The following is a 144179-nucleotide window of genomic DNA, read 5'->3' as shown; positions in this document are numbered from 1 at the left end:
TGTGTTCTTCCTGTTTTCCTCTAAGAGTTTTATAGTGTCCAGTCTTACACTTAGGTCTTTAATTAATTTTGAGTTTATTTTTGTGTATCGTGTCAGGGAGTGTTCTATTTTCATTCTTCTACATGTAGCTGTCCAGTTTTCCCAGCAGCACTTCATGAAGAGACTGTCTTTTCTCCATTGTAGATCCTTGCCTCCTTTGTCATGGATTAGTTGACCAGAGGTGCATGGGTTTATTTCTGGGTTTTCTATCCTGTTCCATTGATCTATATTTCTGTTTTTGTGCCAGTACCATACTGTCTTGATGACTGTAGCTTTGTAGTATAGTCTGAAGTCAGGGAGTCAGATTCCTCCTCTTCCATTTTTTACCCTGATATTGTTTTGGCTATTCAGGGTCGTTTGTGACTCCATACAATTTTTAAGATTTCTTTGTTCTAGTTCTGTAAAAAAAAATGTCACTGGTAATTTGATAAGGATTGCATTGAATCTGTAGATGGCTTTGGGTAGTTTAGTCATTTTCACAATATTGATTCTTTCAATCCAAGAACATGGTATGCCTCTCCATCTGTTTATGTCATCTTTGATTTCTTTCATAAGTGTCTTATAGTTTTCTAAGTACAGGTCTTTTACCTCCTTAGGTAGGTTTATTCCTGGGTTCTTTATTCTTTTTTTTTTTTTTTGCAATGGTGAATGGGGTAGTTTGTTTTATTTCACTTATATTTTGTTGTTATTGTATAGGAATGCAGGTAAATTCTCTGTATTAATTTTGTATCCTGTAACTTTAGCAAATTCATTGATTAGCTCTAGTAGTTTTCTGGTGGCATCTTTAGGATTTTCTATGTATAGTATCATGTCATCTGCAAACAGTGACAAGTTTACTACTTCTTTCCCAATTTGTATGCTTTTTATTTGTTTTTCTTCTATGATCGCCATGGCTAGGACTTCCAAAACTATGTTGAATTATAGTGGCAAGACTGGACATCCTTCTCTTGTTCTGGATCTTAGAGGAAATGCTCTCAGTTTTTAACCATTAGGAATGATGTAGGCTGTGGGTTTTTCATATACGGCCTTTATTATTTTGAGGTAGGTTTCCTCTATGCCCACTTTCTGGAGAATTTTTATCATAAAGAGGTGTTGAATTTTATCCAAGGTTTTTCTGCATTTATTGAGATGATCATATGGTTTTTATTCTTCAATTTGTTAATATTGTTTATCACATTGATTGATTTGCATATATTGAAGAATCCCTGCATCCCTGGGATAAATCCCAGTTGCTCATGGTGTATGATCCTTTTAATGTATTGGTGGATCCTGTTTGCTAGTATTTTGTTCAGGATCTTTGCACATGTATTCATCAGTGATAATGGTCTGTAATTTTATTTTTTTGTAGTATCTTTGTCTGATTTTGGTATCAGGGTGATGGTCGTCTCATAGAATGAGATTGGGAGTTTTCCTCTATCTGCAATTTTTTGGAAGAGTTTGAGAAGGATGGGTGTTAACTCTTCTCTAAATGTTTGATAGAATTCACCTGCAAAGTCATCTGGTTGTGGACTTTTGTTTGTTGGAAGATTTTTATTCACGGGTTCAATTTCATTCCTTGTGATTCATCTGTTCATATTTTCTATTTCTTCCTTGTTCAGTCTTGGAATGTTATACCTTTCTAAAAATTTGTCCATTTCTTCCAGGTTGTCCATTTTATTAGCATAGTGTTGCTTGTAGTATTCTCTTAGGATTCTTTGTTTTTCTGCATTGTCAGTTGTAATATGTCCTTTTTCATTTCTAATTTTATTGATTTGAGTCCTCTCCCTCTTTTTCTTTATGAGTCTGGCTAATGGTTTATCAATTTTGTTTATCTTCTCAAAGAATCACCTTAGTTTTATTGATGTTTGCTAGTGTTTTCTTTGTTTCTATTTCATTTATTTCTGTTTTGATCTGAGTTCTTTCCTCTACTAACTTTGGGTTTTGTTTATTCTTCTTTCTCTAGTTCCTTTAGGTGTAAGTTTAGATTGGTTTTTTGAGATTTTTCTTGTTTCTTGAGGTAAGATTGTAGTGCTATAAACTTCCCTCTTACAACTGCTTTTGCTGCATCCCATAGGTTTTGGGTCATCGTGTTATTGTTGCCATTTGTCTCTAGGTATTTTTTGATTTCCTCTTTGATTTCTTCAGTGATCTCTTGGTTATTTAGTAATGTGTTATTTAGCCTCCATGTGTTTGTGTTTTTTTACAGTTTTTTTCCCCTGTAATTTACTTCTATTCTCATAGCATCGGGGTCCAAAAAGATGCTTGATATGATTTCAATTTTCTTAAATTTGCCAAGGCTTGATTTGCGACCCAAGATGTGATGTATTTTGGAGAATGTTCTGTGTGCACTTGAGAAATAAGTGTGCTTTGCTGTTTTTGGATGCAATGTCCTATAAATATCGATTAAATCTATCTCATCTATTGTGTCTTTTAAATCTTGTGCTTTGTTATTAATTTTCTCTCTGGATGATTTTTTCATTGGTGTAAGTGAGGTGCTAAAGTTCCCCACTATTATTGTGGTATTGTTGTTTTCCTCTTTTATAGCTGTTAGCTTTTGCCTTATGTATTGAGGTGCTCCTATGTTGGGCGCATATATAGTTATAATTGTTATATCTTCTTTTTTTTTTTTTAACATCTTTATTGGGGTATAATTGCTTTACAATGGTGTGTTAGTTTCTGCTTTATAACAAAGTGAATCAGTCATACATAAACATATGTTCCCATATGTCTTCCCTGTTGCGTCTCCCTCCCTCCCACCCTCCCCATCCCACCCCTCCAGGCTGTCACAAAGCACCGAGCCAATATCCCTGTGCCATGCGGCTGCTTCCCACTAGCTATCTACCTTACTGCGTTTGTTAGTGTGTATATGCCCATGACTCTCTCTCGCCCTGTCTCAGCTCACCCTTCTTGGTTTGACCTCTTGATAATTGTGTAGTGTCCTTCCTTGTCTCTTTTAACATTCTTTATTTTAAAGTCATTTTATCTGATATGAGTATTGCTACTCTAGCTTTCTTTTGATTTCCATTTGCATGGAATACCTTTTTCCATCCCCTCACATTCAGTCTGTATGTGTCCCTAGGTCTGAAGTGGGTCTCTTGTGGACACCATATATATGTGTCTTGCTTTTCTATTCATTCAGCGAGCCTGTGTTTTTTGGTTGGAGCAGTTAATCCATTCATATTTAAGGTAATTACCAATATGTATATTCCTATTACCATTTTCTTAATTGTTTTGGGTTTGTTTTTGTAGGTCATTTTCTTCTCTTGAGTTTCCCACCTAGAGAAGTTCCTTTAGCGTTTGTTGTAGAGCTGCTTTTGTAGTGCTGAATTCTCTTAGCTTTTCCTTGTCTGTAAAGATTTGGTTTCTCCATTGAATCTGAATGATGTCCTTGCTGGGTATTATAATCTTGGTTGTAGGTTCTTCTCTTTCATTATTTAAATATATTGTGCCACTCCTTTCTGGCTTGTAGGGTTTCTGCTGAGAAATCAACTTTTATCTTTATGGGAATTCCCTTGTATGTTTTTTATCATTTTTCCCTTTTTTTATTTTTGCGGTACGCGGGCCTCTCACTGTTGTTGTCTCTTCCGTTGCAGAGCACAGGCTCCGGATGCGCAGGCTCAGTGGCCATGCCTCATGGGCCCAGCCGCTCCATGGCATGTGGGATCTTCCCAGACTGGGGCACGAACCCGTGTCCCCTGCATCGGCAGGCAGACTCTCAACCACTGCGCCACCAGGGAAGCCCCCTTTTTTTCTTTTAATAAGTTTTGTTTGTCTTTATTTTTTTTTTCAATTTGTTTACTATATGTCTCAGCGTGTTTCTCCTTGGGTTTATCCTGCCTGGGACTCTCTGTACTTCCTGGACTTAGGTGGCTATTTCTATTCCTATGTTAGTGAAGTTTTCATCTAATCTTTTCAAATATTTTCTTAGGTCCTTTCTCTCTCTTTTCTCTTTCTGGGACCCGTATTATGTGAATGTTGGTGCATTTAATGTTGCCCAGTGGTCTCTTAAGCTGTCTTCATTTCTTTTCATTCTTTTTTCTTTATTGTTTTCCATGGTCCTGAATTCCACCATTCTATCTTCCAGGTCACTTATCTATTCTTCTGCCTCAGTTATTCTGCTATTGATTCCGTCTAGTATATTATTCATTTCAGTTATTGTATTGTTCATGTTTGTTTGTTTGTTCTTTAATTCTTCTAGGTGTTTGTTCTTTCATTCTTCTAGGTCTTTGTTAAATATTTCTTTCATCATCTTGATCTTTGTCTCCATTCTTTTTCTGAGGTACTGAATCATCTTCACTATCATTATTCTGAATTCTTTTTCTGGATGGTTGCCTATCTCCACTTCATTTAATTGTTTTTCTGGGGTTCTATCTTGTTCCTTCATCTGGTACATAGTCCTCTGCCTTTTCATTTTGTTTATTTTCTGTGAATGTGGTTTATGTTCCACAGGCTGCACGACTGTAATTCTTCTTGCTTTTGCTGTCTACCATCTGGTGGATGAGCCTATCTAAGAGACTTGTGCATGCTTCCTGATGGGAGGAACTGGTGATCAGTAGAGCTGGATGTTGATCTGAGGGCCACAGCTCAGTAAAACTTTAATCCGCTTGTCTACTGATGGGTTGAGCTGAATGCCCTCCATGTTGGTTGTTTGGCCTGAGGTGACCTAGCACCAGGGCACAGAGGGTCCTTGGTGTGGATAATGGAGGACTTTGGGAAGGCTCATGCCAAGGATTTCTTCCTGGAACTTCTGCTACTAGTGTCCTTGTCCCCGTGGTGTGCCATAGCTACCCCCCACTTCCACAGGAGACCTCCAACACTAGGAGGGAAATCTGATTCACTCTCCTATTGGATCACTGCCCCTTCCTCTTGGGTCCTGATGCACACACTACTTTGTGTGTGCCTTCCAAGAGTGGAGTCTCTGCTTCTCTCAGACTTGTCGAAGTTCTGCAGTTAAATCTCACTAGTCTTCAAAGTGTGATTCTCTGGGAATTCCCCCCACCCCCCATTGCTGGACCTCCAGTTTGGGAAGCGTGATGTGGGGCTCAGACCCTTCACTCCAGTGGCTGGACTTTTGTGGTATAATTGTTCTCCAGTTTGTGAGTCACCCAACCAGTGTTTATGGGATTTGATTTTATTGTGATTGTGCCCCTCCTACCATCTCATTGTGGCTTCTCTGTCTTTGGATGTGGGGTATCTTTTTTGGTGAGTTCCAGTGTGTTCCTGTAGATGATTGTTCAGCAGTTAGTTGTGATTCCGATGCTCTCACAAGAGGGAGTGAGTGCACGTCCTTCTACTCTGCCATCTTGAACCAATCTCTGTAGTTTTGTCATTTTTTGCCTCAGGTATTTTGAGTCTCTGTTGTTTGGTGTGCTTACATTTAGAATTGTTATATCCTCCTGCATAGTATATCTTTTTCCATCATTTACTTTCAAACAACCTATATGTGTTTTTTTTTGATTCTGGCTTTTATTTTTATTTATTTATTTGGCTGCATTAGGTCTTATTTGTGGCCTGTGGGATCTTTTGTTGTGATGTGCAGGCTCTTCATCGTGGTGCATAGGCTGCAGAACATTTGGGCTCAGTATTTGTGGCATGGGGGCTCTCTAGTTGAGGCAAGTGGGCTCTAGAGTGTGCAGGCTCAGTAGTTGCAGTGCACAGGCTTAGTTGCCCCTATGGTATGTGGGATCTTATTTCCCCGACAAGAGATCAAACCCTGTCCCCTGCATTGGAAGGCATATTCTTAACAACTGAACCACCAAGGAAGTCCCCTCAACCTATCTATATAATTATATCTAAAGCAAATTTCTTGTAGACAGCACATTGCTGGATTGTGTTTTAAATTTTATTCTAGCAATCTCTGTCTTTATTTGGTGCTCTTAGATCATTTACATTTCAGGCAATTATTGATATGTTAAGGCTTGAGTCTGCCATTTTGTTATTTTTTTGTTTGTTTCCTTTGTTTTTCATTCTTCTGTTTCTGTTTTCTAATATTGATGTGGGTTAAATGTACATGGTTTAAGACTCCATGTTGATTTGTTTATAGTATTTTCCAGAGTATTGCTTTGTATAATGTTCTTAGTGGCTGTTCTAGCTATTATAATGTATATACACAATAAGTATGTATGTTCTTTATTGAAGCATGTTGATATTCACATTTCATCACATTGAAGTATAGAAATGTTATTGCCATTTAGGTATAATATTACTGAGAATATTCTCTACATACATTAAATGCTATATCCAACGTTTTTATAATTTTTATTTCAATCATCACATATAATTTAAGAAACTTAAGAGACAGTTTTTAAGGTGACAGAGGACTGGGAGGACGTGGAGTTTATCTCTCTTCACAAATGCATTAATACGTCTACAGATGGAACAATTCTCACAGAGCACCAGCTGAACACTAGCAGAAGACCTTGGACACCAGAAAAGACAGGAAAGATCCCCACATAACTGGGCAGGATGAAATAAAGAAGAAAGGAAAAAGAAGAGAAGTGGATGTGGGACAAGACCTGCACCACTAGTGTGGAGCCAAGGAAGAGGAGAGGTTCCCACATCTTGGGAAGCTCCCTCACTGATAGGGAAATTAGTTGGGACAGAAGGAGAGCATAGGTTGTCAGAGGATGGTGAAATAGCCAGTCAGTGGCAGACAAGACAGAGTGTTACCTACACAGATGGTCCATGGCACGGCCTTGCACACGCTAGACTGGGGTGTGTGTCTGCTGGTCTGCATGAGGGCTGGGAACTGAAAGGTAGGGATTGGAGAGCAAACCTGGGGAGAAGACTGCTGTTTGCTGCAAGGAAACAGCCTGAAGGAATGGGAAGAAGGTAATCTGCAATGAGGAACGCTTATGGAGGAAACACAGACTGCCAGAGAAGCAAGGTACAACTGTTGAATGATGTTCAGGGGCTGAAGCCACCATTGCAGTCTCTCTCTCTCCACATGCCAGCCCCTGCACCCCAGGTGCTAAGAAAGGTTCCCACCAAGGCTGGCACACACGTGCCTGCTGCCAGGCACTAGGAAAAGCCCCTACTGGGGCTGCTCTTCTTGTCCCTGCCAGCAGGCACTAGCAAAGTCCTCCAATAGGGCTGGCCCTCATGTGCCTGCTGCTGGACACTGTGAAAAGCCCCTGCTGAGGCTGTCACACATGTGCCTGCCACCAGGCGCTAGGAAAAATCCCTACTGGGGCTGACCTTCTCACACCTGTCACCCAGCACTAGGAAAGGTCCCCGTCAAGGCTGCACCAGGGGTGGCCCTTGCACACCTGCCACCAGGCACTACAAAAGGGCTGATCCTCTCACAATGTCCGCTGGGCCGCAGGAAAGGTTCCCACTAGGGCCGGATCTCTCATGCCCATGGCTGCCGTCTTACCAGCACACCTCCTCACTGGCAGGACTGGATGTCTCGCAGCTGCCAGCCCCCACACACACACCTGTAACAACCAGAGCTACTGTGGCCCCAGTGCCATGCCAACTTCGTGCCCTGTCCTCACAGGGGCAGACCTGAGTGCTCTAGGGCAGCCTCAGGAGCACACCACTGTGGGTGGCCCACACACAGAGATGGGGCTAAAACCACAGCTGGGTCCCAGGGGCAGGTGACTAAGGAAGAATAATGAAAATCTTTCTGTGCAGCTGCACAAGCTGCAGATTAAATGCCTGTGATTGGCTTGGTAAACGCTTCCATCTGAATTGACACTGAATATTCCCACAACAGAGCCAGATATATGGGGGCAAGTACACCTGAAAGCTGGGCCACATCAGAGTCTGAGCTGTCCCCACAGTGCCCACAGCAGGTCCAGAAACTTACCTAGAGGTATTGGAGGGCCTCCTGGGGAGGCAGAGGTTGGCTGTGACTCACTGTGGGGGCAAGGACACTGAAAGCAGAGACCCCAAGAAAATATTATTATTTTTTAATGTTTTACTTCTGTTGTTGTTTCTATTATTATTATTGTTTTATTTATTATTTTTATAAATTAAAAAAATTAATATATTTTTATTGTATTTTTTATTTTTCTATTTTTATTTTTGGTGTTTTGTGTTTTCTCCTTCTTTTGTTATGTTTGTTTTTAATCCTTTTTCTATTTTTTAATAGCTTTTGTGTGTTTATTTTATGTTTTCTTTGCTTTTCTTAGTTTGCATTATGCCTTTCTTTTGTTTCTCGATTTTTTTGTTTTTGTTCTGTTTTTTAATTGTTTGATTTCATTTTTTAGTTATTTTATTTGTCTGGTTCTTCTCCTGTTTTTTGTTTTCTTTATTTTTGTTTCTGTTTCTTTTTTTGTATGTGTGTGTGTTTCTTTGTTAGGTTTTGCTTTTCCTTTCATGGATTTGCTTTTACCATTTGTTTTGGTTAATATCTATTCATTTGTTTTCTGTTTTTAAACTGTTGTTGTTACTGTTTGTTTTTGCTATTTGTCTTAGGTTTTGTTAGTCTATTTGTTTGCTTCCCCCCTTCCCAATTTTTTTTTTTTTGCCACACTGTGCAGCTTGCAGGGTCTTGGTTCCCCAGCCAGGGCTTGAGCCAGAGCCTCTGGGGTGGGAGTGCCGACTCCAGGATGCTGGACCACCAGAGAATTTCCAGTCCAAGGGAATACTAATTGGCAAGAGCCCCACAGGAAGTCTCCATCTCAACTCCAAGACCTGGCCAAGACCAACTACCTGCAGGCTCCAGTGCTGGATGCCTCATGCAAAACAACAAGCAAGACAGGAAAAAAATCCACCCATCAGCATACAGGCTACCTAAAGCATACTAAGCTCAGAGACACTCCCAAACACACCACCTGACACAGACAATTCCAAAAGAAGGAAGAGATCCAGCTCCACTGACCAGAGCACAGGCACCAGTCCCTCCCACCAGAAAGTCTACACAAGCCACTGGACCAACCTCACTCACTGGAGGCAGAAACAAAAAGCAAGAGAAACAACAACATTGCAGCCTGTGGAAAGGAGGCCTCAAACACAGTAAGTTAGACAAAATGAGAAGACAGAGAAATGTATTGCAGATGAAGGAGCAAGGTAAAAATCCACAAGACAAAATAAATGTAGAGGAAATACTCATTCTAACTGAAACAAGATTCAGCATAATTATAGTAAAGATCCAAAATCTCAGAAATTGAATGGAGGAATGGATTGAGAAAATACAAGAAATGTTTAACAAGCCCTTAGAAGAACTAAAGAACATAACAGTGATGAAGAGCACAATAACTGAAATTAAATATATACTAGAAAAAATTAATAGCAGAATAACTGAGGCAGAAAAACGGATAAGTGAGCTGAAAGATAGAATGTTGTAAATAACCGCCACAGAGCAGAATCAAGAAAAAAGAATGAAAAGAAATGAGACAGTCTCAGAAACCTCTAGGACAACATTAAACACATCAACATTGAAATTATAGGGGCCCCAAGGAAGAAGAGAAAGAGAAATGGCCTGAGAAAATATTTGAAGATATTATAGTTGAAAACTTCCCTAATATGGGAAAGGAAAGAGCCACCCAAGTCCAGGAAGCACGGAGTCCCATACAGGATAAACCAAAAGAGAAACATGCTGATATGCATGTTAATCAAACTAACAAAAATTAAATACAAAGAAAAAATATTAAAAGCAGCAAGGGAAAAGCAAAAAATAATATACAACGGAATACCCATAAGGTTATCATCTGATTTTTCAGCAGAAACTAGGCCAGAAAGGAGTGTAAGGATATAGTTTAAGTGATGAAAGGGAAAAACCTACAACAAAGATCATTTACCCAGCAAGAATCTCATTCAGATTTGACGGAAAAATCAAAAGCTTTACAGACAAGCAAAAGCTAAGAGAATTCAGCACTGCAAAACCCAGTTTACAACAAATGCTGAAGGAGCTTCTCTAGGAGGGAAACACAAGAGAAGAAAAGATACCTACACACACAAACCCAAAGCAATTAAGAAAAGGGCAACAGGAACATACATATTGATAATTACCTTTATTGTAAAAGGCTAAAATGCTCCAAATGAAAGGCACAGACCGCATGAATGGATAAAAAAGAAGACCCCAATATATGCTGTCTAGAACAGACCCACTTCAGACCTAGGGACACATACAGACTGAAAGTGAGGGGATGGAAAAAGATATTCCATGCAAATCTAAATCAAAAGAAAGCTGGAGTTGCATTACTCATAACAGACACGATAGACTTTAAAATAAAGACTGTTACAGATGTGGGGGAAGATGGTGGAAGAGTAAGATGCGGAGATCACCTTCCCCCCCACAGATACACCAGAAATACATCTACACGTGGAGCAACTCCTACAGAACACCTACTGAATGCTGGCAGAAGACCTCAGATCTCCCAAAAGGCAAGAAACTCCCCACGTACCTGGGTAGGGCAAAAGAAAAAAAGAAAAAACAGAGACAAAAGAATAGGGACGGCACCTGCACCAGTGGGAGGGAGCTGTGAAGGAGGAAAGGTTTCCACACACTAGGAAGCCCCTTCGTGGACAGAGACTGCGGGAGGCGCATGGGGGAGCTTCGGAGCCGCTGAGGAGAGCACAGCAAAAGGGGTGTGGAGGGCAAATCGGGGACATTCCCACACAGAGGATTGGTGCCGACCGGCACTCACCACCGAGAGGCTTGTCTGCTCACCCGCCCAGGCAGGCGGGGCTGCGAGCTGAGGCTCGGGCTTCGGTTGGAGCACAGGGAGAGGACTGGGGTTGGCTGCGTGAACACAGCCTGAAGGGGTTAGTGCACCATGGCTAGCCCGGAGGGAGTCCGGGAAAAGTTCCGGAGCTGCCGAAGAGGCAAGAGACATTTTCTTCCCTCTTTGTTTCCTGGTGCGTGAGGAGAGGGGATTAAGAGCGCTGCTTAAAGGAGCTCCAGAGACGGGCGCGAGCCGCGGCTAAAAGCGTGGACCCCAGAGACAGACATGAGATGCTAAGGCTGCTGCTGCCACCACCAAGAAGCCTGTGTGCAAGCACAGGTCACTATCCACACCCCCTTCCGGGAAGCCTGTGCAGCCCGCCACTGCCAGGGTCCCGGGATCCAGGGTCAACTCCTCTGGGAGAACGCACGGTGTGCCTCAGGCTGGTGCAACGTCATGCTGGCCTCTGCCGCCGCAGGCTCACCCCGCAATCCATGCTCCTCCCTCCCCCCAGCTTGAGTGAGCCAGAGCCCCCGAAGCAGCGGCTCCTTTAACCCCGTCCTGTCTGAGCGAAGAATAGTTGCTCTCCGGCGACATACACACAGAGGTGGGGCCAAATCCAAAGCTGAGCCCCTGTGAGCTGTGAGAACAAAGAAGAGAAAGGGATATCTCTCCCAGCAGCTTCAGAAGCAGTGGATTAAAGCTCCACAATCAACTTGATGTACCCTGCATCTGTGGAATACATGAATAGACAACGAATCATCCCAAATTGAGGAGGTGGACTTCGAGAACAAGGTCTATGATTTTTTCCTCTTTTCCTCTTTTTGTGAGTGTGTATGTGTATATACTTCTCTGTGAGATTTTGTCTGTAAAGCTTTGCTTCCACCATTTGTCCTAGAGTTCTATCTGTCTGTTTTTTTAAAAAAAATATTTTTCTTAATAATAATTTTAATTTTAATAACTTTATTATAATTTACCTTCTTTCTTTCTTTCCTTCCTTCCTTCCTACTTCCTTCCTTCCTTAGCTCCTTTAGACAACGAATCATCCCAAATTGAGGAGGTGGACTTTGAGAGCAAGATTTATCCCCCTTTACCTCTTTTTGTGAGGGTTTATGTGTATGCTTCTGTGTAAGATTTTGTCTGCATAGCTTTGCTTCCACCATTTGTCCTAAGGTTCTATCCGTCCCTTTATTTTTCCTAAATGATTATTTTTAATTTAATAACTTTATTATACTTTATTTTATTTTACTATCTTCTTTCTTTCTTTCTATTTTCCTTCCTTCCCTCGTTCCTGCCTTCCTTCCTCCCTCCCTCCCTCCCTGCTTCCTTTGCTTCTTTCCTTCTTTCTTGCTTTCTTCCTTCCTTCCTTCCCTCCTTCCTTTCTTTCTTTCTTCCTACTTCTACTACTTCTATCTCGCTACTTTTTCTCCCTTTTATTCTGAGCCATGTGGATGAAAGGCTCTTGGTGCTGCAGCCAGGACTCAGTGCTGTGCCTCTGAGGTGGGAGAGCCAAATTCAGGACACTAGTCAACAAGAGACATCCCAGCTCCACATAATATCAAAAGGCAAAAAACTCCCAGAGATCTCCATCTCAACACCAGAACCCAGCTGCACTCAACGACCAGCAAGCTACAGTGCAGGACAACCTATGCCAAACAACTAGCAAAACAGGAACACAACCCCACCCATTAGCAGAGAGGCTGCCTAAAATCATAATAAGTCCACAGACACCCCAAAACACACCACCAGACGTGGACCTGCCCACTAGAGAGACAAAATCCAGCCTAATCCAGCAGAACACAGGCACTAGTCCCCTCCACCAGGAAGCCTACACAACCCACTGAACCAACCTTAGCCACTGGGGACAGACATCAAAAACAACGGGAAATACGGACCTGCAGCCTGCAAAAAGGAGACCCCAAACACAGTAAGATAAGCAAAATGAGAAGACAGAAAAACACACAGCAGATGAAGGAGCAAGATAAAAATGCACCAGACCTAACAAATGAAGAGGAAATAGGCAGTCTACCTGAAAAAGAATTCAGAATAATGATAGTAAAGATGATCCAAAATCTTGGAAATAGAATGGATAAAATGCAAGAAACATTTAACAGGGAACTAGAAGAACTAAAGATGAAACAAACAATGATGAACAACAAAATAAATGAAATGAAAAATACCCTAGACGGGATCAATAGCAGAATAACTGAAGCAGAAGAACGGATAAGTGACCTGGAAGATAAAATACTGTGGAAATAAATACTGCAGAGCAGAATAAAGATAAAAGAATGACAAGAACTGAGGACAGTCTCAGAGACCTCTGGGACAACATTAAACACACCAACATTCGAATTATAGGGGTTCCAGATGAAGAAGAGAAAAAGAAAGGGACTGAGAAAATAATTGAAGAGATTATAGTGGAAAACTTCCCTAATATGGAAAAGGAAATAGTTAATCAAGTACAGCAAGCACAGAGAGTCCCATACAGGATAAATCAAAGTAGAAATATGCCAAGACACATTTTAATCAAACTGTCAAAAATTAAATACAAAGAAAGCATATTAAAAGCAGCAAGGGAAAAACAACAAATAACACACAAATGAATCCCCATAAGGTTAACAACCGATCTCTCAGCAGAAACTCTGCAAGCCAGAAGGGAGTGGCAGGACATACTGAAAGTGATGAAGGAGAAAAACCTGCAACCAAGATTACTCTACCCAGCAAGGATATCATTCAGATTTGATGGAGAAATTAAAATCTTTACAGACAAGCAAAAGCTGAGAGAGTTCAGCACCACAAAACCAGCTTTACAACAAATGCTAAAGGAACTTCTCTAGACAAGAAACACAAGAGAAGGAAAAGACCTATAATAATGAACCCAAAATAATTTAGAAAATGGGAATAGGAACATACATATCGATAATTACCTTAAATGTAAATGGACTAAATGCTCCCACCAAAAGACACAGATTGGCTGAATGGATACAAAAACAAGACCCATATATATGCTGTCTACAAGAGACCCACTTCAGACCTAGAGACACATACAGACTGAAAGTAAGGGGATGGAGAAAGATATTCCATGCAAATGGAAACCAAAAGAAAGCTGGAGTAGCAATTCTCATATCAGACAAAATAGACTTTAAAATAAACACTATTACAAGAGACAAAGAAGGACACTACATAATGATCAAGGGATCGATCCAAGAAGAAGATATAACAATTGTAAATATTTATGCACTCACCATAGGAGCACCTCAATACATATGGCAAAAAGTAACAGCCAAAGAAGGGGAAATCGGCAGTAACACATTCATAGTAGGGGACTTTAACACCCCTCTTTCACCAATGGACAGATCATCCAAATTGAAAATAAATAAGTAAACACAAGCTTTAAATGATACATTAAACAAGATGGACTTAATTGATATTTATAGGACACTCCATCCAAAAACAACAGAATACACATTTTTCTCAAGGGCTTATGGAACATTCTCCAGGATAAATCATATCTTGGGTCACAGATCAAGCCTTGGTAAATTAAAGAAAATTGAAATTGTATCAAGTATCTTTTCCGACCACAACGCCATGAGACTAGATATCAATTACAGGAAAAGATCTGTAAAAAATACAAACACATGGAGGCTAAAAAATACACTACTTAATAACAAAGTGATCACTGAAGAAATCAAAGAGGAAATCAAAAAATACCTAGAAACAAATGACAATGGAGACACAACGACCCAAAACCTATGGGATGCAGAAAAGCAGTTCCAAGAGGGAAGTTTATAGCAATACAAGCCCACCTTAAGAAGTAGGAAACATCTCGAATAAACAACCTAAGCTTGCACCTAAAGCAATTAGAGAAAGAAGAACAAAAAAACCCCAAAGTTAACAGAAGGAAAGAAATCATAAAAATACGATCAGAAATAAAAGAAAGAAGGAAAGAATAGCAAAGATTAATAACACTAAAAGCTGGTTCTTTGAGAAGATAAACAAAATAGATAAACCATTAGCCAGACTCATCAAGAAAAAAAGGGAGAAGACTCAAATCAATAGAATTAGAAATGAAAAAGAAGTAACAATTGACACTGCAGAAATAAAAAAGATCATGAGAGATTACTACAAGCAACTGTATGCCAATAAACTGGACAAACTGGAAGAAATGGACAAATTCTTAGAAATGCACAACTGCCAGGACTGAATCAGGAAGAAATGGAAAATATGAACAGACCAATGACAAGCACTGAAATTGAGATTAAAAATCTTCTAACAAACAAAAGCCCAGGACCAGATGGCTTCACAGGCGAAATCTATCAAACATTTAGAGAAGAGCTAATACCTATCCTTCTCAAACTCTTCCAAAATACAGCAGAGGGAGGAACACTCCCAAATTCCTTCTACGAAGCACCCATCACCTTGATACCAAAACCAAACAAGGATGTCACAAACAAAGAAAACTACAGGCCAATATCACTGATGAACATAGATGAAAAAATCTTCAAGAAAATACTAGCAAACAGAATCCAACAGCACATTAAAAGAATCGTACACCATGAACAAGTGGGATTTATTCCTGGAATGCAAGGATTCTTCAATATACGCAAATCTATCAATGTGATAAACCATATTAACAAATTGAAGGAGAAAAACCATATGATCATCTCAATAGATGCAGAGAAAGCTTTTGACAAAATTCAACACCAATTTATGATAAAAACCCTGCAGAAAGTAAGCATAGAGGGAACTTTCCTCAACATAATAAAGACCATATATGACAAGCCCACAGCCAACATCATCCTCAATGGTGAAAAACTGAACGCATTTCCACTAAGATCAGGAAAAAGACAAGGTTGCCCACTCTCACTACTCTTATTCAACATAGTTTTGGAAGTTTTAGCCACAGCAATCTGAGAAGAAATCCAAATCGGCAAAGAAGAAGTAAAGCTGTCACTGTTTGCAGATGACATGATACTATACACAGAGAATCCTAAAGATGCTACCAGAAAACTACTAGAGCTAATCAACGAATTTGGTAAACTAGCAGGATACAAAATTAATGCACAGAAATCTCTGGCATTTCTATACAATAATGCTGAAAAATCTGAAAATGAAATCAGGAAAACCCTCCCATTAACGATTGCAACTAAAAGAATAAAATATCTATGAATAAACCTACCTAAGGAGACAAAAGACCTGTACGCAGAAAATTATAAGACACTGATGAAAGAAATTAAAGATGATACAAATAGATGGAGAGATATAGAATGTTGTTGTATTGGAACAATCAACATGTCAAAATGACTGTACTACCCAAAGCAATCTATAGATTCAATGCAATCCCTATCAAACTATCACTGGCATTTTTCACAGAACTAGAACAAAAAATTTCACAACTTGTATGGAAACACAAAAGACCCCGAATAGCCAAAGCAATCTTGAGAACGAAAAACGGAGCTGGAGGAATCAGGCTCCCTGACTTCAGACTATACTACAAAGGTACAGTAATTAAGACAGTATGGTACTGGCACATAAAGAGAAAGACAGATGAATGGAACAGGATAGAAAGCCCAGAGATAAACCCACGCACATATGGACACCTTATCTTTGATAAAGGGGGCAGGAATGTACAGTGGAGAAAGGACAGCCTCTTCAATAAGTGGTGCTGGGAAAACTGGACAGATACATGTAAAAGTATGAGATTAGATCAGTCCCTAACACCATACACAAAAATAAACTCAAAATGGATTAATGACCTAAATGTAAGGCTAGAAACTATCAAACTCTTAGAGGAAAACATAGGCAGAACACTCTATGACATAAATCACAGCAAGATCCTTTTTGACCCACTTCCTAGGGATATGGAAATAAAAACAAAAATAAACAAATGGGACCTAATGAAACTTCAAAGCTTTTGCACAGCAAAGGAAACCATAAACAAGACCAAAAGACAACCCTCAGAATGGGAGAAAATATTTGCAAATGAAGCAACTGACAAAGTATTAATCTCCAAAATTTACAAGCAGCTCATGCAGCTCAATAACAAAAAACAAAAACCCAATCCAAAAATGGGCGGAAGACCTAAATAGACTTTCCTCCAAAGAAGATATACAGACTGCCAACAAACACATGAAAGAATGCTCGACATCATTAATCAGTAGAGAAATTCAAATCAAAACTACAATGAGATATCATCTCACACCAGTCAGAACGGCCGTCACCCGAAAATCTAGAAACAATAAATGCTGGAGAGGGTGTGTAGAAAAGGGAACACTCTTTCACTGCTTGTGGGAATGTGAAATGGTTCAGCCACTGTGGAGAACAGTATGGAGGTTCCTTAAAAACTACAAATAGAACTACCATATGACCCAGCAATCCCACTACTGGGCATATACCCTGAGAAAACCAAAATTCAAAAAGAGTCATGTACCAAAATGTTCATTGCAGCTCTATTTACAATAGCCCGGAGACGGAAAGAACCTAAGTGCCCATCATCATATGAATGGATAAAGAAGATGTGGCACGTATATACAATGGAATATTACTCAGCCATATAAAATAATGACATTGAGCCATTTGTAATGAGGTGGATAGACCTCGAGTCTGTCATACAGAGTGAAGTAAGTCAGAAAGAGAAAGACAAATACCATATACTAACACATATATATGGAATGTAAGAGAAAAAATGTCATGAAGAACCTATGGGTAAGACAGGAATAAAGACAGAGACCTACTGGAGAACGGACTTGAGGGTATGGGGAGGGGCAAGGGTGAGCTTTGACAGGGCCAGAGAGAGGCATGGACATATATACACTAACAAACGTAAGGTAGATAGCTAGTGGGAAGCAGCCCCATGGCACAGGGATATCAGCTCAGTGCTTTGTGACCACCTGGAGAGGTGGGATAGGGAGGGTGGGAGGGAGGGAGATGCAAGAGGGAGGAGATATGGGAACATATGTGTATGTATAACTGATTCACTTTGTTATAAATCAGAAACTAACACACCATTGTAAAGCAATTATACCCCAATAAAGATGTTAAAAAATAAATAAATAAAGACTGTTACAAGACAGGAAGGACACTGCATAATGATCAAGGGATCAATTCACGAAGATATGACACTTGTAAATATTTATGCACCCAAAGTAGGAGTACCTGAATATATGAGGAAACTTCTGACACCCATAAAAAATGGAAATTGACAATAACACAATAATAGTGGGGAACTTTAACACCCCATTTACAACAATGGACAGATCATCCAGACAGAAAATTATCAAGGAAACACAACACTTTAGTGGAACATTAGACCAGATAGATTTAATTGATATTTATAGGACATTCCATGCGAAAACAGCATAATAACTTTTCTTTTCAAATGCACACAGAACATTCTCCTGGATATATCATATAGTGGGTCACAAATCAAGCCTCCGTAAATTGAAGAAAATTGAAAGAGTACCAAGCATCTTTTCTGACCACAATGCAATCAGATGAGAAATTAGTTACAGGAAAAAAGCTAAAAAAACAAAAGCACATGGAGGCTAAACAATATGATACTTAACAACCAACAGATCACTGAAAAAATCAAAGAGGAAATAAAAAAATACCTAGAAACAAATGTCAATGATAACACGACTACCCAAAATCTATTGGATTCAGCAAAACAATTCTAAGAGGGAAGTTTACAGCAATATAATCCTACCTCAAGAAACAAAAGAAGTCTCAAATAGCAACCTAATTTTACCACTAAAGCAAATAGAGAAAGAACAACAAAAACAATAACAAAAAAAGTTAGTAAAAGGAGAGAAATCGTAAAGATCAGAGCAGAAATAAATAAAATAATAATTCATTTATATTTCAAATAAATTATATATACATAAACAAACAAAAAGATCAATTCAGCAAAGATCAAAAAAACTAAAAGCTAGTTCTTTGAGAAGAAAAACAGAACTGATAAAACTTTAGCCAGACTCATCAAGATAAAAAAGGAGAGGATTCAAATCAATAAAATTAGAAATGAAAAAGGAGATATTAAAACTGACATTGCAGAAATACAATAGGTTATAATAGACTACTACAAGCAGCTCTATACCAATAAAATGGACAAACTGGAGGAAATGGGCAAATTCTTAGAAAAGTACAACCTGCCAAGACTGAGCCAGAAAGAAGTAGAAAATATAAATAGACCAATCACAAGTAATGAAATTCAAACTATGATTAAAAATCTTCCAAAAAAATAAAAAGTAGAGGAACAGATGGCCTTACAGGCGAATTCTGTCAAACATTAGAGAAGAGCTAACACCTATCCTTCTCAAACTCTTCCAAAAAACTGCAGAGGAAGGAACACTTCCAAACTCGTTCTATGAGTCCATCATCAGGCTGATACCAAAACCAGACAAAATTATCACAAAAAAAGAAAATTGCAGTCCAATATCACTGAAGAACACAGACACAAAAATCCTCAACAAGACACTAGCAATCCGAATCCAACAACACATTAAAAGCATCATACACCATGATCAAGTGGGATTTATCCCAGGCATGAAAGCATCCTTCAATAAATGCAAATCAATCATTGTGATACACCATATTAATAAATTGAAGAAAAAAAACACATGATCATCTCAATAGATGCAGAAGAAGCTTTTGACAAAATTCAAAACCCATTTATGATAAAAACTCTCCAGATAGTGAGCATAGAGGGAACCTAACTCATCATAATAAAGGTAATATAAAACAAACCCACAACAAACATTCTCAGTGGTGAAAAAATGAAAGCATTTCCTCTAAGATCAGAAAGAAGCAACGGTGTTCACTCTCACCACTATTATTCAACATAGTATTGTAAGTCCTACCCACAGAAATCAGAGAATAAAAAGAAATAAAAGGAATCCAAATTGGAAAAGAAAATTACAACTGCCACTCTTTGCAGGTGACATGATACTATACATAGCAAATCCTAAAGTTGCCACCAGAAAACTACTAGAGCTAATCAATGAATTTGGTAAAGTTACAGGATACAAAATTAATACACCGAAATCACTTGCATTCCTATACACTAACAACGAAAGATCAGAAAGAGAAAATAAGGAAACAATCCCATTCACCATTGCAACAAAAGAATAAAATACTTAGGAATAAAACTACCTAAGGAGGCAAAAGACCTGTATGCAGAAAACTATAAGAGGCTGATGAAATAAATCAAAGATGATACAATCAGATGGAGAGACATACCATGTTCTTGGATTGGAAGAATCAACATTGTGAAAATAACTATACTACCCAAAGCAATCTACAGATTCAATGAAATCCCTATCAAAATATCAATGACATTTTTCACAGAACTAGAAAAGGAAATTTTACAATTTGTATGGAAACACTAAAGACCACAAAGAGACAAAGCAATTTTGAGAAAGAAAAATGGAGCTGATGGAATCAAGCTCCCTGGTTTAAGATTATACTACAAAGCTACTGTAATCAAGACAGTACAGTACTGGCACAAAGAAACAGAAATATAGACCAATGGATCAGGATAAAAACCCCAGAGATAAACCCACGCTCATATGATCACCTAATCTATGGCAAAGGAAGGAGTATACAATGGAGAAAAGACAGTAACTTCAATTAATGGTGCTGAGAAAACTGGACTGCTACACGTAAAAGAATGAAATTAGAACACTTGTTAACACCATACACAAAACTAAACTCAAAATGGATTAAGGACCTGGATGTACAGCCAGACTCTATAAACACTTAGAGAAAAACATAGGCAGAACACTTTTTGTCATAAATTGCAGCAGGATCCTTTTTGACCTACCTCCTAGAGTAATGAAAATAAAAACAAAAATAAACAACTGGAACCTAAGTAAACTTAAATGTTTTTCACAGCAAGGAAAAGCATAAACAAGTGGAAAAGACAACCCTCAGACAGAATGGGAGAAAATATTTACAAAGGATTAATCTCCAATTATAGAAACAGCTCATGCAACTCAATATCAAAAAAACAGACAACCCAATCCAAAAATGGGCAGAAGACCTAAATACACATTTCTCCAAAGAAGATATACAGATGGCCAAAAAACACATGAAAGGATGCTCAACATCACTAACCATTAGAGAAATGCAAATCAAAACTACAATGAGGTATCACCTCACACCTGTCAGAATGGCCATCATTAAAATCTACAACTGTTAATGTGCTGTTGGATTCTGTTTGCTATTATTTTGTTGAGGATTTTTGCATCTATGTTCGTCAGTGATATTGGCCTGTACTTTTCTTTCCTTGTGACATCTTTGCCTGGTTTTGGTATCAGGGTGATGGTGGCCTCGTTGAATGAGTTTGGGAGTGTTCCTCCCTCTGCTATATTTTGGAAGAGTTTGAGAAGGATAGGTGTTAGCTCCTCTCTAAATGTTTGATAGAATTCACCTGTGAAGCCATCTGGTCCTGGGCTTTTTTTTCGTTAGTAAGATTTTTAATCACAGTTTCAATTTCAGTGCTGGTGACTGGCTTCTTTAGGCTTCCTGGTGGAGGGGACTGGTGCCTGTGTTTTGGTGGGTGGGGCTGTATCTTGTCTTTCTGCTGGGCAGGGCCATATCCAGTTGTGTGTTTTTGGGTGTCTATGAACTTAGTATGATTTTATTTTTTTAAATTTATTTTTCAGGTTGTAAATTTATTTCCTTTTTTTTAACATCCTTATTGGGGTGTAATTGCTTTACAATTGTGTGTTAGTTTCTGCTTTACAGCAAAGTGAATCAGTTATACATATACATATGTTCCCATATCTCTTCCCTCTTGTGTCTCCCTCCCTCCCACCCTCCCTATCCCACCACTCCAGGCGGTCACAAAGCACCGAGCCGATATCCCTGTGCCATGCAGCTGCTTCCCACTAGCTATCTACCTTACGTTTGTTAGTGTATATATGTCCATGCCTCTCTCTCACCCTTTCACAGCTCACCCTTCCCCCTCCCCATATCCTCAAGTCCATTCTCCAGTAGGTCTGTGTCTTTATTCCTGTCTTACCCCTAGGTTCTTCATAACATTTTTTCCTTAAATTCCACATATATGTGTTAGTATACGGTATTTGTCTTTCTCTTTCTGACTGCACTCTATGACAGACTCTAGGTCTATCCACCTCATTACAAATAGCTAAATTTCATTTCTTTTTATGGCTCAGTAATATTCCACTGTATATATGTGCCACATCTTTATCCATTCATCCGATGATGGGCACTTAGGTTGTTTCCATCTCGGGGCTCTTGTAAATAGAGCTACAATGAACATTTTGGTACATGACTCTTTTTGAATTTTGGTTTTCTCAGGGTATATGCCCACTAGTGGAATTGCTGGGTCATATGGTAGTTCTATTTGTAGTTTTTTAAGGAACCTCCATACTGTTCTCCATAGTGGCTAAACCAATTCACATTCCCACAAGCAGTGAAAGAGTGTTCCCTTTTCTCCACATGCTCTCCAGCATTTATTGTTTCTAGATTTTTTGATGATGGCCATTCTGACTTGTGTGAGATGATATCTCATTGTAGTTTTGATTTGCATTTCTCTACTGATTAATGATGTTGAGCATTCTTTCATGTGTTTGTTGCCAGTCTGTATATCTTCTTTGGAGAAAGGTCTACTTAGGTCTTCTGCCCATTTTTGGATTGGGCTGTTTGTTTTTTGTTATTGAGCTGCATGAGCTGCTTGTAAATTTTGGAAATTAATACTTTGTCAGTTGCTTCATTTGCAAATATTTTCTCCCATTCTGAGGGTTGTCTTTTGGTCTTGTTTATGGTTTCCTTTGCTGTGCAAAAGCTTTGAAGTTTCATTAGGTCCCATTTGTTTATTTTTGTTTTTATTTCCATTTCTCTAGGAGGTGGGGCAAAAAGGATCTTCCTGTGATTTATGTAATAGAGTGTTCTGCCTATGTTTCCCTATAAGAGTTTGATAGTTTCTAGCCTTACATTTACGTCATTAATCCATTTTGAGCTTATTTTTGTGTATGGTGTTAGGGAGTGATCTAATCTCATACTTTTACATGTACCTGTCCAGTTTTCCCAGCACCACTTATTGAAGAGGCTGTCCTTTCTCCACTGTACATTCCTGCCACCTTTATCAAAGATAAGGAGTCCATATGTGCGTGGGTTTACCTCTGGGCTTTCTATCCTGTTCCATTGATCTATCTTTCTGTTTTTGTGCCAGTGCCATACTGCCCTGATTACTGTAGCTTTGTAGTATAGTCTGAAGTCAGGGAGCCTGATTCCTCCAGCTCCATTTTTCGTTCTCAAGATTGCATTGGCTATTCGGGGTCTTTTGTGTTTCCATACAAATTGTGAAATTTTTTGTTCTAGTTCTGTGAAAAATGCCAGTGGTATTTTGATAGTGATTGCATTGAATCTATAGATTGCTTTGGGTAGTACAGTCATTTTCAGAATGTTGATTCTTCCAATCCAAGAACATGGTATATCTCTCCATCTATTTGTATCATCTTTAATTTCTTTCATCAGTGTCTTATAATTTTCTGCGTACAGGTCTTTTGTCTCCTTAGGTAGGTTTATTCATAGATATTTTATTCTTTTAGTTGCAATGGTTAATGGGAGTGTTTTCTTGATTTCACTTTCAGATTTTTCATCATTAGTATATAGGAATGCCAAAGATTTCTGTGCATTAATTTTGTATCCTGTTACTTTACCAAATTCATTGATTAGCTCTAGTAGTTTTCTGGTAGTATCTTTAGGATTCTCTATGTATATTATCATGTCATCTGCAAACAGTGACAGCTTTACTTCTTCTTTTCCGATTTGGATTCATTTTATTTCCTTTTCTTCTCTGATTGCTGTGGCTAAAACTTCCAAAACTATGTTGAATAAGAGTGGTTAGAGTGGGCAACCTTGTCTTGTTCCTGATCTTAGTGGAAATGCTTTCAGTTTTTCACCATTGAGGATGATGTTGGCTGTCGGCTTGTCATATATGGCCTTTATTATGTTGAGGAAAGTTCCCTCTGTGCCTATTTTCTGCAGGGTTTTTATCATAAATGGGTGTTGAATTTTGTCAAAAGCTTTCTCTGCATCTATTGAGATGATCATATGGTTTTTCTCCTTCAATTTGTTAATATGGTTTATCACATTGATAGATTTGCGTATAGTGAAGAATCCTTGCATTCCTGGAATAAACCCCACTTGATCATGGTGTATGGTCCTTTTAATGTGCTGTTGGATTCTGTTTGCTAGTATTTTGTTGAGGATTTTTGCATCTATGTTCATCAGTGATATTGGCCTGTAGTTTTCTTTCTTTGTGACATCCTTGTCTGGTTTTGGTATCAAGGTGATGGTGGCCTCGTAGAAGGAATTTGGGAGTGTTCCTCCCTCTGCTATATTTTGGAAGAGTTTGAGAAGGATAGGTGTTAGCTCTTCTCTAAATGTTTGAAAGAATTCGCCTGTGAAACCATCTGGTCCTGAGCTTTTGTTTGTTGGAAGAATTTTAATTACAGTTTCAATTTCAGTGCTTGTGATTGGTCTGTTCATATTTTCTGTTTCTTCCTGATTCAGTCTTGGCAGGTGGTGCATTTCTAAGAATTTGTCCATTTCTTCCAGATTGTCCAGTTTATTGGCATACAGTTGCTTGTAGTAATCTCTCATGATCTTTTTTATTTCTGCAGTGTCAGTTGTTACTTCTCCTTTTTCATTTCTAATTCTATTGATTTGAGTCTTCTCCCTTTTTTTCTTGATGAGTCTGGCTAATGGTTTATCTATTTTGTGTATCTTCTCAAAGAAACAGCTTTTAGTTTTATTGATCTTTGCTATTGTTTCCTTCATTTCTTTTTCATTTATTTCTGTTTTGATTTTTATGATTTCTTTCCTTCTGCTAACTTTGGGGTTTTTTTGTTCTTCTTCCTCTAATTGCTTAAGTTGCAAGGTTAGGTTGTTTATTCGAGATGTTTCCTTCTTCTTAAGGTGGGCCTGTATTGCTATAAACTTTCCCTTTAGAACTGCTTTTGCTTCATCCCATAGGTTTTGGGTCGTTGTGTCTCCATTGTCATTTGTTTCTAGGTAGTTTTTTATTTCCTCTTTGATTTCTTCAGTGATCACTTTATTATTAAGTAGTGTATTTTTTAGCCTCCATGTGTTTGTATTTTTTTACAGATCTTTTCCTGTAATTGATATCTAGTCTCATGGCGTTGTGGTCGGAAAAGATACTTGATACAATTTCAATTTTCTTATATTTACCAAGGCTTGATTTGTGACCCAAGATATGATCTATCCTGGAGAATGTTCCATGAGCCCTTGAGAAAAATGTGTATTCTGTTGTTTTTGGATGGAGTGTCCTATAAATATCAATTAAGTCCATCTTGTTTAATGTATCATTTAAAGCTTGTGTTTACTTATTTATTTTCATTTTGGATGATCTGTTCATTGGTGAAAGTGGGGTGTTAAAGTCCCCTACTATGAATGTGTTACTGTTGATTTCCCCTTTTATGGTTGATAGTTTTTGCCATATGTATTGAGGTGCTCCTATGGTGGGTGCATAAATATTTACAATTGTTATATCTTCTTCTTGGATCAATCCCTTGATCATTATGTAGTGTCCTTCTTCTTGTAATAGTGTTTATTTTAAAGTCTATTTTGTCTGATATGAGAATTGCTACTCCAGCTTTCTTTTGATTTCCATTTGCATGGAATATCATTTTCCATCCCCTTACCTTCAGTCTGTATGTGTCTCTAGGTCTGAAGTGGGTCTCTTGTAGACAGCATATATATGGGTCTTGTTTTTGTATTCATTCAGCCAATCTGTGTCTTTTGGTGGGAGCATTTAGTCCATTTACATTTAAGGTAATTATCTATATGTATGTTCCTATTCTTATTTTCTAAATTGTTTTGGGTTCGTTATTATAGGTCGTTTCCTTCTCTTGTGTTTCTTGTCTAGAGAAGTTCCTTTAGCATTTGTTGTAAATCTGGTTTTGTGGTGCTGAACTCTCTCAGCTTTTGCTTGCCTGTAAAGGTTTTAATTTCTCCATCAAATCTGAATGATATCCTTGCTGGGTAGAGTAGTCTTGGCTGCAGGTTTTTCTCCTTCATCACTTTCAGTATGTCCTGCCACTCCCTTCTGGCTTGCAGAGTTTCTACTGAGAGATCAGCTGTTAACCTTATGGGGATTCCCTTGTGTGTTATTTTTCCCTTGCTGCTTTTAATATGCTTTCTTTGTATTTAATTTTTGACAGTTTGATTAAAATGTGTCTTGGCATATTTCTACTTTGATTTATCCTGTATGGGACTCTCTGTGCTTGCTGTACTTGATTAACTATTTCCTTTCCCATATTAGGGAAGTTTTCAACTATAATTTCTTCAAATATTTTCTCAGTCCCTTTCTTTTTCTCTTCTTCTTCTGAAACCCCTATAATTTGAATGTTGGTGCGTTTAGTGTTGTTCCAGCGGTCTCTGAGACTGTCCTCAGTTCTTTTCATTCTTTTTTCTTTATTCTGCTCTGCACTAGTTATTTCCACTATTTTATATTCCAGGTCACTTATCCGTTCTTCTGCCTCAGTTATTCTGCTATTGATCCCATCTAGAGTATTGTTAATTTCATTTATTGTGTTGTTCATCATTGCTTGTTTCATCTTTATTTCTTCTAGGTCCTTGTTAAATGTTTCTTGCATTTTATCCATTCTATTTCCAAGATTTTGGATCATCTTTACTATCATTATTCTGAATTCTTTTTCAGCTAGACTGCCTATTTCCTCTTCCTTTGTTAGGTCTGGTGCATTTTTATCTTGCTCCTTCATCTGCTGTGTGTTTTTCTGTCTTCGCATTTTGCTTTTCTTACTGTGTTTGGGGTCTCCTTTTTGCAGGCTGCAGGTTCATAGTTCCCGTTGTTTTTGATGTCTGTCTCTAGTGGCTAAGGTTGGTTCAGTGGGTTGTGTAGGCTTCCTCGTTGAGGGGACTAGTGCCTGTGTTCTGGTGGATGAGGCTGGATCTTGTCTTTCTGGTGGGCAGGTCCATGTGTGGTGGTGTGTTTTGGGGTGTCTGTGGACTTGTTATGATTTTAGGCAGCCTCTCTGTTAATGGGTGTGGTTGTGTTCTTGTTTCGCTAGTTGTTTGGAAAATGTTGTCCTGCACTGTAGCTTGCTGGTCGTTGAGTGAAGCTGGGTGCTGGTGTTAAGATGCAGGTCTCTGGGAGATTTTCGCCATTTGATATTATGTGGAGCTGGGAGGTCTCTTGTTGACCAGTGTCCTGAAGTTGGCTCTCCCACCTCAGAGGCAGAGCACAGACTCCTGGCTGGAACACCAAGAGCATTTCATCCTCACAGCTCAGAATAAAAGGGAGAAATAGTAGAGAGAATTACTAGAAGTAGGAAGAAAGAAAGAAAGAAAGGAAGGAGGGAAGGAAGGAAGGAAGAGGAGAGAAAGAAAGAAAGAAAGAAAGAAAGAAAGAAAGAAGAAAAGAAGGAAAGAAGGCAAGAAGGAAAGAAAGGAGGGAGGGAGGGAGGGAGGAAGGAAGGAAGAATGGAAGGAGGGAAGGAAGGAAAAAAGACAAAGAAAGAAGATACAGTAAAATAAAATAAAGTATAATAAATTTATTGAATTAAAAAATAATTATTTAGGAAAAAAAGGGACTTATAGAACCTTAGGACAAATGGTGGAAGTAAAGCGATACAGACAAAATCTTACACAGAATCATACTCATACACCCTCACAAAAAGAGGTAAAGGGGTAAAAATCATAAATCTTGCTCTCAAATTCCACCTCCTCTATTTGGGATGATTCATTGTCTAAAGGAGGGAAGGAAGGAAGGAAAGAAAGAAAAAAAGAAACAAAGAAACAAAGAAAGAAAGAAAGTATAATAAAGTTAATAAAATTAAAATTAATTATTAAGAAAAAAATTAAAAAAAAAACAACAATGGACGGATAGAACCTTAGGACAAATGGTGGAAGCAAAGCTATAGAGACAAGATCGTACACAGAAGCATACACATATACATTCCCAAAAAGAGGAAAAGGGGAAAAAATCATAGATCTTGCTCTCAAAGTCCACCTCCTCAATTTGGGATGATTCGTTGTCTATTCATGTATTCCACAGATGCAGGGTACATCAAGTTGACTGTGGAGCTTTAATCCGCTGTTTCTGAGGCTGCTGGGAGAGATTTCCCTTTCTCTTCCTTGTTCTCACAGCTCACAGGGGCTCAGCTTTGGATTTGGCCCTGCCTCTGCATGTAGGTCGCTGGAGGGCGTCTGTTTTTTGCTCAGACAGGATGGGGTTAAAGGAACCGCTGATTCAGGGGCTCTGGCGCACTCAGCCCGGGGGGGAGGGAGGGGCATGATGTGCGGGGCAGGCCTCGGGGGCAGAGGCTGGCGTGACGTTGCACCAGCCTGAGGCCTGCCGTGCGTTGTCCCGGGGAAGTTGTCCCTGGATCCCGGGAACGTGGCAGTGGCGGGCTGCACAGGCTCCCCAGAAGAGTGGTGTGGATAGTGACCTGTGCTCGCACACAGGCCCCTTGGTGGCGGCAGCAGCAGCCTTAGCATCTCCCGCCCGTCTCTGGGGTCCGCGCTTTTAGCCGCGGCTCGCGCCCGTCTCTGGAGTTCCTTTTAGCACCACTCTTAAACTCCTCTCCTCGCGCACCAGGAAAAAAAGAGGGAAGAAAAAGTCTCTTGCCTCTTTGGCAGGTGCAGACTTTTCCCCGAACTCCCTCCCGGCTAGCTGTGGTGCACTAACCCCTTCAGGCTGTGTTCAAGCTGCCAACCCCAGTCCTCTCCCTGTGCTCCGACCGAAGCCCAAGCCTCAGCTCCCAGCCCTGCCCGCCTCGGCGGGTGAGCAGACAAGCATCTCGGCCTGGTGAGTGCCGGTCGGCACCGATCCTCTGTGCAGGAATCTCCCCGCTTTGCCCTCCGCACCCCTGTTGCTGTGCTCTCCTCCGTGGCTCCGAAGCTCCCCCCTCCACCTCCCACAGTCTCTGCCCGCGAAGGGGCTTCCTAGTGTGTGGAAACCTTTCCTGCTTCACAGCTCCCTCCCACTGGTGCAGGTGCCATCCCTATTCTTTTGTCTCTGTTTTTTCTTTGTTTTCTTTTGCCCTACCCAGGTACATGGGGAGTTTCTTGCCTTTTGGGAGGTCTGAGGTCTTCTGCCGGCATTCAATAGGTGTTCTGTAGGAGTTGTTCCACGTGTAGATGTATTTCTGTTGTATCTTGGGGAGGAAGGTGATCTCCACGTCTTACTCTTCCGCCATCTTCCCAGCACCCCAGTGAGGGTTTTATTGTTATTATTATTTGTTATTTTATTTTTCAGTTCTTTATTTGCCATGTGGACCTTTTTAATAATGATTATTTCTTTGCCATATTTTCTAGTTTGAAAATTTGATTCAGATATTTTGAAGTGGTTTGTTGAAGCACTGTTGTGATGGCTGCTGTAAAATATGTGTCAGTCCCAGTTCTGATTCTTCTCAGTGTTAGCATCTGTTGTCTTTTCTCATTCATGTTGTGATTTTCCTGGTTCCTGGTATGATGAGTGATTTTCTGTTGTATCCTGCATATTTTGGATATTGTATTATTACACTTAGAAACCTATTTCATTCTGTTTTTTAGTAAGACATCCTTTTTTTGAGGTAGTATGAGATCTGGGTTGGTTTGTATGGTTAGCTTCCTGCTTGACCTTACTGACACCAACCCAGAAAACGTGGGGTGCTGATTTACACTATGTCTTTGCAGATGGGTAGAGTGGATGCTCAGTTACTCCTGTAACCCTGATGACATTTTCTTGCTGAAAGTGGGGCTCCATCTAACAGTTTCTCATTGCCTCCATGTGGAGGTGTAAGATCAGCTTCTTGTTAGGCAACACTGCCAGCAGGGAAAGGGGAAGTTGAGGACTGATTCATACTGCTTTGTTGCTACAGGACAGATGTGGAAACTCAGCTCCTTACTGGACTCTGATGATATAAGAATAGGCAAGAATGCCTCACCATGCACCTCCAGGTTTATTCATATTGCTTCCAGCTGAGCTCCATCCTCAGCTCCCCACTGGGCCCCACTGACATGGAGATGGGCATGAAGTCTAGCGGTAATTAGCTTTGACTCATATTACCTCATTAATTCATATTACTGTTGGATGGGGATACAGATCCAGCTTTCTGCTGGATCCAACTGACTCTACCTTGGCAAGGGAAACAGAACATCACCTGATTTTTCTGGGTGAGGGTAGATCAGCTCCCCACTCAGCTTCACTGACACTACCCTGGTTCAAGAATTGGAGCACTGTCTAATTCTGGTGGGAGGGAGATATAAAATCAATTGCCTGCTCCATCCCCAAAACCACCCAATGAGGGACTCAGTGTACTACTGACTTCTGCAGGTGAGGGGTTTAGAAGATCAATTTCTCGCCTGTCTCTACTGAAACTGTGGAGGTGGTGGGCATGTAATTTTCCATAGGTGTTTGGCTGGAGTAGGATGAGTATTGCTCAAAACAGTTTCTGTTGTTAGGCCACATTTTCCCCTGTCCTTTCTAGGAGAAATAATCTCTTTCTGGAGTTTTCTGTCTGTGACTGTTAGCAGTTCCAGGTTGGATTTTTCTGCAGCACCATGTCTGGTATATATAAGAGACAACAAGGGAACTCACTAACATGTTGTTCTTCAAATCTCAAATTCTCTAGGCAGCCAGGCTTTATCTTTCCACCTTTAAGAGATTTTCTATGCTTGATTTTTGGATTATATCCAGGGTATTTTAGTTGTAAGGGGTAAACCTGAGGGGAATGAGGCTCTTGCATCTTGGCAGAACTGTAAATCTCTGCAGTTATTTTTAATTCAGGTATTCATTTACTAATTCAAAAACATTTATTGGGCTTCCCTGGTGGCGCAGTGGTTGAGAGTCCATCTGCCAATGCAGGGGACACAGGTTTGTGCCCCGGTCCGGGAAGATCCCACATGCCACAGAGCGGCTGGGCCCGTGAGCCATGGCTGCTGGGCCTGCACGTCCGGAGCCTGTGCTCCACAACAGGAGAGGCCACAACAGTGAGAGGCCTGCATACCACACAAAAAAAATTATTATTTACTATCTACTACACAAACTGTTAGATACTGGGGACTGGTATCGTTTCTGCTCTCATGAATAAAACATCTTAATGGGGAAGAGAAAGACAATAAATACATAAACAAATACATTAAAAATAGTATTTCAAATAGTTTTATGTGCTATGAATAAATTAAGAGAAGGTATAGGGATAGTAATTTCATTGGGGATGTGTGAATGCATATGTGGCCTTGCTAGACAAGACTTCTATGAGAATATAACATTTTAGTTTGGGTTTGAGTAACAGGAAGCTATGCCAGCTATGCCAATATCTGGAATAAGGGTGTTTCAGGCAGAGCAAACATCACCTACAAAGACCTTGAGAAGAAAATAAGCTTACCAAGTGTGAAGAATAGAAAGAAGGTCAGTGGGGTTGTAAGACTGTTGGGAAATAAGTCAATGTGATAGGCAGGAGCCAGTTGATATACAGTTTTAGAGGGCAGTGTAAGAAGTTTCAATTTTATTATAACTATGATGAGGAGTTTTAAGAATGGGAGTGATATTACCCACTCTATCTATCTTTCTATCTAACTATCTATCTATCTATCTATCTATCATCTATCTATCTGTATATGTATTTTAACATCATTATTGGAGTATAATTGCTTTAAAATGGTGTGTTAGTTTCTGCTTTATAACAAAGTGAATCAGTTATACATATACATATGTCCCCATATCTCTTCCCACTTGCGTCTCCCTCCTTCCCACCCTCCCTTTCCCACCCCTCTAGGCGGCCACAAATCACCGAGCTGATCACCCTGTGCTATGCGGCTGCTCCCCACTAGCTATTTTATGTTTGGTAGTGTATATATGTCCATGCCACTCTCTGACTTTGTCCCAGCTTACCCTTAGCCTTCCCCGTATCCTCAAGTCCATTCTCTAGAAGTTCTGAGTCTTGTTTCCCGTCTTGCCCCTAGGCTCTTCATGACCATATATTATATATATATATATATATATATATATATATATATATGGTCTACAGTCTACAGATTCAGTGCAATCCCTATCAAATTACCACTGGCATTTTTCTCATTTTATTTATCCTCTATGGGACTCTGTACTTCCTGGACTTTATTACTTATTTCCTTTCCCATATTAGGCAAATTTTTAACTATAATCTCTTCAAATATTTCTCAGTTCCTTTCTTTTTCTCTTCTTCTTCTGGGAGCCCTATAGTTCAAATGTTGGTGCATTTAATGTTGTCCCTGGAGGTCTCTGAGACTGTCCTCAATTCTGTTCTTTCTTTTTTCTTTATTCTGCTCTGCAGTAGTTATTTCCACTATTTTATCTTCCAGGTCACTCATCCGTTCTGCTGCCTTATTTATTCTGCTATTTACCCTTTCTAGAGAATTTTTAATTTCAGTTGTTGTGTTTTTCATCACTGTTTGTTTGCTCTTTAGTTCTTCTAGGTCCGTGTTAAACGTTTCTTGTATTTTCTCTATTCTATTTCCAAGATTTTTGATCATCTTTACTATCATTATGCTGAATTGCTTTTCAGGTAGACTGCCTACTTCCTCTTCATTTGTTAGGTCTGGATGGTTTTTACCTTGCTTCTTCATCTGTTGTGTGTTTCTCTGTCTTCTCATTTTGCTTAACTTACTGGGTTTGGTGTCTCCTTTTCGCAGGCTGCATGTTCGTAGTTCCCTTTTTTTTTTGTTTTCTGTCCCCAGTGCCTAAGGTTGGTTCAGTGGGTTCTGTAGGATCCCTGGTGGAGGGGACTAGTGCCTGTTTTCTGGTGGTGGAGGCTGGATCTTGTCTTTCTTGTGGGCAGGTCCACTTCTGGTGTTGTGTTTTGTGGTGTCTGTTGCCTTATTATAATTTTAGGCAGCCTCACTTCTAATGGATGGTGTTGTGTTCCTGTCTTGCTAGTTGTTTGGCCTAGGGTGTCCAGCACTGTAGCTTGCTGGTCGTTGAGTGGAACTGGGTCTTGATGTTGAGATTGAGATCTCTGGGAGATTTTTGCCATTTGAAAATCCATGCAGCTGGGATGTCTGTTGTGGACCAGTGTTCTGAACTTGGCTCTCCCACCTCAGAGGCACAGCCCTGATGCCTGGTTGGAGCACCAAGAGCCTGTCATCCACACAGCTCACAATAAAAGGGACAAGAACAATAAAGAAAGGAATAAGACAATAAAATAAAATAAAAGAATGTTATTAAAATAAAAATTAATAATTAAAAAATGTTTAAGTAATAAAAAGAGAAAGAAAGAAGAGAGCAACGAAACCAAAAGACAAATTCACCGATGATAACAAGTGCAAAAAACTATACTAAAAAAAAACGGAGAGACAGAACCCTATGACAAATGGTAAAAGCAAAGCTATACAGACAAATTCATACACAGAAGTGTACACATACACACTCACAAAAAGAGAGAAAAGGAAAAATTATATATATATATATATATATATATATATATATATATATATATATATATATATATATATATATATATCATTGCTCCCAAAGTCCACCTCCTCAATTTGGGATGATTCATTGTCTATTCAGGTATTCCACAGATTCAGGGTACATCAAGTTGATTGTGGCGATTTAATCTGCTGCTCCTGTGGTTGCTGGGTGGGATTTCCCTTTCTCTCCTTTGTTTGCATAGCTCCTGGGGTTCAGCATTGGATTTGGCCCCTCCTCTGCATGTATGTCCCCTGAGGGCGTCTTTTCTTTGCTCAGACAGGTTGGGTTTAAACGATCAGCTGATTCAGGGACTCTGGCTCACTCAGGCTGGGGGTGAGGGAGTTGCACACAATGCAGGGCGAGCCTGCGGCGGCAGAGGCCAGTGTGAAATTGCACCAGCCTGAAGCACGCCGTGTGTTCTCCCTGGGAAGTTGTCCCTGGATAATGGGACCTTGGCTCTGGCGGGCTACACAGGCTCTTGGGAGCGGAGGTGTGGAGAGTGACCTGTGCTTGCAGACAGGCTTCTTGGTGGCTGCAGCAGCAGCCTTAGCATCTCATTCCCGTCTCTGGGGTCCGCACTGATAGCCGCGGCTCGCACCCGTCCCTGGACCTCCTTTAAGCGGCACTCTTAATCCTCTCCCCTCATGCACCAGGAAACAAAGAGGAAAGAAAAAGTCTCTTGCCACTGTGGCAGCTCCAGACTTTTTCCCGGACTCCCTCCCAGCTAGCCGTGGCGCACTAACCCCCTTCAGGCTGTGTTCAGGTAACCAACCCCAGTCCTCTCCCTGGGATCCAACCTCCGAAGCCCGGGCCTCAACTCCCAGCCCCCGCCTGCCCCGGCGGGTGATCAGAGAAGCCTCTCTGGTTGGTGAGTGCTGGTCAGCACCGATCCGCTGTGCAGGAATCTCTCCGCTTTGCCCTCCACACCCCTGTTGCTGCACTCTCCTCCATGGCTCTGAAGCTTCCCCCCTCTGCCACACAGTCTGCACCCACAAAGGGGCTTCTCATGTGTGGAAACATTTCCTCCTTCACAGCTCTCTCCCGCTGGTGCAGGTCCTATCCCTATTCCTTTGTCTCTGTTTTTTCTTTTTTCTCTTTTGCCCTACCCAGGTACGGGGCAGTTTCTTGCCTTTTGGGAGGTCTGAGGTCTTCTGCCAGCGTTCAGTATGTATTCTATAAGAGTTGTTCCACATGTAGATGTATTTCTGATGTATTTTTGGGGAGGAAGGTGATCTCCACGTCTTACTATTCTGCCATCTTGAAGCTCCTCTCCCAATCTATGTTTTTAAAAGTTCTCACAATTTGCAGTGGAAAGGATGTGTAGTGGGAAGGCAAGGGTAAAAGTATGAACAGGGAGGAGGTTATTGCTTTTGTTGAGTTGAAAGTTGATAGTGGCCTGTACTTGGCTGGGGGTGTACAAATGTTAAAAATAGATTGATTTTGGATACATTTTGAATATACTACTGGTAGAAATTATGGTTGTATTGGAAGTTAGGGGTGAGGGAAAGGGAGGGCTGAAGGATGACTCTTACGTTTCCATCTTGAATAGCTTAACAGATGGTGATACCATTTGCTGAAATGGGCTAGAATGGAGGAGCAGCACATTTAGTGGGAAAAAGCAATATTTCTCCATTAGACATATTAAAATATGAATTTCCTTTTCTACATCCTAAAGACACAATACATTCTCAAGCTCCCTGCTGTCATATATGCTGTTAGTCTGGCATAGAATGTTTTTTCACCTATCTACCAAGTTTCTCCTCATCCTTCAAGGTTCAGCTGAAGTATACTCTCTTTGTTATTCCTCCTGATCCCTCCCAGTTATCTGGTTCTTCCATCTGCTTTCAGAGCACTTTACTTATAACTGTCTTCTGTACTGGAAAATGAGCTTGAACAGTTTATCCCTGTATCCTTAGTGTCTAACATAATGTCTGAATTTTATTTTTTAATTGTAACATGAGACTGGATGTAGGTATGGACAAGACGGCTGACTAGGTAGACCCTGAACTCACCTCCTCCCATGGGCACAATGAAACTGCAACTATTCAAAGAGCAACTATCCATGACAGCAACCTGAAGACTAGCAGAAATGACATGCTACAGCTAAAGATATAAATAAGGAATCACAAGATGAGTAGGAGAGACAGAGCTTCCGTATAGTTGAGACCCATATTCCCTGGTATATGACCACAAAGGGAGAATAATCCCAATTGCACTGGTTCTTCCCACATTGGGCTCTCCAGCCATGTGGTCCTGCACCAGTAAGATGAGCCTCTAGAACATTTGACATTGAAGGCCAATGGGGCTTTTTGGAGAAACAGAAGACTGTGGGAAACAGAGACTCCACCCTTAAAAGGCACACACAAAATTTAACATGCTCTGAGACTCAGAGCAGAATCAGTAATTTAAAAGAAACCTGGGTCAGACCTGCTTACTGATTTTGGAGAACCTCCTGGAGAGGCAGGAGGCAATTGAAACTCACCCTGGGGACATAGACACTGGCAGTAGCCATTTGTGGGAGCTCATCCCACCAAGAGTACACTGGTGCTGGTAAGCACCATTGTTGCTTATTAGTGCTGGAACCTGGCCCCACCCATCAGCCATTTGGCACCAGTTCTGGGATGCTCCATGTCAGTCAGCTAGCAGAGCAGGGACACAGCCCTACTCACCAGCAGGCCAGCTTCTGTAGGACCCCCCACCCCGAGACCCAAGCCCTCCCGGGATTGGACCCGCCCACCAGAGGACCCAGGAACCAACCCCACCCACTAGTGGATCGTTACTAACCCTGGAACCCAGCATCGCCCACCAGGGCATGGGCAAGAGCCCCAGGATCCCCTGAGCCTAGTTCCTACCCACCCTTGTACTGACAACATCTCTGGGACCACCAAGGTCATGCAGCCAAAGATGCTGGGACCCAGCTCCACCCACCAGTGGGCTCTCATTAGCCCCAGGACTTCCTGGGCCCTGGCACCACCCACCAGTAGGACAACTTCAGATCCAGAAACTCTGGGTCCCATAGCCAGAGACCCTAAGACCTGGCTTTGCCATCCTGTTGGCTGGCACTAGCTCTGGCACCAGGCCTCACCCACTAGCAGGCAGACTCCAGCCCCAGGATCATCAAGGCCCTGTAGGCAGCTGTGTCAACACACAGTGTAAACACCAGCAGCCTGGCACCAGCCCCAGGATTCCCTTGTCCCTTGCCCTATCCACCTACCTATACCAACTCTAGGGTACCCAGGGTCCTGCAGAGACCCACCAGTGTGTTGGCATTAGCCCTGGGTCATCCTTGGCCCTGGAGCTGGACACCAGTGGGCCAACACCAGCTCTGGGAACCCGTGCCCCACAGCCAGGTACCCCAGGACCTAACTCTTCAAGTCAGTTGACACCCAGGACCGAGCTTCAGCTGCTTCTGTGTGAGCACCAGCCCTGGGACCACGGCAGCCTTGCATCCAGCTGTGGCAAGAACCAGCCTGTCCTCTAGCAGGCCAACACCACCCCAGGACGTCCTGGGGCCCCACCCAACAGCAGGTTGACACTTGCTCTGAGATCCCTGGCACCAGAGCCAGCCACCATGGGACCTGGCTATACGCACTGGTGGACCAGCACTAGCCCTGAGATCCCTCTGGGCTCAGTAGCCAGTCAACCTATGACATGGCCACAACCATCTGTGGCTTGGCACCAGGACCTGGAATCCCCTGACTGTGAAAGCAGCCATACCAGGACATGGTCTTGATCATCTGTGGCTCACAGCCTCTGCACAAGGCAGTGTCTGGCAACCAACTGGACAGGGGTACAGTCCCACCTACAAGTGTCCTCACAGTAATCAGCCCACCACAACAGAAGGACCCACACAGCCCACATAGAGGGAACCCAGAAAGTATACTGTCTTTTCTCATTCAAGTTGTGATTTTACTGATTCTTGGTATGATGGAACTCTGAATCATATTAAAACAATCTATTTTAGGAGGCAGTAACCCTGTTTATGTTTAGCATAAGTCCTGGCATAACTTTGTGTTCCAATGGCAATGTAACTTTCAGAGACTTTGCTGTGCTCTTCAGTTTTGCTTGGTCTCTCTGGTGTCACTGAGGTTCCTGTTGACCTCTGCCAGAACCATTATTGTCTCTGGGGAGGAAAAGGGATTCTCCAGCTTACAGGCACAAAGAGTGCTTCTTGGGCTGCAGCTTACTATGTTGGGATTCTCCTTGCAGTTGCTTCCTAATGTCTAACTGGGGGAGGAGAGTCTCTGGTCAACAGAGATGAAGAGCAGCTTCCATGGTTACTTGATGTAAGCAAGGCTCCTCCCCAGTCCCTCGTTCCAGAGTCCCAGGCCCACCTGGGCTGTCCCTAGGACTCCTTTTTGACTTTGGGCTGCATTCTTCTAGGTTAGGTGTTAGGAAGATGATTTGTTGCTATGTTTCTCTATTCTTCTTCAGGCTGCCTTCCTCTTCTCTATCTTTTTGAGCCCTTCTATTGTTGTCTTTTTTTAATTATTTCCAAGGTTTATTTATCTCCAGAGAGAGGTGAACCTATGGCATCTCATCTAAACTGGAAGTCCAATTTATGTTTTTCAAACATCACTTTTCTGCATGGAGAATCAATTGTAGGAGGCTGGAGTGAATGTAAGGTTATAAGCAGGAGGCTACCACACAAATCCTGGTAACAGATGGTTGTGCTTTAGTCTGGGGTGGTAGCAATGAAGATAGAAACAGATGAATAAATTAAAGATATTTTGGAGGAAAAGCAAACAAGTCTTACTTTGCGATTTCTGACTTGAGCAATTGAATGGATGGAAGTGCCACTTAATTGTCAAAAACATCTCCTACATCCCCACAGGGAGAACACCCACTACAAAAATGCATACTTTTCTGTAATACATGGGCTTGAGCTTACATTCCCCAATCAGGAGCAGAGTTACACATTCAGAAAAAACGTATCCCCATCCCACCTACTTCTCCTTGTCTCAGATTCGTGACTGAGACCACCTTCCATTTGCATACAGATTACAATAATTGAGTAGAGTCCCCAGAGTGCACTGAGTTTTCAATAACCTTCACGTTAACAATACACCAACAGAGTTCTGCTGTTAAGTGCATTGATTATGCAATGGTTTAAATACTCTCATTTGATTTTATCACTAAAAATCCAAATCTTCTCCCTACTCCACACCCTGTTATGTTTCTGAGACTTCCAGTAAAGCTCTCCACAGAGCCATTGACCACAGTAAACCAAGATGAATGATGGGCTCTGGCCTGTGTTTTACCCTCCAACTTTGAACATTATTTAGCACCTGAACACCAGCTTTGTGGGTTTCTACAGTTAATCTGCAAAGTGTTGCTAACTAGGCAGACAGTTTTGCTGGAAAGACAGGAAAAGGAAAGTTGGATTCAATATGGGTAAAAAATGATGGAGATTAGTGGAGTTTCCATGATATAGAAGGATGAAGCAGGTATTTGGAGTCGAATAGATGAAGGCTTGAATCCCTACTCAATTTTTAGCTGAATGACCTGGGGTAAAATCACTTACTCTCTATAATAATTTGTTTACTAAAAGGTAAAACAAAGTATCACCCTGATAGAACTAAGGGAAGTAAAATGCAATCAGGTATTAGATGCTTTGTAAAGTGTAAAGCACTATGCATTTCAGTTATTATTTTAACTGTCCCTGATGCCTCTTCCATTTTCCACTTGCCATGTAAAATGGTATTATGGATACTATAGTAAGAATGGGCCATCTTATCCCATCCCTAATCTGTGTCTTGTCTGTGCTCTCTGACCAAGGTTTTAGAGAGGCTTGAACTTGTAAGTGACAAAGGAATATTGCTTTAAATTACCAGAGGAAGGACTCTACCCTATAAAGAGGCCCCCAAAATTGCAAGTAGACCTCTCATACCCCCAACTACCAAAAGAGCCCATTAGATCTGTGCCCACCTCTCCTTGCCCAGTGTAAAGGTTTGAGCTTAGTTTCAGCCCTTTATTTCCCTCTGGCAACTTTTCTTTGCATTCAGAATACTTTTGGCACTTATGGGTCAAAAGATGGTACCTACCACTCTGATTCTGAGGCTTCCTCTTGGGCAGCTTCTTCACTTCCAAAACACAAACCTGCAGGGTCCACAAAGGATGGGCAGACCCATTCTATGACCAACACTAGTCACCCCCACCAGTCTCGCTGAGTGCTCTCTTTTTCAATAACAGTCACAACTTCCCAGAGGCCACAGAGACAATCAAATTCACCAAGTTCACTCTTATGGTGTTCTAACAAGCACTTTAATGTGTAGGATTTTCTGACTAAAACATGGAGAGGACACTCAACATTCCTTTCAGTGCAAATGGACCAAGAACTTGGAGTACTGCCTTCCTGAGGAGCTTTTGCCTCCAAAAGTTGTAGTTGCTCATGACAACAATATTCCATCTACCCACTTAACCAAAACAGTCCACTGCCAAGAAGAATCAAAATACAAGTTGGATCTTAAAATCCCACCCCACCCATTCCCCATCAAGACTATGTTCTTAGTCCTAGTTTAGATTTGGATTATCATCACAGCTCACTTAGCCTCAGTTCAAACTGAACTTGCCTAAGTCCTGGAAAGCAGTAGAAACCTAATCAGTGAACCTTACTCTTGGTATCTACTTTGTGAGAGGAGTCAGTTTTTAGAAATTTCCAGACCTTCCAAGTGTCAGTGGGTGATATAATATAGCTGTTGAAATTTGTGATATTAGATACTAGGGGACTCAGCCCCAGGTGCCCAAGTGGAGTAAAGAAACTAAAGAAAAAGAAAGCATATCATTTCCATGTAAATAAATTAGTGAAGAAATACTCTTTTGAGTTTGATTCCCTCCTCTGCCTCTCTAAAACCCATTCCCCTTTGACAATGACAATGAGGTCAGCTGCTAGTCCATGACCTGCTGGGAGTGTGTCCCAGATGTGCAGTTCCAGGATCCAGCTGTTATTGCTTGAGAGACAGAAGCTTGAAGCTGTCATCCAGGATGGACCTCCTGTTGCGCCGTAGCTTTCTCTGCCGATGCTGGTACCACACCACACCACCAAGAGCCAGAGCAATGAGCAGGAGAGTGACACCCATGGCAATCAAGACAGAAGTCAGTATCTCGATATCCTTTACAGGGATCTGCATGCCCAGCATCCTCACATTGCTTTCTCCAATGTCTCTGGGAATTGCTACTGAAATGGAACAAGAGGCAAGTGGGAACCCTGCGATGGAGAATATTCTAAAATGTCTTATTCTATAGTCAACTCTGGGAGAGGAGAAATAAGGTCATCCAAATAGGACAGAGGAACTATCCTTAGCCCTCAAAAGATCAGCCAATGATGACAGATACGGAGGTTACAGAGAACCAGCGTAACAAAATGTCATAGCTGAGAAAATTATTAGGAAGCATTGAGGCACCAGTCCCCCCATGGAAAGAGCTAACACTCAGAGTGAGAAGGGCCTTGACATATTTCTTTAAATATATAAAAACCTGTGATGTAGAAAAAAAAAAAGAATTGAATTTGGTTTGCGTGGTTCCAGAGGGTAGAACTGGGAGCAGTAAGTAGAAACTCCTGAGAAGCAGTTTGACTCAATTATCTAGCTTATCAATACTCACTTTGACCATTGGACCATGACAAGAGCCTGTCTCTGTGCTGTCTGGTCTCTCACATCTTTGCGTCATTATAACACTGATGTCACATTGATCTTTCTAGGTGAAATATCTAATTTTCTTAGTTCCTGGCATACAAACTTTTGATGATCTCCAATCAGCCTATGGAATAAAGCTCAGACTCAAGTCAGACATTGCAACTCTCACGATCAGGTTCTAACTTAGCCTACTCTTATTTACTATCTTCAGGGATAGCAACTCATTCTTTGTTCTACAGAATGGGTGAGCCTCTTCAGGCTTCCAAGACTTTCTCATGCTGCTCCCATTGCCTGAACACCCTTTCTTCTTCCTCACCATTCTATCCCTAGCTTAAACATTATATGTCTCAGCAAAGCTTTCTTCAATTCAGCTGTATAACTAACAATGGTCTTTCTTTTGTGTGCCCAAAGTACCTGTACTGTTTGTACTCCCACAATTTACTTCCTTGGGCTAAGTGACCTAATCCACCCTCACTTCTGGATTTCAGTCTCCTCTTTTATAAAATGGGGATAATAACCATACTTAATTCAGTGGTTTATTGTGAGGCTTGAGTGAGTTGATATTTATAAAATATTTAACATAGCTCCTGGAAGACATCAAATGCACAATAATTGATCCGTTGTTATTATTGTTTCCCCACTTTAAAAAAATAACATAGTATCCAGCACTGCAATTATTGTCTCTGTGTCTCATTCCACTTTTAGACATGAATCTCTTGGAAAATAGTGACTATGTCTTACTTTTTTGGTGTCTCTGGCAGTTAGTATGTGTTTGATGAATGTATAACTGGATGAATCAATATTCTTACAGAACTGAGAGAAGATGAAATATAATGAGTTCAAATGGAAGCTGGGAAACATTCTGATTTTGAGTTTACATTCTACCACTTACTTCCCTTGTGACCTTGGAAAAATCACTTTCCATCTCTCAGAAAATATTGGGCTTTAGTAGACCACCAGTTTTGAGGGGTTTTCCTCACTGTTTAACGTTTTTAACAAACAAGAGCTTATGAGGATGTATGTATGTATGTACACACTGATATGTAAAAATGCATATACAAATGTATGCACAAAATATGTATATATAAAAATATATGTGTGTATATATATATATATGTATATATATATACAAATACATATACATATATGTATGTCACTCTGCTCTCTCTGCTTCACCTTACCTCTCCCTAATCCTCCAGGACATACCCTAGTCCCCTGGTTGACTGTTTATAAGATACTTAGATCATTAGGACCTTTCCAAACAGAGCTGAAAAACCTCCAGACTAAACTGAAAATCTCTAACATCTATTCTAGGCTCTCACAACTTTATGAATCTTTCTCAGTTCAGGTACAAATGAGGTAGAGAGTGAAAGCATTATTTGAACCCAGCCTGGATAGAACAAGAAGCTCTATTTTCTGGAAGTACAGAAATGGATGGTTCTAAAGTGTCAACTATTTAGTATTCTATAGATGAAAGATTAATTACCTGGTGCAGACTGAATGGCATTTGTCCTAGTTTCACACTGTCCTTGTGGGGAATTCATATCTGTACTATAGCACCTTCATTCACAACTCAGCAAGACCTTGAATTTTATTTCCCCTCATACATTAGTAAGAGGATAAGATAGCAGCCTTCACTGAGGATGAGGCAATTTTCCTCAACTCAGGAGGTTGGGCATGGGGGTCAGAGAGAATAAACCTGCTGAGGGAAGCTTAACTGGAAGCTTAACCTTAGATTCCTGGCTTCTGAAATCTTAAATAAATCTCAGGATGTTTTCTGCTAGTATTGAGGTCCACATTTCAGCCATATGAAACTCATCTTCTAGAGGCACTGAACTTTTCCCCAAATGCACAACATATATAACTACCCAATCTGTGTATCCTTCTCCCTACCTTTTCCAGTCTCTTCAGAGATGATGGTGGTAGTGCTTAAGTGTTCTGGAGGAAAAAGAGAAAAGAAGTTAGTCCTATTATTCTTCCTACTTATCCACAGGCTTGTTGTAGGAGGTTAGCAATGGTTGGAGGACTCTCTGTGATATAGTAAGCAAAATGGAGGTGACTGGAATTAACTGTCTTGTGATCAAAGTCAGTATTGGTAGGTGGATTTGATTTTGAGCAGTGACACAAAATATAAGCAAGAGCATAGTCTTAGGAGTCCAAAAGGTAAGTCACCCCTCTGCCAAAATTTACATATTTATTGACACTTTATCCTCATTATTGCTCTTTTTGCCACCTTTTCCCAGCCTTCCTTCAGGAAGCCCCTGTTCTTTGTCAAACCTGCATCCCTACATATTCAACCTTTTTAGAATACTTCTTCCTCTTCTTGCTTTAATGAGGCTGAGCTCTTTTCTGAGGTCAGAAAGATATACTTATAAAGATATAAAGATATACTTCCTTTATATCTTCTCAATACTGTTTTGAGATTATTTATTATTCCTCCCCTTTTTGCAAAGATCCATCTCTTTTGAGGCTTATATTACTTGGCTAAAAAATCACAACCACTTCTTGTCACTGTTACCTAGCAGTTTTCATTCATGGAAGTCTTTGGTACGTGGCTCAGTCTTTCTTGTCTTCAATTCCCATCATAAGTGTCGACCTATCCAACACTTAAGCCTCACAGTTTTTAGACCTCTTAACTCTAACAAATTTCAAATATACTCCAACTCTATCAACCACTCTTATGGTTACATTGGGCTAATTATGCAGACTTGCTCCATCTCATAAGTCTAAAATCTAACAACAGCCTCCTATTCTCTCCATGTTCTAATGCTATTTATTCTATTTCACCTGTTATTTTCTCCTCTCATGAAGACCTCTAGCTCCTGGACACTTCCATTTTTCTCACCTCACCAGTCTCATCCTGTTTTTTTCTTCCATTCCTGGCCAGGCTGGACTCCATTGTCTATCACTTCAACTACTAACTTACCAGGAATATTATAATCATTTGCTGAAACCCCAGTAACTATACTTTCATTGTATTTTTTTCTGGTATTATGATGAACGCTGGTGGAGAAACATCACACAATTGTAAAGATCAGTATTCTTTGGGTCCAACTTCAACTAAGTCCTCAGTGCTGCTTGGCAATAATTAATTTATTTCCCATCACTCAGAGTAACTTTTCCCCCACCACCCAGAGTGGTTATTTCATAACCACTTTGCCCACTCTTCTAAAGCCCCTTACACTACCATCTATCTTTCATTCTTAGTAGATGACTCTGTCTCCTCCATCACAGATGAAACACAGACCATCAGACAGAAATATCTACCTTTTTGTCAAGCCTCTCACCCAAACCTACACATTGGTCTTTTCTGTTTTCTTTCTTCTTTTAGTAGAAAAAAATGACCTTACCCCACTCTAATATTTTTTTGTAGCTCTGACTTTCATCCCCTGCTTCTTCCCTGGGAAGCCCTTTCCAACAATTAGTCTTTTATTCCCTATCTGTCTTCAACTCTTCCCTCTGGTTGGCCTGTTAGCTTATATGTGATTGGAACAATATCAAATTAGACCATAGTCTGTCAAACAAACAAAAGGTAAATAGGTAAAATTTATGGACTGGCTCATTATTATAGAGAGAGGTAAGTTATTCTTATTCATGGAAGTTCCTTGATGATATGTATTGATGCAGTCTCTTATCTATTAGATGGTCCATATTTGACATGACCCGTTACTACACATGGAGAAAATCTATTGCTTTGGATCTATAGCATCTTGATGATATATCAATTCACCACTAGAGTTTGATTCTAAGGACTGACAGGATACAACAAAGAATTATGTGTGCCTGTCTGGGTGGTAGGGAATAGTACCACAGTAGTAACTGGAAGACACATTCTAGCAGTATGTGTTACCAGAGAACAAAGTTTTCCAAAGATATAGGAAATCATAATGTACAATTATTCGTCTTCCTCCCTGGGGGTAAATAGCAGAGTTGTATTTTCTACCCTGGTTTGCTAGCCCTGTTTAAATGTCTAAAGACATTTTCCCACTTTCTATTCCTGCTGACAGAATGTCAATGGCTGGGAATCCCAGAATACCTACCTCAATATAACCAGTTTTCAAAACAGCATGACTTAAAAAAAAAAAAAAAGAACAGGAGAAAAAATACCTCTCTGGATTCATGTGGGTCCCTAGAGTTTCTATTGAGCCTCTTGCAAGGGGGATAATGATGAGTACTGGATTCAGGTTAAGAGACTTAAGAAGTGAGACTCAATGCTTTGATGACCCAAGGACACAAAATTCAACACAGCCTACTCTTCTATGTTATTGGTGGTGAACAAAGATTTATTGGTAAAGAAAATACCCTGGCTATTACGTCTCCATATAACAAATACAAGGAAAAAGTTTTTTCCATCCTTGTTAGCATCTGTCTGGGATTAGTTGTAATTGAAGGCTAATATCTCTTTCCAGCCTTAGACAATCCCCACAAAACAAACTAATTAAGGGGTGACTGTTGGAATTATATTTTTCCTTTTTATAAAAAAAGAACTCATTAATAAGATTCCTTTGAAATAGTTAATACCTCTAATAAACTCTAAAATAATAAATTTACATACAAATTAAATGTATTCAAAGGAAGCAAATCTACACTAAGCATCAATGCATACAGCCCAGCCAGGCTGTCAATTCATGTGAGCTCAACAAGTATCAAAGAAATTAGGAGGGGGCATGAGCAGGGGAGCAACAGGGAATGAGAAATATTGGTTGGGAGAACACTAGAAGGGGTCTGTTCTGTCTTCTTGGGATCAGAAGATGGATGCAAGTCACTTCTTGGATTATCTGGTTCTTACAGGCTAGATACAGTGCCAGAAGATATCCTAATTAGGCTTTACCTCTTTGGGACAAAACCATAAAGACAGTCTCCATGCCAGCATGGACATGGTCTGTAACATGACAGTGAAGCAGCCATGTCCCAGGGTTGCTGGTCACCATCTCCACAACCTCAAAGGTCCCTGGGAACAGATCCACCACGTCTGCCCGGTAACTCTCTCCACTCTGCAAGAGAGATTGTGGGTGAGAGAGAGAAAGTGAAGGGTAGAGATAGTCTCAGAACTTATAGGAATTAAAAGGCTTGGGTATCCACACCAGAGACATGGAATTTCAAGATTCACAGACCAGAGAACAGCTTAAAGATTCCATCTTATCCATCTCTTCTGTGAACCCACCCATACAAACTGACTCAACAGAGGAGACTTTCTCTCCTCCTACTTTTTCTTAAAGTGTCCCAAAGTAAAGTTCATTTAGTCTTTCATTAGGGGGATAAAAACTAGTATATCCATACATTTTAGCAGGCTTAAGCCTTGACCCCTAGGAAGGATCCACATATTTACTTTAGAAATGAAACTCAATTTAGTTTCTCCTCTATGCCACCACCTTTATCAGGACTTCTAAGTCTTTAAGTCCACATTAATGCCTACAACTCTGACCCCTTTTCCGAAGACAAAATTTCTTCTTCAAAACCCACATGTAGTCCCATGTAGGTCCTGAATTGAAGTTCAGGAATGGATTAAGGACTTTCAGAGATTGTGAGACACTACTCTGAAATTTCTTACTCAGGATGACTGCTTACTGGACCTCAAGTCCCTGACTGAGACCCAATTACATTTATTCCTTCAATCTCCTTATCACATAAATGAGCCATTCATTTCTTCTATATCATAGGGGAAAGCTAAGGCCTGGAGGGCAATGACTGACCTTGGGATACAAAGCCAAACTAGAATTCCCTGATCAATACTCCATGTACAAGACCTTTCTTCTTTTAACTGATTATTATCATGTTTCTTTTTATTCTCTTCTTTCTTAATGGATATCAAAGCACTCTGAGGGACTCAGCCTCTTTTCCAGCTCACCCGATAGAGAAAGCTTTCTGCATGGAAATGGACAGTGTGTAGGTCAATATCTTGTCCCATGGCCAGCATGTACCAAGCCACTCGTTCTCCTTGGTACATGGTAAGGCCCCTGAGGTTGGCATAGAGTTTTCCATTAATGGCTGTAAGAGAAGAAAACTATTTTATATCTCTCATTTTGACTTACCACTGCCACTACCCTAGAGCTAATCCCTATCATCTCTGATGATAGCAATACCCTCCTAAATTCTCTCATTTTTATTCCATTTGTCCCTCTCCAGTCTATCTTCCACATTGGTGTTACAAGAGTGGTCTTTCTAAATAACTAATATGATCATGTTATTCTGCTGCTTAAAATACTTTAATAGCTCCCTCCTGCCAAAAATATCAAGTCCATGCCTCCTTAGCTCAGCCAACAAGGTCCTTCAAAATACAGCCCCAAACTACCTTCCCAAACTCATCTACCATTATCTAACATATTTATTTCAATTAAGGTGATTTTTTCACCATCCCCCCATATGGTCCCATATTCATGTTCTCTGTGTTCTTGCTTATGTTTCTGATCTTCCCTCCCAGAAATTTTCCCTACTTTTATCCATCTTTTCAAAGCCCAGTCATACCTTCACCTCTTCTAATAATACTTCCCTGATCTAGCGCCTCTCAGCACCTCTCATTGCCTGCATTCCTTTCCACAACTAAACTCCTCCAGTACTGTCTGTACCACCCTTTGGAACTCACTAGAAACTGCCTTATACATTTACCTATCTTTTAATTTGTGGAATTTTATATCCCCAACTAGGTTGTAGGTTTCTATTAGGCAGGACATAAATGTATATACTATATTCCTTGTATTCATCAGAACACCCAGCAGACACCTGAGCCTACAATAAATGTTTAAAAAAATACCTGTCACATTCTTGGAATTTATAATGATATTAACACATGGGACTCATCATCTGCCTCTTCCCAGGCCACATCCTATGCTTTAAAAACAACAAACCACTCATCACCATGTTAATTCACACTGTCAAGACTATGCCCAGGATACACACCCCCACTTTTCATGTTCTCACAGAGGGAAGATGATTTATACTCTACATCCCAAGAGAGGAAATAATGGAAGGAACATTTATAGCCTATTTACTCTGGCCAAATTTTGTATTTGAGAGAAGGGACTAAATACGCTTAACTCAGTCTGACCATAGAAAGTGGTGCAGATGGATTTGTTATTCCATCATGGGGAAGATTTTATCCCTGTGAAGGAGGAGGGTATTGTTGTCCCTCTACGTCAATGACAGGATGAAAAATCTATCCATTGTTGGGGTAGTATTAGTAAGCCCATTTTGTTGCAGAACTAAATTCAGTTTGCAAATTAGCTTTCTCAGTAAGTTCACATTTGATCTTAAGCATCTCTGCCTCTTACTCAATTGGTTCAGGAATCTGGAAGTGAGAGAAAGGGTATTATTTGTTTGCCCTCAGACACCAACATTATTTTTTTTCTCTAGTGTCAGCACTCAGAGAGTTTTCAACAAATATTTGATAGGTAGATAGATTGATACCTGAAGAGTTTGGATGAATAAACACATAAACAAAAAGATGGAAATGAGCATTATCTAAACCCCTGCACTAGCAAGATCTGTGTCCTCTTTTCATTTTGGTTTTGGGCAATTTATTTCTCTGATTTGAAAGGAGCTAAAAAAATTCATTTTGTAAAGTTTGTGAATCACTGGATTCAATGTGAATCACTCATATTTCCATCAAGGGGAAATAGCTAGAATCTGTGTGACTATGAGATACTACTTTTGAGTTCCAGTAGAGTCACTATAAAAGCTGCAACTTATCCTCAAATCAAAGAAATACTACACTAGAAGAGATAGTGAGAAATCACTTCATACATTCTGCTGCACTTAAATTCTCCCTCTTCTTTGAGATTTTCTCTATTTTTTTTTAAAGATACACAAATCTCTAGAACAAAGGAAGGCTTGAGTGCACAATTTACCTCCAAAATCCATTTGAGCATCAAGAAGCTCTTATTTGTATGTAATATAACCCAGTATGCTGCTCTCTGAAGCTCTCTCTCCAATCCTTCCATCTGTAAATTGAACCTTTGTTTTAAAAATAGATTAAAAGATAAGCTGTCCTTCATTTGACTATATTAGAATATATTGAGAAAACAGATCTCAGATCCAGAGTGGTAAGGAAATAAGATAATATTGAGAAACTAAACTGAGAATTTTTAAGTAGAGAGGCCCTAATCAGCCAGTGCACCAGGTACATTGAGGGTCATAAATGTCCATCTTGCCTTCTCTAATATGTTAAAATGTGCTAGTGTCACCACAGCAACTTTACAGAGTCAGCTTCCTGCTTTCTGGGCACTTGAACTAACGTAGACCACATTACCTATTTTATGTATGAAATATATAATACTGTAGTAGGAGACATTTCTTCTAATTTGTCCCCATTCCACTTTCCTATCCTTTCAGAAAATATGCTCCCTTGGGTTGTGATGGGCCTATCAGATACCCCCATGCAGCCAGTAGGGACTTCTTTGGAAGAGGGTTAGGTTCTTTTCTACAGACCATGCATTTTATTGCTCTCCAAGAAAGTCTCATCCTGTAGGTTAACATGGCCTGGATCCTGGGGCCCATAAGTTTCCACATTTTCTTCCAGATACCAAGACTGGTTCTCATCAAAAATCAAGAATAACAAGGCAAATTCTCGGTCCATGTCATGCCGTCCTCCATTGGGCTCTAGGATGCCCTTTCGGCAGATAGCCAAGGGTCCCACCAGGCCACTGTACATGTCCTAAGGATAGGAGGAAGAGGGAGAGAGTGAACTAGATGGAGTTGTTTCTGGGTGGTAGTGCTCTACAGAGAGACAGGCTAACATCCAAGCCCATTGTGCCCTCAGCACTTCATCATAATGTATTTATAAGTACCTCATCTATATTATCTGAATTCATCCTCACAACAATCTTGGGACATAGGAAAGATATGCTATCTCACTTATGATTTACCTCTGCTGGACTATTCGTTGATCTCCAAACTCACCAATCATTTTCACAACACAATGCCTTTTCTCAGGCTGTTTCTTCTTCCTGTAATGCCCCCCCACCACCATATCCCTATCTTTTATCATACTGCTATTCAGCTTTCAAGGCTCAATGTATGTCTACCTATCATTATGTTGCCTTCTCCAGTTTCCCCCTCATTCATCCTCTCCTCCAAGCAGAAGTAATCACTCTCTCATGGACCCCCACAGCAGTTTCTATTAAATGGTTTTATAGAGCTGCTAATACTATGCTATATTTAAATTTTATTCTGTGTATATATATATAGTTATATTTTATATATTTAATGTCAACGTTATGTTTATATTCATCTGTCTCCCACAACTAGATCATACTCTTTGAAAATGGGAACTGTATCTTACATTTGTATCATCCAAAGCACCAGGTAAAATGTAGTAGGCTCTCAATAAATGATAGCTGACATCTGCCTGTGGATGGGTGGCTACATAGATAAGCCCATTTTCCAGGAAACAGAGGCAGAATGACTTGCCTAAAGTCACTTCAAAAGCAAGACAGAACAAAATTTGGGCTAGAAACCCAATCTCTTGACAACAAATTCTAGGCTTCTTGAATGATAACATACTGCCTTATATTATCCAAGAAGAAGAAATAAGGAAGAAAATCCTCAGAACTAACATGTGATGCTACCTATTCCTTTCATCCCTCCTCCTAACTACTAGAATAAGCCCAGCATTTGAGGAATTTCACCTGAACCCTGAGACTTTAGTGCTGGGCTTCTTACTACATCTGTTTAATAACTTCTTTTTACTAGGCAGCCTGCCCAATTCTGAGACAACTCCAGGAAGCCAATATTGTCTTTACCTTGATGGGATCCACTGCAGAATAATAGATCCAGGAAACACAAGTAGAATCATTGGGCCCAGGGCCAGATCTCTCTGGGATGTTCCACTGGTAAGTGAGAACCTCACCTAGAAGTGGTAACAGGAGTCTCCAGTTAGACCAGATCAGAAATTTCTCCCAGTTCCCGGGTATCCCTAAGAGGCTGTGGCAGGTGAGTCCCAGGACCTTTAAGATATTTCTCCATCATTTCCATATCAGTCTTCATTTTATTTTTGTGACTTTATTCTTATCCCTCCTGGGACACCCTCAACATCTCTTCTACTGTCCCTATCTTTAAATATTCAGGTCCAATACTCTAGTAAGGCAGTTCTGCTACTATTCTCCCTGCTTATAATGACCTTCCTTCTTTGGCTCTGTTTTGGTCTCCCTATCCTGCTGCTGCCTCCTAAATGCAGCTGTTTCTTCAAGGCTCTGTCTCTAGTCCTCTTCTCCTCTTTTTCCATACTGTCTCCATGGAAGATTTAAGCCATCTTTCTGATGTCAATTAATCTGCGTGTATTGATGCCTCAAATACTTAGCCAGACTTTCCTTGTCATTAAGCTCCAATCCAAAATGGGCATAGAGAGAACGTACCTCAACATAATAAAGGCTATATATGACAAATCCACAGTAGGCATCACACTCAATGGTGAAAACCTAAAGCATTTCCTCTAAGATCAGGAACAAGACAAGGATGTCCACTCTCACCACTATTATTCATCATAGTTTTGGAAGTTCTAGCCATGGCAATCAGAGAATAAAAAGAAATAAAAGGAATACAAGTTGGAAAAGAAGAAGTAAAACTGTCACTCTTTGCAGATGACATGATACTATACATAGAGAATCCTAAAAATGCTACCAGAAAACTACTAGATCTAATCAATGAATTTGGAAAAGTTGCAGGATACAAAATTAATGCACAGAAATCTCTTGCATTCCTATACATTAATGATGAAAAATCTGAAAGAGAAATTAAGGAAACACTGCCATTTACCATTGCAACAAAAAGAATAAAATACCTAGGAATAAACCTACCTCAGGACACAAAAGAATTGTATGCAGAAAACTATAAGACACTGATGAAAGAAATTTAAGATGATAACAACAGATGGAGAGATATACCATGTTTTTTTTTGGAAGAGTCAATATTGTGCAAATGACTCTATTACTCAAAGCAATCTACAGGTTCAATGCAATCCCTATCAAATTACCAATGGCATTTTTACAGAACTAGAACAAACAATCTTAAAATTTGTACTGAGACACAAAAGACCCCGAATAGCCAAAGCAGTCTTGAGGGAAAAAAACGGAGCTGGAGGAATCAGACTCCCTGACTTCAGACTATTTATTTGTTTGTTTGTTTGTTTGTTTGATGGGATTAACAGAAACAAACTACTTTATATAAAATAGATATGCAAAGAGGATATACTGTATAGTACAGGGAATTATAGCAATTATCTTAAAATATCTTATAATGGAGTGTAATCTGCAAAAATATTGAATCATGATGCTGTATAACTAAAATTAACATAATATTGTAAATCAACGACTGAACATTGGGGACAGAGTCAAGATGGCAGAATAGGAGGATGTGGAGTTTGCATCTCCTCACAAATACATCAAGAATACATTGGAACAATTCTCAGAGAGCACCTACTGAACACTAGTGGAGGACCTCGGACACCTAAGGGGACAAAAAAATCCCCGAGCAACCAGGTAGGATGAAGGAAAGGGGGAAGAAAAGTGGAAACAGGATGAGACCAGTGCCCCTGAGGGGTAGCTAAAGGAGAGCAGAGGTTCCTACACTCAGAAAAGCTCACTTACAGCAAGGGGAACAGTGGTGACAGAGAGGGACTTTCAGGGGATTGGGAGATTGGAGGGGAATGCAGCAACCAGTATGTGTAAGGCAGGACAGAGTAATACCTATTCACATAGTCTGTGCCACAGCCCTGCACACCCCAGCCTGAGTTGTGTGTAGGAGGGCTGGGTGCTGGAGAGTGAGGTTTGGAGAGTGGACCCAGGGAGGGGGTAGCTGTTGGTTGTGAGGAGACAGCCTGAGGCAGCAGGAGGGAAGGGCTCCATGGCCAGAAAAGTTTGCAGAGGAAGCCCAGGCCACTATGGAGGTGAGATGCAATTGTTGAGTGGTGTGCAGAGAGCAGGACTGCCATTGGAATGCCCTTTCCCACCCGTTTGGCTGGCCTCCTTGGGCAACGTAAGTTGTGCATGCCTGAGCAGGCTCACCCACCCTGAAAACCAGGGTTCCCCTCACCTGCTCAGGCCTTGGCAAGCCTGCTAGGGACCCAGGCCTGAGCCCTACCCCTGCCAAAACCTCCTCTGGCCACATGGGTTCAGGTGGACCTGAGCACAACTCCCCCAAAGCATCCATGGGCTGTGTGGGTCTTGGCAGCCTGCCACCACCCCTGACAAATCTTCCTTTGTCCACGGAGATCCTGGCAGGCTGAGCGCCACCTTTCTCCAAAGCCTCCTCCATCTGTGCCAGCCCCTGAAGCCATGCCCATGGAAGTCTGCACCCTGGCTGGCCTATGCAAGCATGTGTGCTCCAGGCCAGCTTCAGGAGCAGATGCTGGTGAGAGGAACACAAGCAGAGGTGGGGATGACACAGCTGGTCCAGAGACCTACCAAGAGGTCTTGGAGGAACTCCTGGGGAGGTGGGGGTTGGCTGTAGCTCACCGTGGGTGCAGGGACATTGATAGTGGAGGCATCACAGAAGTTTCCATTTTTAAATTTTTTATATTTTTATCTTTAACTTTATTTTTTAAACTTTTAAAATTATTTTATTTTATCTTTTTGCTGTTGTTCTATTTTGCTTTGTTATTTCATTTTTATTTTTTCTAAAATATTTTTTATTTTTCTAATTTTCTTTTTCTTTTTATTCTTTGTTACTGTCCTGCTCTTTGTTATTTGTTGTCCCTTTCTTCCTGTTGGTTTGTTATTTTGATATTTTTGTTTAGTTTTGTTTTGCTTTGTTTATTATTTTCTTTTGTTTTTATCCTTTTTTTCTAGTTTTGATTTTTTGTGTGTGTGTCATTTTTGTGTGTTTGTCTTTTGTTCACTCAGCTTTTCTTTTAGTTTGTTTTTTGATTTTCTTTTGTTTTCAGTTTTCTGTTTGGGTTAGTTTTGTTTTTATTATTGGTTTTGGTTTGGGGGCTCTCTTGTTCATTTTGGTGTCTTCTTGTTTTTTTGCTTTCCTTGGGTTTTTTTTCGTTGTTGTTGTTTGTTTGTTGTTTTGTCTTTTGTTTATTTTGATTTTTTTTGTTGTCTTTGGTTTTATTTGTCTGTTTGTTTTCTTTTGTTTGTGTGATTGTTACTTCTTATTTTTGTTGGTTCGGTTTTGTTTTTATTATTTGCCTTGGGCTTTGTTTGTCTGCTTTTTGTTTGTTTATTTGTTTTTGTCACATTGTGCAACTTGCAGGATCTTGTTTCCCAGGCCAGGGGTTAGGCCTGAGCCCCTGTGGTGGGAGCACCAAATTCAAACTGCTGGGCTATCAGAGAACTACAGGTCCCAGGAAATATTCATCACTGTGAGGTCTCGAAGAAGTCCTCATCTCAGCACCAAGACCTGGCTCCACCTAACTGCCTGCAAGCTCCAGTGCTGGACGCCTCAGGCCAAACAACCAGCAAGAGAGGAAAACAGCTCCACACATCAACAAAAATGAGATGACAGAGAAATATGTTACAGATGAAGGAGCAAGGTAAAAACCTACAAGACCAAATAAATGAAGAGGAAATAGGCAACCTACCTGAAAAAGAATTCAGAGTAATGATAGTAAATATGATCCAAAATCTCGGAAATAGAATGGAGACACAGAACAAGACAAGGATACCCACTCTCACCATTTCTGTTCAGCACAGTATTGGAAATCCTAGCCACAGAAATCAGGTAAGAAAAAGAAACAAAATGTATCCAAGTTAGAAGAGAAGAGGTAAAATTCTCACTATTTCTAGTTGACATAATACTCTATATAGAGAACTCTATAGTCTCCACACAAAAACTATTAGAACTAATAAAGAAATTCAGCAAGGTTGCATGGTACAAGGTTAATATACAGAAATTTGTTGCATTTCTTTACACTAACAATGAAATATCAGAAAGAGAAAGTAAAAAGTAATCCTGTTTAAAATGGTGTCAAAAAATACCTAGGAATAAACTTAACCAAGGAAGCGAAAGACCTATACACTAAAAGTTATAAAACATTGAAAACAGTAATTGGAGATAATTCAAGGAAATTGAAAGATATCCCATGCTTTTAGATTGGAAGAATTAATATTGTTAAAATGGCCATACTACCCAAAGCAATCTACAGATTTAATGCAATCCCTATCAAAACACCCATGATATTTTTCACAGAACTAGAACAAATAATCTTAAAATTTATATGGAACGAAAAAAGACCCAAAAATTTCAAAACAATCCTAATAAAAAAGAACAAAGCTATACTTCCAGACTTCAGACAATACTACAAAGCTACAGTTATCAAAACAGCATGGTATTGGCACAAAAACAGACATATGGATCGATGGAACAGAATAGAGAGTCAAGAAATAAACCCACACACCTACAGTCAATTAATCTTTAACAAAGGAATCAAGACTGTACAATGGAAAGAAAGAAGTCTCTTCAACTAGTGGTGTTGGGAAAGCCAGATGGCCACATGTAAATCAATGAAAATAGAACACTCGAACACTTCCTCATACCATATTCAAAAATTACTCAAACTGGTTTACAGACTTAGATCTAAGACATGAAAGCATAAAACTCCTAGAAGAGAACAGAGACAAAACATTCTCTGACATAAATCATAGCAATATTTTCTTAGTTCGGTCTCCCAAGGCAAAAGTAATAAAAGCAAAAATAAACAAATGGTACCTAATAAAATCTAAAAGCTTTTGCACAGCAAAGGAAACCATCAATAAAACAATAAGACAACCTGTGGAATGGGAGGAAATATTTGCAAACAATGGAACAAACAAGAGATTAATATCCAAAATATATAAACAGTTCATACAATGCAATATTGAAAAAAGAAAGAACACAATCAAAAAATGGGCAGAAGACCCAAATAGACATTTCTCCAAAGTAGACATACAGATGGCCAACAGTCACATGAAAAGATGCTCAACATCGTTAATCATTACTGAAGTGCAAATCAAAATCACAATGAGGTATCACCACACACTGGTCAGAATGGCTACCATCAAAAAGTCTACAAACAACCAATGCTGGAGAGGGTGCAGAGAAAAGGGAACCTTTGTACACTGTTGGTGGCAATGTAAATTGGTTCTCTCTCTATGGAAAACAGTAGTTTCCTTAGAAAACTAAAAATGGAGCTACAACATGATGCTGGGCATATATTCAGAAAAGGTGAAAATTCTACTTCAAAAGATATGTTCACCCCAACGTTCATAGTAGCATTATTTATAGTAGCCAAGACATAGAAAACACCAAATTGCCCATCACAGATGATTGGTTTAAGAAGATGTGGTATAGATATACAATGGAATATTACTCAGCCATAAAAAAGAATGAAATATTGTCATTTGGAAAAACATGGATGGACTAGAGAATATTACACTCAGTGAAGTAAGTCAGACAGAGAAAGACAAATACTATATGATGTCATTTATATGTGGAATCTAAAATATAATACAAATGAATCTATATACAAAACAGAAATAGACTCACAGATATAGAAAACAAACTTATGGTTACCAAAGGGGAAAGGGAGAGGGGAAGTGATAAATTTGGAGTATGGTATTAACAGATGCAAGCTACTGTACATAAAATAGATTATGAACAAGGGTTTACTGTATAGCACAGGGAAATATATCTATAGCTATCTATCTATATATAACTGAATCACTTTTCTGTACAATATTGTAAATCAATTATACTTCAATAAAAAAATCAGAAATAAAAAAACTAAAATCACAAGTGAATGTAGGGATATTTTACCAACCTCACAGAAATAAAAAGGATTATAAGAAAACACCAAAACAATTATATATCCACCAATTATATAACCTAGATGAAATACACAAATTCCTAGAAATATACAAATTACCTTTCAATACTATCAGTTTTTGATTTCATGTATGTTGGAGTTCTGTTGTTCAATGTGTGCATATTTAGGACAGTTTTTATTTTATTTTTGAGAATTGATCTCTTTATTATATTGTAATATCTTTCTTATCCTTGGTAGATTCCTTAGTCTAAAGTGTACTTTCCCTGACAGTAGTATTAGCCATGTTAGAGTTTACATGGTACATCTTTGTCCATTCTTTCACTTTTATCCTATTTTTGCCTTTACATTTACAGTGAATTTATTTTATATAACATATAGTTCGGTAATCTTCTAAAATCCAGTATCACAATATACATCTGTTTTTATTGGTGTATTTATATTTGTTTAAATTTAAAATTATTATTGCTATTGTTGAAATAAAATCTATCATATTGGTAGATTTTTTTTTCTATTTTTCTATTTCTTTTTGTTTTTTCCTTCTTTCTTGCTTTCTTTTGCATTAATTGAGCATTTTATGTGATTCCATTTTTTCTCTATTATTAATTCACTCTACCCCTTTAAAAATGATTTTACTTATTGCTCTAGAATTTATAACATATATTAGAATCTATCTTCAAATAATATTATATTGGTTACTATCTAGAAAGAGATCTTTGCAACTGTATATTCCCAATACATCACTTCCAATCATTGTGGCATTTTTTGTCATATATTTTATATTTGCATATACAAAAATACACTACATTGATAAAGTTTTCTTTTAGACAGTCTTTTGAGCACTAAAAATGAAAAAAAATTATCTTTATTTATTCTATTTCCAGCACTCTTTATTTCACTGTATAGTTACCACTTGCTTTCTGGTGTCATGTCAGTTCTTCCTGAAGTGCTTTCTTTAAAATTTCTTGTAATATAGATATACTAGCAATGAATTCTTATAGCCTTTTTTTCTGAGAATGTTTTTATTTTTCCTTATTAGTTTCACAGAATATATAATTCTTCATTGACAGCATTTTTATTTCAGCACTTTAATGTTTCATTACTCTTTCTTGCTTTTATAGTTTCTGATGAGAAATCTGCCATAAGTTTTATCTTTGTTCCTTTGTATGTAATGTGCTTTTGTTCTATTTTTCTGGCTGTTTTCAAGATTTTTCTGATTGTCTTTGGTTTTAGTAGACTTTACATGGCATGACTAAGGGTGTTTGCAAGTGTGTGTGTGTGCATGTGTGTGTATGTGTGTTATTTATTTGTTTGCTTTTGGTAATTATCCCCATTGGTCTTCTCAGAGCTTCTTGATTCTGTAGTTCTATGTCTATGGTTGATTTTGGAAAAGTTTCAGCTATTATTTCTTTAAATCTTTTGCTTGTCCTATCTCTCTTTCTTCTCTTATGATTTCAATTTCATTTATGTTAGAGTGTCTGATATTATCACGCAGATCTTACATGCTTCATTCTGTTTCTTTTTCCTCTTTTTTGTCTCCTAGTGTTTCAGTTTTGGTAATTTTTACTGACCTATCTTCAAGGTCAGTAGTCATTTTCTCAGTTGTGTGAAGTCTACTGAAGAGACCAGAGAATCCCCTCTCTCTCTCTATTTTTCATTTCTAGCATTTTCATTTGATTCTCTCTTATAGTTTTTAATTTCTCCACTGAAATTATCATCCCATTTTGCATGTTTGTCACCTTTTCCATTAGGGCCTTTAACATATTAATTGTAGATATTTAAAAATTCCTGTCAGGCAGTTCCAACATCTATGTTATATTTGAATTTGGTTTGTTGTTTTCTTTGTTTCTTAGAAGTATGGGCTGTCAAGGAACAGGAAGCTGGTGTTCCCTAATCTGCAAATTTTGCTATCCTCCAAATTCTTTTTTTAAGTGAAAAGAATCTAGAAGTCAAAAGCTAAACTGTATGATTCAACTTTTATGACATTGTACAACGGAAAACCATAGGGATGTAGAACATAAGGAAAGTGGTTGACAAAAGTGGTGGGATTGGGGGAAAGGCTTGACTACAAAGAGGCAGCCTGAAGAAGTTGTTTTGGGGTAATGGAACTGTTCTGTATCTCGGTTATGGTGGTGAATACACAACTGTATGCATTTTCAAAATCCATGAAATTCTACAGTATGAGTGAATTTTACTAAATATAAAGTTATTTTTAATTAAAAAAATTCTAAAACAGAAGTATTAGTCCTTCCCTCTGTTAGAACCATGGGTCTTGATTAGGCCATGATCTGTGTGGTCAGGCCTTAAACTCTGATGGGTAACATATTTTTCTTTGGCTGAGAGTCATGCAAGTTATCAGATGATGAAGTACAACACATGTATGGCTGAACAATTAAAATATCTGGGGCCCCTAAAATATTTATATTTGAAATGATTGTCACTTATACACAGAATTCTGCTCCAAGTATGGACAAGATCCTTAGTTATTTAAAAACATGGATTAATGGACCTCATCTACAATCATGATTGCTGAATTCTGAAAGTCAGGATTTTGGTGCATCATGGAAATTTGATAAATGCCTTGATTTCCATTTTAGGCTTTTTAAAAGAGTATGATTTCAATTTAATTTCACTGTAAAATATATTCATTAATATATAATATATACTTTCTTTAAAAAGCTAAAAAAATTCTTATAGCATGGAAAACAGATCACTTCAGTCACTGTTGAAGAAGCAATTTTTTCCCTGAGCTACTGAAGCTTTTTAATGCTGATGGGAGTGACAGTGAAGGATACAGAAGTAGCCTAAGAGTTGAACATTGGCCAAAAGAAAATGGATTGCCCAAAAAGAATTCTCAACAACTAGATCGCTTATATCTGCTGTTGGAAAACTGCTTGCAAACATCTGGCTATTAAAGCAGACACAAAAAGCGACCCTCTTTACCAGAGGGTAAAGAAGCCTCATCATCACAGGGTTCTCAGGAGGCAGTCTAAGACACAATGTAGGAATATTCTGAACACAGTTCCTTTCAGGAAAACACCAAGTCTAAATCTACTTATGGGAAAATTTCCTCTGAAAAGAGACCTGAAAACTGGCTGAGTGGTTCCTTCATATTGGCAAATGAGAAAAGGATCACATCGAGGCAGTAGGAGGGGCTGAGACATGGTCTTACCATAAATCCCGCCCCAGCTCAACAATCCAGAATTAGGAGGGAACTCACACAACCGAAGCTTCTCCCTGAGGAGCAAAGTGTTCATACCTCATATCAGCACCCTCCCCCTTTAATACCTGAACCTGAAATATGAAGCTGTAAAATATCTGGCTTTTTAAACCAATGGGGCTCATGTTCATGAGATCCAAAGCGATGTAGTGAACTAAGAAATACCTTCTAAATGGCTCATATGCAGACTCACTCGCCCCAGGGCCCAGCACAGACGTAACCATTCGAAAAGCACTCAGACTTTATGTCAAAACAATTCATTGCTAATCTTAAAGCACTGACCTGAGGAGCAGGGGCATGTTTGGATAATCTCCATGGATGAAGATGCTGGTGGACACCATTTTCACACTCTCGCTCTAAAATGCTAAAGCTGACAAGAGCTATTTTTTCTCAATGGGCGCCACCTTTACCCACCAATTGGTGGGCACCATCTCTGTGCTCCCTCTCTCTCTCTCTCTCTCTGCCTTGATAAAGCTGGCAGGCACTAAGTCTTTTTTCCCTCAGTAAGTGCCACCTTCACTGTTGCCCTCTGCTACTGTCCAGAATGCCAGTATCTCCCAGAGGGAAGCTTTTATACATGTCTGGTGCCCCAGTTTTTATATCTGGTGCCGTGGTTTATGTGGCTGCAGCTCAGGAGTTTCCCCTTAAATGCCTGGCTCTGGTGACTAGGGGGGGCTTGTGTTCCTGGGTCACATGGGATTGTCACAATTGGAGAGACAGTTCCTGGAAGGCTACCATCCCTGGGGTACTGCACACAGAGCAGACTGAAACAAACCCCCAGTCTTTCCTTGAAAGAGGCCTCTTTGTTTGTCCTGGAGTTTTAGCTTTGTGTGTGGAGGGGAGGGCTGTCTTCAGGTAAGATAAAGAGTTTTCCAGACAAGCAAAAATCTTAAGAAGTTCATCAGTACTAAACAAGAAAACTAGTATGGTGGATAAAAGACAAAAGTAGTTAAAATAACAATAACTACAATAATTAGTTAAGGGATATGCAAAATAAAAAGATATAAAATGTGACATCAAAAACATATAATTTGGGGGGGAAGAGTAAAAATGTAGAGTTTGAGAATGCATTCAAACATAAGTTGTTATCAACTTAAAATAGATGGTTATAAATAGAGGTTGTTATATGTGTCGTAGTAACTACAAAGGAAGACCTATAGTAAACACACAAAAGATAATGAGAAAGGAATCCAAGCATATCACTAAAGAAAGTCACCAAACCACAAAAGTGAGCATGAGAAGAAGAAACAGAGGAATTACAAAACAGCCAGAAAATAAACAAAATGGCAATAAGTACATGATAAACATAGGTTTATCATGAACATAGATGCAAAAATCCTCAACAAAATATTAGCAAACCAACATCAACAATACATTAAAAGGATCATACACCATGATAAAGTGAGATTTATTCCAGGGATGCAAGAATGGTTCAGTATCCACAAATCAGTCAACATAATTATACACCACATTAACACAATGAAAGATAAAAATCATATAATCGTCTCAATAAATGCAGAAAAAGCGTTTGCAAAATTCAACATCCATTCCTGATAAAAAAAGCTCAACAAACTGAGAAGAGACGGAATATAAGTCAACATAATAAAGGCCATATATGACAAGCCCACATATAACATCATATTCAACGATGAAAAGCTGAAAGTTTTTCCTTTATGATCAGGAACAAAACAAGGATGCCCACTCTCACAATTTTTATTCAACATAGCATTGAGTCCTACCCAGGGCAATTAGGCAAGAAGAAAAAATAAAAGGTACTCAAACTATAAAGGAAAAAGTAAAACGGCCACTATTTGAGGATGACATGATCTTATATATAGAATACTCTAAAGACGCCACCAAAAAACTTTTAGAACTAATAAACAAACTCAGCAAAGTTGCAGGACACAAAATCAACATACAGAAATCCGTTGTGTTTCCATACACTAATAACAAACTGTCAGAAAGAAAAATTAATAAAATAATTCCCAGTTATAATTCCATCAATAAGAATAAAATACTTAGGAATAAAATTAACCAAGGAGATGAACGACCTGAAAAATAAAAACCATAAGACAGTGAGGAAAAAAATTGAAGAATACACAAATAAATGGAAAGATCTTCACAGATTGGGAAGAATTAATATTGTTATAATGCTCATACTACCCAAAGCAATATGCAGATTTAATGCAATTGCTATCAAAATTTCAATGGCATTTTTCACAGAAATAGAACAATTCTAAAATTTGTTCAGAATCACAAAAGAATCTGAATAGCCAAAGCAATCTTAAGAAAGAAAAACAAAGCTGGAGGCATCATGCTCCCTGGTTTCAAATTATATTACACAACTACAGTAATCAAAACTTTATGGTACTGGCATAAAAACAGATACATAGATCAATGAAATAGAATAGACAGCCCAGAAATAAATCCAACTTATATGGGCAATTGATCTACAACAAAGGAGACAAGAATATACAATGGTGAAAAGACAGCCTCTTCAATAAACGGTGTTGGGAGAACTGGACAGCTACATGTAAAAGAATCTAACTAAACTACTTTTCACACCATATACAAAAATAAACTCAAAATGGATATAGACTTAAATGTAAGACCTGAAACCATAAAAATCCTAGAAGAAAACATAGGTACTACACTCTTTGATGTTGGTCTTAACATTTTTTGGATCTGTTTCATCAGGCAAAAGCAACAACAAAAAAATAAGCAAATGGAACTACATAAAACTAAAAAGCTTTTGAATAAAAAACCCATTTTTCGAAAAGGCCACCTACTGAATAGGAGAATATATTTGCAAACAGTAGATCCAATAAGGGATTAATATACAACATATACAAAGAACTCATACAACTCAACATTCAGAAAAATGAACAACCTGACTAAGAAATGGGCAGAGGATCTGAATAGTCATTTTTCCAAAGAAGACATCAAAATGGCCAACAGGTACCTGAAAAGATGCTCAACATCATTAATTATTAGGGAAATGCAAATCAAAACCATGTTAGCAACTCATATCCATTAGAATGGCTATTATCAAAAAGGCAAGAAATAAGTGTTGGCAAGGATGTGGGAAAAAGGGAACCCTTGTGCATTGTTGATGGAAATGTAAATTGGTGCAGCCATATGGAAAATAGTATGGCAGTTCCTCAAAAAATTAAAAATAGAACTACCATATGATCAAGCAATTCCAATTCTGGGTGTTTATCCAGAGAAAACAAAACCCCTAATTCAAAAAGATATATGCACTCCCACATTTATTTCAGCATTATTTACAATATCCAAGACATGGGAACAACCTGAGTGTCCTTCAGTGGATAAAGTTGATGTGATATATACATGTGTGTGTATACACACACACACACACACACACACACACACACACACACACACAAAATGGAATTCTATTCAGCCATAAAAAAATAAAATCCTTCCATTTGTGACAAATGAATGGACCGTTAGGGCATTATGCTAAGTGAAATAAGTCAGAAAAAGTTCAATACCATATGTTCTCACTTATATCTTAAATTAGAAAAAAACAAGCAAAAAATAAACAACAAAAAACCCAAGGTCATAGATACAGAGAGCAGATTGGTGGTTGCCAGAGGCATGGGTTAGGAGTTGGGCAAAATGGGTAAAGGCAGTCAAAAGGTACAAACTTCCAGTTGTAAAATAAATGTCATGGGGATGCAATGTAAAACATGGTGACTATAGTTTATAATACTGTATTGCATATTTGAAAGTTGTTATGAGAGTAGACGTTCAAAGTTCTCATCACAAGAAAAAAATTGTAACTATGCATGGTGACGGATATTAACTACACTTATTACGGTGATCATTTCATAATGTATACAATTATTGAATTATTATATTGTACATCTGAAATGAATATAATGTCAAATGGCAATTATACTTCAATAAAAAAGAAGCCTCATCATGCAAATCCAAGATTGCTGTTGTCATTACCGTAGATGAACAGTGTCTCTGGGAAATCTGTTGTCTGGGGCTTCAAAACAGACTTGAGGTTCTGTAATGCAGTGATGGGTACCTTTCAGGAGCCTGGTGAAGCAGACCTGATGGTTGTTTTTTTCTCAAAATCCTAACTTGTGTGCATATTCAATAAGAAGTCTCTATCATATCCAGATATATCCAGTTGACCAATCTGTTACAGAGTTTTACTGAAGACAGTTTTTATGATGTTTTGTGATCAACTTTGTAAAGTGTTCCGGTTTTAACTTGCGATCTTTTTGTAATGAATTGTTCATAATATGTTGTAGCTGTACTTAACTCAGCCCATCTTTCACTTAAGATAGTTGTTTACAGACATAAGTATGTGAGCATTGTTGATTTTGAGTTGACCACCTGTTAATATGCGGAAGAGATAGATGATAGTTCTTGATTCTTGTGATGAATGTCTCTATATGTTAATGATTTGTTGGTGAGCACTCAAGGTAATAGAATTGATATACATGTAATATAGCATGCTTCTGAAATACAATTTATTATTTAATCTAGATGTTTAACACTATTAGAATATAAGCTTTTCCAAGGGTGTAATTTTTCCATGTATAATTTACAGTCTCTTTAAAATATATATATGGTGTCTGTAGAATGTGCTATGTGTATTTATAACAACTATTTATATATTATGGTGTAAGTATTTTTAAATTACATGTTTTACATAGATATGTGGGAAAACATTTTTAAGGTGTGTGTACATTTACAACTCTAACTACATGATACTTGTTTTTATAGTAGTAAAATATTATGCTGCATTATTACTTGCATAATCCTCATTTCACCACAAGTTAACCAACACTCTAACTTATAATACAGACACTAAACTAGGATTTAATAAAGATTTTAGGTTAAAATACAAGTTGTTCATGCCAGTATTCTGAAGTAGTAAGTACAGTTTTTCAACAGTGGTGTGATTGGTCTCATAATTGGGTTAGGTTTTTCCTCTCTACTAAGAAGAAATTTACTGAATACAGGAAAATTTGTACGCCATGTGGGAGTATGTATTATAAAACCTTTAAATTTATTTGGGGAAGAGGGGGAGGTGTACAAATTCCAAGCTTATCAGAACCTATATCATTTAATATGGTTTGGGGATTAGGGCATGTCTGGTATAACCATCTTGGAAAGTGGTTTTAAAATGATCCTTCAAAGTGGTTTTAAAATGATCCTTCTATTAAAGGTTTTAGTCATTTACATTGACTAAAATTTAAATAAATTTATCATCTTCCTCCAAAAAAGATCCATAGCAAAGGGTGAGAAAAGTTAGTTGTATCCCCCTTGAGATTAGGAAAAAGCTAAAGGTTACCACCACTATCACTAATATTAGAGATCCTGGCAAACACATATGTCAAAAAGGAAATAATGAGTAGAAGGATAAAATACTCATTTTTTGCAGAATCAACAAACTACAGAATTAATAAGGAAATTCAGGAAGCCTACCAGATAAAAGATTAAATTATAAAAATCAATAGCATTTAACTACATTAGCAATAATCAATTAGAAATATAATTTAAAATTAGCAACAAAAGCAATAAAACATCTACAGATTAACTTAATTAGGCATATGTAAAACCTTAATGGGGAAAATTTCATAACACTATGAAAAAAGTGTTATGTGTCTTCACAGAGAAGACTATCTGAATAAACGGAAAGTTATTCCAACAAGTGAATAATATAAAAATGCCAATTTTCTCTAAAATAATCTATAAATTCAACACAATACAAATCAAAATCATAGTTCGATTTTGTTGTTGAACTTGATAAACTTACTCTAAAATTTATATGAAAAAATAACACACACTTCAGTCAATCTTGAACAAAGGAGGCCTATCCTCCAAATATTAAGACAAATTTCAAACTTATAATAATAAAAATAGTATGATATTTTTGCAATAACATAATAACATACAAATACAGCAGAATAAAAACTTGGAGTCAGATCTATTTATTTAAAGAAAGTAAACAATGAATGTCCATCAACAGAGGAATGGATAAAGAAGATGTGGTACCTATATACAATGGAATATTACTCAGCCATAGAAAGGAATGAAATTGGGTCATTTGTAGAGATGTGGATGGACCTAGAGAGTGCCATACAGAGTGAAGTAAGTCAGAAAGAGGAAAGCAAATATCATATAATAATATGTGATATATGCTTGCATATATGTGGAATCTAGAAAAATGGTATAGATGATATTATTTGCAAAGCAGAAATAGAGACACAGACATAGAGAACAAATGTATGGATACCAAGGGGGAAAGGGGTGGGGTGGGAGGAATTGGAAGACTGGGACTGACACATATACGTTATTGATATTATGTATAAAAAAGACAACTGATGGGAACATACAATATAGCACAGGGAACTCTATCTAATGCACTGTAGTAACCTAAATGGGAGGGAAGGCTAAAAGGGAGGGGATATCTGTATGTGTATGGCTGATTCATTTTGTTGTGCAGTGGAGGCTAACACAACGTTGTAAAGCAACCATACTCCAATAAAAATTCATAAAAAAAGAAAGTAAACTATAAAGGTGGCAAAAACAAGTAAAATGGGGAAGAGCTGAGTTGTTTAAGACATGGTATTGAGAAAACTTGCTCACTATATGGAGAAAAAAATTAAATGGATCCCTAGCTAATGGCACATAGAAAGGTAGATTCTGGCATTATTAAATATCTGAATGTGACAAAATTATAAATAGAAGATAATATAGCCCAATATCCTTGTGACCAGAGGTGGAAAGGACTTTATAAACAAAACTTGAAAAGCACAAATCATGAGGCCAAAATTTGATTACAAATGATGTTCTGTTCAACAAACAACACCATGAACAAAATGAACAGATGAATGACAAATTGGGAAAAGATACCTGCAATGTATAAAACAGACAAGGAACTAATAAGTAAAATATAGAAACTCTTGAAAATCAAAAAGAAAAATCTATCTAGAAACCCCAATCTATCTAGAAACCCCAGAATCAGAACACTTCTTACTCCTTTCACTGTATTTGGCTGGCCTGAGCTGCCATCATTTCATACCTGGATTAATCTAATTATCTCGGTCACTCTTTATTGTCTAACTCACTCCCTAAGTGATCTCATGCATATTATATCTTTAAATATCATCTACATGCTGATGACTCTTAAATTTCTATCTCGAGTTCACACCTCTTCTCTAATTTGGCTACACGTGTAGCCAAATACCTACTTGATATTTCCACATCTTAAACTTTATTTCAAACTTCTCCATTTCATTGAATGACAACTATTTCCATTGGTCCAGACCAAAAACCTTGAAATCATCTTTTTCTGCTTTCCTCCTCCCATCTCACATCTAGACCATCAAAATATCTCATTGGATCTACCTGAAAAACCCATCCTAAATATGACCACTGCTCATCACTTCCAAGCTACCATCATCTCATCATCTCTAAACAGAATTACTGCATTGCTTCCTAGATCATCTCCCTAATTCCTCCCTTGCCTACTTATAATCTCTCCTCAACACAGCAATCGGATTGATCCTGTTAAAATGTAAGTCAGATCATGTCGCTCCTCTGCTTAAAGTCTTCCAATGGTTTCCCAATCCACTCAAAGTTCCTATTATGGCCTGTAAGACCCAACATAATCTGCTTCCTGCTCTTCTTCCACTTTTAACTTTCTGACCTTTTCGCCTACCCTTCTCCCTGTGGCCTACTCAATTCCAGAATACTAGCAGTCTTGCTCTTCTTGATCAGAACGAATACACTCTTGCTTCAGGGTCCTTACCCTTGCTGTTCCTTTTTCTTGGAATTTTCTCCCCTTCCTCAAATACTCTTTTCATAGTTGTCTCCCTATCTCCTTATATCCATCAGGTCTCAAATTAAACGTCATGGCCTCAGGAAGATTTATACACTTCTCCCTCCACCCTGTCACATTATCTTCTTCTGCTTCCTTCATAGAACTTACCAAATTTTGTAAATATGTATGTATCTATTGGTTTCTCACTTACTACCTGCTTTCTCCCCTAGACTGTAAAATTTATGAAGGCAGAGGTCACATTGGTTTTACTAACCAATTTGCACTGCAATATTTATTAGTGACCCCCCAATTTTTTTTCATTAGACATTTGTATTTCTTCCTTCATAAATTTCCTGTCTATATACTCATTTTTCTTTTGCTACTCTTTAAAAAAAATGTTTCCTACCTGTAGTAACAATATCTTATGTGTTAAACATCTTTTTAGGGTCTCAAACTTAGAAAAATCTATCTCCACCCAGAATTCAGATATATTTTCTTTTAATTCTTTTATTTTTAAACTATTTTACCTTTAATCTGTTTGTAATTTATTTTAGCATATGGTAATAAACAGAGATCTAATTTTGTTTTTGGCAAGAGACAACTTGTCCTAAAGCCATATAGTCCTCTTTCGGTATCCATGGGGGATTGGTTCCAGGAACCACCATAGATACAAAAATCCATGCTTAAGTCTCTTATATAAATGGTACACTATTTGCATATAATCTACACACATCCTCTCATATACATTAAATCATCTCTAGATTACTTTTAATATCTAATATAATGTAAATACTATGTAAATAGTTGTAAATACAATGTAAATGCTATGTAAATAGTTCCTGGCCCATGGCAAATTAAAGTTTTGGTTTTTGAAATTTTCTGGAATTTTTTTCTGAATACAGTTGACCCATGAACAACACAGGGTTAAGGATGCCAACCTTCCACACAACTGAAAATCCACATATAAGGACTTCCCTGGTGGTGCAATGGTTAAGACTCTGTGCTCTCAATGCAGGGGGCCCAGGTTTGATCCGTCGTCAAGGAACTAGATCCCACATGCATGCTGCAAATAAGAGTATGCATGCCACAACTAAGGAGCCCACAATCCACAACTAAGGAGCCCGCTTGCTGCAACTAAGACCTGGTGCAACCAAATAAATAAATAAATATGTTTTAAAAATTATATAAAAAATGAAAATCCACATATAACTTTATGGTTGGCTCTCCATATTCATGGTTCCTCATCTGTGGATTCAACCAACCACAGACTGGGTAGTACTTTAGTACATATTTATTGAAAAAATCTGTATATAAGAGGACCTGTGCAGTTCAAATCCATGTTGTTCAAGGATCAACTATATTTTCAGTCTGTAGTTGGTTGAATCCATGGATGTAGTTGGTTGAACCAGTGGATATGGAGGGCTGACTGTATTGATCAATTTTTCCTTTCTGCCACTGAAATGCTAGATTTTTCTAATATTAAACTTTTATATACACTCAGCATTAGAGGCAAGAGGCAAGATTTCTATGCGCTTGTGATAATATTAATACAGGACCACAAGAATGTCTGACTTTTATTAATTACTCCTCTCCTTGAGGCTTCTGAAAAACTTTGACTTAAAGTCCTAAACAAAGCTTCCTCATTCCAGCCCCTTGAAACAGATAGCTTGATCTGCAGTGCAGGCATAACACAGAAAACCAGTTATATGAGTCTTAACTCATATAACCAGTTTACCCATTTGCAGGCACAGATCAACTTACCACATGGAAGAGTGAAATAGAGAGTGCTGAGATGAGAGAAAGAGTAACCCTGCCCACTAGTAAGGCATTGTCCAACAAATATCCTGGGTTCTGACTAATCAGGTTAATAACATTTCCTTAGTGAGGAGACCTAAGGAGGGAGGTAGAAAGAAGAAATGTGGGCTAGTATTGGAATAATTGTATTCCCACAGCTGTTGACAAAGGTAGAACTTTGAGTCTGTTTCAGGGATTTTTTTGTCCTATTAATTATTTTTTAACAGTACCATGCTGCTTTAATTATTGTACCTTTATAATATGCTGTAATATTGGGTTGTGCTAGTCTTCTCTCATTAATCTTTTTTATTAAAGAGTAGTTGATTTACAATATTGTGTTAGTTTCAGGTGTACAGCATAATGATTCAGGTTTTTTTCTGATTATATTCCATTATAGGTTATCACAGATATTGAATATAAATCCCTGTGTTATGCAGTATATCTTTGTTGTTTATCTATTTTATGTATAGTAGTTTGTATCTGTTAATTCCATACTCCTAATTTTCCCTTCTTCCTTTCCTCTCCCCTTTGGTAACCATAAGTTTGTTTTCTATGTCTGTGAGTCTGATTCTGCTTTGTATATAGACTCATTTTATATTATTGTATTATTTTTTTAATTTCCACATATAAGTGTTATCATATAGTATTTGTCTTTCTCTGTCTGACTGACTTCACTATGTATTATATTCTCTAGGTCCATTCATCTTTTAAAATACTTCTTGGATCTTCTTGTCCAGGCATTCCTTATTCTTCCAAATGAACTTTATATACAATCATTTCATTTAAGTATAAAAATGTCCAATTGTGCTTTTGATTAGAACTGCTTCAAATCTATAAATTATTTAAGGTATATCACCTCCTATTAAATAATGGTATTTGCAAAGTTCCATTCTCAGCTCAATGTTATTGTCGCTTTACACACTATCTCACTAGGTGATCTCACATATGACCATGATTTCAACTATCATTTATTGTAGTTACTGGTGACTGTTAAAGCTCCACATTTTTACAGATATTTCTTCCAAATTACAAACCCATACTCAAATTGAGTACAGCCTCCTATTTTTTTTTTTTTTTTTTTTTTTGCGGTATGCAGGCCTCTCACTGTTGTGGCCTCTCCCATTGTGGAGCACAAGCTCCGGACGCACAGGCTCAGCAGCCATGGCTCACGGGCCCAGCTGCTCCACGGCATGTGGGATCTTCCCGGACCAGGGCACAAACCTGCATCCCCTGCATCGGCAGGCGGACTCTCAACCACTGCACCACCAGGGAAGCCCAACCTCCTATTCTTTTCAGTGCTCTCTTTTCCACCTGGATGTCTTACAGGTACCTTATATTCAAGACAATCAAAAAAAAACTTAATGGGCTTCTCTGGTGACACAGTAGTTGAGAGTCCGCCTGCTGATGCAGGGAACACACGTTCGTGCCCCAGTCCAGGAAGATCCCACATGCTGTTGAGCGGCTGGGCCCGTGAGCCATGGCCGCTGAATCTACGCATCCAGAGCCTGTGCTCCACAACAGGAGAGGCCACAACAGTGAGAGGTCTGTGTACTGCAAAAAAATAATAATAAAATAAATAAATAAACTTAATATCTTCCCCCTCTAAATAAACAAACAAAAACACCCCATACTTCGTGCTTTTTTATCTTCTTTTGTGAGTGGTACCACCATCTAGGTGCTTAATCCAAAAAATCAGTTTGTAATCCTTAACTCTCTCTTATCCCCTAACACCTGTACAATCATCGTGTCCTATTGATTATCCATTAACATCCCTCAAACCCAACTAATTCTCTCAATCCTCATTTCCTACCATTTTTGTTAAAGTCATCATCATCACTTGTATGTACAACAACCTTCTAAATGTTTTCCCTGCTTCCAATGTATCTCCTTTCTCCTTTTACTCATTTATTGATGATTTTAGTACCTGGATCACCATCTTCCTTTCCACCCCAATCTCTACCACTCTTCTGAGTAACTTTGAAGTCTATATGTATGACTCATCCAACACTCTAGCCTTTCAGTCCCTTGATCTCAATTCCATTAACTTTCACTTCCACTTTACTTTAGCCCCTGGTCAAACCCCAGACCATCTCGTCACCTGAAATTGCTCTTCTTAAGTCTTAAAATCAATCCACACTCACTGTTTCTACTCCCAACTCTCCCAATTACTCTTTATTCCATTATAATCTGGCTTCTTTTCCCACCAATTTATGAAAAGCACCAGCCATTCCTCTGTTGCTATATCCAATGGGAAATTTTATGTTATCTCATTTAATCCCTCTGAGGAAGCTGAAACTGTTGACCTCTTCATTTTTGAAATGATCTTTTAAACATTTTCGATACAATCTTATCATGGTTTTTCTTCTAACATCTTGCTCACTTTTTCTCACGCTTACCTTTCAATTAGTACCTCCCTTAAAAGTTGGTTTTCCTCAGGGTATCATTCTAGGATTCCTACTGTCCCAATGAATATACTCTTCCAGGGTGACTGTGCTTATTTCTTTGCCTTCAATTACTACTTAAATGTTGATGTCTTTCACACCTATTCCTTCAGATCCTACATTTCTTTTGAGCTTTGGACCTTTATGTCTATTAGATATCTCTATTTCGTTGTCTTACAGACATCACAAATTCAAGAAATTCCAATGTGAACTCACCATGATCCATTCTTCCCCATCCCAAATCAGTTTCTGCCCATGTTCCCTATAGTGGTGAATGACATTACCATATATCTGGTTGTCCAGGCCAAAAATGTGGGAATCATTCCAGGATTTTCCTCCAAATATCTGGCTGTCATTCAAGAATCCTCCTTCTCACCTTCCATATCCAATTAATCAAATCCAGTTGATTCTACTTACTTGATCTTTTTAGAACCCATTCCTCAGCATCAAATTTCTTCTTTTCTTCCACACTATCAATTTACCAATTTACCTGTATACTTACTTCTCATTTTTTAGATTAGTGGTTCTTAAGGTGTAGATCCTGATCCAGCAACATCAGAATCACCTAGGAAATTGTTTGAATAAGAAAATTCTTGAACCCTATCCCAGACCTACTGAATCAGAGGATCTGGGGATATTCCCAGAAATCTATGATTTAACAGACTTTCCAGGTGATTCTGATGCATGCTAAAGTTTGAGAACTACTGATTTAGATCTCAGCTATCACCTACTCTGGGAAACAATCCTTGACCATCCAAACTTTAGATTAGGTACCCTATTCTACACTTCCATGGCACATTTTTAAAGCCCCGATTTAACAGTTAAAACTGGGATTATAATTACTGGTTTACTTATCTATCCTATTAGCCCAAGTTTTTTTTTTAGGGTATGAAAAAGTATTATTCCCCACTCTTTCTATAATTTCTAAAATTTCTCCTGCACCCAGTAAGGCTCCAGTAAGTGTTAATTCAATGAATGAATGCATGGAAGATAATGTGGTCAGGAATATGGTAACACTACATTTAGTATTAGAAGTTTAGTATATGACTGAAGTTAGGATTTAGTCTGTACTAAGAGGACAAGAACTTTATCTATGGCTGGGTTTAAGGATCAGTTTGTGGTCTGGTACAGGTCACTCTCTAGTCATGATTAGGAGCTCAGACTATAGCCAAGTTCAACTTCAGATCTAGAGAGGGTTAGAAGCTCAATCTGTACTCAGTGCTAATGACAGTATAAGGCTCCATGTGTGGCAAGTGTTGAGCATGTCTTTGATTAAACAAAAGACCTAAGGTGGTGGAAGATGGCAGAAGAGTAAGATGCGGAGATCACATTCCTCCCCACAGATATATCAGAAAAACATCTACACGTGGAACTGCTCCTATAGAACACCCACTAAATGCTATCAAAAGACTTCAGACCTCCCAAAAGGCAAGAAACTCCCCACGTACCTGGGTAGGACAAAAGAAAAAAGAAAAAACAGAGACAAAAGAATAGGGATGGTACCTGCACCAGTGGGAGGGAGCTGTGAAGGAGGAAAGGTTTCCACACACTAGGAAGCCCCATCGTGGCCAGAGACTGTGGGTGGCGGAGGGGGGAAGCTTCAGATACATGCAGGAGAGCACAGCAACAGCGGTGCAGAGGGCAAAGTGGAGAGATTCCTGCACAGAGGATTGGTGCCAACCAGCACCAGCCCGAGAGGCTTGTCTGCTCACCCGCCAGGGCAGGTGGGGGCTGGGAGCTGAGGCTCGGGCTTTGGTCGGATCGCAGGGAGAGGATGAGGGTTGGTGGTGTGAACATAGCCTGAAGAGGTTAGTGCACCACAGCTAGCCAGGAGGGAGTCCAGGAAAATGTCTGGACCTGCCAAAGAGGCAAGAGACTTTTTCTTCCCTCTTTGTTTCCTGGTGCATGAGGAGAGGGGATTAAGAGCACTGCTTAAAGGAGCTCCAGAGACGGGCGCAATCCGCGGCTAACAGTGCGGACCACAGAGACGGAGATGAGATGCTAAGGCTGCTGCTGTCACCATCAAGAAGCCTGTGAGCGAGCACAGGTCACTATCCACACCACTCCTCCCGGGAGCCTGTGTAGCACGCTACTGCCAGGGTCCCGTGATCCAGGGACAACTTCCCCAGGAGAACACACAGCACGCCTCAGGCTGTTGCAACATCATGCCAGCCTCTGCGGCCACAGGTTTGCCCCGCATCTGTACCCCTCCTTTCCACCGACCTCAGTGAGCCAGAGCCCACAAATCAGTTGCTCCTTTAACCCCTTCCTGTCTGAGGGAAGAACAGACGCCCTCAGGTGACCTACATGGAGAGGCAGGGCCAAATCCAAAGCTGAAACCCGAGAGCTGTACGAAAAAAGAAGAGAAAGGGAAATTTATCCCAGCAGCCTCAGGAGCAGCGGATTAAATCTCCACAATCAACTTGATGTACCCTGCAACTGTGGAAAACCTGATTAGACAACGAATCATCCCAAATTGAGGAGATGGACTTTGAGAGCAAGATATATTATTTTTTCCCTTTTTCCACTTTTTGTAAGGGTGTACATGTATGCTTCTCTGTGAGATTTTGTCTGCAAAACTTTGCTTTCACCATTTGTCTGAGGGTTCTGTCCATCCATTTTATTTATTCATTTTTTATTTTTTTTAAAAAATTTCTTAATAATTACTTTTTATTTTAATAACTTTATTTTATTCTATTTTATCCTTTCTTTCTTTCTTTCTTTCTTTCTTTCTTTCTTTCTTTCTTTCTTTCTTTCTTTCTTCTTTCTTTCTATTTTTTCTCCCTTTTCTTCTGAGCCATGTGGATGAAAGGATCTTGGTGCTCCAGCCAGGAGTCAGTGCTGTGCCTCTGAGGTGGGAGAGCCAACTTTAGGACACTGATCCACAAGAGACCTCCCAGTTCCACATGATATCAAATGGTGAAAATCTCCCAGAGATCTCCATCTCAAGACCAAGACGCAGCTTCACTCAACGACCAGCAAGCTACAGTGCTGGACACCCTATGCAAAACAACTAGAAAGAAAGGAACACAACCCCACCCATAGCAGAGAGGCTGCCTAAAATCATAATAAGGCCACAGATACCACAAAATACACCACCAGACGTGGACCTGCCCACCAGAAAGACAAGATCTTACCTCAGCCAAGAGAACACAGGCACTAGTCCCCTCCAACAGAAAGTCTACACAACACATTGAACAAACCTTAGCCACTGGGGACAGACACCAAAAACAATGGGAACTACGAACCTGCAGAATGAAAACAGGAGACCCCAAACACAGTGGGATAAGCAAAATGAGAGGACAGAAAAATACACAGCAGATGAAGGAGTAAGGTAAAAACCCACCAGACGTAACAAATGAAGAGGAAATAGGCAGTCTACCTGAAAAAGAATTCAGAATAATGATAGTAAAGGTGATCCAAAATCTTGCAAACAGAAGTGAGAAAATGCAAGAAACATTTAACAAGGACCTAGAAGAACTAAAGAGGAAACAAGCAATGATGAACAACACAATAAATGAAATTAAAAATACTCTAGAAGGGATCAATAGCAGAATAAATGAGGCAAAAGAACAGATAAGTAACCTGGAAGATAAAATAGTAGAAATAGTTACTGCAGAGGAGAATAAATGAAAAAGACTGTAAAGAACTGAGGACAGACTCAGAGACCACTAGGACAACATTAAACACACCAACATTCAAATTATAGGGTTGCCAGAAAAAGAAGAGAAAAAGAAAGGGACTGAGAAAATATTTGAAGAGATTATAGTTGAAAACTTCCCTAATATGGGAAAGGAAATAATCAAGTCCAGAAAGCACAGAGAGACCCATACAGGATAAATCCAAGGAGAAACACGCCAAGACACATACTAAGCAAATTAACAAAAATTAAATACAAAGAAAACATATTAAAAGCAGCAAAGCAAAAACAACAAATAACACACAAGGGAATCCCCATAAGGGTAACAGCTGATCTTTCAGCAGAAACTCTGCAAGCCAGAAGGGAGTGGCAGAACATACTTAAGTGATGAAGGAGAAAAACCTACAACCAAGAATACTCTACCCAGCAATGATCTCATTCAGATTTGATGGAGAAATTAAAACACTTACAGACAAACAAAAGCTGAGAGAGTTCAGCACCAACAAATCAGCTTTACACAAACGCTAAAGGAACTTCTCTAAGCAAGAAACACAAGAGAAGGGAAAGGCCTACAATTACAAACACAAAACAATTATAAAATGGGAATAGGAACATATATATCAATTATTACCTTAAAGGTAAATGGATTAAATACTCACACCAAAAGACAGAGACTGGGTGAAAGGATACAAAAACAAGACCCACATATATGCTGTCTACAAGAGACCGACTTCAGACTTAGGGACACATAGAGACAGAAAGTGAGGGGATGGAAAATGATATTCCATGCAAATGGAAATCAAAAGAAAGCTGGAATAGCAATTCTCATATCAGACAAAATAGACTTTAAAAAAAGACTATTAAAAGAGATAAAGAAGGACACTACATAATGATTACGGGATCGATCCAAGGAGAAGATATAACAATTGTAAATATTAATGCACCCAACATAGGAGCACCTCAATACATAAGGCAAATACTAACAGCCATAAAAGACATTAGCATAATTCTTTTCTCCTAGAGAAAAGAAAATAAAAACAAATATAAACAAATGAGACCTAATGCAACTTAAAACTTTTACACAGCAAAGGAAACCATAAAGAAGACCAAAAGACAACCCTCAGAATGGGATAAATATTTGCAAATGCAGTCCCTGACAAAGGATTCATCTCCAAAATGTACAAGCCGCTCATGCAGCTCAATATCAAAAATACAAACAACCCAATCCACAAATGGGCAAAAGACCTAAATAGACATTTCTTCAAAGAAGATATACAGATTGCCAACAAACACATGAAAGAATCCTCACCATCTTTAATCATTAGAGAAATGCAAATCAAAACTACAATGAGATATCATCTCACACTGGTCAGAATGGCCATCAACAAAAAATCTAGAAACAATTAATTCTGGAGAGGGTGTGGAGAAATGGGAACACTCTTGCACTGCTGGTGGGAATGTGAATTGGTTCAGCCACTATGGAGAACAGTATGGAAGTTCCTTAAAAAACTACAAATAGAACTACCATATGACCCAGCAATCCCACTACTGGGCATATACCCTGAGAAAACCATAATTCTAAAAGAGTCATGTACCAAAATGTTCATTGCAGCTCTATTTACAATAGCCCAGAGATGGAAACAACCTAAGTGTCCATCATCAGATGAATGGATAAAGAAGATGTGGCACATATATACAATGGAATATTAGTCAGCCATGAAAAGAAACGAAATTGAGCTATTTGTAATGAGGTGGATAGACCTCGAGTCTGTCATACAGAGTGAAGTAACTCAGAAAGAGAAGACAAATACTGTATGCTAACATATATATATATATATATGGAATTTAAGAAAAAATATGTCATGAAGAACCTATGGGTAAGACAGGAATAAAGACACAGACCTACTAGAGAATGGACTTGAGGATATAGGGAGGGGGAAGTGTAAGCTGTGACAAAGCGAGAGAGAGGCATGGACATATATACACTACCAAACGTAAGGTATATAGCTAGTGGGAAGCAGCCGCATAGCACAGGGAGATCAGGTCGGCGCTTTGTCACCGCATGGAGGGGTGGGATAGGGAGGGTGGGAGGGAGGGAGACGCAAGAGGGAAGAGGTATGGGAACATATGTATATGTATAACTGATTCACTTTATTATAAGGCAGAAACTAACACACCATTGTAAAGCAATTATACTCCAATAAAGATGTTAAAAAAAAGAATAAAAAAAAATAAAATTTACATACCTTAAAAAACAATGTTTTGTGTATATATATATATATATACACACATATATATGTGGGGTATATATATAGTGTAATATTATTCAGCCTTAAAAAGGAAGGAAACCCTGTCACAAAATACAACATGGATGAACCATGAGAACATTATGCCAAGTGAAGTTATCTAGTCAGAAAAGGTCAAGTACTGTATGATTTTACTTACATGAGCTACCTAGGTCAAATCCATAAAGACAAGAAAGTAGAATGTTGGTTGCCATGAGCTGGGGAAGGAGGAATGGCAAGTTACTATTTAATGGGTATAGAGTTTCAGTTTTGCAAGATGAAAACAGTTCTATGGCTGGATGACAGTGATGGCTGCACAACAATGTGAATGTACTTAATGCCACTGAACTGTACACTTAAAATGGTTATGATAGCAAATTTTATGTTTGTTTTGCCACAAATATTTTAAATGGAAAAAGCAGGCAGAAAATCAGTGTTATAGTGACACAATGTGAAAAAGATTCATCCCACTGCTGCTGGCTTGAAGCTGGGGGAATCGGGTGTGAGCCAAGGAATGTGGGTGACCTCTAGAAGCTGGAAAGGACAAGGAAATGGATTCTCCCCTAGATTCTCTAGAAAAAACACAGGCCCTGCCAAAACCTTGATTCTAGTCCAGGAAGACCCATGTCAGACCTCTGACCTACAGAACCAGAAGATAATAAATTTGTATTATTTTAAGGCACACACACACACACACAAGACCTTAGGTGAACAGTCTGTTCTGAGATTGAAAAAATGAATGTTTCATAGGGACAGATTCAGACTGGGGCTTAGTTCTGGTTAATATTCCTGTTTCTGTTCGCTAAGGACATATATATATATATATATATATATATATATATATATATATATAGTTTTTAAAGGAACAAGCCAGAGAGCTGAAACAGAGATGCTTCACGTGTTCCTTCACTAAGTGTTCCCACTCACCAGGCTCAGCAGCCAGTGGCCAGCCGGTGCTAGATTCTAGCACTCCATGGGCATGCACAGAGTAGGGCCGGCTGGCATTGTTCTTGAATACCACAGTTAGAATATCACCAACCTCTCCTCTGATAAGTGGACCTAGTATACACAAAAGAAGAAAAAGTCTCATTAGTAGAATAGTGGAACAGGGACATTAAAGACATTAAAAAAGGGATATACATAGGAGCTCCCTAGATTTAGGAGTTTGCCCGGAGAAAGGGTCCCAAAACTGAAAGTCATGACTGACTCCATTTTTAAATTCAGAAGTCCTTGAGTTGATACTGCTACCCACAGGATAAAGGTACTTCAACAAGATTATGCCTCCAATTATCCCTACTTTTCCCACTCCAACTCTGTATAACAGCCCAAGTTTCTAGATATTCAGGGCTCTGTGGAATCATTGTTGGTAAGGAGTAAGAGTTTGACACAGAGTACAGAATTGCTGGGTTCCCTTCAAGGACCAGTGGGTCCCTTCTGTGTGAAGATAAGAATGATGAAACTCATTGGCTCCTATGAAAGTGAAAAAACTACAGCAATAATTGCAAGGGTGTAAGTGTCATACTAGTTCCCTGTACCATTTTTCCTACTCTTCGATGTTCCTAAGTTCCCTTGCTTTTAGCATTGAAAAAAAAAATCATCACCCTTACAGATCCCTAGATATAGAGGCCTGGAAATACCTGGTTTAGGTTGCAGCAGAATTCATGAATTACCCCCATATGATTGCTTATTTTCATGGATGATTTATAAAATATGACCATAGTTCCACTATAAGGAAAACTGATAATGGCGAATGGAGAGGCCTTCCTGATATGACATGACCTCCCTAAGAGCATAACAGGTTTCTAGACACTAGGAGGGAAGTGGAATTCCCTTACCTAAGATTCCCAAGTGTTCCTCTGATCCAGTCCTTGGCCGTCGGACCCTGAATGTACCATCAGTGTATTCCCTGAATACAGCTTTCTTGTATCTGGAACCCAGGAGTCCATCTTTGTTGCTCAGGAAGATGTGACCATAACTAGAGGAATCCAAAGAGTGGCATCAGCACCTTGCCCTTAACCCCTCATTTTCAAGTATGGGAAATCTATGTCAGACCCAACCTCATGTCACAGGTATAAGAAGGTGAGGCCTATTCATTCTAATATCAGATTACACACTTTGGATGCATATCTGCAGTTAAAGATGGCATATTTCAATATTTATTTATATTTCCTTGTTTGCCATCATCCAGTTATGAATTTATAGTAAAATTAATCTGGTAAGAATCAGAGCCCTGAACTCTAGCTCAAGCCTTAATGATGTATTAGATGGAATTAGTCTGACAAAGAACAAGGTACAGGTGGTAGGAGAATGGAGAATACTAACTGCTTCTGTTGTTGGTGGATAAGGGGTAGGGAGAGGTAGGAAGAAAATGAAATCTTACAGATTTCTCATTATGGGATGTTTTCCTGTTTACAGAGAACTTTACTATTCATTTTATCATTTGATCGTCCCAATAGGCTGATGAGGTATGTATGTCCTAGAGGTGGAATCCAGTGATCTAGAGGTGACAGGGCTTATCTTCATTGATACTATCAGCCAGAAAGGGAGCCAGGGCTTGGATTAAAGGCTGCTCAAGTTCTTTCAACTATACCACATCACTTTAAAGATGAGTAAGCCAGAGTCCAGAAAAGGGACTTAATTTTTTCTAGCTTGCAGTACAAGTTAGCAAGAAGGCTTCAACCTTCAAAAACCAACAGAAAGATTGGCAAAGGGTAGTGAGAACACCAAAAATAAACTATAGTTGAAATTGCTAAACTGTACCATAATTTCCATTCTCCACTCCTTCCTTTTTAGTAATAGAATCACCTAGGTTTTAGCTGAGCACATGGCTGCCTAACCAGAGATTACACTTCCTGGACTTTCTTGCAGCTAGGTATGGCCATATGAATAAGTTCAGGATAATGGGGTTTCAGAGAAAGTAATGTATTACAACTTCAGGTCATTGCCTCACAGACAATGTTGCTTGCCATGGATTTAGTGTCCATTTCTTGATAGCTGGGAGTGACTACAACTGGAAGAGATGTCTTAGTTCCAGAGATGAAAGCAAGTGTTATGGGTAACTAGTTAACCTATTGGTCCCGAACTGCTCATATTTGTACTTAAGCAAGAAATAAAATTCTAACATATTTAAGCCACTCTATTTTGGCCTTTTTCTTCTATACAGCTTAGCCTCTATCTTAATGACATTTTGTCAAGGGACATCTGAGCTTGGGGACATTCAGTCCCTTGAGTAAATTCCCTATAAAGTTTAAGTCCCAATATCAGTGCTTCTGGCTAACCAGAGGAAAGGATGCCAAGACTGAGAGCATGAGGATGTGGGCAAGGTTTTACTTCAGCTCTACAGTATAACAACATAGAAAAAGCACTGAGTACCAGCTTACCTGTGTTCTAGTCCTTCCTCTAGATTTGTTGGTATCTTATTAGTTGACTTCAGATAAGTGCCTCCACAGCTCAGAATTTCAGTATCCTCCTCCATTTCAGTAAAATGGTCCAGAGTCTTTGAAAGTGTGATCACTTCTTTTCTGAAGCCTTACCTGTCCTTCTCAGACTGGTTGTGCCATTCTAGTTCCCAGCTCCTGTCAGGGCAATAGTCCCACTCCATCTCTTCTGCCATGATGTAGTAGATCCTTGCAGCTTGGTAATGTTGACGAGAGTTGGCTTGGTGGCCAGGACACTGGGAGACATTATAGATTGCCCTCATTCCTGCTTCTCTATGGCTGCCTGCCTGGCAGTAAATTTCAAATGTCCCTGAGGTAGGAACAGAGAGAAAAACCTGAATCAAAACACCCCTGTATAGTGTCTGAGGGAGTTCCTACTTCTCTCTAGGCATATTGCAGAGAGTGGGTAGTTTTAGATAAGGTTTTTCCATGCATTAGATAAAAGATTATTACAAGTTTATTGAGAGCAATGAGCACAGAGTTTAAGAGCTCTGGTGCCAAAGCTACATTGTCTGGGTTTAAAACTAAACCTGCCACTAGGATGACCAGCTCCTCCCTGTTTACCAAGGGCTTCTCTAGTTTTAGCACTGAAAGTCCCATGCCCCTGGAAACTCCTCAGTTCTGAGCAAACCGGGATGGTCAGTCACCCTATTTGACACTTATTTTCTATATAACCTTCAGGAAAATTTTAAGCCTCTGTATGTTTCAGTTTCCTCATGGTAAAGTGGGGAGCATTTTACTTAATAGGATTTTTTTAGAATTAAACACAATAATATGTAGATATTGCTTGGCACATTATAGAGTAAATGTTCAATAAGTGAAACTATAAGTAAGTAAATAAAGCTGTAATTATTATTTAAAGGAAGAAATTGACCAATTTTCTCCCTTCCTACCAAGTCTCAAAGAAATAAATGTGGGCTTATATATATATATGAATTTCTTGATCACAAGAATTCTTACATCAGAGAGCTTTGGAATGGCTTCCCCTAGGTTTTTTACAATGAAATATTTGGATATCAGTCTTAAATGTCTGAATTGTAGAGCTGCCTGGATCTAATCTCAAGATCCAGATTTCTATGTCAAGGACACATAGGCTCATAGACTATTGATCAGGAGAAACTAACTTTTTTACATTTTCCCCAGTATTACTTCCTTTACTGCTGACTGCCTATACCACCACTACAAATTCCTCCTAGCTTTTAAAGGCCTCTATGAGCTAGCTGAAAACTATTGATGCAATCCCACTTACCACTCTGTCCCAAACTCATCAGTGCTTTAACTAAATCTGTCCCTGATTGCCCCTCTCACATATCTCATTCTTATCTTGGAATTTTCACTCATGTTATTTTTACTTTTCTGGAATAGACCTGCCCATCCCCTTCCCCATAAATATCTATAAGTGTTCACTCATTCTCCAAGACCCAATTCATGCTTCTTCTCTTCCAGAAAGTCCTCGCTGACTACTCTGGCCCACATTGGACTTTATGTTCTTGACCTCTCTACTCTTAAAACACTTTACATATAAATCACATGGTTAAGGACTAAGTGCTCCTCTCTTTAAAAAACAGTCCTTTCCACTAGTTTATAGACTTCTTGAAAAAATCTAATATTTTCTTTCCATATCTACTTTCTGACTTTTCAATTTCCCTTATACCCCAAATCTATTCCATCAATAAATCCTATCATCTCTTCCCTCACAGTCATCCTTCTGTTTCCACTCTCACTTCCTTAGTCAAAGCCACTATCGTCTCTCACCTGGAAAACTTCAATGGTCTCACAACTGTCTTCTCTGTTTCTCCCTCCCACCTCAAACATTCTCCAAACAAGAAACAGGGTCCTCTTTAACAAATATGATCCAGAGCACATTGCTGCCTTGTTTAAATGCTCCATTCATACTCAGAATACAATTCAAGTTCCTGACTGTGGTCTATAAGGCCCTATATAATATGACTCTTGCCAACCTCTATGATTTCATATGATGTCAGGCTTCTCCTTGCTCACTACACTCCAACCATACTGGCCTTCTTTCTGACCCTTGAACAAACCACGTTTATTCCCACCTTGAGACATTTACACTTGCTTGTCCCTCTGCTCGGAATATTCTGCTCAGAGATCTTCATATAGCTCCTTCCTCCCCATTACTTAGATCTTAAATGTCACAATCTCAGAGTGGTCTTCCCTAAATAACTTCTCTAAAGCTCCAATCAGTTCATCACACCATTGTATTTTATTTCCTTCACGACATATATCATGATCTGAAATTATCTTATTATTTTATGTGTGTGTGTTTGTTGTAGATCTCCCCTGGGAGTAAGTATCATGTCTATCTTTTCACCTCTCTATCCTAGTCTTAGCACATGGAATGTGTGCAATAAATATGTGTTGAGTGAATGAATTTCTGTGCAAATGAATGACTGCATACACTGTCCAAACATCATAGCTTAGGGGTTGGTATGGAGAAGAAAGTCTGATGATCACTGGAGGGAATGGGAAAAGATAGAAGCCTTTTTGGGAGAATCATATGACCTAGGACTATCACATCATCTCATATGGACATTGTTGTCCAAGGTGATTCTTTTTTTAAAAAAAATTTATTTATTAATTTGGCTTCACCAGGTCTTAGTTGTAGCACATGGGATCTTTAGTTGCACCATGTGGGTTCTAGTTCCCTGACCAGGGATTGAACCCGGGCCCCCTGCATTGAGAGTGTTGAGTCTTAGTCACTGGACCGTGAGGGAAGTCCCCAAGTTGCTTCTTTTTCAACGCTTTTCTGCCTTTGGCATATGAGTCTCCTCCTACCTCTGTGACCAATTTTTTTCTGTCTCCTTAACCTGGTTTGTCTTCTCCCTTCTACCACTTAAATGTTGATTTTTGCTTTAAGTTTTATTTCCTATAACTTTACATGCTAAAGGACTTCAACTATGAAAATACTCAAATCTCTCTCTCTAGCCTGGACTTTTCCTCCAATGTTTATATTTCTACCCACAGCTATCTGCTGTAAAGTCCACACCACTTGGACTTCACAAGAAATGTGAAGTAATAATGTGAAGTAATAAATGTTCTCTTTGCTGCTGAGAAATCTAACATGAAGTTGGTGGAAAATAGCACATTACAAGCTCTAGCCTCTTTTTCTGCCACTTTCCCTGGATATCAGAGCTCTAGTGTCAGTGGTTCTTTCGGAAAAGCTGAGGTGTATTATTCGGGACATTTTTAAGTGCAAAATCATCATTTCTATTAAAGGTAATTAATATTTGAAATTAAAATATTATTAGAATTTAAAGCAAAGCAAAAACAGGATTAAAAATGTCACCGATAAACCCACAACACTCACACTCCTAGCATTTTGCTGCATTTTTTTCTGGGAATTTATTCTTCTGTTTTGTTAAACATAATTGTAAGCATCCAGCAAACAACATGTTGAATCTCCATGGTAATGCTTTAAGTCATCTGCAAAGCTGCTTAATTGCATATTTATATTTACCAATCTTCATTGCTACCCCTTTTTCTAGAATTCCAAAGCCAGATTCTGGTTCTGGCTTTTCCATTAACTTGGAAATTTTGTCCTGTCTTTGGGGAACTACTTACAATGGCCTCTCTCAGTCTTAATCAGAGACTAAACTCTCAAGGTAGAATGAAGGAGACTTCAGATTAAAGAGATTACCTAGGAGTAAGAATCAACAGGGGTTGATGAAGAAGGGGCAAGAGGAAAAAAATTTAGAGCTGACGTTCCTAACATGAGAAAATCATTTTCCCCCCTCCAGATCTCTGTCTCTTCCACCCATTAGCAAAATAAGTGAAAGATGATCTCGAAGGGGCTGTACCAGTTCAAACATTCTATGACTCGAGGATTGTTCAGAAAGAGGAGAGTTTGAAAGGACTGGAAAATGCAAAGGTAAAAAGAGCCTGGGCTTTTTCTAATAAGAAAACTCAGAAATCTTGACCAAGATTAACCTTTTAAGCCTTTACTGTTATAAACCCATTCACTGCCTCTCTTCCCATGTTTTTAAGCCATCTACAGTCACTCTCCTTGGGCCTTAGTGTGGCACAAAAATAATTTCACTCATCCAGAGTAAGAATGAGCCCCACAGAGGCATATAAACCTGGCTGGGTAGCCTGGCTAATTTCATAGGAAGGATATTAAACCTAGGATTTGACTTTGGGACCAAGGCTAGAGAGATGGGTCTTTCTTTCTCAGAAGTTCCCCACCCTAGCACTCACTACAAGCACTTAATTCTATTGTCCCTTTCAGCCCCATTAATGGTTATTTCTAATTTGCTAACAACAACTCTTCTTGACCAAGAAAGTATCCTAGGTAGATGGGGAGAAATGAGGACCCAAGTGATGTTTTTTGTCAAGTTTTTGTCAAACCCAGTGCCAGGCTAAAATTGTTAATTTGTCAAGGAAACTTCCTTTGTTTAAGGATTTTTTTCTCAAATATGAATGGAATTTACAGAACTAAAATAAAACTTTCGTGGGAACTGCATTTAACTGACAGATTTTTCTTACCAACACTATTGCCACCTACTGCCTGGACAAAAGAATATACCTCAGTCACTGCAAAGAGAAATTAACTATATTTCTGTTTTTAGTATAGATCAATGAGACAGGATAGAAACCCCAGAGATAAACCCATGCACATATGGTCACCTTATCTTTGATAAAGGAGGCAAGAATATACAATGGAGAAAAGAGAGCCTCTTCAATAAGTGGTGCTGGGAAAACTGGACAGCCACATGTAAAAGAATGAAATTAGAACACTTCTTAACACCATACACAAAAATAAACTCAAAATGGGTTAAAGACCTAAATGTAAGACTAGACACTATAAAACTCTTAGAAGAAAACAGGCAGAACACTCTATGACATAAATCACAGCAAGATCCTTTTTGACCAACCTCCTAGAGAAATGGAAATAAAAACAAAACAAAATTAAAAAAATGGGACCTAATAAACTTAAAAGCTTTTTCACAGCAAAGGAAACCATAAACAAGATGAAAAGACAACCCTCAGAATGGAAGAAAATATTTGCAAATGAAGCAACTGACAAGGGTTAATCTCCAAAATATACAAGCAGCTTATGCAGCTCAATAGCAAAAGAACAACAACCCAATCCAAAAATGGGCAGAAGACCTAAATATACATTTCTCCAAAGATATATAGATTGCCAAGAAACACATGAAAAGATGTTCAACATCACTAATTATTAGAGAAATGCAAATCAAAACTACAATGAGGTATCACCTCACACTGGTCAGATGGCCATCATCAAAAAATCTAGAAACAATAAATGCTGGAGAGGGTATGGAGTAAAGGGAACACTCTTGAACTGTTGGTGGGAATGTAAATTGATACTACCACTATGGATAACAGTATGGAGGTTTCTTAAAAAACTAAAAATAGAACTACCATACGACCCAGCAATCCCACTACTGGGTATATACCGTGTGAAAACCGTAATTCAAAAATAATCGTGTACCACAATGTTCACTGCAGCACTATTTACAATAGCCAGGACATGGAAGCAAACTAAGTGTCCATCGACAGATGAATGGATAAAGAGGATGTGGCACATATATACAATGGAATATTACTCAGCCATAAAACGAAACGAAATTGGGTTATTTGTAGTGAGGTGCATGGACCTAGATTTTGTCATACAGAGTGAAGTAAGTCATAAAGAGAAAAAAATTACCACATGCTAACGCATATATATGGAATCTAAAAAGAAAAAAAAAGGTTCTGATTATCCTAGGGACAGGACAGGAATAAAGACACAGACGTTGAGAATCGACTTGAGGACACGGGGAGGGGGGAAGGTTAAGCTGGGACAAAGTGAGAGAGTAGCATTGACATATCTACACTACCGAGTGTAAAACAGATAGCTAGTGGGAAGCAGCTGCATAGTACAGGGAGATCAGCTCAGTGTTTTGTGACCACGTAGAGGCGTGGGAGAGAGTCTCAAGAGGGAGGGATTTTGGGGATATGTGTACACATATAGCTGACTCACTTTGTTACACAGAAGAAACTAACAGAATATTGTAACCCAATTAAACTCCAATAAAGATGCTAAAAACATAATCAAAATATACAAAAAAAGAGAAATAACTGCTACGTTATGAAATATCAGACACAGATGGAATCTGGAGAAACATTCTAGTCAAATTTCATCATGAAAGAAGGATAGGGAGAGGGAAAGGGAGGAGGAGAGGGAAGGAAGGAGGGACAGAGGAAGAAAGAGAAGAAAGGAAGAGAGGGAGAGAGGGGGAAGAATGAACAAAAAATAAAAAGAAGGAAGAAATCTAGCCACAGAGAGGGGAAGTAATTAGACAAAAATTGGACAGCAAGTTAATGAAAGAGCCTGGACTAGAAGTTCCTGTGTTCTGATTCCTAGGCTGCAAATGTTACAGCACACTTCGCCCCCTACTCCCACCAGAAGTTTGCAAAACTCCTCACAGAATATCAGAGTTGGAAGCACTTATAGGTACATCTCATGGACCTCTTTTCCAGTGCAAGAGTTAAATCTATAGAATCTCTACATGGCCAAGGGTCTATGCAACCAAGTCTACCCTCTGCCTATACAAGAATTGCCCTGATACTGGGCAGCATCCCTACTTCTCTCCTGTTGTTTCAGAAAAGAGCTTCCTCAGCTCTTTATTCTGCCTGCAACTGAGAAGAGAATCCAAATAACCAAAACATGGAGTACACATTGAGGAAGGAGAAGACACAACTGTTTTGAAAAGTTCACAAGTACCCTCAACATGACTTTCCTTTTCTCTTCACCAGCCCCCCACCTCACCCAGTCCAATGCCCAATAAAGTTTCTCAGCCTAGGGCCAGCTGCTAAAGCACTTACCAGGGTTGTCAGGCTGCATGATGGCCATAACAAAAGTGTGAGGAAAGAGCATGGTTGCACTCTTTCTCATGCCCTGAAGCTGCACAGTGTTGCCCTGGAACGTGACCCCATGCACATCAGTCTCTGTGCCCAGGCCAACCAGGTGCCAGGCCACTGTGTCACCCTTGCACATGTCCAGCCTGGGCAAGTTAGAGAACAGAAACCCGTTAATGGCTGGAAAACAAAAACACAAGACAGGATGGGGAGGTGAGACCAGACTACTTGGGCACCAGCCAGCAGCATGGCATCAGCTCTGTACTAAGTTTTCCCACAACTTGAAATTTCTGAGTCATTCTCAACTCCTCTGCCTTCTTCCCTAAGCCACTTTAGTTCTACTTATGAAGATCTGCCTCTTGGGACGAGGGCCCTATTGTCCTTTCTGGCTTTACCTGCTGCCCCTCCTCCACCATACTTCACATCCTGGCAAAACTGAACTACTCTCCACTCCCACAACTCTTTCACACACTTACACACACACACACACACACACACACGTATTAATCTTTCCTATTCCCACTTTCTTGAAACTCTTCTCCCTTGGATTCTATAGCACCAAATGTCCCTGGTTCTCTTATAACTTTTCTGAATGTTCCTCCTCCATCTTATACTCATTCTCCATGCCTCTGTAAAGTGTTGGAGTTCCCCAAGGTTCCTTCCTCAACTTTCAATCTGTTTCCTCCTTTTCATCTTCACTCCCACTGCCTTATTTCTGGCTCTCAACATCTCTGGTCTGAACTCCCACACGAAAGCCTCCTCCCTGGTACTCCTACCTATATCCTATCCTCTCACTCTCTTTCACACACACATACACACCTTTATCCTGTGAGCTCTATTTGCCTCTGTATTCCCAGGACCTTAAACATGGTAGGCACGTAGAAAATACTTGTTGATTTTTCACAGGCTGTTCCCTTTGCCTGGAATAAACTTTCCCTCTGGTTTCTCTCTACAGCAAATTACTACATATCCATCATGCACTAGCTCAAATATCATCTACCCTGTAAAGCAGTTTTTGCACTCTTTCTGGCTTCCTTGAAACTTTTCTCCCCACAAAATTCTGAAATGTCACTTACCACAGAGTCCAGTGATTTAAGTACAAATTTATCTCCCACACTAGATTGACCTAGCATGAAGCACATCATTTTTTCCAAGCACCTCGCATGTTACCTAGTACTTATCAGTTGTCAAATAAATTCATACTGGAATAAACTTGGTTTGTAGACTGTATTACTTTTTCCAACTGATGTAACTGACTGGTAATGAGAAGCAAGAGATAGAGCCAAAAGACAACACACTCGTTCTTGACCCTCTCCCACCCTGCATACTCCGCTCAAAAATACAGGGAGACCTGCTTGAAGCTGATCCCTTTTCAATGTTCCTACATCCACTGGAACCAGCTTTAATGAGTAACTTTATTTGATAATCCCCTGGGATGCTGATGGAACCATCGCTAACTGCTTGATTCTGCTTCCCCTACCTATAATGTTTGATTGCAAAGTTATTCAGACTTCAAGGCTCAGTCAAGCACTTCCTTCTTCCAGGAATCCTTTAACTGGATTGTTCCTCATTAATGTTCTCCTTTTCTGAATGCTATGTCACTTAAAAGCTGTTCCACACAATTTAGCACTTAATTATAGTCTGTCTTGAATATTCTATAATTGTTTCATGGGTGTTAGTTTCATTTCATTGCAAAATGCTGAGAGTTCCTTACAAACTTGGACCATGACTCCCCATTAATTCACTCACCCACCCACCTATTCATTAATTTAGTAGTTCACTAGTTCAATAACTACTTACTATATATTAGACCATGTAAAAGATACACAGATAAACAACAAACAATACTCACCTTTAAGGAGACTACACTCTAGCAGAGGTCAAAAGGCACGTAACAAATAACTACAATATTTTGGAGTGTATGGAACTTGCTATTGAAAGAGTCTGATAAAAATACAATAGTAGTTAGTAAGAGGGTATCATCATCCTGGGACTTGGTAATAAGAAATGAGGAGGAGGTAGCTTTTGAGTAGGGCCTTAGAAAATGAGAAGAATTTCCACTGGCTAAGAGCAAAAATGTAAGGAGGGGTATTTCAAGTGGAGGACAAATCATTACAAAAGCATGGACTCAGAAGAGTACAAGGTATGTCTATATAGAGAAAATATCCCTATTTGGCTGGAGTATGGGGTTGGGAAGCAAGAATAGCGGGTGATAAGAAAGAAGATAAGACTGGAAAGGTATCATCCCAGCTTACTCTCCTCATTCTCTAGCGGATTCTTTGTGTGCAGTCCTCATTTTACAGTATCTTTTTCTAGTGTCTCCCATACTGTGTAACACAGAACAAAGCACAAGAAAGGACTAAGTATAAGATATGTTGTCTTAGGTTTAATACCTTGATGTAGCTTGTCTCTTGGGAAGAGATGACCGATAGGATCAATGTTTTCAGGAATGGATCATGATTAAATCTAGGCTAGATTTTACTTATAATCTCTCAGTTGTAGCTTAGGGTAAAAGCACTCCCCATACCATGCATCCGATTAGAGTCTTGGAAACCCTTGAAGTCCTCTGAGATCAGTCGGGAATCCAACATAGCAGCTGCTTGATTGGCATTGCTGTACCAGCTCTTGTTCTCATCCAACACAGTGAAAAGGAGAAAGAATTCTTTATCCACTCCTTTCTGTAGTCCCAGTGGAAGAAAACAGAGTGGGAATAACCACAGTTTCAGCAGTTGTGGACTGTGCAGCTCCAGAGCCCAATGATCCCTGATTATTTTCCATTTCCTTTTCCAAACACAGATCCAAGCCCATATCTCCTGCCTAGAGCTGCAGTTGCTTGCTGTAAAGTTTTTCCTCAGGTAACTTCAAATTGCAGGTGGGTGAAGGGGGTTAGAATAAAGTGATAAGACTGGAGGGGAGGGATGTATGAAAGAGGGCAGGGAAGAGGCACAAGATTGTGCACAAGATTTATGAAGAGGCACAGAGTGTGATAGAAGAGAGCCTGGAATCAATTAAGGGAAGGAGTGGGGAAAGACGGCTAGGAGATCGGGGAGGGGGTGGCAGAGGATTCTATGGGAATGGAGAAGCTAGAAAATAAAAGAAAAAATAATTATACTAATTACTAACTTACTATTATTTTATTATTAATTTTAGTAATATTATTATTATTACTGCTAACATTTACTGAGTCTTTACTAGGTATCAGACACTGTGCCAAGCACTTTATATGGATTATTTTAATTAGTGTTCACAGAAACTCAAGATACCTTCTTCTATTGTTAACCCTTTACTGTAGATGAGGAAACTGAGACAAAGAGAGGTTAAGTAATTTGCTCAAGGTTAAACAGCTAAGCTTTATGGGCTGGTTATGAAAGAAGGCAAGAAAATAGTAGGGCAGAGTTAGGAATTAGGAGCAAGGTTTAAGGGCCACTGAGGTTAAAACAATGAGGAGATGTTGGGAGAATATAAAATAGAAAGGAATAGAGACTAAGGAAGATATGTGTTTGTGAATAAAAGAATAGCATGCAAGATAGCATGAAGTCACCAACTATTAATTTCTGATTCAATAACTTTTGTTTTTATTCCTTCACTACTAGAACCCAGTTCCATGCTTAACTCCTATTCAGCAACCCAACCTCATCATCTTCCCAGCAGGCTTTCCAGCCAGAAACCATGGCAATACCTGCTTGCCATCTGCACCCAAGGCACCAGCCTTGCACACAAGCAGGGGGCCCACCAGACCAGAATTTGTATCTCTTATGGGATCAGCAGCAGAGAAGTACATCCAGGTGAGACAGGCAGGATCCTGAGCAGTGGGGCCAGCATTGGGAGGGACTGTCCAGCGGTATGTTACTTTCTCAAGGGGCTTAGCCACCAACCCAGGGTGGGATGAGCCTATAGGAAAAGACATAGAATTCATTACTCACATTGGCTAGAGTGAGTATCATCATCTCCAAACAGTGAAGTAAAGATCATAATCTACAAATGCATTTTGGAGTAGCAGTAGGAGAAGCAGCAACATAAAATATAGAATATTAAAAAAGGTTCTGAGTAGGAGTCAAGAGACTAGAGTTTGGTTTCTGGTTCTGCCACTACTTGTGATATGAACTGGGGAAATTTAAATTTCCCTAGGTTTCAGTTTTCCAAACTCATAGGACCCAAGGATTGAAAGAACTTTTAAAACTTATTTGGAATATCCCTCACTTAAAAACATACATTCATCTCCTCTTGTAGTCCTACCTCTGCTTAAAAGTATCCAGAGATAGAAGACTCACTACCTACCATCATAGCCTGTTTAATCTTTGAATGGTTCTAACTGTTGAACATATTTTCCTCTCTATGTGTATTCATGTATGTATGGATGTGTATATGTTTTGTATGTATGTGTGTGCGTGTGTGTGTATATATGATACTAAGGCTGTAATTCCTTAAATAGACACAAGTCATGGTCAGGCAATTCACAGAAATTTTATTTTATATGTTCAAACCTATTAGTAATCAAATTAGTACAAGTGAAAATATAATTTTTTTGCCTGTCAAATTAACAAAATTTTACAAATTATAATAATCAGTTCTGGTGATAAGTGGTTCAAATGGCACTTACTCCTCTCACTCACCTATTAAAAGGGTAAGTGTAAATAAAAATAACCATTTTAGAAAAAATGTTGACAGAATGTATCAAAAGCCTTAAAAAGTTTATGTCCACAAAAAAAGTAAGATACAAAATAAATACTGAAAAGAATGTTCAACCTAATGCAAATAGAAATAACAGTGAGTTTTGTTGTTTGCTTACAAGACTGACATTTTGACAATGATTAAAATGGCTGCCCTCTGCTGGTGAGGTTGTAAGAAAATGTGTCCTCCCTCTTGGTAACTGTTGATGGAATTCCAAATTGATGTGACTGCAAATTTTTCCAGAGAGCAATTTGGACATAGGTATCAGAAATTTTCATGTGTGCACCCTCTGATATTATTCCACATCTTAAATATATATTCTGATGAAATAATCATAAAAGTAGGCAAAGAAGCATACATAAGGATATTTGTAGTATAATTTATCATATGGTGGTATAATTTAGGATAGCTTTAACTTATTTTTTCTTATTCATTCATTGTTCTTAACTCTTTAAATTTTTAAACATACAAAAAACCTTAAAAGATAGTGCGATAATTACCCTACCACTTGGAGTTGATTGTTAACATTTGGCCACCTTTTTTCTCTTTGTATTTTTTAAAATTTATTTATTTATTTATTTATTTTTACAGTAGGTCCTTGTTGGTTATCTATTTTATCACAGACTTGGCCATCTTTAATTTATCTAAATCTATGTGTATGCTTACTTTTTCTAAATCATTTGGAAGTGAAATGCAAACATAATGACATTTTACTTCTAAATACATCAGTAAGTATCTGCTATATTACCATAATAACATTACCAGACCTAAGAAAATACCCTAATATCATCTAACATCCAGACAAGGTTTGCACATTGCCCTTGGTGTTGTCTCTTTAATTCTTTTCCCTATGGCATTGATTTCTTGAAGATACTAGACCAGATGCATTGTAGAATGTTCTTTTATTCCAGATTTGTCTGTAAGTTTGCCCTTTATGCTTTCAGTATTTTTTGGTATTTTTGGCTTGAGGTTAGCAGGTGTTAATATTATTCTCAGGGAAAACAAGAAATTAACTACCCAATAATCCCACTTCTTGGATTTTTTCCTAAGCTAGTAGTCCAAACCAAATATATATATTCATTCATTGCAACATGATTTACAATATTAAAAAATAATGAAAGCAACCTACATGTCCAAATAATAGAAGATAAGGTAAAATCTATGTGTTAGAGTATTATATAGTCATTAAAATGTTTGTAAGATTATAATGACATAGAAAATGGACACAATATAATGGTAAGTGAAAATAGTAAGACACCAAACTATACAAAATATATCATCACAAATTTTTAAATATATAAATTTATATAAACACAGAAAAATGTTAAAAGGTATATAAAATATATTGGCAATTTACTTATGAATGAACTTTATTTATTTTATAATTTTCCATGTTTATCAAAATTCCATAATACATGTACTTTCATAATCAGAATATATTTAAATATATTTAAAAGTAGTTGTCTCTTATTGATCCCAGCTCTGTCTCACTAAAATATCATACATTCATTCAACAACATCCGTCCATGGCAGTTAATTCTGCCTTCTTTTCTCTCTTTCACTCCTTTATTTATTTGTACTCTATAGGTACCTGTTATTATCTGTAGCCCACATTACTTGAAACCCTGCCTGCTCACCATCATTGTACACAGTTCCCTCGGAGTCTTTCTCATAAAAGACCCCATGAGGCTGTATGCTGAATGGCTGGGAGGCACGGTTGTAGAAGATCACCTGGATGGTGTCACCCACCTCAGCCCGGATCACTGGCCCTGGAAAATGGGAAGGAGAGACAATGGTAATGTAAACAGGATGATCAGGTAGGATGGAAGTAGGAGAGGGAAGAAAAGTAAAAAAGAAGTGAAAAAGATAGAGAAGTTTTTCCTCTGCAATAAGAAGAATAATCTTTTTCAAGTATATTGCAATTTACAGTTATAAAAAGCACTTTAAAGTCCACCACCTCATTTTGATCTTCAATCACCATTCAAAGGTATAAAAGGCAGATGATATCATCATTTTTCAGATGAGGAAACTGCAGCTCAGAGAGTTGGAACTGATCTGCCCAAATTCAAATGACTGATTAGGAAGAGAACCAGGTCCTGAAGTCAGGGTTTTCTCCTACTCCACTGTCAGGTCCAATCCCATTTCCCCAGTTCCCACAACTGCATTTCCTGGTAGAACTCAACTAAAAATCTGAGCTTGCCTCAATCCTAAACTGAATTGAAACAGATGAAATTATTATAACTTCTAGTCAGGTCCTGGACTAGGTAGTCTAGCCATCACTTCTACACTTACCTTTCTTCCATTACCTACCACATCTAACCTAGCCTGGAACAACTTTGAGATCAACAAGAAATACCAAGACAATACCTTGAGTACTTATGGTGGCTCTAACCCTAGTTCAGGGTTTCTGGCTTAGTTTTTACTCAATTGCTACTCCTAATGTTGCACTTCTGTTCAAAGACTAGGAACCTATACCCCACTTACAATAATGGAAAAAACAACTATACAAAAGATAAGCAATGAAATGAAGACAAAACACACGATAGACCAACTAGATATAATATATACAGAACACTCTACCCAACAAGAACAGAATACACATTCTTCTCAAGTGCACAGAGGACACATTCCAAGATAAACCATAAGTTAGGCCACAGATTAATCTCAATAGACTTAAAAATATATCATACAAAGTATTGTCTCCATCCACAATGGGATAAAGTAAGAAAACAATAACAGAAGGAAAACTGGAAAATTCACAAAGTTGTGGAAATTAAGCAACACACTTTTAAACAACCATAATATCAGAAAAGAGATCATAAGGGAAATTACAAAATATGTAGAGGAAAATGAAAATGAAAATGACCACACAACATACCAAAAGATGAGAGGTAGTAAAAGCAGTGCTAAGCTGGAAACTTATACCTATAAACACATTTAAGAAACAAGAAAGTTCACAAACCAACAACCCAACTTTAGGAACTAGGAAAATAAAAGCTAACAAAACCCAAAGCTAGCAGAAGAAAGGAAATTATAAAGATTAGAGCAGAAATAAATAAAATAGAGAATAGAAAAACAATTTTAAAAGTCAATGAAAATGAATATCGAGAACATTCAAGATGGTGAAGGAGTAAGACATGGAGATCACCTTCCTTCCCACAAAACATCAAAAATACATCTACATGTAGAACAACTCCTACAGAACACCTACTGAATGCTGGCAGAAGACCTCAGACCTCCCAAAAGGCAAGAAACTACCCATGTGCCTGGGTAGGGCAAAAAAGAAAAGTGGAAAAAAAGACAAAAGAATAGGGATGGGACCTGCACTTCTGGGAGGGAGCTGTGAAGGAGGGAAAGCTTCCACACACTAGGAAGCCCCTTCACTGGCAGAGATGGTGGGTGGACAGTGGGGAAGATTTGGATCCATGGAGGAGAGCACAACAACAGGGGCACAGAGGGCAAAGCAGAGAAATTCCCACACAAGGATCAGTGCTGACCAGCACTCACCAGCCAGAGAGGCTTGTCTGCTCACCCACTGGAGCAGGAGGGGGCTGGGAGCTGAGGCTCTGGCTTTGGAGATCAGATCCCAGGGAGAGGACTGAGGTTGGCTGCATGAACACAGCCTGAAGGAGGCTAGTGCACCACAGATAGCCAGAAAGGAGTTGGGAAAAAGTCTGGAACTGCCTAAGAGGCAAGAGACCATTGATTCGGGGTGTGCGAGGATAGGAGATTCAGAGCACTGCCTAGATGAACTCCAGAGATGGGCGCGAGCTGCAGCTATCAGTGTGGACAGCAGAGGCGGGTATGAAACACTAAGGTTGCTGCTACAGGAGATCAGCTCGGTGCTTTGTGACCACCTGGAGGGGTGGGATAGGGAGGGTGGGAGGGAGGGAGACACAAGAGGGAAGAGATATGGGAGCATATGTATATGTATAACTGATTCACTTTGTTATAAAACAGAAACTAACACACCATTGTAAAGCAATTATACCCCAATAAAAATGTTAAAAAAAAGAAGCATGTGTGCAAGCACAGGTCACTATCCACACACACACACCTCTCCCCCCAGGAGCCTGTGCAGCCCACCACTTCCAGGGTCCCGAGATCCAGGGACAACTTCCCTGGGAGAACAAACAGTGTGCCTCAGGCTGTTGCAACATCACACCAACCTCTGCCGCCTCAGGCTCACCCTGCATTCCAGACCCCTCCCTCCCCCTGGCCTGAGTGAGCCAGAGCCCCCTAATCAGCCACTCCTTTAACCCCATTCTGTCTGGGTGGGGAACAGATGGCCACAGGAGACCTACATACAGAGACAAGGCCAAAACGAAAGCTGGAGCTGTGCGAACAAATAAGAGAAAGGGAAATCTTTCCCAGCAGCTTCATGAGCAGTGGATTAAATCTCCATAATCACCTTAATGTACCCTGCATCTGCAGAATACCTGAATAGACAATTAATCATGCCAAAACTGAGGTAGTGGACTTTGGGAGCAACTGTAGACTTGGGGTTTGCTTTCTGCATCTAATTTTTTTCTGGTTTTATGCTTATTTTAGTTTAGTATTTAGAGCTTATTATCATTGGTAGATTTGTTTATTGATTTGGTTGCTCTCTTCCTTTTTTTAACATATATATTTTTTCCTTTTTCTCTTTCTGTGAGTGTGTATGTGTATGCTTTTTTGTGTGTGTTTGTCTGTATAGCTTTGCTTTTACCATGTGTCCTAAGGTTCTTCTCTCTGTCCGTTTCTCTTTTTCTTTTTGTATAGTTTTTAGCGGTTGTTATCATTGGTGGATTAGTTTTTGGGTTTGGTTGCTCTCTTCTTTCCCTCTTTTTTAAAAATATTTTTTACTTTTTATTTTTAATATTTTTTTCTTTTAAATATTTTATTTTTCTTTATTTTATTTTTTTCTCCCTTTTTTTGAGCTGACTGGCTGAGAGGGTCTTGGAGTTCCAGCGTGAGCCTCTGAGGCAGAAGAGCTGAGTTCAGGATATGAGTCTACCAGAGACTTCCTGGCCGCACCTAATATCAAAAGGCGAAAGCTCTCACATAGATCTCCACCTCAATGTTAAGACCCAGCTCCACTCAAAAAAACAGCAAGCTGCAGTGCTGGAAACCATAGGCCAAATAATTAACAGGACAGAAACACAACCCCACCCATTAGCAGAGAGGTCACCTAAAATCATAATAAGTTCACAGACACCCCAAAACACACCACTGGATGTGGTCTTGCCCAGCAGAAAGACAAGATCCTGTCTCATCCACCAGAACACAGGCACCAGTGCCCTCCACCAGGAATCCTACACAACCCACTGAAACAACCTTACCCACTGAAGGCAGACACCAAAAACAATGGGAACTACGAACCTGCAGCCAGTGAAATGGAGACCCCAAACACAGTAAGTTAAGCAAAATGAGAAGACAGAGAAATACACAGCACATGAAAGAGCAAGATAGAAACCAATCATCAGACCAAACAAATGAAGAGGAAATAAGCACTCAGCCTGAAAAACAACTCACAGTAATGATAGTAGATGATCCAAAATCTTGGAAATACAATGGAGAAAGTACAACAAACGTTTAACAAGGACCTAGAATACTAAAGAGCAAACAAACAATGATTAACAGCACAATAAATGAAATTAAAAGTTCTGTAGAAGGAATCAATAGCAGAATAACTGAGACAGAAGAATAGATAAGTGGCCTGCAAGATAAAATAGTGGAAATAACTACCATAGAGCAGAATAAAGAAAAAAGAACAAAAAGAATTAAGGACAGTCTCAGAGACTTCTGGGACAATATTAAACACATCAACATTCAAATGATAGGGGTCCCAGAAGAACAAGAGAAAAAGAAAGGCACTGAGAAAATATTTGAAGAATTATAGTTGAAAACTTTCCTAATATGGAAAAGAAAAGAGTCAATAAATTCCAGGAAGTACAGAGAGTCCCATACAGGATAAATCCAAGGAGAAACACGCCAAAACATATATTAATCAAACTATCGAAAATTAAATACACGGAAAAAATATTAAAAGCAGCAAGGGAAAAGCAACAAAAAACATACAATAAAATCCCCATAAGGTTAACAACTGATCTTTCAGCAACAACTCTGCAGGCCTGAAGGGAGTGACAGGATATATTAAAAGTGATGAAAGGGAAAATACTACAACCAAGATTCCTCTACCCAGAAAGGATCTCATTCAGGTTCGATGGAGAAATTAAAAGCTTTACAGACAATAAAAAGTTAAGAGAATCCAGCAAAACCTACCAGCTTTACAACAAATGCTAAAGAAACTTCTCTAGGCTGGAAACACAGGAAAAGGAAGAAACTTGCAAAAACAAACCCAACACAATTAAGAAAATCATAATAGGGACATACATATCAATAATTACATTAAATGTAGATGGATTAAATGCTCCAACCAAAAGACTGGCTACATGAATACAAAAACAAGACCCATATACATGCTGTTTACAAGAAACCCACTTCAGACCTAGGCACACATACAGACTAAAAGCGAGGGGATGGAAAAATATATTACATGAAAATGGAAATCAAAAGGAAGTTGGAGTACTGATAGTCATATCAGACAAAATACACTCTAAAATAAAGACTACTACAAGAGACAAGGAAGGACACTATATAATGATCAAGGGATCAATCCAAGAAGAAGATATAACAATTGGAAATATTTATACACCCAACATAGGAACAGCTCAATACATAAGGGAAATGCTAATAACCATAAAAGGGGAAATTGACAGTAACCCAATAATAGTAGGGGACTTTAACACCCCACTTTCACCAATGGACAGATCAACCAAAATGAAAATAAATAAGGAATCACAAGCTTTAAATGATACATTTAACAAGATGGACTTCATTGATATTTATAGGACATTTCATCCAAAAACAACAGAATACACTTTCTTCTCAACTGCTCATTGAACGTTCTCCAGGATGGATCATATCTTGGGACACAAATCAAGCTTTGTCAAATTTCAGAAAACTGAACACATATTAAGTATCTTTTATGACCACAACTCTATGAGGCTAGATATAAATTACAGGAAAAATGGCTAAAAATTAAAAACACATGGAGGTTAAACAATACACTACTTAATAACAAAGAGATCACTGAAAAAATCAAAGAGGAAATCAAAAAATACCTAGAAGCAAATGACAATGAAAACAAACCAACCCAAAACCTATAGTATGCAGCACAAGCAGTTCTAAGAGGGAAGTTTATAGCAATACAATGCTACCTTAAAAACAAGAAAAATAAACAACCTAACCTTACACCTAAAGCAATTAGAGAAAGGAGAACAAAAAAAAAAACCCCAAAATTAGCAGAAGGAAAGAAATCATAAAGATCAGATCAGAAATAAATGAAAAATAAATGAAGGAAACGATAGCAAAGATCAATAAAACTAAAAGCTGGTTCTTTGGGAAGATAAACAAAATTGATAAACCATTAGCCAGACTCATCAAGAAAAAAAGGGAGAGGACTCAAATCAATAGAAGTAGAAAAGAAAAAGGACAAGAAAAAACTGACACTGCAGAAATACAAAGGATCATGAGAGATTACGAAAAGCAACTATATGCCAATAAAATGGACAATCTGGAAGAAATGGAGAAATTCTGAGAAAAGCACAACCTTCCGAGACTAAACCAGAAAGAAATAGAAAATATAAACAGACCAATCACAAGCACTGAAATTGAAACCATGATTTAAAATCTTCCAACAAAGTCCAAGACCAGATAGCTTCAAAGGCGAATTCTATCAAATATTTAGAGAAGAACTAACCTATCCTTCTCAAATTCTTCCAAGATATAGCAGAGGGAGGAACACTCCCAAACTAATTCTACAAAGCCACCATCACCCTGATACAAAACCTGACAAAGATGCCACACACACACACACACAAACAAAAACTACAGGCCAATATTGCTGATGAACATAGATGCAAAAATCCTCAACAAAATACTAGCAAACAGAATCCAACAGCACATTAAAGGGATCACACACCATGATCAAGTGGGGTTTATCCTGGAAATGCAGGATTCTTCAATATATGCAAATCAATCAATGAGATACACCATATTAACAAACTGAAGGATAAAAATCATATGATCATCACCATAGATGCAGAAAAATCTTTGACTAAGATCAACATGCATTTATGATAAAAACCCTCTGGAAAGTAGGCATACAGGGAACTTACCTCACCAAAATAAAGGCCATATATGACATACGCACAGCCAACATTATTCACAATGGTGAAAAACTGAAACAATTTTGACTAAGATCAGGAACGAGACAAGTTTGCCCACTCTCACCACTATTATTTAACATAGTTTTCAAAGTTTTAGCTACAGCAATCAGAGAGGAAAAAGAAATAAAACGAATCCAAATCGGAAAAGAAGAGGTAAAACTGTCACTGTTTGCAGATGACATAATACTGTACATAGAGTATCCTAAAAATGCCGCCAGAAAACTACTAGAGCTGATCAATGATTTGGTAAAGTAGTAGGATGTAAAATGGAGAGATATACCACATTCTTGGATTGGAAGAATCAACACTGTGAAAATGACTCTACTGCCCAAAGCAATCTACAGATTCAATGTAATCCCTATCAAACTACCAATGACATTTTTCACAGAAGTAGAACTTTTTTTTCACAATTTGTATGGAAACACACAAGACCACGAATAGCCAAAGCAATATTGAGAAAGAAAAACCAAGCTGGAGGAATCTGACTCCCTGACTTCAGACTATATTACAAAGCTACAGTAATCAAGACAGTATGGTACGGGCATAAAAGCAGAAATATAGATAAATGGAAGAGGATAGAAAGCCCAGAGATAAACCAATGGACTATGGTCACCTTATCTTTGACAAAGGAGGCAAGAATATACAATGGAGAAAAGACAGCCTCTTCAATAAGTGGTGCTGGGAAAACTGGACAGCTACATGTAAAAGAATCAAATTAGAACACTCCTTATCACCATACACAAAAAAAAACTCAAAATGGATTAAAGACCTCAATGTAAGGCCAGACACTATAAAAGCCTCAGAGGAAAACACAGGCATAACACTCTGTGACATACATTGCAGCAGATCCTTTTTGATCCACTTCCTAGAGAAATGGAAATAAAAATAAATATAAACAAATGGGACCTAATGAAACTTAAAAGCTTTTGCACAGCAAAGGAAACTATAAACAAGATGAAAAGACAACCCTCAGAATGGGAGAAAATATTTGCAAATGAAGCAACTGACAAAGGATGAATCTCCAAAATATACAAGCAACTCATGCAGCTCAACAGCAAAAAAAAAAGCAATCCAATATAAAAATGTGTAGAAGACCTAAATAGACATTTCTCCAAAGAAGAGATACAGATTGCCAACAAACACATGAAAGGATGCTCAACATCACTAATCATTAGAGAAATGCAAATCAAAACTACAGTGAGATATCACCTCACAACAGTCAGAAAGGCCATCATCAAAAATCTACAAACAATAAATGCTGAAGAGGGTGTGGAGAAAAGGGAACCCTCTTGCACTGTTGGGGGGAATGTAAGTTGATACAGCCACTATGGTGAACAGTATGGAGGTTCCTTAAAGAAACTAAAACTAGAACTATCATATGACCCAGCCATCCCACTACTGAGCATATACCCTGAGAAAACCATAATTCAAAAATTGTCATATACCACAATGTTCATTGCAGCACTATTTACAAAAGCCAGGACATGGTATCAACCTAAATATCCATTGATAGATAAATAGATAAAGACGATGTGGCACATATATACAATAGAATAATGCTCAGCCGTAAAAATAATTGAAATTGAGATATTTGCAGTGAGGTGGATGGACATAGAGACTGTCATACAGTGTGAAATAAGTCAGAAAGAGAAAAACAAATACCGTATGCTAACACATATATATGGAATTAACGAAAGTGGTTCTGAACAACTTAGGGGCAGGAGAGGAATAAAGACACAGACCTAGATAATTGGCTTGAGGACATGGGGAGGTGGATGGGTAAGCTGGGTGAAGTGAGAGAGTAGCATGGACATCTATACACTATCAAATGTAAAATATATAGCTAGTGGGAAGCCCCTGCAGAGCACAGGGATATCAGCTCTGTGCTTTGTGTCACTGTAGAGCGGTTGGATAGGGAGGGTGGGAGGGAGATGCAATAGCGAATGGATATGGGGATGTATGTATACATATAGCTGATTCAATTTGTTATACAGCAGCAACTAACACAACATTGTAAAGCAATTATACTCCAATAAACATATTTAAAAAAATCAATGAAACCACAAGTGGTTCTTCAAAATGGTCAAAAAAATTGAAAAATCTTTAGTTGGAGTAAGAAAAAAGTATAGGAGATTCAAATTACTAAAATCAGAAATGAAATTGGGGACATTACTACTGATTCTACAGAAGTAAAGAAAAAAATGTTTATAAGAGATTATATAAAAAGATTATAAGAAATATTATTTAAAAGATTATAAAAAGATTATAATTTGTTTGTAAACCAACAAATTGGAAAACCTAGATAAAATAGACAATTCCTAAAACAGAAAACCAACCAAGAATTAATCATAATGTAATAGAAAATCTGAAAGACCTATAAAGAGATTGAATCTGCCATCAAAAATCTGGGAATTAAGAAAAGCCCTGGACCTGATGGCTTTACTCGTGAATTCTACTAAACATTTAAAGAAGTAATACCAATTCTCAAATATTCCCAAAAAAATTGTAGAGGAGGGAATACTTCCTAAATCATTCTATGAGGTCAGCATTACACTGATATCAAAGCCAGGCAAAGATATTACAAGAACACCACGCACCAATATTACTTATGAACACTGATGCAAAAATCCTCAATGAAATACTAGCAAAACAAACTCAGCCACATATTAAAAATATTACACTGTAAAGTAATTATACTGCAGTAAAGATGTTAAAAAAAATAAAAATACATTCAATTCTAAAAAAAGCAAAAAAAAAAAACAAAAACATTACACACCATGACTAAGTCGGTTTTATTCCTGGAATGCAGGAATGTTTCAACTTACAAAAATTAATCAATGTAATATATTATGTTAAAAATGAAGGGAAATAATGATCATGTTAATTGATGCAGAAAAAACACTTGACAAAATTCAACACCTTTTAATAATTAAAAAAAAATCCAGAAACTAGAAATAGAAGGAGTCTACTTCTATATAATAAAAGCCATATATGAAAAACCCACAGCAAACATCATACTCAATGTTGAAAGACTGAAAAGTTTTCCTCTGAGATCAGGAAAGAACAAGGATGCCTGCTTTTACCACTTGTATTCAACATATTACTGGGGCTTCTAGCCAGATCAATTAGTCAAGAAAAAGAAATAAAAGATATCCAAATTGGAAATGAAGAAGTAAAATTATCTGTTTGCAGATGATAAGATCTTTATCATACTTATTTAGAAAATCCTAAAGTGCCCACAAAAAACTGTTAGAATCAATGAATTAGGCAAAGTAGTGAGATACAAAATCAACACACAAAAGTCAGTTGCACTAACATTGAAAAATCTGAAAAAGAAATTACAAAAGGAATTCCATTTATAATAACATGAAAAGAATAAAATACTTAGAATTTATTTAACCAAGGTTGTGAAAAACTTGTAGAATGAAAACTACAAAACATTGCTGAAATAAAATAGATATAAAAAATGGAAACAGGGCTTCCCTGGTGGCACAGTGGTTGAGAGTCCGCCTGCCGATGCAGGGGATGCGGGTTCGTGCACTGGTCTGGGAAGATCCCACGTGCCGTGGAGTGGCTAGACCCATGAGCCATGGCTGCTAAGCCTGCGCATCCAGAGCCTGTGCTCCGCAACGGGAGCGGCCACAACAGTGAGAGGCCCGCATACCACACACACAAAAAAAGGAAACACATTGCATGTTCATAGATCAAAAGACTTAATATTGTTAAAATGTCAATACTACCTATAGATTCAGTGAAATTTCTATTAAAATCTCAATGATGATTTTGAAGAAGTGGAAAAACCCTTTCTAAAATTCATATGTAATCTCAAGGGACTCCAAATAGCAAAATAATCTTGGGGAAAAAAGAACAAACTAGAAGACATCACATTTCCTGATTTTAAAACTTACTACAGAGCTATGGTAATCAAAACAGTGTGATATTGGCATAAAGACAGACATAGAGACCAAAGGAATAGTATAGAGAGCCCAGAAATAAACCCTTGCACATATGAGGATAGTCTTTTAAACAAATGGTGCTGGGAAAACTGGATTTCGATATGCAAAAGAATGAAGTTGAACCCTTACCTAACACCATATGCAAAAATTAAATAAAAGTAGATCAAAGATCTAAATGTACCTAAAACAATAAAACTCTTGGCAGTAAACATAGGGCAAAATATTCAGGATACTGGATTGGGCAATGATTTCTTGGCTATGACACCAAAGACACAGGTAACTAAAAAAATAAACATATTGTATTTCATGAAAAAAATTTTTAAGTGTGCATCAAAAGACACTACCAGCAGAGTGAAAAGGCAGCCCACAGAATGGGAGAAAATATTTGCAAATCATACATCTGACAGGAGATTAATATCCAGAATATATAGAGAACTCCTAAAACTCAACAACAAAAAAATAATCCAACTAAAGTTGCGCAAAGGACTTGAATAGACATTTTTCCAAAGCAGATATACAAACGGCCAATGGGCACATGGAAAGATGCTCAACGTCACTAATCATCAGGGAAATGCAAATCAAAACTACAATAAGCCAACTCCTCACACCCATTAGGATGGATACTATGAAAAAAATCAGAAAATAAGTGTTGCCAAGGATGTGTAGAAATTGGAACACTTATGCACTGTTGGTGGGATTGTAAAATGGTGCAGTCACTGTGGAAAACAGCATGGTGGTTCCTCAAAAAATTAAAACTAGAATTACCATAAGACCCAGAAATTCCACTTCTGTGTATATACCCAAAGTAATTGAAAGCATGTCTCAAAGAGACATTTGTACACCCATATTCATAGCAACATTATTCTAAACAGCTAAAACGTGGAAGCAAACCAAGTGTCCATTAATAGATGAGTGGATAAGCAAAACTACAATGGAAATTCTGCAATATACTACAACATGGATGGACCTTGAGGACATTATTCTAAGTGAAATGTTAGTCACAAAAAGACAAATATTGTAAAATTCCACTTATATGAGGTGCTTAAGGTAGTCAAAATCATAGAGACAGAAAGTAGAATGGTGGTTGCCAAGCGCTGGGGGGAGGGAAGAATGGGTAGTTATTTTTTAATGAGTATAGTGATTCAGTTTTACAAGATGAAAAGAGTTATGGAGATGGATGGTGGTGATGGCTGTGCAATGCTATGAATGCATTTACTACCATTGAACAGTGTACTTTAAAATGGTTAAGATGGTAAATTTTATGTTATGCATATTTTACCACAATAAAATATTGAAGAAAAACAAGGACTGGGGACCAACACTGAATACCAGCTAATGATAGCTCCTTACTACTCGCCACCCACCCTCTTTCCCAAACCCAGGTGGGTTTCTTCTCCTTATATCTCCCTATCCAGCTAATGAAACAGCAATTGTCCATGTTCAGGTCTCCTAAAATCAACTGGCACAAACCTATCCCCAGAATATGGTCCATTACTTTATTTCATTTTCAAAGTTTTTTCCCATCTGATCTATCTTATTTCCTGCTCTACCAAGTGACTAAGCCACACCAAACCTTCCTATAGTAATTCAGTGCTATACTGTGATTTAGGCCTTCTAGATACCTTCTCTAAGGTCAGGCCCTAAGCTTTGTTCCACATCCCTCACCATAGCAAGCATGTCTGCATGTCATGCCAATCTGCTCCTGGTCCCGTATTGCCAAGAACATGAACAGTCTTACTGCCTTATATAGCCCTTCAGAAATACACCTAGAGAATAACGTTTAAAAGTGTGATATGGGGCTTCCCTGGTGGCGCAGTGGTTGAGAGTCTGCCTGCCGATGCAGGGGACACGTGTTCGTGCCCCCGTCCAGGAAGATCCCACATGCCGCGGAGTGGCTGGGCCCGTGAGCCATGGCCGCTGAGCCTGCGCGTCCGGAGCCTGTGCTCCGCAACGGGAGGGGCCACAGTAGTGAGAGGCCCGCGTACCGCAAAATAAAAAAAAATAAAAATAAAAAAGTGTGATATGTACAACACTGCTATCAGAAGATGTTCAATGAAAAAAGGTTTCAGTAGCAAAGCAAATATAGAAATGCTATATACTCTACTCCCATCTTGGAGATTCATGATGAACAAAAATAAATCCAAGGCTCTGGGAAGCCCTGCATCAAAGAACACTATTTGACTGTTTAACTTAGTGTTTTGCAGACAAATTCAGACCTATAACACTTTCTCACAAAACACTCATCTCTTGGGACTCACTTTGGGAAATGTTGGTCTAGAGTGTGTTTCTGAGCTGTCATCAGCCTCCAGTTTCTAAGCCCTTCCCAATTCTCTGGCTCTAGTCAATTAAATTCACAAGTTAAGGATTCCTCACCCAGGATTCCAAGATGCTTATCTTCCTCCAGCTGCACCTTTTCCTGGAATGTCTCATCTTGGAAGGCTTCATATCGAACTTTCCAGTAAGTACCCCCGATTCGGCTGGAGCTCTTCTGGAAGAATTTATCTGAGCCACTGGCATATAAGGAGGCAAATTTCAAATTATTTAGCCATGTGTCAAATAGGTTTCCATCTCACCCTTTTTCTCATCAAGTTATGGATCTTTGTGATTAGGAAGGACCTCAGAGATCATCCAGGTTAACTTCCACCCACTGAAGGTATTTCCTCTGGTGACAACACAAATTAACAATACACAGCTTCTGCTTGAGCCTTTCCAAGATCAGGGAACTTATTTTCAGAGAAAGCAATTCCTTTTACTGTTGTATAGAAATAGGCTGAAATCTTCTTGCTTGTAAGTTCTAGACACTGGGATCAGTTTTGTTCTCCAGAGTTAAGTAGTCTTACATCTGTCCTTAATCATCCTCAGGTACTCAAGATCCTTTCTTCCCTTAATCAATAATATCTTTCTTTCAAAAATGAAAACCCACTAACTTAACAAGACGAGCTGCAGATTCTTAGAAGCCATGCTGACACCCAAGTGCCTACTTTCCTATGTTTTCTGCAGATTCATTCCATTATGTCCTACTGGAAGAATAAACATGATTGGGTGTCCTAGGATATTTCTCCATAAACTCTCTTAGTCATCTATCAAGTGCCTCTTTTGAAAAACCTTGAATCACTGATAGACCAGTGAGTAAGTATAACTTTAGGCTTAGCAACTGATTAGGGCACTAACCTTCTACTCTATCTTGCCCACATCTGAGTCATGGATGAGGCATGAGAATTTGGAGAAATTCCTCCAAAAGGATGAGCATGGAATGGCCACAGGCAGGTTGCTTCCCCTCTTCCTACACTTCTCAGAGTGCATTTTACACTTCAGCTTAAATGTCTCCTTCAGACTATGGTAAAGAAAGGAAGGAGCAAAGACGTAAATAATTAGTAAATTATTTTAAATGATCCGGTCCCACCTGGACCTTCTTTTCTGCTTGGACTCTTTGCTGGGAATATGACTCTTTGCTTGGACTCTTTGCTGGGAATATGACATAACCATACAAAAAGTTTTATAGCTCCCCAAGAGCAAGCACTTCTGGGGGCTACAAGAATTTGGCTATCAGTTGTGCCATGTAACTTCAGACAAACAATGATTGTGATCCCCAAGTGAAGTGAGAGATTTCTGAGAGGGAATAATAGGTGTGTGTTGTTGGGCCCAGGAGTAGGGAGAGGGAATACACTACCTCTTACCTGCCTGGCTCCCTCAAATTCTTCCCCGTACTCCCATCATGCCCCATTGGGCCGTAGTCCCATTGAATCTCATGGGCCTCAATGAAGTACTGCCGGACTTTGCCTGTGAGTAGGTTCATGGGAGGTGCCATGGAGCAAGACTTGATCTTGTAGAGTGCTTGCATGCCATCTGCAGGAAGAACATCATGGCTAGCTCCATTCCACCCAAAACATCTTCTACCCAGGTGACTCAGCTTTCTCCTTCTCCTAATGTTTCCCCCTTCCACCTTCCACTAGGCTCTTTACCCCTGCCTCCAAATGGGCTACTTTCTCTCACTCCTAAAGAGCCTAGCTGGGAGAGAGAAAGCCTATGTGGGAATTCAAATATCTCCACCTGCTCACCACCATTGACTCATTTACCAGACCCCTGCTCTTGCCTCTGCAAAATGCTTACATTGTAGCAACATCACAGAGCTTGAAGTCAAAATACCTGAGTTCAAGTCCAAGACTTATCCTTATCTATAGGACCTTAGGCAAGTCACTTCCTAGACCTGAGCTTAACCCCTGATTTGTAAATGGGGAGAATAGGGAAATCTACCACACTAGGCCCATGGGAGCATCAAATTTTAAAAAGAGGAGTAAGTTATTTGTAAAGTGGGAAGCTCCCAAAGTAATGGAACATCATCTACACATGAAGATGAAGCTTCACACTTGGGACTGTCAGGAAAATTCAGATTCTAAGTAGTGTTTCCAAATGTGGAAGATGTTACATTGAGGCATAATGGTAATGGATGATGCTGTGTTATATTTGCTTGGCTAATTATAGAGGTCATTCAGGTACATTATCTCATCTGAGTCTCACAACATCCCAAGGAGATTTGAAATTTGAAATCAGAAATCAGAGGTATGAAGAAGGAGGAGGTAAGGATATTCATTTTTGTTGAATGTGTACTATATGCCAGGCCCTGTGTCAGGTGATTTACATATGTTATCTCCTTCAGTCCTCATAACTAGCCTATGAAGCAGACTTTTAATGTCCCTTTTTGAAGATTAAGAAAATTAAGGATCAGAGAGGTTAAGTAAATTGCCCAAGATTACATAGCTAGTCAGAGGTACAGTTGAGATTTAAGTGCCTATCTTTTAACTGCAAATTTGAGTACTCATTTTCTTCTCTTGTATCCAGGATCTTGGTCTCATCATTCCCCCATCTCTAAGATTCAAAATCCCATTATCTCTCTGAAACCTCATTACAACTTTATATGGTAGGAATCATTATTGCAATCCTCATGAGGAAACATAGACTCAAAAAAGTGATGTGTCTTATCAAAGGTAACTAACTGGTGGAACCAGGTTTTGAATCCAGGCTTGTCTGGCTCTAAGGCTTATGTTTGTTTCACTATTGCACTGCATCCCTAACCTCCATCCACATTCATACTCTCTTATCCAGGTACATCTGGTACTGAGGGCAGACCCTGGACAATGGAACATGAATACCTGGCTCCTATTGGGTCAAACTTACCATTCCAGAATCAATATCCCACCAGTCTATAATTCCTCACCTACTCAAATCGACTTTCAAATACTCACATATCATTTTCATGACTTTCACTTGATTTACCATACTTCAAATAATTCTAGAAAGTGAGAGCTGAAGATCTTAGAAACTATTTAAACCCAATCCCGCATTATATATATATATATATATATATATATATATATATATATATATATATAGCAAATGAAGCATAGAAGTGGGAAGGGATTTTTCCAAAATCACATAGAGATTTCTTCAGTTTTCCACAGAGCTGAGACAACTTGAACCTTCTAATCACCTACCTAATGCTCTTTCCATTGTCTCATAGGTTCCTCTGGTCCTCTGATGTTTCTCACTGCACAGGGCCATTACCTCAACCATTCTTCTTCTAAAAACCAAACCTTCTAAACCTATTGCTGTTGGATTCTAACTAGAGTGTCACCACTTGCCCACAATACTCCATGATCTCCTGAAAAAGCCTTACTCTTCTTTAACTAATTACTCCTTCACTCCCTGTTCAATCAGCAGCAAATACTATCAGGTCTTAATTCCTTAGAATTCTGAGCAAAAAAAAGGCAGCTTAAAAGTTCACTCATCCATTCCTATACCACCTTATGTTAGAGATGGGGAAGTTGAAACTCAGAGAGTAATGCCCCAGGTCAACTTGCAATTTAATGGCTGAGCCAGGAAAGAACCTGGAATCCCAGAATTCTAGTCTAATGTTTCATCATTTATATCCAACTATCTCACCTGAAAGACCAATTTTATGTCTCCAGGTCAGAAACCCAGCCTCCTGATAATCATCACTGCCACCTATGTCCTGTATCTGAAAGATCAGAGATGTTGGATCTCACCTTGCAAGTGACTATTCACTTGACAGCTAATTAACCAGGTGCCAGGTTCCCGGGGTACCATCTCAGCAGTCACAAAAGTGGCTGGAAAGATATGAGCCACATCAGTACGGTGGCCTCGGATGGTCAGCATCTGTCCATGGAAGAAAGCTGTGTGGACATCTACCTCGTTGCCCATGCCAAACAAGTGCCAGGCCACACGCTTCTGTGCACACATGCTCAGATCTGGTAAGTTTCCAAAGACAAAGCCATTGATTGCTGCAAAAGAAAATATCAGAGTTAGGAAAGGACAGCCCAATGAGAGAGGCCTTACCATCAGACAATAATAATAGATAACATTTAGATGAGGATTCAAAGAGCACACTGTGCTGACCATATGTATTATCTTATATAAATCTCACAAACATCCCTGGGAAAGAGGCAGAATTCACCGTTATTATGTAAAAAAATGTGAAAATCAAAGCTCAGAGAGCTAAAGTTACTTCTCTCCCAAGACCACAAATCTATTATGTGGTAGAGCCAGGATTCCAACCCAGAAATCTGGGGAAGCTTTCTAAGAAATGGAGTTTATTTTACAAACTTTCTGTCCATCTAAACCAATTTCCTTCTGAAATTTCCACAGGACAGCTGTCAAGTTAGCTAACTAATTATCATAGTTATTACAAGCAATTGGTTTAAAACTAAGGGAAATTTGAGCTGTCCAAGCGATACTTTGCATCTTCCCTCTGAGTTTTCACCTCCCCTTGGGACTCTCTCATTTTGCGCCTAATGGCAAGAGCATAGCCTACGCAGTCAGACATATCAGGGTTGGAATTTTAGCTGTGCCATTTATTTTCTGTGTAATCCTAGAGCCTCGGTTTCCTCATGAGTGAAACGGGAAAACCATCTACTACTCACGGTCTTTGTGAGAATTAAAAGGAACAAGGTATGTGAAAACATCCACCAAATGCTAGGCCCAGTGGAGACCCTCCATCAATGTTCACTGTCATAGTGTGGCCACATACTCCCACCTTACCATGCATCCTATTGCTCTCCTGAAAGGTCTCATCTTCTATGTCAACTGAGGCAGGGTCTGAGCAATAAGTGGCAATGTTCTCATTGATATGCCAGCTAAGGTTCTCATCTATCACACTAAAGAGGAGGAAGAAATCATTGTCCACGTCCTGCCGCTGAGGAGGGAAATTCCCATCCAGGGTTCCTAGGGAAAGTAAGAAAAGAGCCTTTAAGAACCTTCTTTCTTGGAAGCGGAGGAGGATGGCAGAAGAGTAAAACGCGGAGATCACCTTCCTCCCCACAGATAAGTCAGAAATACATCTACACGTGGAACTGCTCCTATAGACCACCCACTGAACGCTGGCAGAAGACCTCAGACCTACCAAATGGCAAGAAACTCCCCATGTACCTAGGTGGGTTTAAAAAAAAGAAAAAACAGAAACAAAAGAATAGGGACGGGACCTGCACCAGTGTGAGGGAGCTGTGAAGGAGGAAAGGTTTCCACACACTAGGAAGCCCCTTCGTGGGCAGAGACTGTGGGTGGCTGAGGGGGAAAGCTTTGGAGCCACGGAGGAGAGCACAGCAACAGTGGTGTGAAGGGCAAAGTGGAGAGATTCACGCAGAGAGAATCGTTGCCAACCGGCACTCACCAGCCCCAGAGGTTTGTCTGCTCACACGCTGGGGAGGGCTGAGGCTGGGAGCTGAGGATCGGGCTTCAGTCAGATCACAGGGACAGGACTGGGGTTGGCGGCGTGAACACAGCCTGGAGGGGTTAGTGCACAACAGCTAGCCGGGAGGGAGTCCGGGAAAAAGTCTGGATCTGCCGAAGAGGCAAGAGACTTTCTCTTCCCTCTTTGTTTCCTGGTACGCGAGGAGAGGGGATTAAGAACGCTGCTTAAAGGAGCTCCAGAGACAGGCGTGAGCCGCGGCTATCAACGCTGACCCCAGAGACGGGCATGAGACGCTAGGGCTGCTGCTACCACCACCGAGAAGCCTGTGTGCAAGCACAGGTCACTAACTACACCTCCCCTCCTGGGAGCCTGTGAAGCCCGTCACTGCCAGGGTCCGGTGATCCAGGGACAAGTTCCCCAGGAGAATGCACGGAGCGCCTCAGGCTGCTGCAACGTCATGCTGGCCTCTGCCGCCGCAGGCTCATGCCACAGCCGTACCCCTCCCTTGCCCCGGCCTGAGTGAGCCAGAGCCCCCATATCAGCTGCTCCCTTAACCCCATCCTGTCTAAGCACAGAACAGATGCCCTCAGGCGACCTACACGCAGAGGCGGGACCAAATCCAAAGCTGAACCCCAGGAGCTGTGCGAACAAAGAAGAGAAAGGGAAATCCCTCCCAGCAGCCTCAGGAGCAGCGGATTAAACTGCCACAATCAACTTCATGTACCCTGCATCTGAGGAATATGTGAATAGACAACGAATCATCCCATATCGAGAAAGTGGACTTTCAGAGCAAGTTACATTATGTTTTCGCCTTTTCCTCTTTTTGTGAGTGTGTATGCGTATGCTTCAGTGTGAGATTTTGTCTGTATAGTTTTGCTTTCACCATTTATCCTAGGATTCCGTCCTTCCGTATGATATTTTTTTTACTTTTTTAAAAAAATATTTCCCTTAATAATTAGTTTTTTTAAATAAATTTACTTTATTTTATCTTATTTTATTTTATCCTCCTTCTTTCTTTCTACTTTTTCTCACTTTTATTCTGAGCCATGTGGATGAAGGGCTCTTGGTGCTCCAGCCAGGAGTCAGTGCTGTGCCTCTGAGGTGGGAGAGCCAGCTTCAGGACACTGGTCCACAAGACACCTCCCATCTCCATGTAATCTCAAATGGCGAAAATCTCCCAGAGATCTCCATCTCAACACCAAGACCAAGCTTCCCTCAAGGACCAGCGAATTACAGAGCTAGACATCCTATGCCAAACAACTAGAAAGACAGGAACACTACCCCATCCATTAGCGGAGAGGCTGCCTAAAATCATAATAAGGCCACAGACATCCCCAAACACACTACCAGACACGGACATGCCCAACAGAAAGAAAAGATCCAGCCTCATCCACCAGAACACAGGCACTATTCCCCTCCATCAGGAAGCCTACACAACCCACTGAACCAACCTTAGCCATGGGGGACAGACACCAAAAACAACAGGAACTACGAACCTTCAGCCTGCAAAAAAGGAGACCTCAAACACAGTAAGATAAGCAAAATGAGAAGACAGAAAAACACACAGCAGATGAAGGAGCAAGGTAAAAGCCCACCAGACATAAAAATTGAAGAGGAAATAAGCAGTCTACCTGAAAAAAATTCAGAATATTGATAGTAAAGATGATCCAAAATCTTGGAAATAGAATAGACAAAATGCAAGAAACATTTAACAGGACCTAGAAGAACTAAAGAGGAAAAAAGCAACGATGAACAACGGAATAAATGAAATTAAAAATACTCTACAAGGGATCAATAGCAGAATAACTGAGGCAGAAGAACGGATAAGTGACCTGGAAGATAAAATAGTGGAAATGACTACTGCAGAGCAGAATAAAGAAAAAAGAATGAAAAGAACTGAGGACAGTCTCAGAGACCGCTGGAACAACACTAAACGCACCAACATTCAAATTATAGGGGTTTCAGAAGAAGAAGAGAAAAAGAAAGGGACTGAGAAAATATTTGAAGAGATTATAGTTGAAAATTTCCATAACATGGGAAAGGAAATAGTTAATCAAGTCCAGGAAGCACAGAGAGTCCCATACAGGAAAAATCCAAGGAGAAACCCGCCAACACACATATTAATCAAGCTATCAAAAATTAAATACACAGAAAACATATTAAAATCAGCAAGGGAAAAACAACAAATAACACACAAGGGAATCCCCATAAGGTTAACAGCTGATCTTTCAGCAGAAACACTGCAAGCCAGAAGGGAATGGCAGGACATATTTACAGTGATGAAGGAGAAAACCTGCAACCAAGATTACTCTACCAAGAAAGGATCTCATTCAGATTTGATGGAGAAATTAAAAGCTTTACAAGCAAGCAAAAGCTGAGAGAGTGCAGCACCAACAAACCAGCTTTAGAACAAATGCTAAAGGAACTTCTCTAGGCAAGAAACACAAGACAAGGAAAAGACCTACAATAACAAACCCAAAACAATTAAGAAAATGGGAATAGGAACATACATATTGATAATTACCTTAAATGTAAATGGACTAAATGCTCCCACTAAAAGACACAGACTGGCTGAATGGATACAGAAACATGACCCATATATATGCTGTCTACAAGAGACCCACTTCAGACCTAGGGACACATACATACTGAAAGTGAGGGGATGGAAAAAGATATTCCATGCAAATGGAAATCAAAAGAAAGCTGGAGTAGCAATTCTCATATCAGACAAAATAGAGTTTAAAATAAAGACTATTACAAGAGACAAAGAAAGACAGTACATAATGATCAAGGGATTGATCCAAGAAGAAGATATAACAATTGTAAATATTTATGCACCCAACATGGGTGGACCTCAATACATAATGCAAATACTAACAGCCATAAAAGAGGGAATCGACAGTTAACAATCATAGTAGGGGACTTTAACACCCCACTGTCACCAATGGATAGATCATCCAAACTGAAAATAAATAAGGAAACACAGCTTTAAATGATATATTAAAAAGATGGACTTAAGCGATATTTATAGGACATTCATTCAAAAAGCAACCGAATACACACTTTTCTCAAGTGCTCATGGAACATTCTCCACGAGAGATCATATCTTGGGTCACAAATCAAGCCTTGGTAAATTTAAGAAATTTGAAATCGTATGAAGAATCTTTTCTGATCCCAATGCTATGAGACTAGATATAAATTACTGGAAAAGATCTGTAAAAAATACAAGTACATGGAGGCTAAATGAAACACTACTTAATAACCAAGAGATCACTGAAGAAATCAAAGAGGAAATCAAAAACAATTGACAATGCAGACACAACGACCCAAAACCTATGTGATGCAGCAAAAGCAGTTCTAAGAGGGAAGTTTATAGCAATACATTCCTACCTTAAGAAACAGGAAGCATCTCAAAGAAACAACCTAACCTTACACCTAAAGAAATTAGAGAAAGAAGAAGAAGAACAACAACAACAAAAAAATTAGCAGAGGGAAAGAAATCATAAAGATCAGATCAGAAATAAATGAAAAAGAAATGAAGGAAATGATAGCAAAGATCAATAAAACTAAAAGCTGGGTCTTTGAGAAGATAAACAAAATTGATAAACCATTAGCAGACTCATCAAGAAAAACAGGGAGAAGACACAGAGAAATAGAAATGAAAAAGGAGTAGTAACAACTGACACTGCAGAAATACAAAGGATCATGAGAGATTACTACAAGCAACTGTATGCCAATGAACTGGACGACCTGGAAGAAATGGACAAATTCTTAGAAACGCACAACCTACTGAGAGTGAACCAGGAAGAAATATACAATATGAACATATCAATCACAAGCACTGAAATTGAAACTGTGGTTAAAAATCTTCCAACAAACAAAAGCCCAGTACCAGATGGCTTCATAGACGAATTCTATCAAACATTTATAGAAGAGCTAACACCTATCCTTCTCAAATTCTTCTAAAATATTGCAGATGGAGGAACAGTCCCAAACCCATTCTATGAGGCCACCATCACACTGATACCAAAACCAGACAAAGATGTCACAAACAAAAAAATCTACAGGCCGGTATCACTGATGAACATAGATGCAAAAATCCTCAACAAAATACTAGCAAACAGAATCCAACAGCACATTAAAATGATCATACACCATGATCAAGTGGGATTTATTCCAGGAATGCAAGGAGTTTTCAACATACACATAAAAATCAACGTGATACACCATATTAACAAGTGAAGGAAAACAACCATATGATCATCTCAATAGATGCAGAGAAAGCTTTTGAGAAAATTCAACACCAATTTATGATAAAAACCCTGCAAAAGTAGGAACAGAGAGAACTTTCCTCAACATAATAAAGGCCAAATATGACAAACCCACAGCCAACTTTGTCCTCAATGTTGAAAAACTGAAACCATTTCCACTAAGATCAGGAACAAGACAAGACTGCTCACTCTCACCACTCTTATTCAACATAGTTTTGGAAATTTTAGCCACAGCAATCAGAGAAGAAAAAGAAATACAATGAATCCAAATCAGGATAGAAGAAGTAAAGCTGTCACTGTTTGCAGCTGACATGATACTCTACATAGAGAATCCTAAAGATGCTACCAGAAAACTACTAGAGCTAATCAATGAATTTGGTAAAGTAGCAGGATAAAAAATTAATGCACAGAAATCTCTTGCATTCCTATACACTAATGATGATATATCTGAAAGTGAAATTAAGAAAACACTCCTATTTTCCACTGCAACAAATAGAATAAAATATCTAGGAATAAACTTACCTAAGGAGACAAAAGACCTGTATGCAGAAAATTATAAGACACTGATGAAAGAAATTACAGATGATACAAAGATATGGAGAGATATACCATGTTCTTGGATTGGAAGAATCGACATTGTGAAAATGACTCTACTACCCAAAGCAATCTACAGATTCAATGCAATCCGTATCAAACTACCACTGGCATTTGTCACAGAACTAGAACAAAAAATTTCACAATTTGTAGGGAAACAGAAAAGACCCCATATAGCCAAAGCAATCTTGAGAATGAAAAATGCTGGAATCAGGCTCCCTGACTTCATACTATACTACAAAGCTACAGTAATCAAGACAGTATGGTACTGTCACATAAACAGAAATACAGATCAATGGAACAGGATAGAAAACCCAGAGATAAACCCATGCACATATGGTCACCTTATCTTTGATAAAGGAAGCAAGAATATACAGTGGATAATAGACAGCCTCTTCCCGTGAGCCATGGCCGCTGAGCCTGCGCGTCCGGAGCCTGTGCTCCACAGCAGGAGAGGCCACAACGGTGAGAGGTCCGCATACAGCAAAAAAAAAAAAAAAAAAAAAAAGACAGCCTCTTCAATAAGTGGTGCTGGGAAAACTGGACAGGTACATGTAAAAGTATGAAATTAGAACACTCCCTAACACCATACACAAAAATTAACTAAAAATGGATTCAAGACCTAAATGTAAGGCCAGAAACTATCAAACTCTTAGAGGAAAACATAGGCAGAACACTCTATGACATAAATCACAGCAAGATCCTTTTTGACCCACCTCCTAGAGAAATGGAAATAAAAACAAAAATAAAGAAATGGGATATAATGAAACTTACAAGCTTTTGCACAGCAAAGGAAATGGTAAACAAGACCAAAAGACAACCCGCAGAATGGGAGAAAATATTTGCTAATGAAGCAACTGACAAAGGATTAATCTCCACAATTTACAAGCAGCTCATGCAGCTCAATAACAACAACAACAAAAAACCCAATACAAAAATGGGCAGAAGACCTAAATAGACATTTCTTCAAAGAAGATATACAGATTGCCAACAAACACATGAAAGAATGCTCAACATCATTAATCATTAGAGAAATGCAAATCAAAACTACAATGAGATATCATCTCACACCAGTCAGAATGGCCATCATCAAAAAATCTAGAAACAATAAATGCTGGAGAGGGTGTGGAGAAAAGGGAACATTCTTGCACTGCTTGTGGGAATGTGAATTGGTTTAGCCACTATGGAGAACAGTATGGAGGTTCCTTATAAAACTACAAATAGCACTACCATATGACCCAGCAATCCCACTACTGGGCATATACCCTGAGAAAACCAAAATTCAAAAAGAGTGATGTACCAAAATGTTCATTGCAGCTCTATTTACAACAGCCCAGAGATGGAAACAACCTAAGTGCTCATCAACAGATGAATGGATAAAGAAGATGTGTCACATATATACAATGGAATATTACTCAGCCATAAAAAGAAATGAAATTGAGCTATTTGTAATGAGGTGGATAGACCTAGAGTCTGTCATACAGAGTGAAGTAAGTCAGAAAGAGAAATACAAATACTGTATGCTAACACATATATATGGAATCTAAGAAAAAAAAAAAGTCATGAAGAACCTAGATGTAAGTTGGGAATAAAGACCCAGACCTACTAGAGAATGGACTTGAGGATATGGGGAAGGGGAAGTGTAAGCTGTGACAAAGTAAGAGAATGGCATGGACATATATACACTACGGGACATAAAATAGATAGCTAGTGGGAAGCCGCCACATAGCTCAGGGAGATCAGCTCGGTTGTTTGTGACAACCTAGAGGGGTAGGATAGGGAGGGTGGGAGGGAGGGAGTTGCAAGAGGGAAGAGATATGTGAACATATATATATGTATAACTGATTCACTTTGTTATAAAGCAGAAAGTAACACACCATTGTAAAGCAATTATACCCCAGTAAATATGTTAAAAAAAAAAAGAAGATGTGGCACATATATACAATGGAATATTACTCTGCCATAAAAAGAAACGAAATTGAGTTATTTGTAGTGAGGTGGATGGACCTGGAGTCTCTCATACAGAGTGAAGTAAGTCAGAAAGAGAAAAACAAATATCATATGCTAACACATATATATGGAATCTAAGAAAAAAAAAGTCATGAAGAACCTAGGTGTAAGTTGGGAATAAAGACCCAGACCTACTAGAGAATGGACTTGAGGATATGGGGAAGGGGAAGGGGAAGCTGTGACAAAGTAAGAGAATGGCATGGACATATATACACTACCAGACGTAAAATAGATAGCTAGTGGGAAGCCGCCACATAGCTCAGGGAGATCAGCTCGGTCGTTTGTGACAACCTAGAGGGGTAGGATAGGGAGGGTGGGAGGGAGGGAGTTGCAAGAGGGAAGAGATATGTGAACATATATATATGTATAACTGATTAACTTTGTTATGAAGCAGAAACTAACACACCACTGTAAAGCAGTTATACTAGAATAAAGATGTTAAAAAAACCTTTATTTAGCAACAGTTAGCTGTAAGGGGTACTCATAAGTAAAGGATAGAAAGAGAGGGGCCTTAAGAGTCTATCAGCAACAGAAAAGTAGGTAGAGACTTCTGCTGCTAATTTGTATTTCTGAATTCTCCACATGAAACCACCAATTCAGTTGAGCCTGTGACTTGAAGATGAGGTACATAGGATCTAGAATAATTCCTTCCCACCATCCCTGCCTATGTCTTCAACTCAGGGCCTTGATCTAACCACACTCCTGTAACACACAGGTCTTCAGGCCTGACTACACCTTAAACATACCATATTTCAAACGAAACCCACAATCCTCCCTAAATTCTGATGACTACACTTTCAATCCTATCCAACAGGCTATTAACACATACCTTAGTCTTATGTAACTTGACATCCATCATTACTAATTCGAGTTTTTTAAGTAAAATAAGAAAAAAAGAAAGTAGCAAAGTGTTTTTAAGTATTTTGTTTCTGTTTTTTGTTTGTTTTTAGAAAAAAAGTAGTGAAATAGAAAAAACAGTGAAAAAGGGAGTTTGGCAGGATTTATTCCTGTTAATAAACTAGGGTGCTAAATTAACACTCCCCAGCCTGCTGCTTAATATGTAGGTGAGTCAACAATATCACTGCTTCCCCTAGATATCCCAAACTGTATCTCACAGTTCACATTTGGGGCTTATACCTCTTTTACAGGTTATAAGGGGTCCAATAAGGCCAGTAGCAATGTCTCGTGGAGCATCTACGTGAGAATGATAGATCCAGGTGAGGCACGCTGGGTCAGCATCAGTGGGTGCATGGCCTTCTGGAATGGTCCAGTTGTAGATGTGGCTGCCTCCCGGGGGAACAGAGTCATCAGCTTTCAGCCAACCAGAGGAACCATCTGGATATAAGGATCCTAGAAAATGAAATTGCATATGTTTAGTCCCAGGGTGAGTGAGAAGGAGCCTGGCAGATGTAGAAGCCAGGAGAGGGACGTATGGAATACCTAGTTCCAGTCTTGTGGAAGGTAGAGTTCTAAAGTTCAGCACAGTGTTCCTCACAACCTAAGGAAGGCACAGATTCAGGTAATATCTAGCCAAGAAACCTAGACCTCAAATCAACAGTGGGTAGAATGCTAGCAGCCCTTGGGGAAGGAGCTATGACCATAGAAAGTGCTATACAGCCTAACCTAGTAAGGCTCTAGTGCAAAGCCAATGGAGGCAAGAGAGAAGAAAATATTCCCTTCCTTCAAGCACTCACTTTGAAAAACAGAAAGCAGACAATCACAGAATTTCCATTTAAAAGCAACTTAGTGATCAATTGATCTATTCCCATGTTATGAAAGAGAAAACAGAGGAAAAATAACTTGTCCACAGGGAGTTAATGGTCAAGTCAAGACCTTCTGAGTTTGCTCTCTATTCCCCTCACTCACCGTTGTGTCAGTACTATAGGCCATTGGGCCTGGGATAGTAGGAGATACAGATGAGTAAACTGATCTCCCTCTTAAGAAAAACAATGGGCCTTTTGGAAGACTGTGGCACAAGAATAATGCTCCCTTACATTCACAGAACACCCCTCTCTTTTCAAAACACAGTCAAATATTTTACGGAAATGCCATTCAAGTAATTCTTTGTGATAAAAGGTAAATTGAATCTCTACATTCTTAATGAAGAATTTGAGGTTCAGAGAGGGACAGTGACTTGCCCAAAGTGACAGTGTGTGAATAGCAGAACTGATAACAGTACCCAGCCATATTTTCTCTGAGGAGAGTCCCTGCCACTTCAGATCAAAAAGGAACACTATCTTCATTCCCAGCTCCTCTCCCATGGCAGTAAAGAAAAAGCGATATTTGTTGTAGGTAGGAGAAAAAGGATGGGCTGATTTACCTTCTGAGTCTTTCTCATAGAAAACACCATGGGGGTGGATTGTGTAGGGACGTGTGGCAAAATTCTTCAGGTGGATAAGAATAATATCTCCCACCTCAGCCTTCAACACTGGCCCCAGGAAGCCCAGCCAGGCTGGCTGAACCATTTCATCCATGTATGAACCATCCCTGTATTCCTTGTAGATGGTCTTCTTGTAGCTGCTCCCTATTCGGTTCTTGTCAGACTTCAGGAAGTTGGAAGCTACTCTGGGAAGGAAGGAAAGGGAAAGTCACAATTTTGCCTTTTTCCAGAGGTGGCTGACCAAAATGTGTCCATCTTTGTTTAGGGCAAAACAAGAGGAAATGGGATTGTACTGATCAAAACATGAAATCTTTACGTTAGAATCTAATTGTTAGACAATGAGAAGTATTAAGTTAAACCATATGAATTTGCTGATATTTGAGCAATTTTAACCTACAAAATAGACAATTTCACTCAGTAAATCCTAATATATAATAATGTGGAGGCAACCAACTATGGACAGACTCTTTTTAAGTGATCAACTCCCTATCCAGGTGGCCTAACTTAGTGCTGCCCTTCTGTATATGGGAAGTCTTATAACATAGTGGTTAAGTTCACAAACTCTGGAGCCAGGGAGTTTCAATTAAATGCCAATATTGCCATTTCCAAATCTGTAGGACTTTGAGCAGGTTACTTAACTTCTCTATGCATATTTTCTCCATCTGTAAAAGGAGATAACCATGGTACCACTTATTACTGGTGACTAAAATAATTAAAATACATAAAGAATTTAGAAAAGTACCTGGAAAATAGTAAAATCTTAATAAATGTTAACTATTACTTCAAGGTATTGGAGAAGGGGATAACAAAGTTATCCTTCAAAGATACTTTTAATACAGACTCTGTGACGCCAAAACTAGATGAGTAGAAAAATGGTTTGTTAAAAAAGAGAGCTGTTTTTCTTACTCTAATTCTTCCTAGAGAGCTCTGAGATGTTACAGTCAACTTTGGAAAACTTTGAGGCTTTGGAGAGACAAATCAATTCATGATCACAAAAGATTTTTTAATACATAAATTCGATTTTTTTCAATGGGCATTTGTGGAACACCTGCAAAGCTCTAAAATCAAGAAAGGTTAATCCTGGGCTTCCCTGGTGGCTCAGTGGTTGAGAGTCTGCCTGCCGATGCAGGGGATACCGGTTCGTGCCCCAGTCCGGGAAGATCCCACATGCTGTGGAGCGGCTGGGCCCGTGAGCCATGGCTGCTGAGCCTGCGCGTCCAGAGCCTGTGCTCTGCAACGGGAGAGGCCACAACAGTGAGAGGCCCGCGTACCGCAAAAAAAAAAAAAAAAGAAAGGGTAATCCTGTAGGATCTGTGAGAGGCAGAATGGTGAGAAGAGTACCAGCTTTGCATCCACATTACCCAGGTTCAAATCCTAGCTGTCCGTTTACTAGCTCTTGGACTTGAGCAAGTCATTTGATCTCCCTGAGCCTCAGTTTTTTCATCTATAAGATGAGAATATTCATACTCACCTCCTAAAGTTTCTGTAAGAATTAGGTGGGACAAAGTATATAAATTCCTAGTACAGTACCTGTCACAAAGTGTTACATAAGTGATAGCTATTGCTGTTATTTCCTTGATTGTAAGGCTGATCTTATTTTTTCTCATTTTTACATATCTTAAATCAGTATAGTTCCACTGAACTATGGCAGCATACATATACTACACACATCTTACAAACACTGTATATATATCATGTTTTTTCTTGCTTAAAAGCTAAATACCTATTATTAAAAGAGCATTGTGGATATCACCTTAGAATCAAGGCAATGTGGAATGACCTTTAGGACCCTAAAAATACTTAGGCATCTCACTGTGGAAAAGCGAACTCCATATGGGATACTGGCTCCTGAGTCAACTAGTTGTCTTCTCAGGAAATGTATCACTGGGCTTATGGCCCAGAGAGATCAGGAGCTGGCTGCAACCACACCCTGGGGAAAGGTCTTCAAGAGCTACCTATTCACCTCAAGAGTGCCCCTCCCTAACTCCATCTTTAATTCCACAAGAGATTAAACCTACGTGTCACTGTCCAGAGGCTGGTTCGTGATGACATTCCTTCCCTTAGGAGCATAGTTCCACTGCACGTCCTGGATGCCCAGATAGTAGACTCTAGTGGCCCCATCAGTCAGTCGGGGCCACAAGGGTTGCACGAACAGCAGAGCCCATAGAAGATGGCCTGGCTCCATGGCCCACATTACTCTGGGAAACAGGCAAATGAATAGCTGTCGGTATAGAAGAAAGAGAACAAAGGGGCTTTGCATGTGTCTCGAAAAGTAAAGAGGCAAGAGCCAGACTGAGTGACTGAGAAAACAAAAACCGATTAGCCTAGAATCTCTGCCTTACCTTTTTCCTTTCAACAAGTGTTCAAGGATCTCTACACATTGGACTTTGGAGGGCAAAGTTAAAAATCACTTGTACTGACAATTGTGTATCACTTTCTTCAGAAGAGAAATCTGGATCCATTTTCTTCAGCAATGTAGAAAGAAGAATATACTCTAGCCCAAAAATTAGGAAACAGGCATCAGTAGCCCGAATGAGCCACTGACTCACTCGGTACCCAAATCAGGTCACTAATTCTCCCTGTGTCTCTGTTTTCACCATTGTCACTTTCCATCCTCTATGAACTGTGTTTAAAAACAAATGAGAATTCGCCAAAATACATTTATTAGGATGTTCATAGACCCAAACTGGAAACAGTCAATATGTCCATGAACACTATAATGGATGAGTAGATGATATTTTATTCATATAATGGAATTCTATATAAATGGTAATGAGCAAACTAACACTATACATGAAAATATGGATGCCTCTCACAAATACAATGGTGCAGAAAGAAACGAGACACAAAGGGTACATATTGTATGATTTCATTTATATAAAGTACAAAATCAGGCAAAACTAATCTATGCTGTTAGAAGCCAGGATAATGTTTTCTCTTAAGGTAGGGATCAGTGACTAGTAAGGCAGAGGAGGAAGGCTTCTAGGAAATGTTCTGTTTCTTGATTTACTTACTGGTTACATGGGTACGTTCAGTTTGTGAAAATACACTGAGCTGTGAACTTAGCACATTTATCAGAAGAAATGTTCTCTGCTGGTTCTCTGCCATGCACAAATCCATTTAATGTGTCCAATCTTGAGTCAGAGTTAGAACTAAGCTTCTAACCTTTCATTCTGATACATCAGCCAGGCAGTTAGACTTTTGGGGGCTGATATGAAGCACTCAGTCATACTATACACAGCCACAGTCAATCCCAGAAACACAGGTGACATAACATAAACACAAATATACATACACTTGCATGCATATACATAGACACATGCAGTCTTATCTAAAAGCAGAGATGCAGACACTTTCATCCACACTAGAACCACAGTGTCACACAGAACCTTAGTCACTTTCAAAATAATAATAACCTACAATGGAAAAGAATCTGAAAACGTATATATATATATATATATATATATATATATATATATATATATATATATATATATATAACTGAATCTCTTTACTGTACACCAGAAACACAACATTGTAAATCAACTATGCTTCAATTAAAAAATAATAAAAATAAATATTTATAGTGTGTGCATGACATGTCAGACATTGTTCTAAGTGCTTTACAGATTAAATCATTCAATCTTCACAGCAACACTATGAAGCAGATGCCATTATTATCCCCATATTATAGAAGGAGAAACCGCAGAACAGCAGTATAAGATAATTTGTCCAAGTTTACCTAGTTAACAATAAGTAGAGTTGGGTTGTGAGCTCAGGGAAGTATAGGTCCAGTGTCTATGCTTTTTTTTTTTAATTGAAGTATAGGTGACTTACTATATTATGTTAGTTTCAGGTATACATGTTCGTAATTACCATACTATACTACTTTTCACAAAATATACTTGCACACACAGAAAACATGTACAGACATATCTTGCTTTATTGTGCTTCACTTTATTTCACTTCACAGACATTGTGTTTTTTACAAATTGAAGGTTTGTGGCAATTCTGTATTGTCAGATGATGTTTAGCATGTTTTAGCAGTAAAATATTTTAAAATTCAGGTATGTACATTTTTAAAGATGTAATACTATTACACACTTAATAGGCTACATTATAATATAAAGATAACTTTTACATGTACTAGGAAACCAAATAATTGTGTGAAGATTTATTATGATATTAACTTTATTGCTGTAGTTTGGAACCAAACCCACAATATCTCCAAGATAAGCTTGTATATGCCTATAGCTATAGTTATATCTGAGAAAACCCCATACATTCTGAAACATGCAATCATATGTAGTTGTGATCACTTCCAGGAACAGACACATATATTCATATGGGCAGAGATGCATCTAATCAATATAATTCATGATGATGATAATAATGATGGTAACTATCATTCATGCAGAAATTACTACACACTAAATGTGATGCTCACTTTTTTATATATAAATTATTTCACTAAATCCTCAACCTAAGCACATGATATTAGGGACAATTAATCAAAAATAGAAAATCAAAAATATGCACAGACTCACACGTGGATAGGAAATCCCCAGATATTTACCCTGATTGATAAACAGAACTACAGATTTCCCTACATATTCTCAGACCCCTCCACACAAAGTAGTGGCCCAAGTGTGTAATCCCCAGTCTTCATATGACATTTGGAAGAAAGCCCTTGATATGTGGGAGGACCTGTTTTTGGATTCCTCTTCCTAAAACCTGGCTTTCCTACTGACCAATTGTGTAGCCTTGGATGATATTTAGCCACTCTGGACCTGTTTTCTTATCTATAAAATATATCTAATAATATAAGCCTTGGAGAAGTAAATTAGAAAATTACATGTAAATTCCCCAGTACAATTAGTGCTTAGAACATAACAGACAGTAAATGTTGGTTTTCTTCCTCTTCCTTCTCCATCCTGGTGACAGTTTGTTAATTTATCCTTACTGTCTCCCACACATCTTATGTTCTATATTTCAACTCTAAGGGCTAACTTAAATCCTAACTGCTCCAGAAGACCCACTCTAGCCTCTCCATATCACTGTTCTCTGAAGAACTATTTACTCTCTATAACACCCAAATACATGAAGTGAAACTTTGTATTATTATTTTCTTTGTCTCATAAGCTGCCTCATGAACTGTCTTTATTTACCAGATTGGACTATAAACTCCTTGAGCGTGGATGTCACATCTTAGAGGTCTTTGTGTAACTACTGGCAGATATGGTGATGGGGGCCCTGTAGGTGTAACATAAACAGCTACTGCTAAAGTGACATAAAACAACATAGACATACATTTTCCCACCAGTTGACTTTAGTCAAGTTCGCCACTGGTTCAAAGAGTAACCTTAGTGAGCCCCAGTTTTCTCATCTATAATATAATAGAGCTGGACTATAACTTACTTTTGGGGGGTCATGGATCTTCGGGAATATAATGAAATGCAAAAACACAGAACTACAAAAATGTTTTATATAAAGAGCTCTCAAAGAGTCTTTCTAGCTCTCACATTCACTGATGAAATACAGGTGCATTCACATGCACCAACATAGAGTACCACATATGGATACACAAATATCATGTCCTCAGCAAGGAGGGAGTGTCCTTGATTCAATGAGAATCTGAATGCAACATGCACCTCTTTCAAGCTTCCTTATCAAAGAGGTGTCAGCAAGGCTGTTGTGCCTTAAACTAACGTAGAGAGAAAACTGTCCCAGGTAAGAGTTCCACAATTGAAGAAGCACATTGTTAACTTGGAAATATTCCCAGAAAAGACTGGTATAGAACTTCAGCAATAAATGAAAAATCATTCAAAGGGTGACTAATGACCAAAAGGACTAGATAATAGAACCTGGGAAAAAATGCAACTTAGCATTTGCCTAGCACTTTCCACTGTACAGTATGTTTTTCATATCTTCCATATTATTTAATTCTCACATTCTTGTGAGATAAGGATTTTCTTCCCCATTTTGCATTGAGGACACAGGCTTTGGAATCAGATTGCCTAAACAAATCCTGGCTTCGCTTTTCCTAGCTCTGTGACTTGATAAACTGCTTCACTTCTCAAGCCATAGTGTCTTGATCTTTGAAATAGAATTTATATTATTTGCTACATCTCAGAGTAGTTGTGAGGATTAAATGAATTAAGATCTGTAAATGAATAGAACACAAATAAGTACTCAAGTGCACAAGAGATCAAAAAGTATTAGTGGCTATGATTATTACAGACAAGGAAATAGCTTTAGAAATGAAAATTGCCAGATTCACAAAGCTTTAACATTTTATGGATAGCCATAGCACATACACACTCATAAGTTCCTATATACAATAGCACATTGTAAGCATATAGGCACATGTATATGGCTGAGATTAATTTCTTTGGAAGGAAAATGATATATGAAAAGAACCAGAACTTTTGAGTCAGATAAACTTAGGTTTGAGTGCTGTTTTCAGCTGCGTTTGAAAGAAATAGCACCAAGGACTTAGTAGGTATCTGATAAGTATAAGTTTTCACTTCTTCTAGTCACTAACTTCCCTTTTTATTCCCAAAGCTGCATTTGTTGTTGCTACTTTTATTGTTGTTTTTTTAAACTTGGTTTATCATTATAAAACAGAAGAAAGGGAAAGCCCATAACATTCTTTTAGAATCACTTGGATATTTCATGGTAAAATTGAAAGTCTTTAGACTCTAGGAAAATAGATTCTAGTTATGAATTCATCATTTATTAGTTGTATGACATGGAAAAAGTCACCTAGTTTCTTGAGCCTTGATTTCATCATCTCTTAAATGGAAATAATCTCTGCTTCAGACTCCCTATTAGTTTGCTATGAAGATAAAATGAGATGAAGGATTTGAAAGCCCTATATAAACTTTTCACTTGGACAGGGCTATTTTTTTTCAGCTGAGCCCACAGGAGGAGGTCTTATAGAAAGGCCAGACTGAGGAGGAAAAATAAAAGGGAAAGGTAAAAGGAGAAATGAAATAAAGTGAGCAAGAATCCTGGAGGAAAGTGAAAAAAGAGGGCAAAAGGAGGAGGTGCTCAAAGGAGGAGAGAGAAGAGAGAGAGAGAGAGAGAGAGAGAGAGAGAGAAGGGATTTCTGGGATACTTCTAATTAGACATAGTTTAGTCAGTGTACACTGAGACTAGTCAAAACTTCCTTTCCTGGCATCCCAATGTTACCTGGGCCTGGTCTCCATCATCCATGATAGTTTTCATCACTGTTTTCCCTAGAATTTGCAAGTTGATCCTTTAATGAGACAATGCTCTTCACTCTGAGTTTGAATAGACTGGTCTGGACACTCTCATCCTAGACAAAGGATCACTCAGCTGGACACAGAAATGCTGAGCTATCCTTGAGGTTTCATCTCCAATTTCAGAAGTCTTACTAATAGAACCCTCCATCAAGATTGACCTTTTGGTCCTCCACTTTCTTAATGCTGTGTGGTTTTTTATTTACCTTGTGACTCAAAATAGGGGATTTTCTCACCTTCAGAGGGTATGGGACTTTACTGGAAGGGAAAATGGGGAGAGTGTTTAAAGTCTCAAAAGAGTAGTACAAGTACAATTTATATTATTTTTTAATCATTGTCACTGTATCTTAGTATGTCAGAGATGGGAAAATGGAGGCCCACAGAGGAAGAGACTCACCTGAAATCCTGAGAGCTAGTACTAGAACCTAAGATCCTCTAGCCTGGCAATCATGTCCAGTATATTATCACCATACTGTTCCTGGGACAATATGATTTCACTACATATTTGCATTTGTATTAAGGAGGTTTCTTTATTTCCTCACACCCCATTTGTGGTATAATAGAAAGTATACTGATTTGAAACTAGAAAGGCTGGATTCAAATTCTCTTTCTTGCCTGTAATAGCTATGTGACCTTTCAACAAGTCACTTTCACCTATTTGAGCCTCAGTTTTCTCATCCAGTTGGGGGTAATATTTATTTCACAAGATTGTTTTGAGGCTCAAACAAAATAATGGATATATGAGCCCCTAGCAAAGGGCTTAGAATACAGTAGATGCTCAGTAAAAAACTGAATGTATTTTAGATACATACATCCACAAAGACCTTTAGAAACTATATTTTTTCAATCCCTGATGTGACATATAGAAAACTGAGACCAGAGAGATGAAGGGGCTTGCTCAAAGTCAAGCAGCCAGTTACTGGCAAAGCCAGAATTTGAACCCATATTTTCTAAAATATTTCTTCTACTTAGGCACTAAGTGTGAGAAATAATTCAGATTTTAAGCTGATAGCTTAGTTCAGCTATAATTTACTGCCTTACTTTGTGCCAATCTGGATCTCAAAGTATGAAACTAAATGATCATTTTTAAGTGCTTGAGCTTCCCTAGTCCTCAGATCCATTACTTCAATAAACCCCACAAACTGTGAGACAGAAAATGAGCACACTATTTCAACAGGAAAATTAACTACTCTCTACAACTCCAGGATCGTCTCTGAAACAGCTGAGCCAGTGTGGTCCTGGCCATTTTGGTGAGAGGAACAAAGAGAGCGTATTGTCCACTTTAACTTTCCTGCACACCAAGCCATGCTTCCTCCAACTTCTCAGCCACTGACTTTCTCTTCTAGTGGCCCAGGATTCCCCTAAACCAAGCTGAATAAAGGTTTTCTTCAAAGAAAGGGAGGCAAGGTAGGGTTTGGAAAGAGAGGGGAAAAAAGCTTACCTTTGCTGCAGAAAACACTTCCATATTCATGTCAGTGGCCTAGTGATGCTAAGCTGCAGACCCCAGCATGAGTCTGCCAGCCCTGCTCAGTCTGTATCCTGGGTTACAGAGCCTTTCTCATAAATAAAGTCCGGGGCTCCAATTTGGCTGGTATTACTGGAGAGGGGTGAATGGAGGCTGGGGCAGTTCTAGGTGACCTCTTTTCCAGAAACTAAACTGCTGGAATGTCTTGTTCTGGGCCTGGTTTGGTACAAAACCCGGGACGGTTCTTTGACCATATCCGGTGTTTTCCAAATCCCGGTTAGGATCTCCAGAGGAATTACAAGAGGGTGGGCTGCACTTCTCTTATCTCAGCTTGCTAGTTGGTATTTGCTCAGAGGGGGAAGGAAATGCACTGTCACTGTAGCCAGTCAAAACTCACAGGATTCCAACAGCCTCATTTAAGGAATAGAGCCCTCTGCAAGGGTTACAAGATGTGAAAAGAGCCCCCATCCCCATCAACATTTTCCCTTGTTGTGAAGTACAGTTATCAGCCCTCCTAATATTCTGAGGCCATGGTTGCTTGGTAATAGAGAAAAATAAAACTGGTAATAAAACAAAGAGCTTTCTACATGCCAGTCCCTATGTTAACCACTTTTCATGCATTCTCTCATTTAAGTTTCACAATTATTCTGTGAAATGAATATGCTAATTCTCCTTATTTTACAGCTGAAGGAAAGCAGGCTCCGAGAGAGAAAGTAACAGTTCAAAGTCAAACAATTAAGAAGTAAAAGGCGGGGTGGGGTGGGGTGGGGGATGGGGGGTGGGGGGGTGGGGGGTGAATTTTACTGGGTCTGTCTAGACTCTTAGCCACCACACGACCACACTGTGCTACTTCAGGGAGAATCACAGAGAGCCCTTTTGCAAGGAAGGAAGTGACTTCACAGTTATTGAGTGCCTGCAGTCCACCAGTCACTGCTAGATTTTTTAAAATGTACATTAACTCTGCCTCTGCCGTTTTTATCAGCTGCTAGGGTGAAACCCCAGGGCTGTATTACTCACATTTTCCATCGAGGAGACCGGATGTAGCTACAAGATAGCCTGGATTAACATAAGTCAACATCCTAAAAACTAAGAAGACCCAGAAGAATTGGAAATATTAAATTTAATAAAAAAGGAACTAATAAAAATAGCAAAACGGGGCCCAAAATTTCTGGGTGAAGCTGGAGTCTGGATTTGTTTAAAACCAGAGTCCATCTTTGTTCCTGTTAGAAAGAGACAGTAATGAAAAATCACTGGTCTGAGTCAAGTGACCTAGGTTCCAACCCCCGCTTGCTCTTGCAGTAATCAGATATGTGGCATTGGCTCAGGCCCTTCTCTTCTTTGGGCCTCAGTCTTTCCATTTGTACAATGAGGACCTTAAACTAGGTAAGGACCCTCTCAGCTCTATAAATTTACATATCTAGGATTCCATGAAGAAGGCACATTCTTTTTTTTTTTTTTTTTTTGCGGTACGCGGGCCTCTCACTGTTGTGGCCTCTCCCGTTGTGGAGCACAGGCTCCGGAGGCGCAGGCTCAGCGGCCATGGCTCACGGGCCCAGCCGCTCCGCGGCACGTGGGATCTTCCCGGACCGGGGCATGAACCCGTGTCCCCTGCATCGGCAGGCGGACTCTCAGCCACTGCGCCACCAGGGAAGCCCAGAAGGCACATTCTTGATATTAAGAGTAGAAGAAAAAGAGATTTTAAAGATGCAAAGTGTAAGAAAAGAATGGGTGCAGAGTAATTCGTGGAGAAAAGGTAGAGAACTCCATGCCTCTTTAGGAAGAACTGCATCTACCCACCAGAACCAGGTATAGGAAGGAGAAAGGTATGATGGCAGTTCCACCACCTAGTATCCTTACTTTGTGATGGGGTAATCTTGGCTAGGAGCAGATGTTGTTCCCCAGGCAGTCTCAACACATTTTTCTCTCCTGGATTTAAAGTGTCTGGAGCAGGGTCCAGGGAGGAGGAGTTTCAAAGACTGAGCCAGTGGGGCAAAGTCTGGGTCATAAACCAATGAAGGTGCTTAAAGGTGCCTAGACATTTAGGAGCTGCCCCCACAGACTGCACCCCAGGCTAACCCAAGTAGAAGCACCAATAGGGAGAAGGCAGGAAGCACATTTCTTCAGCTCCTTCAGAAGTTATCAGTGATCAAGGGAAGCTGGATCAGGCCACAGCAGCCCTGGGACGATCTGTCTCTCCCCCAACTTAGCACAGATGTAGACCTTGAAGCTAGAGTGGGAATGTGGAGACCAAACCCATTAAGCTGGGATCCAAGTCCAGGCTTAAAGGCATTTATGACAGGGAGGGGTAGGGATAAGGCCTGTGTTCTGACTCACAAAAGACAACAATAAACAGGTCTTATGGACACACTTGAGTCAACATAGTGAAGACTGCAGGAGGCCAGCTAGGCTAGGTTTCTGAGCCTGTATTATTCATTCAGCAATTCACTGAAAGGGCACAGAGTACCTACTTCTGCAAATCCTGGGCATATTTCTAGTGCCTTTCCTCAAGGATCACCTAAAAATGGTTTAAGTTGATACCTATAGACTAGGATGGTAAACTATTTCTGTCAAAGGCCAGTTAGTAAATATCTTATGTGCAGAACATACAGTCTCTGTCTGTCATAACTATTAAAATAGGCCATTGTAGCATGCGGGGTATATCTATATTCCAATAAAAGCTAATTTACAAAAACAAGCAGCAGACCAGATTTGGCCCATGAGTTGTAGTTTGAAAACCACTGTAATATAGACATTTACAATAAGACAACATTATTAAGAGTGTGGAAACTAGAATCAGACATCCTAGATTGAAATCCCAATTCTGACACTTCCTGATTCTGTGACCTTGGAAAAGTCATCTAATTCTTCTAAACTTCAGTTTTACATCTGTAAAATAGGGATAATAGTACCTATTTTATAGGGCTGTTATAAGGACTGAAATAAAAGTTTACATGTGAACTATTTAACAGAGTGACTGGTATATAGTAAATGCTCAAAAATGAGTTATCATTTTAAAATGTTTAATAAAGAAATCTAAATTCTTCTGTCCTGATTCTTAGAAAATAAGTTGTATTAATTCAGGGAGAAAAAGAAGAGTGTTTCAAGAATCCTAGTTTTAAGTTTTAGTTATGCTACAAAAGAAAACACAGTGATCTTGGATAAGTCACTTTGCCTTTATGGGACTCAGTTCCATCACCTGTAAAATGGAGAAGATAGTCTTGACTTGTCATTTTTCAAAATTATTTTTGGTGGCAAAACTATTTCCCCAAAGAGAATCTTATAGTAAACCTCCACTATCTATGGAAGTCTCATCTTTCCTGTGGAGCACTACAGGCAAGTTAGGAGGGAGAAAGGAAATGGGCAGGGATTAGGATACCCAGGGACCTACTCATTTGTATGCCTGCCCATGCAGACAATGTGGTTAACCCTGGAGCACAAGTAAGGACCTTCATTAACACTAAAAGCATGTTTGAGTAGCACAAGACCAGAATGTGCTTAAGCATTCTTCAAGTCTTAAATTCTGTCACTAACCCATCCCTTCATTTTTTCATTTACTCAGTCAATATTTCCATGTTATCTGTGTATGGACAATCACAAGGGCATGGCCCTGGGATGTCTACAAAGATGAGAAGATCACAGGGAACTTCATGCTAGGGAAAGGCTATCCAGTGTGAGAAGCATGGGGTTTGGAGTCAAAAACACCAGGATTGGTATCCTGGCTGGCTCCTTCTGAGTTGTGTGACATTGGGCAAGTCACTTAACCTTTCTGGCTCTCTGGTACCTCATCTGTAAAACTGGAACAATAACACTTCCATGACTGAAACATTGTGAGGATTAAATAAGCTGCAATTTGCATGAACCCTTGGAACAGTGCTCAATAACTTAGGGACTGTCAATAGATATTCCTTTTCTTCCCATCTTCCCCACAGTGAAATTTAGTGGCAGCATTAGTTGCCTTGTGAAAATAAAAAGCCCTGAGCAGTGCCCTGGCATAGCCAGTCTACCATTTTATCTCAGGACTCTGATGAACTTGCCCTTAGCAGTTTTTAAAAAGAGGGACTCTGGGAAAAGACTGAGGGATGCAGGGAGGAAGAGAGGAAGGGGTTTTCCCCTAGAGACCACACCTCTGAAGACACCATTCTCCCTTTTCATTACCCACCACCACTTCTCACCAGCAGGCTCTATCATGCTTTGAAAGGATTGATCTACACTGCTGTGATGTGTTTCCTTGGCTCCCTCAGGGCACACTGTCTAGTTCTTGAGCTGTGGTTCTTGAATCCGACTTGTTGCTTTCTTAAGTCTTCTAAGGCAGTGGATCTCACACTTGGGCATGCACCAGAATCCCTTGGAGTGTTTGTTAAGAAACTGAATTTCTGCTTCAGTAAATCTGGGGTGAGGACCAATAATTTGCATTTCTAACAAGTTCCCAGGTGATTCTGATGCTGTTCATCTGAAGACCACACTTTAAGAACCACTGCTCAGGGCTAAGGGACTCTGGCTCTGAAGCTTACCCCCCTGCCAGCTAACTTGCACTTGTAGACTGATTTCGACAGCTCTCAACAGCCTTGGTACTCAGGTATCCAATATTTGGCTCTAGGTCAAAAAGTATATTTCCTTTAGCTTTCTGGTAACTCATTCATCTGCAGTCTCCCTGAGTGTCCTTCCAACACCTATTTGCCCACTCCCTTTACCTCAGACCCTTCTTGCCTGCCTGAGTAAACTTCCCTTTCTCCTCCACACTCAGTTAATATGTCTTGTTTTCTGGCTGCCATCTTTGAACAGCTCTATAAATGGCCTCAGCTTCTCCTTCCACCTCTCCTCTATATTCTCATGTGGCTTCCTGATTGTGGGCTATGGGCACAGACAGTGAATCTGTGAATCTTGGCTCTGCCTCTCCCTGAAGTATGTGATCGTGGGAAGGTACCTGAGTTCCACAAGCCTCAGTTTGTCATCTGTAAAATCAGGCTGTGAAAATAAAATGTAAAAATGTCTATAAAAAGGCCTAGTGCAACACCTGTCACATAGTAAGATATCAGTAAATGTTAGTCTCTTTTTCCTTACTTTCTCTACTTTTCTCACTCCAGCCTACCACCTCTGCTACTAAGGAGCTGGCAACAAGTAAGAAGGATAAAACAATGAAGGAATAAAAGCCTTTAATTAGTATAAAATAACATAGTAAGTGAGAGAAGGGGGGCCTACACAAAGTGTTACAACAATTAAGAGAAGGAAGAAGTCATTTTTTTTTCTTTTTTTTTTGTGGTACACGGACCTCTCACTGTTGCGGCCTCTCCCGTTGCGGAGCACAGGCCCCGGACACGCAGGCTCAGCGGCCATGGCTCATGGGCCCAGCCGCTCAGCGGCATGTGGGATCTTCCTGGACCGGGACACAAACCCGTGTCCCCTGCATTGGCAGGTGGACTCTCAACCACTGCGCCACCAGGGAATCTCAGGAAGAAGTCATTTTCAATAGGTGTGTGTCAGGATAAGCTTCATAAATGACTGAATGATATCATTTTCCCTCCCACTCCCATTTCTCAAGCCAGAAATCTGAATGTCATCCAAGATTCCTGCCTTCTCCATCACTATCCACACCCATTTCATTGACAAATCTTGACATATTTATATTTTAAATATCTTTTGAATCCACCCACTTTTCTCCATCTCCACTGCCATAGCCGTGATCTGAGCCATGCTCATCTCTTAATTGAATCACTGTAATGACCTCCTCATTGTTCTTTTTGTCTTCATTCTTGCCTCCCAAAATCTGCTCTTCAAATAACAACCAAAGCTATTTTGTCCAAAACACAAATGTATATTTTCCCCTTACTTAAAATCCTCCAAAGTGCTTGCCTTATTGATTGAAGTTAGAGTAATATGGAGATTAACAGGGCTCTCGGGTAAGGATAACATTTAAACTGGTGAAATGTTCCTCGCGCGCGCGCGCGCGCGCGTGTGTGTGTGTGTATGCGCACATATGGAAATATCTCCAAGATATATCATTAAGTAAAAGATAAGGTACAGAACAATGAGCATTTTGTGTTTCCTTCATTCACACACACACATACTTCTATGTATATACTTATATAGGAGAATAAGGAATTTTTCTTCTGGAAATCATCACAAAAATATTTTTAACAGTGGTTTTCCTTCAGGGAGAGTGACCTAGTTGGGGAGGAGCATGAATTTCATTTTTTACTTTGAACTGTTTGAATTTTCAAACCTCATACATTAATTGTTTTTTTAAAGATTATCTAGAAAGTGAATATATACTGACTTTTGTTTCTTTCTTTGTATTCCTATGTATAAGAAAATTATAACTGTTATATTGAGAAAATTAATGACTTCTCATTTTCTCTAGGATAAAGGTCAAACTCTTTAGCATGGCTTATATGGCCCTTTGTAATTTAGCTCCTCCTACCTAATCTTTCTAGCTCACTGTTTGTCGTTCCTCACCTCATACTCTGTGTTCCACCCATACTGGAGTTCTATCAGTTTGTCCGTTTTCCAAGGTACTACATGCTTTCTCTTACCTCCAGACTTTATATGTTGCTCTATCTGGCTCAAACACTCTTCACTCTATTATTCTTACCACTCATCTTTTGGGTCTCAGTTTAGAATTCCCTTCCTCCAAGTGGTTTTCCCTGACTTCCTGTGTTTCTCAGTTAGGTGGCCCTTCCATGTGCTCCCAAAACACAATGTGTATTTAACCAGAGTTTATTGAAATTCCTTGTTTAACTGCCTGTCTTCACAGCTTATAATAGAAACCCTCTGAGTTCAGGGATCACATCTTTCTTGCTTCCCATTGTAGCCTCAGAGCCTAGCACAACACTTCATATAGACTTGGTGCTCAATAAACATTTGCTAGATGAATGAATGATGAACAAAGTAATCAATAAGACACTCTTTGGGCATGGTCAGCAAAATCTTAAGAGAAAACAGCTGCATTCATAACCTTCATTTGGGAAGATGACTTAGGTGGGACTTTTCCAGTTTTAAGGTTGGCTTAGTTGTACTTGATAGTTTCACTATTTGACCAACAAGTCTGTTACCAAAACGTCCTGTGTGTCTGTCACTGCCAGTCCCTATGCTTTTCGAATTGACCCATTGTAATGAGCCTGGCCCAGTTCCTCTAAGCACCTAACCCCCAAATCCACCTGGGGTACCTCGGGTTAGAAGAATAGTGAGCAAAAAAGGCCTCAGAAGGCATGGATGGTGTTTACTTCCATATTAGGTTGCTTCCCAGGGCTCTTAAAGGAGCTGCATTTACCTGTTTTATATTCTGGGTTAAGCAGCCATGTAGACCTTCATTCAAAGAAACTGTTCTTAGCAAAATAAATCAGAAAACTCCCAATACAACAATCTTTCCTTATGACTATACAAACTCTGTTTGGATGCCTCCAATAATTGAGAGCTCATGATCTCCCAAGACAACTCATTCAACTTCCCAGTTATTTTCCTTATATTAAATAGCTAAATATTTGCCTTCCTCTACCTTCTGTTTATTGGTTCATTTTTCTACTGAATTTAGGACTCCTGAGCAAAAATTCTAGTCAATGTCATCTGACCTCTTTTTAACAGCAAAATACTAGCTGTCTTGTGGACAATATTTCCTCTCTTGGGCATGTACAATGCAGTGCTGACTCCCAGGTCTCATCTTTTCTTTGTTCTCATGTCAATATTTTCTTCATTCCCAGAGAATTATGGTAGGAAATGCCACATTCAGGAGACCTTCAAGATGGCGAAGTAGTAAGACATGGAGATCATCTTCCTCCTGACAAATATATCAGAAATACATCTACATGTGGAACAACTCCTACAGAACACATACTGAATGCTGGCAGAAAACCTCAGACTTCCCAAAAGGCAAAAAACTCCCCACATACCTGGGTAGGGAAGAAGAAAAAAGGAAAAACAGAGACATAAGAATAGGGACAGGACCTGCACCTCATGGAGGGAGCTGTGAAAGAGGAAAAGTTTCCACACACTAGGAAGCTCCTTCACTGGCAGAGATGGGGGTGGGGAAGCTTCAGAGCCACAGAGGAGAGCACAAGAGCAGGGGTACATAGGGAAAAGCGGAGACATTCCCGCACAGAGGATCTGTGCCGACCAGCACTCACCAGCCTGAGACGCTTGTCTCTCACCCGCCAGGGCGGGTGGGACTGGAAGCTGAGGCTCAGGCTTCAGAGGTCAGATCCCAAGGAGAGGACTGGGGTTGGCTGCATGAACACAGCCTGAAGGGGGCTAGTGTGCCACAGCTAGCCAGGAGGTTGTCCAGGAAAATGCCTGGAGATTCCTAAGAGGCAAGAGATCATTGTTTTGGGGGTGTATGAAGAGAGGGGATTCAGAGAACCGCCTAAACGAGCTCCAGAGACTGGCTTGAGCTGCGGCTATCAGTGAGGAACACAGAGACAGACATTAAATGTTAAGGCTGCTGCTGCAGCCACCAAGAAGCCTGTGTGCAAGCACAGGTCTCTAACTACACTTCCCTACCCAGGAGCCTGTGCAGTCTGCCACTGCCAGGGTCCTGGGATGCAAGGACAATTTCCCTGGGAGAACACATGGCACGCTTCAGGTTGTTGCAACATCTTGATGGGCTCTGCCGCCGCAGGCTCGCCCTACATTCTGTACCCCTCCCTCCCCCCGTCCTGAGTGAGCCAGAGCCCCCTAATCAGCTGCTACTTTAACACCGTCCTGTCTGAGCAAAGAACAGATGGTCTCAGGCAACCTACATGCAGAGGTGGGGCCAAATCCAAAGCTGAACCACAGGAGCTGTGCAAACAAAACAGAGAAAGGGAAATATCTCCCAGCAGCCTCAGGAGCAGTGGATTAAGTCTCCACAGTCAACTTGATGTATCCTGCATCTCTGGAATACCTGGAAAGAAAACGAATCATCCCAAAATTGGTTTGGTCAATTTTGGGAGCTACTGTAGGCTTAGGGTTTGCTTTCTGCCTCTAATTTTTTTCTGGTTTTAGTTTATCTTAGTTTAGTATTTAGAGTTCATTGTCATTGGTAGATTTGTTTATTGATTTCATTGCTCTCTTCCTTTTTTTTTTACACATAGATATGCATATATATTTTTCCTTTTTCTCTTTTTGTGTGTATGTGTATGCTTCTTTGTGTGAGTTTGTCTGTATAGCATTGCTTTTACCATTTGTCCTAGGGTTCCCTCCATCCGTTCTTTTTGTTTGTTTTGTTGGTTTTAGTATAGGTTTTAGTGCTTGTTATCATTGGTGGATTTGTTTTTTGGTTTCATTGCTCTCTTCTTTCTTTCTTTTTTTATTACTTTTAATTTTTTTAAATTTTTTATTTTAATAGTTTTATTTTTCTTCTTCATTTCTTTCTTTTTTTCTCCCTTTTCTTCTGAGCTATGTGGCTGACAGGGTCCTGGTGCTCCAGCTGTGTGTCAGGCATGTGCCTCTGAAGAGGGAGAGTGAAGTTCAGGAAATTGGTCCACCAGAGAAATCCCAGCTCCAAGTAATATCAAACGGCAAAAGCTCTCACAGAGATCTGCATCTCAATGCTAGGACAAAGCTCCATTCAACAACCATCAAGCTACACTGCTGGAAACCCTATGCCAAACAACTAGCAAGACAGGAATGCAAACACACCCATTAGCAGAGAGGCTGCCTAAAATCATTATAAGGTCACAGACACCCCAAAACACACCACCAGACATGGTCCTGACCACCAGAAAGAAAAGATCCAGCCTCATCCTCCAGAAAGGAGGCAGCAGTGCCCGCCACCAGGAAGGCTAGACAACCCACTGAACCAACTATAGCCACTGGGAGCAGACACCAAAAATAATTGGAACTACGAACCTGCAGACTGAAAAATGGAGAACCCAAACACAGTAACTTAAGCAAAATGAGAATACAGACAAACACACAGCAGATTAAGGAGAAAGGCTAAAACCCACCAGACCAAACAAATGAAGAGGAAATAGGCAGTCTACCTGAAAAAAAAATCATAATAATGATAGTAAATATGATCCAAACTCTTGGAAATAGAATGGAGAAAATACAAAAAGGTTCAACAAGGACCTAGAAGAAATAAGAGCAAACAAAAAATGATGAAGAATACAATAAACGAAATTTAAAATTCTCTAGAAGGAATCAATAGCAGAATAACTGAGGTAGAAGAATGGATAAGTAACCTGGAAGATAAAATAGAGGAAATAACTACTGCAGAGCAGAATAAAGAAAAAAAGAATGAAAAGAATTGAGGACAGTATCAGAGACTTCTAGGACAAAATTAAACAAACCAATATTCGAATTATAGAGGTCCCAGAAGAGAAGAGAAAAGAAAGGGTCTGAGAAAATATTTGAAGATTAAAGATGAAAACTTCCTTAATATGGGCAAGACAATAGTCAGTCAAGTCCAGGAAGCACAGAGAGTCCCATACAAGATAGAAACAAGGAGAAACAAACAAAGACACATATTAATCAAACTATCAAACATTAAATACAAAGAAAAAAATTTAAAAGCAGCAAGGGGAAAGCAAGAAATAGCATACAAGGGAATCCCCATAAAGTTAACAGCTGATCTTTCAGCAGAAATTCTGAAAGCCAGAAGGGAGTGGCAGGACATATTTAAAGTGATGAAAAGGAAAACCCTACAAGATTACTCTAACCAGCAAGGATCTCATTCAGATTCATCAGAGAAATTAAAACCTATACAGACAAGGAAAAGCTAAGAGAATTCAGCACCACCAAACAAGCTTTACAACAAAAGCTAAAGGAACTTCTCTAGGCAGGAAACAGAAGAGAAGGAAAAGACCTACAATAACAAACCCCAAACAACTAAGAATGGTAATAGGAAAATACATATTGATAATTACCTTAAATGTAAATGGATTAACTGCTCCAACCAAAAGACATAGACTGGCTGAATGGATACAACAACTAAACCCGTATATATATGCAGCTTACAATAGACCCACATCAGACCTAGGGACACATACAGACTGAAAGTCAGGGGATGGAAAAAGATATTCCATGCAAATGGAAATCAAAAGAAAGCTGGAGTAGCAATTCTCATACCAGACAAAATAGACTTCAAAATAAAGACTATTAAAAGAGACAAAGAAGGACACTACATAATGATCCAGGGGTCAAACCAAGAAGAAGATAGAACAATTGTAAATATTTATACACCCAACATAGGACCACCACAATACAAAGGCAAATGATAACAGCCATAAAAGGGGAACTCGATAGTAACACAATCATAGTAGGGAACTTTAACACCTCACTTTAACCAAAGGGCAGATCATCCAAAATGAAAATAAATAAGGAAACACAAGCTTTATATGATACATTTAACAAGATAGACAATTGATATTTATAGGACATTCCATCCAAAAAAAGCAGAACAAAATTTCTTCTCAAGTGCTCATGGAACATTCTCCAGGAGGAGTCATATCGTGGGTCACAAATCAGGCCTTGGTAAATTTAAGAAAATTGAAATCATATCAAGTATCTTTTCTGACCACAACACTACAAGAGTGGATATCAATTACAGGAAAATATCTATAAAAATTAAAAATACATGGAGGCTAAAATATACACTGCTAAATAACCAACAGATCACTGAAGAAATCAAAGAGGAAATCAAATCATTGTGTAAACCCAATGACCCAAAACATATGGGATGCAACAAAAGCAGTTCAAAAAAGGAAGTTTATAGCAATACAATCCTACCTCAATAAACAAGAAACATCTCAAATAAAAAACTTAACCTTGTAACTAAAGCAGTTAGAGAAAGAACAAAAAAAAAAAAAAGCAAAAGTTAACAGAAGGAAAGAAATCATAATGATCAGAGCAGAAATAAATGAAAATGAAATTAAGGAAGCAATAGCAAAGAGCAATAAAACTAAAAGTTGGTTACTTGAGAAGAAAGACAAAATTGATAAACCATTAGCCAGACTCATCAAGAAAAAAAGGGAGAGGACTCAAATCGATAGAATTCGAAATGAAAAAGGAGAAGTAAAAACTGACACTGAAGAAATACAAAGGATCATGAGAGATTAGTAAAAGCAACTATATGCCAATAAAATGGACAACCTGGAAGAAATGGACAAATTCTTATAAAAGCACAACCTTCCGAGACTGAACCAGGAAGAAAGATAAAATATAAACAGACAAATCACAAGCACTGAAATTGAGACTGTGATTAAAAATCTTCCAACAAACAAAAGCCCAGGACCAGATGGCTTCACAGGTGAATTCTATTAAACATTTAGAGAAGAGCTAACACCAATCCTACTCAAACTCCTACAAAATATAGCAGAGGGAGTAACACTCGCAAACACATTCTACAAGGTCACCATCACCCTGATACCAAAACCAGGCAAAGATATCACAAAAAAAGAAAACTACAGGCCAGTATCACTGATGAACATAGATGCAAAATTCCACAACAAAATACTATCAAACAGAATCCGACAGCACAGTAAAAGGATCATACAACATGGTGAAGTGGGGTTTATCCCAGGAATGCAAGGATTCTTCAATATATGCAAATCAATCAATGTGATACACCATATTAACAAACTGAAGGATAAAATCCATATGATCATCTCAATAGATGCAGAAAAAGCTTTCAACAAAATTTAACACCCATTTATGATAAAAACCGTACAGAAAGTAGGCATACGGGGAACAGACCTCATCATGATAAAGGTCGTATATAACTAACCCACAGCCAATATCGTTTTCAAAGGTGAAAAACTGAAACCATTTCCACTAAGATAAGGAGCAAGACAAGGTTGCCCACTCTCACCACTCTTATTCAACATAAGTTTTGGAAGTTTTAGCCACAGCAGTCAGAGAAGAAAAAGAAATAAACGGAATCCAAATCCGAAAAGAAGAAATAAAGCTGTCACTGTTTACTGATGACATGATACTATACACACAGAATCCTAAAGATGCTACCAGAAAACTAATAGAGCTAGTCACTGAATTTGGTAAAGTAGCAGGATACAAAATTAATGCACAGAAATCTCTGGCATTCCTATACACTAGTGATGAAAAATCTGAAAGAGAAATTAAGGAAACACTCCCATTTACCACCGCATCAAAAAGAATAAAATACCTAGGAATAAACCTACCTAAGGAGACAAAAGACCTGTATGCTGAAAACTATAAGAAACTGATGAAAGAAATGAAAGATGATACAAATAGATGGAGAGATATACCATGTTCTTGGATTGGAAGAATCAACATTGTGAAAATAACTATACTACACAAAGCAATCTACAGATTCAATGCAAACCTTATCAAAGTACCAATGGCTTTTTTCACAGAACTAGAACAAAATATTTCACAATTTGTATGGAAATGGAAAAGACTCCTGTTAGTAATCTTGACAAAGAAAAATGGCGTTGGAGGAATCAGGCTCCAAGAGTTCAACTATACAACAAAGCTACAGTAATCAAGAAAGTATGGTATTGGCACAAAAGCAGAACTATAGATCAATGGAACAGGATAGAAAACCCAGAGATAAACCCAGGCACATATGGTCACATTATCTTTGATAAAGGAGGCAAAATATACAATGGAGAAAAGACAGACTCTTCAATATCTGGTGCTGGGAAAACTGGACAGCTACTGTAATAGAATGAA

The 144179-nt window shown here is 39.1% G+C and overlaps 1 protein-coding gene across 5 annotated transcripts; it reads right to left on the bottom strand.

Moving 5' to 3' along the window:
• Positions 1 to 39328: 39328 nt before the first annotated feature.
• HEPH (hephaestin) lies at positions 39329 to 130732 on the bottom strand. Of its 5 annotated transcripts, none has more exons than XM_033412488.2 (21): positions 130533 to 130732; positions 123845 to 124047; positions 121767 to 122011; positions 120584 to 120796; positions 111923 to 112105; positions 110911 to 111165; positions 108544 to 108712; positions 107240 to 107376; positions 94275 to 94406; positions 91646 to 91857; positions 90494 to 90644; positions 87934 to 88146; positions 81178 to 81391; positions 79480 to 79619; positions 78572 to 78703; positions 50453 to 50559; positions 49140 to 49365; positions 46564 to 46703; positions 45547 to 45709; positions 42609 to 42653; positions 39329 to 40258 (listed from the first exon to the last, which is right to left on the bottom strand). In XM_033412488.2, the coding sequence occupies exons 1-21, from the start codon at positions 130560 to 130562 to the stop codon at positions 40026 to 40028; spliced, it is 3543 nt and encodes a 1180-aa protein (XP_033268379.1). In that variant the 5' UTR covers positions 130563 to 130732; the 3' UTR covers positions 39329 to 40025. The 5 variants fall into 5 exon arrangements, with proteins under 5 accessions (XP_033268379.1, XP_049560537.1, XP_049560538.1 ...); XM_049704580.1 differs by having other exon boundaries at positions 39329 to 40255; XM_049704581.1 differs by having other exon boundaries at positions 123845 to 124024.
• Between the last annotated feature and the right edge of the window lie 13447 nt (positions 130733 to 144179).

This window comes from Orcinus orca, chromosome X (assembly GCF_937001465.1).
Source record: "Orcinus orca chromosome X, mOrcOrc1.1, whole genome shotgun sequence".
In the NCBI taxonomy this organism is placed as follows: domain Eukaryota; kingdom Metazoa; phylum Chordata; class Mammalia; order Artiodactyla; family Delphinidae; genus Orcinus; species Orcinus orca.
Note: the sequence above shows the minus strand (reverse complement) of the source record. Positions and strands in the feature narration are given on the sequence as shown.

Bases quoted from the DNA above. Each gene is read 5' to 3' on its own strand.
- HEPH (XM_033412488.2), bottom strand. From the start codon at position 130,562: ATGAATATGGAAGTGTTTTCTGCAGCAAAG. The intron at 120,797-121,766 runs GTAAATCAGCCC...TTCATTTTCTAG, and splicing joins CTATGAGAAAGACTCAGAAG to GATCCTTATATCCAGATGGT. The intron at 94,407-107,239 runs GTGAGGAATCCT...CCCATTTTCCAG, and splicing joins TAAGCATCTTGGAATCCTGG to GGCCAGTGATCCGGGCTGAG.